The sequence below is a fragment of the Malus domestica genome, chromosome 02 (assembly GCF_042453785.1).
Source record: "Malus domestica chromosome 02, GDT2T_hap1".
In the NCBI taxonomy this organism is placed as follows: Eukaryota; Viridiplantae; Streptophyta; class Magnoliopsida; order Rosales; family Rosaceae; genus Malus; species Malus domestica.
The window spans coordinates 2,994,866-3,138,335 of record NC_091662.1 but is presented as its reverse complement, the minus strand read 5'-3'; the positions used below and the strand labels follow the sequence as shown (position 1 = coordinate 3,138,335).

The 143,470-nt window shown below is 39.0% G+C and overlaps 4 protein-coding genes, 4 long non-coding RNA genes and 2 pseudogenes across 29 annotated transcripts; 5 read left to right on the top strand and 5 right to left on the bottom strand.

Moving 5' to 3' along the window:
* Positions 1-24,009: 24,009 nt before the first annotated feature.
* LOC114823743 (uncharacterized) lies at positions 24,010-25,316 on the top strand. The gene is made up of 2 exons (XR_003771698.2): positions 24,010-24,327; positions 24,979-25,316. It is a non-coding gene; the product is annotated as an uncharacterized lncRNA (long non-coding RNA).
* Positions 25,317-30,993: 5,677 nt separating this feature from the next.
* Positions 30,994-43,416, top strand: LOC139188409 (uncharacterized). Of its 3 annotated transcripts, none has more exons than XR_011571819.1 (4): positions 30,994-31,352; positions 32,641-32,753; positions 41,420-43,092; positions 43,201-43,416. It is a non-coding gene; the product is annotated as an uncharacterized lncRNA (long non-coding RNA). The 3 variants fall into 3 exon arrangements; XR_011571816.1 differs by having other exon boundaries at positions 32,578-32,753; XR_011571817.1 differs by lacking the exon at positions 32,641-32,753.
* Positions 43,417-43,684: 268 nt separating this feature from the next.
* On the bottom strand, positions 43,685-54,840 carry LOC103406736 (disease resistance protein RPV1-like). Of its 6 annotated transcripts, XM_070805691.1 has the most exons (7): positions 54,097-54,828; positions 53,917-54,009; positions 53,342-53,390; positions 50,370-51,020; positions 46,032-47,124; positions 45,519-45,800; positions 43,685-45,397 (listed from the first exon to the last, which is right to left on the bottom strand). In XM_070805691.1, exons 4-7 carry the CDS (start codon positions 50,894-50,896, stop codon positions 44,723-44,725), a joined length of 2,577 nt encoding a protein of 858 aa, XP_070661792.1. In that variant the 5' UTR covers positions 50,897-51,020; positions 53,342-53,390; positions 53,917-54,009; positions 54,097-54,828; the 3' UTR covers positions 43,685-44,722. The 6 variants fall into 6 exon arrangements, 5 of the variants coding, with proteins under 5 accessions (XP_070661792.1, XP_070661793.1, XP_070661795.1 ...); XM_070805692.1 differs by lacking the exon at positions 53,342-53,390; XM_070805694.1 differs by lacking the exon at positions 53,917-54,009.
* Positions 54,841-59,317: 4,477 nt separating this feature from the next.
* LOC139188404 (uncharacterized) lies at positions 59,318-61,544 on the top strand. The gene is made up of 3 exons (XM_070805723.1): positions 59,318-59,465; positions 60,518-61,078; positions 61,189-61,544. Exons 1-2 carry the CDS (start codon positions 59,340-59,342, stop codon positions 60,785-60,787), a joined length of 396 nt encoding a protein of 131 aa, XP_070661824.1. The 5' UTR covers positions 59,318-59,339; the 3' UTR covers positions 60,788-61,078; positions 61,189-61,544.
* LOC103406891 (disease resistance protein RPV1-like) lies at positions 61,435-85,246 on the bottom strand (annotated as a pseudogene).
* Positions 85,247-87,370: 2,124 nt separating this feature from the next.
* Positions 87,371-92,308, bottom strand: LOC139187641 (disease resistance protein RPV1-like; annotated as a pseudogene).
* LOC103426612 (disease resistance protein RPV1-like) lies at positions 92,300-101,380 on the bottom strand. Of its 10 annotated transcripts, none has more exons than XM_070805649.1 (14): positions 100,986-101,380; positions 100,653-100,777; positions 99,806-99,921; positions 99,498-99,605; positions 98,549-98,609; positions 98,413-98,437; positions 98,259-98,330; positions 97,973-98,053; positions 97,520-97,585; positions 97,165-97,275; positions 95,567-96,459; positions 94,054-95,143; positions 93,494-93,805; positions 92,300-93,394 (listed from the first exon to the last, which is right to left on the bottom strand). In XM_070805649.1, exons 11-14 carry the CDS (start codon positions 96,109-96,111, stop codon positions 92,702-92,704), a joined length of 2,640 nt encoding a protein of 879 aa, XP_070661750.1. In that variant the 5' UTR covers positions 96,112-96,459; positions 97,165-97,275; positions 97,520-97,585; positions 97,973-98,053; positions 98,259-98,330; positions 98,413-98,437; positions 98,549-98,609; positions 99,498-99,605; positions 99,806-99,921; positions 100,653-100,777; positions 100,986-101,380; the 3' UTR covers positions 92,300-92,701. The 10 variants fall into 10 exon arrangements, with proteins under 10 accessions (XP_070661750.1, XP_070661748.1, XP_070661763.1 ...); XM_070805647.1 differs by lacking the exon at positions 100,653-100,777 and adding an exon at positions 100,114-100,151; XM_070805662.1 differs by lacking the exon at positions 100,653-100,777 and adding an exon at positions 98,694-98,799.
* A 3,272-nt stretch (positions 101,381-104,652) lies between these two features.
* On the top strand, positions 104,653-105,424 carry LOC139188377 (uncharacterized). The gene is made up of 2 exons (XR_011571776.1): positions 104,653-104,857; positions 105,049-105,424. It is a non-coding gene; the product is annotated as an uncharacterized lncRNA (long non-coding RNA).
* Positions 105,425-116,562: 11,138 nt separating this feature from the next.
* Positions 116,563-132,746, top strand: LOC103448639 (uncharacterized). Of its 5 annotated transcripts, none has more exons than XR_011571770.1 (5): positions 116,563-116,809; positions 117,031-117,398; positions 130,571-131,116; positions 131,792-132,057; positions 132,617-132,746. It is a non-coding gene; the product is annotated as an uncharacterized lncRNA (long non-coding RNA). The 5 variants fall into 5 exon arrangements; XR_011571768.1 differs by having other exon boundaries at positions 116,563-117,398; positions 130,571-130,832; positions 130,919-131,116; XR_011571769.1 differs by having other exon boundaries at positions 116,563-117,398; positions 130,571-130,840; positions 130,919-131,116.
* On the bottom strand, positions 132,307-137,228 carry LOC103418005 (disease resistance protein RUN1-like). Of its 2 annotated transcripts, XM_070805629.1 has the most exons (6): positions 136,143-137,228; positions 134,521-135,616; positions 134,039-134,317; positions 133,531-133,918; positions 133,094-133,407; positions 132,307-132,992 (listed from the first exon to the last, which is right to left on the bottom strand). In XM_070805629.1, the coding sequence occupies exons 1-6, from the start codon at positions 136,808-136,810 to the stop codon at positions 132,519-132,521; spliced, it is 3,219 nt and encodes a 1,072-aa protein (XP_070661730.1). In that variant the 5' UTR covers positions 136,811-137,228; the 3' UTR covers positions 132,307-132,518. The 2 variants fall into 2 exon arrangements, with proteins under 2 accessions (XP_070661730.1, XP_070661729.1); XM_070805628.1 differs by having other exon boundaries at positions 133,094-133,918; positions 136,143-137,210.
* Between the last annotated feature and the right edge of the window lie 6,242 nt (positions 137,229-143,470).

Genomic DNA, 143,470 nt, shown 5'->3' with positions numbered 1-143,470 from the left:
TTTTTTCGTTTTCAAATAGTTGGTGATCAACATAAAAGCTCCATGTAATTTTTTCAATTTTTTTGAGAACTTATATATATTTTTTTTGCTATTTTTTTAAGTATAGTTGTTGACAAATTATTATTAGGTACAATACATTACGTATATATTATATGCGGGTACGTTTGAATTTACAAAAATCATTAATTGGTACATTTATTTAGAATTTTAGTACGTTTGATTTGATACATATAGTCAATATTGGTACATTATTTTTATTTTGTACACATTGTGTATTGGTACGTTTATATTATTCTCAATCCTATTTTCTCTTAACGTACTAAAAAAAAACTTATTTCGGTATGTTTAATTTTGGAGGATTTAAAAATATTTTAAACTATTTTGGAAAGAAAATATCTTAAATTGTAGATAATTATTGCTAAATAGTAGCATTATTGTGAAAATAAATTGAATCTAACCAATTTTTTTTTTTTTACAATTATCTCTAACGGAGGAGAATGTAATCAAAATGCTAGATTATAGGAAATTTGTTACAATATAATGCGCATATAGCACCAAAATTATGACAAAATAAAAGTTTAATCAAATCACTAATTAAAAGGCATGGATGTTTGATTTATAAAATTCAAAACTGAGACACTTATATCAAAAGATTCTTTATTTAAATAATGGTTTTTAATTATCCTTTATCCTTTCACATTTTAGTCTTTTTTTTTTCTAATTACTTTTGTTTATGACTAATTGACATGCCCTGACCAAAATCAAGGCGTGCTGGCCGTCACGTGAGAATGACGTAACCATGTGCACAATGCGGAAGAATAAAAATATAAAGAAATACGAATAATAATAAAAAAAACCAAACTAACTAGTTTACACTTAGGAGATGAAAGTGCAAGTAAGATGTTAAGGTGTTGCTACACTAAATCAGAGCATAAGTAGCCTAAGTGCAGTCCAGTAGGATAAATACTAATTATACAGCACCAAAGATGGTCCTACATTAGTGATAATCTGTCAGAACAGCCGTAGGTTCCTCGCAAGCCACTAACTGGAAATCCTACCTAGAACCTGGAGGGGCACAAAACATAAAGTGTGAGTGGGCAAAAACAAAGCTTTTCAAAACCATTTCAATTCTCAAAAGTTGTAACCCCTCGCCGTAAAACCTGTATAATTTCCCAGAAAATAGAATATATACATATCTCAAAACCATACTCAAAATGGTAAATCCACAAGTATGCCATGTCAATATCTCAGCCATAAAATATGTAAGTCATGTGAAATAAATCAATAAGAATAATATGCCAGCCGGAGTCACCTACCGTGACCTGTACGACTGAGCCTATAGTTTATCTACCAATTCAAATCGAATCCTGCACACTAGTCGGAACCACCAATGTGGTTTGTACGACAGACTAGGTGTAAATAAATACGCTCAAGTGCTACGATCACGTGAAGGCTGTGCGGAGTATCGCAAGTCACCTATGAGTCCGAACCACCTAATGTGGTGTGGGAGGTGAACGATCACGTGAAGGCTAGGCCCTAATCTCTGGCGGAGCACTAACACCGGGGTGCAGGATAATGAGCTATAAATACATTTCAACACTATCATACTCATTACCATCAATATACTCACCTGAAACTTACCTGAGCGTCCGCAACGTCAAACGACAATATATATATATATATATATATATATATAATCATACTAATGCATAACCAACCATAGAGATCATTTGACATGGCATTTCAACATATAAAACCATCTAAACAACTTTCTGGGAAAAATACCAAGTATATACAAATATACTGAAAACAAAAGCCCACTCACTGATATGTGGAAGGGTCGTAACCCCCGAGCCTCGCTTGACTGCGCTCGTCCTCAGGAAATGTCTCACCTATATGCGAAACAACTATTTAAACATTATTTTAGAGCACATAACCAAAACTAGGTAATGACTTCTCATATATTGCTCAATTGGGGTATTTGAATATACCAACGTGATCTACTCAACCCCACGAACATCCTCATATTTTTAGAAAAAAATTTCGACTACCCACGCGCCCTCACACGCAGGCCAAGGCACGGCCACATGCGCGGCCACGCGCATGCACGTACCTAGCACATTGGACAGAATTCCTAACTGCGTTAGGGAATATTCCGTCAAAAATATAGAATATGTCGTTAGTTTTACCTAACGCCGTTAACTGCCGTCAGTATATTCCGTCAACTTTGACGGAATATTCTCCTCCTTCTTCCTTGGTTCACCAAAGTCCGGCGCCGACCACCGCTGCTATCGCCGAATTATGGGAAAATTTCAAACCTTAATAACTCACTCATTTTTCAACCAAATCCCATGAAATTTGTACCAAAATGAAGCTTAGGATGAGAAGAACACATTCTTACCACTTTTAGGCCCTAACACCAACGGAATCTTGCCGGAAAATTCACTATAATCTGGCCACCTCTGCAACTCGACAAACCCGAGCTTCCTAGCGTCTAAAACCTTCCAAAATTCTTCCCTAAGCATCGTGAAGAAGTTCTAAGGCTCTCTAACACCTCCAAACTCGACAAAACCTCCTCGATCATGATGGATGAAAAATGCACCTCATCGGGGTTTTCCGGTTCTCGAGTAATCGAAGCATTCACGTCGAACTAACTATATGGATGAGCTCCTGGGCTCACAAGGAACACAAAAACAACCTCCTCGACGTCGATCCGCACATGCAAGGGTTAGTTTGGGAGTCGTCCGTATAATTGTACGGACAATGGATGAAATCCGAGAGGGAGGAGAGAGAGATTCAACGGGTTGGTTTAGGTGTGTGTGTGTGTGTGGTCCTAGTTTGGTCACCAAACAAAAACTAAAAAAAACTAAGTTCTAATTCCTAATTGCTTCCAAAACTTAAGGAAAAACATGGATAGGTTCAAAACCTAAGTACATGCCACACACAACACACCTCAACGTCCAAGGGCAAATTAGTCATTTCACGCCAACGAAAATATATTTCGGGACGGGCTGTCACACTAATGCTAAAGAGACTAAATTTGTAAGCAAAAATTTATAAACTAAATGACATGAAAGTTAATGATTAGATTATTTATTTTTTATTGGTGACACATTATTTAGTTTGCAAATATAATTTACAAATTTAATCTACTTAACATCACTCTTTATTTATTACATGTGGTTGTTGCCATACTACGTCTCCAAAGCTTCCAAATTTCAACATAAAATAATACATTATTGATTAGTTGAATAGTTGTAATTACCGAGAAGAAGTTATTGTTATAATTTATTGGATGTCTTTTTCCTTTGGTCATGGAGCAATGCCAAAGTCAAATATACAGACAAGAACGCCAATATTCTACCATCCTTTTGCTTTCTCCTTTCTTTTGGGGTCTAATTCTTCCGGAATAACTTATTAATTAGTGCCTTATAATACCCTTAATGTGCCCACTCCCATGACCACTAGTTTGTCTTGAAGGACCCTTTATTTGCCTCTCCATATGAATTAAGGGGTTATCCACACATATTTTTTTTACTTATCACACACCCCTTGTTAGAAGGGTGTATGAGAAGTAAAACAAAGTATGTGGATATCACATCCCTATATTAATATCACCAGAGACCACAACCGATTGACTTAAACTAAAGGTACATCTTAATTAGTTCGACCCTTAACAAAAAATTTCGAAGGGATCGAGCAATCCTTCCTACCAACACTTCATAATTCCTCAATGAGAAATGTTAATGAGACTCTCACAAAAGCAAGACTTTCTATGAATTCTCTGTCTCCTCATTTTTTTGGCGTAATATTTTATAATGTTGACATAAAAATTAAAATTAAATTGTGAGATGACAAAGAGTTCATGAAAGTCTCACTTTAAAGACTCCTCTTAACATTTACCTTCCTCAATTCATCAAAGCTAGTTAGCCTGCACCAAAGCATCGTCTTTACCATATCTTCATGCTTCCTTGCGCCACGAGGCAATGCTAATATTTGAAACGAGACACATTTCTGTTTTTCTGTTAAAAAAAAGTGAAAAAGAGAGTTAAGACTGTTGGATAAATATCAACAATTAATGATAAATTTATATACGCTAATAAATAATAAATGCAGATAAATAATTTAACAGAGTATGAATGAAACGAAATAATACTAAACAGACAAATTGAGGATCGAGGCTTGTGTACCTTAATGTCATTGAAATAGAATTCCATCCCTACTCTGTGCTTATAGTTCTACAGACGTCTGCTTCACCAAGATTCAACGATCTAAGTCGAGATTTCAACATCGGAAAACTAGACTTCTGACGAATTTCTTTGTGCTTCTCTTAGTAAGAAGGTTTTGGGATTGTAGAAGAAGAGTTTGATTTTTTTTTTTTAAATGCCATGCAGATGGATGTATATATAATATATTTATGCATGTTCGCAACAGGTATGAGTTTGGGATGCGTCTGTTAGGAGACATCTTCTCAGAGGGGTGCTTTGCTCTTTGGCGTTCTTTCATCGCTTCAGACTTTATCTGAGAAGATGAGTCTGTTGATATAAAAATTAATTAATTAATTAAATCTAAAATTAGTTAAAAAAATAATTCATTAAAGAATTTAATTATTAGAGCCTGAACCCAAACTCACGGCCCATCTTTTGATAATTTATTATACATTAAGTATATATTAATTATCAGTTAATTAACACACCCCAAAGTTCAAACCCATGACTCTAACTTTCTAAAAGGGATAAAGCCTTATAAAATGAGAGAACATTTTGATGGTGATCAATATGAGACAATGAAATATCTACTTAAAATTTCCAACAAAGACCGAGTCCAAATGGTGGCTAAAACGCAAGCAGATGTCGAATCAAGAGGATCAAATCAACTGCTGCGGAACAACATGATGAGAAGCCTCATCAGCCAACAGAGTTTGCTTTTCGTCGTACCCAGTGCACAAGGCTCCCGCTTTACGCAGGGTCTGGAAGAGGTGAATGTCGGCTAGTCAAGGGAAATGTTATTGGCACTCCAAAAATCTCATTCTATACTCCTCACAAGTGTATTTTTCTTTCCAAATATAGAAAGTTTGGAATGAAGAATGAGATTTTTGGAGTGCCAATAACAATTCCCCTAGTCAGTATCACAAATTAATTGTTTGTAAAATGAGGACCAAATCATCTGATGCTACTGGACACTTTGAAGGATGCATGCAAAGGGAAAATTCAAATAGTCGAGCAGGGAAGATGAGAAAGAGGTTGATGACGACGCTGAGGGTGGTCTGGGCGAGAGTGCAATGCTTTGTCTTCAAAGTAGTTTTTGCCTTTTCCATTGCGGTTCATCTGTAGTAATACTCATTTGTGTGCTGGGTATGGTGAGAAGCGTCATGGCTTGCATGGTCATAAAGAAAATTAAGGTTCTATATATTATCCTTTAGAAGTTTGTCCCATGCTAGATTAACTCCCGTTTTCTCCATTCTCACAAAACCATAGTTTCTTGGACATCGGTTTACTAGAATAACGATTTTGTCCCCGCCTACCAAACTGAGTTTATGTTCGATAATTGTGTGCCTCTATTGAGAATGAATCTCACATTGATGGAAATATGGACTTTGCATATGCTTATAGGTAGTTGGGCTATTTTCCATGAAACTAATTGACAATATAGATAGTAGTCCAACTACTTATAAATACGTGCAAAGTTTCTCTTGTCATATATATAGGCCCTTAGCATTTCTCATATTTTATTGCCAAAAAAGAACACCAAATTGCAGGGCAAAAATGATGGGTCTAATCATTGGAAGACAACTCATCAAACACCAATATACAGTAAAAATTGAGAAGCAAAGAGAGATTAAGTGAATCTGGATTCTCGCCGGATTCTCTTTTTGTGGATCTCGAGGATACATGAATCATATCCGTTCATTGTACATCGTGCGGTCAAAAATTATCTTAAATATATTTATTTAAAATTAAGTACAAACAGTACCTGACAAAAATTGACCGCATGTTGTACGATTAACGGACACGTTTCACGAATTTTCAGAATTAGAATCCTCACCAAAAGAATCTTCGGCGACTTGTTTAATTAGCGGTACAACAAAACACAACATTTCCTTGAAGTCCACACATGTACGTAATAATTTCCACTATATTATTATACTTTTAAATAATTGATAAAACAGGATTAACTTTTTTTTTTGGGCAAAGAAACATTCCATTAATTTGAGGGAATATACAATTTGTGAAAGATGGGCCTAAGTCCAAACAAAACACAAAGCCTTACATAAAACAAAATAGGACATAAAAGATAAAACAGACCCAAACCAAGTAGAGCACCAAACCAAAACACAAAGGGAGGCCCATACATCATTAGGCCCGTAGGCAGTAAAAACAGAAAAACAACAAAAACCCTAATCTTTAGCATCCAAAAGACCACCGCAGCCGCCACCGCTGCTTCCACCGCAATAAAATCCGTCGCCCCAAAAGAAAAAGAAAACCCGAACCATAAACTAGATCTGAGAGGATTGTGCAGAATCCGTCCACAAAGAAACAAAGCCTCCACATCCACACCTGCAAGGAAGGTCACAAAACGTAATAGGAGGGGGAGGGCAAAGGGGGTGTGTAAAACATTCTTGTTCCGAAGAGAATTGTTCCACACTTCGTCCAAATTTTCGTTAAGGGTTTGGTCTTGTGTAAAAGTAGAGCCCAAAACTCAAAGATCTAAATCGTGATTAAGGGTTAGAAAGAAAGAGTGGGAGCAAAAGGAAGGACGGAAAAGTGGGTGCAAAGGTGAGGGGAAAAAAGGGTGGCAGAGAGTAGCCTCTGGGTGAGAAGTAGGTAGAGATTTGAGACAAATGCTCAGAGATTTGAGCGGTGATGACCGCCGAAAAGGCATGCCAAGGACCCACAAACCGGCGGAGCTGATTTGGAGCGGTGGGAGCCAAAAGAGGATGGAGAAAAGGAAGAAAAACGAAGAGGAGAACAAGAAAGACAGTTGTGGAAGGTGAAGGAGGGTGGGGAGGAGGCTAGGAGGAGGAGAGGAGAGGGTGCCGCTAGCCCAAGCCGAAGCAAGGGCCAGCGGCGCCATGGACGCTAGGGTTTGGAGCTCTTTCATTCTTTTAAAATCCTCACCCAATTAAAATAATAATTAAATTTAATTAAAGAAAAACAAAATATTTGAAATGCGAAAAATACAAAGGAATGGCAAGCAGAGACAGAGTACCGCGAGATTGTGAGCTTCTCATTCCGGTGGCCGACTCCGGTGACGAAGATGCATCGTCCAAACCCTCCTCATCTTCCTCCTCCTCCCACCACACAGGCCGCTAGGTGAGTTTTGATTTTTGTTTCAAATTTCATTGCTTTGTGTGTTGGTGTTGTGTTTGGTTGCTGAGAAAATGGAGGAAAATTCGAGGGAAAAGCTGAAAGTTTTTGCATAGGTTGCGAATTAAAGTTGTTGGATTTCTGATTATTCTTAAGATTTAGAGCTGAAAGTAGTTGTTAAATTTATTAGGCTGAGCCATGAGGTATGCTGAAAGATGGAATGCTTTAGTAGTGATAGGAACTTAAACTTAGATCGTTGCCATGTATTTATAATCTAGTTTTCTCTCTTTCTGAAAGCAAAGGAATAGTTGGATAAGATAGAGAAATAGCCCCCGCTGGATGAATTCAAAAAATGTACAACTTAGCCTCTTATAGGTTTTAAATTGAGCTCATTTCATGTAATTTTACGCGAATTTGTCAGGTGTGAGTGGATTTTTCTTGATGCATCTGTTTAATGCAGTAGCTAATGAGATCAAGGCTTCCTTCTGTTTCTTCGAGATTGCTTTTTGCTCATATATATCATATTAGCTGCGCACTCTTTGTTCCATTGCAGTGTGTCCTATTTCCAATAGCGATCACTTTCTATATCGCGTGGTGGTTTATTCACTTTGTGGATACCTTCTTCTCTCCAATCCATGCTCAAATTGGAATCAACATTTTTGGTATGAAGTGTTCTGAAATGCATTCCTTAAACCCCATTATTTGATTGGTACATTCTAACTTGCATTAGTTATTGGTCTAGGGGTATGACGTTGCTGAGCTAAGTATCTAGTCCATTTTCTCTCTTCGTCTAATCCTAGACACAAATTTTGGTGCGATAATCCGAATTCAGTAAAGACAGTTTCAATCCTTAGAGAAAGGAGGTGTTTGGATCAAAACTTGAACTTTGGGCTCAAGAAAGGGGTTGGCCCAAAAGGGGGCCTGAAGCCGAAGCCCAGCCGAAATCCAGAAAAGCAGATAAGGCCTTTCCTGACTTGGTGCAGCTCATGAAGACCACTTGCTCACCTACCCAAAGGCCAAGTGGTATAGACTGACCAGCTACACAGCCCATAAAGTACTTTATGGTGGCAATACATGTAAAAAAGCCAATGAGTCATCACCTTCCAAACCGCATGCGGGCAAAGAAGCTGCTACAGGAAGCCAAACCGAGTTGTCTATATAAGGAGAAGGAAAAACCAGGAATGAGGACACTCAATCAAACAAACAAATACAAGCACAAACTCTGCTCAAAGTCAGATTTGCCTTCAAAACGAAGCTGTAGTCAGCCCAAGCCTTCATCCTTCTCGGGATAAACCTTCTCTTAAACCTCTGTTATAGCTCTGCTACCCTGTTCAACCTTACTGTAGTATCGATTCATTTCTTGTAAAACTCTTTCTCTTTCTCTCTCTAAAGCTTTCAGACCCTTAAACCACAAAGATAGGAACATGCAGGACGAGCAGCCTTACCCGATAAGGTTAAACGTTGCCCGACCTTCTTTGTTTGTTTTGTCTTTTCATTCATTAGCCTAGAAATATGTTGTATACTTCCAGTTATATTCAAGTTATTTCTAGCAAAATGACTATTAATAGGCTTTCTCCGTACTTGGATTCGATTTGAATATATCTTCAGTGTTCAAACCAGATCCAAGTGCTAAGCCATTGGGCATGCAAATCTGATCAGTTAAAAGTCCTTGGCCTCAAGGCATAAAAAAGAACCTTATGTGGACTTAACCCATCCACGACAATCCTTGATAAACGAGAAGTCTGAAGTTACTTGGGGCGCAAGTAATCGACCTAACCTTTAGTTTTGTTTCTATTATATCATGATTATCATAGAACGCTAGAACATGGAATGAATTCTGTTGGGAAGCCTCAAGGCCTACACCTAAGGCCCCACAAAGGCACCCATTTGGATTCATTCCGTTCTGCGATCTAGAGAGTTTGAGTATAAGAACAAATTCTGATGGGAAGCCTCAAGGCCTACACCTAAGGCCCCACAAAGGCACCTATTTGGGTTCGTTCTACCTCTCAGACTCGGGTAATCAGAAATATAGTAGTTATAAAGCTCCTACAATCACGAGAATAAATATGATGTGTGCGAGCACTGGTTTAGTTATTGATGGGAAGCCTCAAGGCCTACACCTAAGGCCCCACAAAGGCACCCTGTTATAACTAACACGGTTTCTTGGATATATACATATATACAACTAAAACTCGACATCCATTTTACATCTGCCATACTGAAGATGGTAGTGGCATGCCTGAGCACCTAAAAGTTAACCTTGATTGTGAGCCTCAAGGCCTACACCTAAGGCCCCACAAAGGCACATCTCAAAGTTAACTATGTCCTTCTCTTTCAGCCTTGCCCGACGAGCCTTGCCTGAAGAGTCTTGCCCGACAAGACTTGCCTGACGAGACTTGCCCGACAAAGCCCGACAGTGAAGCAGAAGCCCGACAGCAGCCCTCAACCGACGCCAAACCTCTCGAGGAGCTGTGTGCTCGTCGGACAGGAAACATCCCCCACGGGAAAATTCCACCACGAACATAGTTTTGGCATGCCCAGTGAGACATCTTTTTTATCAGGAGATATATGACAAAAATGCCAGAAGATTTGCAAACCACATTGTTGCAAATGTTACACAGATAACAGAAAGCCTCCACAGGCTCCAAAGACGAAACAAACTTGGTTCTGCCCGAGGGAAAGAGACTTAAGACTAGCCAGCCAGATGAAGTGGTGGTGGACAAACCAGCATTTCCCTTTTCAGAGGCCCCTATAAATATGATCAATGTGGCATGGGCTGAAAAGGGGAAAGGAAAACTTACAAAGGAAGCAGAGGAGGAAAGATTGGCTAAAAAACCTATAGGAGGGGTGATCACATCGCCCGAATATCCAAAAGCGGCCATAATCAAGGGGATGGTTATGTGTAGCAAGTGCCAATGTGAGTGTGAGCTCGAAATTTCGCCGGCTGGAGTTCTCATTGATCAAGAACTGATCAGGAGGAAGGAAGAAGATGAAAGAAGAAAAACCCACGAAAAGATCAAGCAGGCAACAATAAAAGATACTTCCCGAAGCGTTTTTCAACGATTGGGAGGTGATTCCCAACCCAAAGCTTTGTCAGAAGTATTTCGAAACCATGAAGCTTCTGAAGAAGCAGAAGATATGGAGGCCAAAGTACGGAGGGGTGCATATCATCCTCAGTATGGCCAGATGGGAAGGGAAATCAAGAGGATCGATGGGGTAACAAATCCTGTCAGAAAAGGAAATCTTGCTCAGCTCGGGCGAAAATGGTACGTAGTCGGAAATAACGGACAGCCTACCAAACCAATGGGAGCTTCCATGATCAGGAGAGTTCAAAGGCAGCACAAAGCCTACATGAATTCTCTAAAAACCCCCACAACATCCGAAGCTTCCAAAAATCAAAAGTTGGAGAAAACAGCATCTGAGGGAAGTAGCCAGCTCCGCTGGAGAAGCAAGAAAGAGGTGGAAAGGGCCAACAGTAAAACAGAAGGTGAGGGAAATCATGTGCCGCAGAGCCAACACCCTGGGAAGTATAGAATCTTGAGAAGAGCTCAAGGAGATCTGGTCATAGTGCCAACCCCCGGGTGGAAGCCAGAACCTACTTTCGCTGGAACTGTTTCATCTGAAAGGAAACCACCTTCTCTGCCATTGGTGGATCCTTTTGGTGAAGTTCCAAAGCAAACACTGTATGCGGGCATGAATCAACAGGAGGGGGCACCAGAACCTCTACTTCCAGCCGACGCGATGGCCTAGTTGGACGAATTCATGGATTAGATGGGAAGCAAGAAAGAAGATATGCTCGAGCCTAGTAATTTCCATATTAACATGGCCTATGTATTATCCGCCACGTTTGGCGCCAGACCTGATCAGCCCGCTACTATGGAGGGTGATTACTTGACGACTGAGCCAATGATGGCACATGTCAATGTAGAGATGGCCGAAGAAGGAGAATCGGGCAAAGCTGAATCCTCGGAAGCGCCTAAAGGGGGTCGTCTAAGGATTTATACAGACGAGATGGTGTTTAGCCGCCTGAACATCTCAATGGCCAATCACTTAAAGCCCATATACGTTACATCGCATTTGGAAGATGTGCCCTTCAAAAGAATTCTAATTGATGGGGGAGCAGCTGTTAACGTGTTACCAGCCAAGCAGATGAGGAAAATGGGAAGAGGCACGGAGGATCTTATTCCCACAGATCTCACAGTCTCTAGCTTCTCAGGCGCTATCACCAAGACTCATGGATATTGCCTTTAGAAGTAGACTTGGGATCTAAACAGATAATGTTGGCATTCTTTGTGGTGGACTGCACCTCCACTTATGGGGCCTTACTCGGAAGAGATTGGATCCATCAGAGTCTAGCCATACCCTCTACTCTTCATCAACAAGTGGCTATTTATCATGAAGCGGGCACAGAAGGACCAGGCTTTTGGGAGATGGTAGAGGCCGAGTCACGGCCATTTTTCCCCACAGCTAATGTTGCAGAAGCAAGTTTCTACAACCCCAATGTAGGAATCTTAAAGTGTTCAGGAGCTGATCAGAACGACCGCCTTACCAAAGTGACGGCCCAAAAGCTTTTGGAACAAGGAATGCTCCTTACTCAAGAAGAGTGGGATAGACCTTGTATCTTCCCAAATTCCCTACACCATCAATGATTGAACAAAAGAAGAAAGATCAGGTATTGGCAGTCAGATCCCTGATTAAAAGACTGTTGGTGTATGGGAAGGGAAGAAGGCAAGAGAATGAGCTCTTAGATAAGGAACAGCAAGAATGGCAGGAGGAAGCTTCAACCAGCCATCATGAAAACAAGGAATGATCTTGCGGAGAAGAACTGGATAGGGCTATTCAAATGGCCGAGTGCATATATGACCTAGATGGGCCAGACGACTTGCCCGAAAGCCCGGAACTGGTCAAATTTTTGTGTACAGAACCGGATAAGCCACCACCAGAAGTCCAGGATCATCTGGAAGTTATTGATCTAGGAACAGAGGAAGATCCGAGACCAATACAAATCAGTGGGTTATTGGAAGATGAAGATCGGACAATGATTGTCTCCCTTTTGCAAGAATTCAAAGATTGTTTTGCTTGGCATTATACTGAAATGCCAGGATTAGATTCAACCTTGGTGGAACACAGAATGCCCATCAAGGAGGGATATAAACCTGTCAATCAAGCACCACGAAGGATGTCAAAGGAGATAGAAGAAAAGGTCAAAGAAGAGATTGAAAGGCTAGTGAAAGCTGGCTTTATTAGACCAGCCAAATATGTGGAGTGGCTAGCCAACATTGTACCCGTTTTAAAAGCTGTAACAAAAGCAGTACGATGTTGTGTTGATTACAGAAATATTAATAGTGCCACACCAAAAAATGAGTATCCCATGCCCATGGCCGATTTATCCATAGATGCAGTGGCAAGTCATAAAGTCTTATCTTTTATGGATGGAAATGCCGGATATAATCAGATAAAAATGGCTCTAGAAGATATACATAAAACAGCTTTTCGTTGTTCCGGTCATGTGGGGGCATATGAATATTTGGTCATGCCATTCGGACTCAAGAATGCTGGTGCAACCTACCAAAGGGCAATGAATGCCATCTTTCACGATCTGATTGGCCAGAGCATGGAAGTATATATTGATGACATCGTGGTAAAATCTAAGACAGAAGAGTAGCATCTGGTAGACCTCAAGCAAGCATTGACAAGAATGAGGATCCACAAATTAAAGATGAATCCGAAGAAGTGCGCATTTGGAGTGAGAGCGGGTAACTTCTTGGGATTTCTGACGCATCAGAGAGGTGTAGAAGTGGACAAGAACAAATCTCGGGCAATAATGGAGTCACCTTCACCCACCAATAAGGTGCAACTCCAGAGGCTACTAGCCAAAATTAACTTCCTGAGGAGATTCATTGCCAATTTAGCGGGCAAGATCCAGCCGCTAACTCCTCTACTAAGGTTGAAAGATAAAGAAAACTTCGAGTGGGGACCACCACACCAACAGGCATTTGACAGTATCAAAGCCTATTTAACTTCTCCACCGGTGTTGGTGCCACCTCAAAGGGGAAAGCCCTTGAAGCTGTATATCTCTGCTTCAGAAAAATCAATCGGGAGTTTGCTAGCCCAGAATAATGAAGGTGGGAAGGAGCAGGCCGTACACTACCTCAGTAGAATTCTGACCGAGGTAAAGACAAGATATTCTCCAGTAGAGAGATTATGCTTGGCTTTATATTTTACTGCTAGCAAGCTAAGGCATTACATGTTACCCTGTCACATACACATTATTGCCAAAACCGATGTGATCAAATACATGTTGTCAAAACCAATGCTAATAGGAAGGATTGGGAAGTGGATCCTAGCATTGTCAGAGTTCAGTTTCCAGTATGTACCCCAAAGGGCAGTCAAAGGCCAAGCAATTGCTGACTTCCTGACCGAGCATCAAGAATCTCAAAGTGAGGTGATCAATATCCCGGGAAGCCTGGAGGTTACTAGCATTTGGATCCCGCCAAGAAAAGATATTTCGGGCAGAGAAGATTGGGTCCAGCAATAGATAAGAAGAGTAGCTGGTCTTTGGATCACTCCTTGGAAATTGTATTTCGATGGATCTCATACTCAGAAGGCTTCAGGAGCTGGGATAGTGATTGTAAACCCTCATGGGGTTTATCATTATTACTCATTTCTCCTAGACTACCACGAGAATACTAACAATCGGGCAGAGTATGAGGCCCTAATAATTGGTCTGGAAATCCTGATGGATTTGGGGGCAGCAGAGGTAGAGGTCTTTGGTGATTCAGAATTAGTAATAAACCAGCTAAATGGTGAATTCAAGTGCAGACATATCACTATGGCAGGATATTACTTGGCAGCTGCACAGTTGTTGAGTTTCTGAGATTCTGAGATATCAGTCAATCATGTTCCCAGAGGATCCAACTTAGCAGCCAACGAGATGGCCCAACTAGCCGCAGGAGTGCCAATACAGGAGAGGAAATATGGGGTAGATGTCGGGATCCAAAGAAGAAACCTTCCTTCTATCTTAAAAAGGGGATTCAGTCTGGATATAATGGTTCTAGAGACAACCGAGATAAAAGATTGGAGATCGCCCATCATTCATCATTTGAAGGATCCCTCTTTGCCTACAAGCAAGAAGAATAGACAGCAAGCAATCAAGTATGTCTGTGGGCAAAGAACCTGCTAAGGAAAACTCCAGATGGGTTATTATTAAAATGCTTAGGCCAAGAAGAATCCATGAGAGTAATGGCCGAAGTACATGAAGGTATATGTGGAGCACATCAGGCTGGGACAAGGATGAGATGGTTGCTTAGAAGGTACGGTTATTTCTGGCCCGATATGGAGAAAGACTGCAAGTCTTATGCCCGAGGTTGTGAAGACTGTCAGAGACACGGACCTCTCCAGCATGTGCCCTCGGTGCCTTTAAATCCAGTAGTCAAGCCTTGGCCTTTCAGAGGATGGGCGATGGACTTCATCGGGCAAATCTATCCAGCTTCGAGTAAAGGGCATACTTTTATAATTGTAGCAACGGATTACTTCACCAAGTGGGTGGAAGCATCGGCAGTAAAATCCATAACTTCAGTTGTGGTCAAGAATTTTATCGAGACCAAGATTCTATATAGATATGGGGTGCCCGAGACTATAGTAACGGATCGTGGGCCATATTTTATTTCAAAAGAAGTTGAAGAGTTTGCAAGCAAGTACAAAATAAAGATGATCCAGTCCAGTCCGTACTATCCTCAATCAAATGGCCAGGCAGAGGCCAGCAACAAGATCCTGGTCAACATTATCAAAAGAATGGTGATAGATAGTCCAAAAAAATGGCATGAAAAGCTGGGGAATACTTTGTGGGCATACAGAACTTCCAAGAGGGCAGGAACGGGGACAACTCCTTATGCTTTAACTTTCGGGCAAGATGCAGTACTCCCCATGGAGATCAATGTCAGTTCTGTTAGAATTCAAAACCAATTTGGGTTACATAGTGAAGAATACATCGAAGCCATGTGTCAAGGAATTGAAGACTTGGACGTAGCCCGAATTAAAGCCTTGAACCAGATTCAGGAAGGAAAGAAGGTCGTTGCCCGAGCCTATAACAAAAAGGTGAAGATGAAGTCTTTCAAAGAGGGAGACTTAGTATGGAAGACAGTCCTCCCGCTAGGAGCTCAGCTTCGGGGCTTTGGAAAGTGGAGCCCGACATGGGAATGTCTGTTCATTATTAGTCAGGTATTGGATAAAGGAGGATACTACCTGGCGGACCTCGAAGGAAATGGGCAGAAGCATCGCATTAATGTCAAATTCTTGAAGAAGTACTGTCCTACATTATGGGATGTTAGAGATTGTTACATTGAGGAGGGGGCAAAGTAAAGCAGGCTTCAGGGATCTAATGTGCAGTGTTTATTCATCAACCATTCAAAGAAAACAGAAAGACAAGAGTTGCTAAAATAATATTTCTTTCATTTCGACAAATTGGTGAAATTAACAACAGATTCAATTCCTGTGTATTACATTTGATTCTCTCTGGATATAGTGATACTTTCAGCTAGTTTTTCGATATCTTCAAGAATTGAGTCCAATCAGGTGATCGGGTTGTGCGGCCAACATGTGCCTAGTAGAAGATCCTCCAACAGGACCATCACCATAAGTGATGGTGAAGCCTGACTTATCACCGTAACAAGCAGGAAGACAGGCCATCAAGAAGAAACCCCCTGACCAAGGGTGTTGGAGATAGCGGGATGTTCGACCAAAGGTGTTGGAGATAGCATTCATTTGATGAAAACCCTTTTTCTCACGAAAAGGAAGTTTTAGGAAACCCCACTCAGAGCCTGAGGAATCCATTTCTCAGTTTTTCAAAGAATACAAGAATGCTCGAGGAAGATGGAAGAGAAGGCTGAAAAGGATTTGATGGCTTGACAGAAGAAATTCTAAGCTAGAATTTATAGGGCCCAGAGGACAGTTCAAAGGTCGTGAGAAGAGCAAGGGGCACAGGTTCACCTCCATCTTGTCTAGAAAAACACAAAATTCCACAAGATTGATATACACGCATGCGGATATTCAATCAATGATAGCGCCTGGGATTCCAACCTAAACATTAATTAAAGGGGGCACTGTTTGGATCAAAACTTGAACTTTGGGCTCAAGAAAGGGGTTGGCCCAAAAGGGGGCCTAAAGCCGAAGCCTAGCCGAAATCCAGAAAAGCAGATAAGGCCTTTCCTGACTTGGTGCAGCTCATGAAGACCACTTGCTCACCTACTTAAAGGCCAAGTGGTATAGACTGACCAGCTACATAGCCCATAAAGTACTTTATGGTGGCAATACATGTAAAAAAGATGATGAGTCATCACCTTCCAAACCGTATGCGGGCAAAGAAGCTGCTACGGGAAGCCAAGCCGAGTTGTCTATATAAGGAGAAGGAAAAACCAGGAATGAGGACACTCAATCAAACAAACAAGTACAAGCACAAACTCTGCTCAAAGTCAGATTTGCCTTCAAAACGAAGCTGTAGTCAGCCCAAGCCTTCATCCCTCTCGAGATAAACCTTCTCTTAAACCTCTGTTATATCTCTGCTACCCTGTTCAACCTTGCTGTAGTATCGATTCATTTCTTGTAAAACTCTATCTCTCTCTCTCTAAAGCTTTCAGACCCTTAAACCACAAAGATATGAACCTGCAGAACGAGCAACCTTACCCGATAAGGTTAAACGTTGCCCGACCTTCTTTGTTTGTTTTGTCTTTTCATTCATTAGCCTAGAAATATGTTGTATACTTCCAGTTATATTCAAGTTATTTCTAGCAAAATGACTATTAATAGGCTTTCTCAGTACTTGGATCCGATTTGAATATATCTTCAGTGTTCAAACCAGATCCAAGTGCTAAGCCATCGGGCATGCAAATCTGATCAGTTAAAAGTCCTTGGCCTCAAGGCATAAAAAAGAACCTTATGTGGACTTAACCCATCCACGACAATCCTTGATAAACGAGAAGTCCGAAGTTACTTGGGGCGCAAGTAATCGACCTAACCTTTAGTTTTGTTTCTATTATATCATGATTATCATAGAACGCTAGAACATGGAATGAATTCTGATGGGAAGCCTCAAGGCCTACACCTAAGGCCCCACAAAGGCACCAATTTGGATTCATTCCGTTCTGCGATCTAGAGAGTCTGAGTATAAGAACGGATTCTGATGGGAAGCCTCAAGGCCTACACCTAAGGCCCCACAAAGGCACCTATTTGGGTTCGTTCTACCTCTCAGACTCGGGTAATCAGAAATATAATAGTTATAAAGCTCCTACAATCACGAGAATAAATATGATGTGTGCGAGCACTGGTTTAGTTATTGATGGGAAGCCTCAAGGCCTACACCTAAGGCCCCACAAAGGCACCCTGTTATAACTAACACGGTTTCTTGGATATATACATATATACAACTAAAACTCGACATCCATTTTACATCTGCCATACTGAAGATGGCAGTGGCACGCCTGAGCACCTAAAAGTTAACATTGATTGTGAGCCTCAAGGCCTACACCTAAGGCCCCACAAAGGCACATCTCAAAGTTAACTATGTCCTTCTCTTTCAGCCTTGCCCGACGAGCCTTGCTCGAAGAGTCTTGCCCGACAAGACTTGCCCGACGAGACTTGCCCGACAAAGCCCGACAGTGAAGCAGAAGCCCGACAGCAGCCCTCAAGCGACGCCAAACCTCTCGAGGAGCTGTGTGCTCGTCGGACAGGAAACATCCCCCACGGGAAAATTCCACCACGAACAGGAGGGGTTTGATTTTCTTTAACTTGGATGCTTAATTGTCTTATTCTTAGAAAATGTTTTTGATTGCACTAGTGACCATGTATCTTATCTAGAATGTAACAATAAGAAGAGATGGGAACGAAAGAGAGATCCAGAATCACTCGGCCTTTGGCATCACGCCAAAGGTGCATTGGAATCACCCCAATCATAGTTGCCAGATACGGGTACGATTCGAGTTTGCAGTTCGGTTCAGATACGGGATTCGGTAGTAACATAAAGTATCATTTGCCAGAGAGTAGGCATAGACAGTATGGTTTTCAGTTCGATTTTTTTTAAATTCGTTAAAGAATGTAAATTTGTTTGTATATAAAAATATTGATAATAATATTACTTATTATAAAAATATCCATAATGTTAAGATGAAACAAATTAAAGTGAGTAATTTATCTATTTAATCATCATTTTATTAGATATTCATTGAACAAATAATTAATTTACTACCACACTATTCCTTTCCCTTGTTATTTCTTCACGTGAACATTTCATTGGAAGATGAATAGATAGGAATTAAAATTAAAATGACTTGGATACCAAAGACTTATCATTTTCCTTGGTTATTTCTTCACATAATCATCATTTATCTCTTTAATATTTTTTATTAAATATTCACTAAACAAATAATTAATTTATTTGTAGACGTTTCCTTTCCTTTCCCTTTGTTATTTCTTCTCGATTCTCACTGTCGCATTCCAGTTCTCTATTCCTCCCTCCTCTCTCTCCCCTTTCTTCTCTTTCCCGGACCTCTCCTTTTTCTCTTTCACCGACAAGCACAAGGACGAATAGGAACCTGCCCAGTATGATGCTCTTTTAGAGGGGGTGAGCAAGTCACCTCTGTTCTTCAAAAAGTCTCCCCGACAACTACAAGGACGACATTGGCGAATTTTACGGTGACCCAGGTGTGTTTTTTCAGTTCTTTGTTCAAGTTTTTTCTAATCTGGTTAGAGACACCGAATTCACAACCGAACCGTCAAAGTATCGTTACGGACATACCGATACGGAGTTTGGACACTAAATGGCTGAATCTGGCAACTATGGCCCCAATAGAGCAATTAGATAAATTCTGGCATCACAAAGAAGGTGACTTGGAAATTTGGAATCACTCCAAGTCAACCTGTGCTTCACACATAAGCAGCCACGTGAGGGTGAGGAGTGGCGGCCGCCATTCCCCTCGCCGGAAAACCCACTGGTTCAGTGGTTCAGTTCAGCCCTCCCTGTCTGTCCCGGTGGTGATGGTGATCTGCAGACTGCCTTTTTTTTAAAAACATCCAGACCAAAACGACGTCGTTTTGGTCTTGATAAAAAAATAATAATAAATAAGTGAAACGGCACATTTCGTATGTTCTCACTCAGTGCCGTGTCCCATCCCCTTTTCTTTTTCAATCTTTCTGCCAATCGGAGACAAGAGCAGGGCAAAGCTGCCCCTCAAAACCTAGCAGCAACAGAAGAATTTTTTTTTTAATTCCCATTGGCATTTTTCCTTGCCGCACCACCCATTCTCCACTTCTTCAGCCGCTGAGTCATCGGCTTCCAACCTTCAAAGGTAAAATTTTTAATTCCTAAATTTATAATCCCTAACCTTAATTAATTATTCCACCCCTACATATTAGTATAGTCTACTCTAGGATTAAGAGTTTAAGAATTTTTTTCCTCTCCATTTTACAGTAATGTAATTGAAAGATACTATAAGAAACAATGCTTAAATCCTCCTTCAAACATTTCGGGTCCTCCTCCTCCTTCAAATATTTCAAGTGGTCCTCCTCCTCCTTCAAACATTTCGGGTAGTCCTACTCTAGGATTAAGTGATAGCATGCTTGTTTACATTGAGAGATATGTATTTGCTTTTATTGATAATGAGCTTATTATGCGACGTTTTTATGATATGAAAGCTCGCCGGCAACAATTTTAATTTGTTTTTATTGATAAATTATGAAAGACATTACTATATAAAAGAATGTGGTTGTTGCTATTTTTTTTAACCTTGCAATCTTTTAACTTCGCATCTCCCCCTGTGAATTCCTGACTTCGCCGAAAGATTCACATTAATATACTTGGAATTCTAAAGACTAATTTATGAACACCTAAACATTGATCTTGTAACATAGAGAGACTCAAAGACAATGAACCTGCAGAGTACATGTGTAAACTGCATTTAGTACATCAGACCTCTAGGACTCTAATTTATTTACTTGGCTCCTGCATCGCATATGGTATGGTCAACGTTGGATTTAGACAAGAAATATACCCGTAATGCAGCATATGACACTAATGCTTCTTTCACATGCATTATATAATGCCTGGTTTACAATCAAAACCATAGTTGCCAGATTCGGCCATTTAGTGTCCGAACTCCGTCGGTACGTCCGTAACGATACTTTGATGGTTCGGTTGTGAATTCGGTGTCTCTAACCATATTAGAAAAAACTTGAACAAAGAACTGAAAAAACACACCTGGGTCACCGTAAAATTCGCCGATGTCGTCCTTGTAGTTGTCGGGGAGACTTTCTGAAGAATAGAGGTGACTTGCTCACCCCCCTCTAGAAGAGCATCATACTGGGCAGGTTCTTATTCATCCTTGTGCTTGTCGGTGAAAGAGAAAAAGGAGAGGTCGGGGAAAGAGAAGAAAGGGGAGAGAGATGAGGGAGGGACATAGAACTGGAATGCGACAGTGAGAATCGAGAAGAAATAACAAAGGTAGCGTTTGGTACGCAGACGGGACGGGACGAGACGGGACGGGACGGGACGGGACGAAACAAAGATTCATGTCATGTTTGATACTGGCAAGATGGAACATAACGAAACTGGATTAAATGACTAACTTACCGTTGTTGTCCCTTATCCATTTGAAGTATATCACTGATTTCCATTGCTGCTTCACACCTGCATCTCCCCGCAAAGAAAAACACAATATATTAACCAGAAAAATAAAAAATTAAGCTCCAATTTATTCAAACTACAAATAGGGTTGTGAAATGATCGAACCCTTTTCATCTGGGCTTGTTTCTTTTGGGGATGCGGTGGCAGTTGCCTGTGCGGCTGGGGCTAAAAGGCCTCTGACGAAGAAGAGCGGAGGAAGTGGAAGTCTTTGTCTGCGGCTATGGCGGCAGAGAAAGGTTTGGGAAAACGGAGCGGAAATAAGAAGAAAATGAAGGTGGAGGAATTGGGGCGAGCTTTAGGGTTTGCAAGGTCGTCCCGCCCAAACCCATTGTTTAGCTGCAGAGTGCGAAAACCTGCTTCAATGGGTGACATCGAGGGCGAGGGGACTAAATTTATTCCAATTTATTTTCAAAACCAATTTATCGACTACGTTTCGATCTGTTTTGCCGGTATTTCGGCGGATTCGTCTCCGACTCAGCCCGGAAAGCCTGAAATCGAGCTCGAATTCATCTGGGTTGCTGGGTAACGAAGCTACGTTTGGGTAACGAAGCATTTGGGTTGCCGGGTTTGTGGTGGAGGAGGAGGAGGCTATAGGAGAGAGGGAGGGTAACGAAGCTACGGGAGAGGGACGCTGCAGGAGAGATAGGGAGGGTAGACAGTGGAATTTTTGTGTTCCACATACGTGAAACAACCCGTTCCAGGGGGGGAGGCGGGACGTAAAAACACCCAATTTCTGTCCCGTGGAACAGCGTGTTCCACCCATTTTTGGCGTACCAAACGCGGGACGGAACGCCTCGTCCCGTTCCGTCCCGTCCTGTCCCACGTACCAAACGCACCCAAAGGGAAAGGAAAGGAAACGTCTACAAATAAATTAATTATTTGTTTAGTGAATATTTAATAAAAAATATTAAAGAGATAAATGATGATTACGTGAAGAAATAACCAAGGAAAATGATAAGTCTTTGGTATCCGAGTCATTTTAATTTTAATTCCTATATATTCATCTTCCAATGAAATGTTCACGTGAAGAAATAACAAGGGAAAGGAATGGTGTGGTAGTAAATTAATTATTTGTTCAATGAATATCTAATAAGATGATGATTAAATAGATAAATTACTCACTTTAATTTGTTTCATCTTAACAATATGGATATTTTTATAATAAGTAATATTATTATCAATATTTTTATATACAAACTAATTTACATTCTTTAACGAATTTAAAAAAAATCGAACTGAAAATCGTACTGTCTATGCCTACTTTCTGGCAAATGATACTTTATGTTACTACTGAATCCCGTATCTGAACCGAACTGCGAACTCGAATCGTACCCTTATCTGGCAACTATGGTCAACACATACGTTTTCAATGATTCTGCTTTGTTTTGGTTTTACAATGTATAACTGACCTTTCATCTTCCATATGATGAAATTGGGGTTCCACTGTAAAACCAATTGGCAATATGAGGAGTAGTCCAAGATCATATAAGCACATAGCAAACCTTGTCCCTCACCGATGCAGGACAACTCTCAACACGCCCCCGCACGTGTGGCGGATTTTCAAGCCTACACGTGGACAACAACTGGGTGACGTGGAGCGTGTGTGGCCATTGGGCTTCACATGTGGACAACCTTGCTCTGATACCATGATGAAATTGGGGTTCCACCATAAAACCAATTGGCAATATAAGGAGTAGTCTAAGATCATATAAGCACACAACAAACATTATCCCTCACCGATGCGGGACAACTCTCTGCACCATATACATGCTAGGTCCTGGATTTGTGAACCTGCATTCGGGATCATCACTTCATCCGTTGTCCTTCAGGTATGCTAATAACTTTTTATTGTGAAAAACGAGAACACAACAGATGAAATGATGTTTGTACAGGTTGTGCTTTTAAACGTAATTGGTTTTTCAGACTGTAATGGTGACTTTATTTCTCCTTGTCCCAAAAATTATTTTGAAGAGCTATTCTGGAGATGAAGAGTTGTGTTGTGTTTATGTTCCCACGAACCATCATTACATTGGTGATGTGTTCCTGGTCAACACCAAGGATGTTATCAGACCAAATTTATCCGTACGGGAGGGAATTGGTGAGTAAGCTTAGGGATGAATAGACTTGAGCCCCTAGCTTGAATTTACCTACCATGTCCCAAACCTGAAAATGATAGATTAAACTAGAGATGGAAAAGAGTTGCTTTAATCTCCATGAAGTTGTATTTATCATCTATGCGGTATGTTCTCTGTTTAAGTATGGTTAAAAGTAACTTGATTATGTAATGTCCAATGTTGACTAGTAAGTATGGTTATGCTGATAAAATGAGAACGTGCATTTGACTAGAAAACGTTGGGTGCACTTGGAGGGCAAGTATTTTTGCGAATTCGAGTGGTATTTATCAAGTCATTAGATGCGTGTCTTATATCGGTTTTTGTAATGTTGAAATGTTCCAGGATGCAATATATCTTCAAAATTCAAAACAATTACTTACTGGAAAAATCATAAGAATCTGAAAGAAGTATGAAATATTGAGTTGCTGATGGTGAAGCTGGCAGGGGTATGTAGTCCATGAACTCGGATATGTGATGATGAGGATGAGCTGATGATGACTATGCATCACCGGCTTGATCGTGCCTCACCATAGAATCGATCTGGGTGTGACTTAATATAGACAGAAGATGCTCTCACTTCAACAATTTTGCCGTTTTCCATTTCTATCACCTGTAGTAATTCTCTTTTGATTACTGGGATGATTATCATAGATGCATCATGGCTTGGTCCTGCCTCGTCATAGATCTAAATCATGCATATTTTCCTTCATATGTTTGTCGCACACTAATTAACCCATGTCCTCTTCTCTTCAATGTCGCAGGAAAATCAGGAGAAGGGGATTAATTGATTTGTCTTTCGCTCTCTCCAAATGGTAAAGGCAGGCCCGGCCCAGGCCCAGTGCCAAAGGGGCAACTGTCCAGGACCCAAAACTAAAGGGGGCACCAACAAAAATAACCCAAATAACTAAGTATAGGGGCTAGAGGGCAAGAGCCCAAGATATGTTATAAAAGGACCACTTGGTCCAGGGCATGACAAATAGAAAAAAAAAAGTAATACAAAACAACATCAAAGGACCACTCGGTCCCCACTAACCCTATTCCCATATTCCCACTCCCCCTTTCCTGATATCCCCCTGTTCTCCCCATTTCCCTCCTGCCGTCAGACCCTCTGCTCCCAAGCTGCACAGAACCTGTCCCTCCTCCTCAGTAGCGCCAAGCCCATCACCATTCATTGGTTGCTGCAAGTGCAAGTGCCAAAAGCATTCACTCACCAACAACCATTTTGAGTTTTGAGGTAAACTAATTTTTAAAATTTGAATTATCAATTCATAATTTAATATAAAATTTTGCAAATGACATAGAATTATATGATAATTGATGTACATAATTGTTGTTGTTGATTAATTGAATTATTTTATTTCATTTCAAACCCAATTTTTAGGTTTAATTTTTATAATATGTTAGACTATATGTTCGTATTTTTATAATATATAATATTTGTTGGAATGATAATTTTGATAGGAAATTTTTGTTATATCATGTGTAGGTAATTTTTGCAAACAAATTATCGAATCCATGTCTTTTAGGAAACAACTATCTGGTAATATAAAACGGAAAAAAAAGGCAAAGGATAACGAAATTGCCGAAAGTTTAAGAGGATCTCTTCATAAATTTTTCTCTACAAAAAATGAGTCAGTTGAAAATTTGAGAGAAAATAATGTTGGTGAAGAGTCACAAAATGTTGTTGGGGAGTCTCATGATCATGAAAATAGTAGTGATTTAGAAGAAAATGTTGGTGATGAGTCTCAAGACCATGAAAATGGTGGTGATGTGAATTTAAATGTTGATGGTGATCATATTGGTGTAGAGGAAAATATTGAATCTTCTGCACCTATTTTCCATTTAAACATTTATGATCCAAGAGTTTGGGATGATCTTAATGCAGAAATGAGAGACTTACTTGTAGAAAAGAGACTTACTTGCGGACCACTATGACTCAAGATAGGCTAAATGGATTAGCAATCTTATGCATTGAAAATGATGAGATTGAAAACTTGGACTATGATGATATAATTGATGATTTTGCTTCAAAAAATCCTAGAAGACAATTTCTTAAAGGTTGAAATTTCAAGGAGCTTTCCTAGGAATGGTTGTATATGATTGTATTTTTGATTGTCGGGGTTTAGGTACTATGTCCCCCCCGTTGTATATTTTCTCAAGTAATATAATTTGGGCGTGAGGGCCTAGCCCCCCAGCTTCGACTGGGTTCCAGCCCTCGTTAAATATTTTTTTTAAACATATATTTCAGTATTAAAAAAGGGCACATTTTGAGTTTTCGCACTGTGCATCCAAAAACTCAGGACCGGCCCTGGGTAAAGGCCAACAGAGTCAGGCGTCCGGCTGAATGTGGCCTGAGAAAGTGGATTGATGATCAGGAGACAAAGAAAGACATGGAAAGGATTTGCAAAGGCCCGCAAGAGGATCATCGTCAATTGAGTTGGATATCTGCTCTCCACTGTCACTGACCGCTGGATCCTGTGGCTGCCGCTGGAGAAGTACTGGGAGATGATGAGGACGTGGTCGAGGTTGAGAGTGACGCTGTCGTGAGCGAGGCCGAATATGACGGCCTGCAGGGAGAGTATCAAGAGACAAGGAAAGACGTAAATGCGCTAGGCCCAGAGGATCATGATCATGTACTGTTATTGGGAGTCGTCGTTTCTTCGTGGTCGTAACAATCACTTCACCCATAGAATTCCAAAGTTTTGACTTGGAGGAGGATGAAGAGGAAGCTTCGTGGGCTGTCATGGCGGTATCCACCGTTAAGGCACTGCAGTGGTTCACATTAAGACTGAAAAATATGGCGGTGGTTGTGTTTGTGTTGCCGAACCGATGACGCTTAGATACCTAAACCCAAGTCAAGATCCTTCAATCAACAAAAACAAAAGTTTATAATATAACAATGTTTAGTTAGTGACTTGAGAATCTCCTCCGGGAACTTTAACGAAAAGCATCCGGTACTGTTCACTTTAACGAAAAACCACATTTTTACACTAAAAAGTCAATCTTGGTACTATTCACTTTACCCTTTATTTTGTCCTTATCATTAAAACTCAAAGTTTTCAAGCCATTTTCATTAGTTTTCCTTTTTTTATTCTCTTCCATTCCCTTATCTCACTCTTTATATTGTCTTTCTTTTTTTATAAAAAAATTAATATAAATTTTAACGTAGTTTAACCGTGATTGTTTAAATAAGAGGAAATAAAAGGAGAGAGAAAAAAAAGGGAGAGAAAATCCTTCTGCACCTGAGAAACAACATACTTCTGGGCGGGAAAGGTGCATGAAAAGAGAGAGGAAAAGAGGAAAGTAGAAAGGAGCACGAAAAGACAAAAGATTATCTAAAAGATTCTTGGAAACTTTGAAATATGCTTTATTCACGTTAAGGAAAAGCAAGGAGGGTCCTCTCCGGTTCCTCGAGGATTCTAGGAATTCTCAAATCGTGCTCGTTCATCATATATTGTATGAACAGTTTTTATCAGATATTATTCATATTTAATTTAAAATAATTTCTGACCGTATGAAGTACGATGAACAGACACAATTTAATAATCTTCTGAATCCTTAAAAAGAGGATCCGGAGAGGATACTCATTAAAAAAAAAAAAAGGCTATTTCCTATTACATTAATTCCGAACCAATATTGGGTACATTCTCATTTAAATTTTTTCACTCTATGTTTTTGTTTTGATTTTTATTTTGCAATCTCGTAATTTAAATCTTTTATTTTGGATATTACTCCTTAAAGATCAATTATACTAAAGTTTAACCAAATTTAGTAATCTAACGGTTATATAATGACTTGTCATATTAACACCCCACATATTGTTAAATACATCCCACATACTTACTACACCTCATATTTTCTTTTTCAAGTAAAATTTATCTTAATACACTCCACATACTTCCCCATAATATCCTCACACCTTACACTCTCAACATACACTTAGTATTTTCTACACTCCACATTTCTACATACACTTCACACTCTTCACACGTAAGTGCAAATAAAAGATCATGGAAGTATCCTTCTTGTTTCAAGAACATGGTGTGTGCAGAGAGACATATGGAGAGATCCAGGAGGTATGTCTAGCTCTTGGGTGCCTGGATTGCTTTAATAAACAGCTCACAGGAGACCAACGGAGCAGAACTTATTCGGTATTGTACAAGGTGACTTAGATGTTAACAGTGCTCATTTTGTCACATAATTCAATGGTCCTCCCTGGAAACATTTCAGCTAAACGGAATTCATGTTTGCCTTCTACTCAAGTTGCTGAGAGGTCTTCCTTAAAAGATGAAACTTCAAACAGACAGAGCAATCCAACTGATCAAAGGATATTGAAGGTTCAAATAAAAAAGAACCCTGATAACACAACTCGGAAGAATGTAGCACTAGATAGTGGTCTTGGACTTGGTTCTCCATCTTCATCTTTGGAGAACAACCCTGAGGAAAGTAAGGAGATGATACCTCCATCTCAAGTGATTGTGGATGACTCTCCCACTAACATTTTTCAAGTAAGCTAAGATATTTTAGTGCAGTTTCTATTGCTGCAAATGAACCTAAAATGATCTGTTGCATTGATGGGCGTTGTTTATGTTTTGTAACAAGTTATGACTTCCTTCCATGTTCCTGGAGATGCATTGACATCACCACTTCATGATAGTTTTCTTTGCTTAATAAGAAAGTGAGAGCTTTGTCAACAAAAACTAGTGCCTTCATCTAAGGGTCATCAAGAACATTCATTTTTTTTAGGGTAGAAGAAGATAAATAATCTTGAGATATATAAGTTAAAATGATTTGGGATGTACATAGAATTTTTTTTTTTTTAAGGTTGAAATTATCATTGCGTAGTAGGTTCAATAAGTTATCTAGTATTAAATTTACTGTGGGGTGTATTCAACAATATACGAGATGCTAATAAAAAAACCCTTATATAATAAAGAGAAATGCTAAGAAGACTCTCTCAGTCACTTCATGTTTTTTTACACAATTTTCGTTCCATCATAATAAAATATTGTGCAAAAAACATGAGATGGTGAAAAGTTCATAGAGATTCTCATTTTTAAAAGAGTTTCCTTAGTATTTTCTTATAATAAATAGATAAACTATGTTATTCAAGTAAAATCTGAAATTAATGAATGTTAATCAATTATTAAACTAATTCTTATTTGACGTAAAGCAGGAGCTACTTTTCCACATAATAGGACGGTGAATTTTTCAGGAGCTGCTTTTTGAAAGAAAAAAAAAAACAAAGCAGGAGCTGCTTTTTGAAAAAGAAAAAAAAACAAAGTGAAAAAGAAAAGCAGGAGCCGCTTTAAACATGATTTAAACTTTTTATTTTCGAGGTTACCCTTTAAACATGAACTATATTAAAGTTTAACCAAATCTGAAACCGTGTAGTAATCTGATAGATATGTAATAAATAGACAAATTATGTTATTCAATAAACCTTGAAAATTTTGACAACTTTAATCAGTGGTTAAACTATTACTCATTTGGTTGATTTTTTTGCAGGAGTTGTTCTTAAACGGTGAATTAGAAAAATTGTTCCGAAGATGGTATAGTACTATTTGATTATGTAACATCATTTAGCTCAAGACATACATGTTAGGTATTTGTTATTTAATGTAACATTAGCTCAAGAGGAATCATTTTATTCTTTGTAGCACTGACTTCATGTCATCATATGAAAAACACAATTTCAATTTTCATATGGACTAGTTGCCTACGAATCTACAATATAAGAAACATATAGAATTTTCTACCTAGAAAATACTTCCAAAGAGAAAAAAGAGACCACCGTTTATATACATGTGCGGTCTTTGTCGTATTTTTAGTGTTTAGAGAGACTTCATAGTGAATACTTACAGAAAAAGTTATTGATACTCTAATTATTGTTTGAAAGTACTCTTAAAATAACTACAAACAGTTGATCATATTCAACAGTGAAAGTAGAACTGTAGACCAGATCGATCTTCATTTAGAAATGTTGAAGGTCTGAGTAAGGCTAGAGTGATACAGTTTTGGCACATGACGGGCAGGGCAAGGAAAAAGTGGATGGAGCAATACCAGAGCACTCAGATATATACAAGAACTCCTACGTGTACTCCACACACATCCCGATCCAATATTTCACCTTATGATTTCTCCTTGCCTTTGCTTGTAGTGGCTACTTCGTTTCTTCTTCTTAATTTTCTTATTAATTGGGGTTTAATCATTCCAAAATAACCTATTAATTAGTACAACGTGCTTATAACACTTTTAATGTGCCCATTTCTATGAGAAATTTTTTAATGTGCCAGAAACACAGTTCGATACATCTAGTGTTATAAGACAATTAGTTGAATTTTTTTTATAATTTTTTTAAGCTAATTATATTTTGACACTTGTTGTACCAAGTCGTGTATCTGACAAACTGATAAATCCCTGCACTCCCTTGACCACTAATTAGTCTCTAAGAATTCTATTATCTTCCTCTCCATATATATTGTGGTACTTTTTAGTATGCTAGGAAAGAAACAGTATATCCTAATAATAACAAGTTAACCTTGCACAATTTTGCTCCATTTAACCATATATTAATGTCATCAGAGACAACAACTGATTGGCTTAAACTGACCGCAATTCGTATATAGTTTAGACTCTTAACAAAAAAATTTGAAGGGATCGAGCAATCTTACCAGCACGTTATAATTCCTCAATTCATTAAAGCTAGTTAGCCTGCATGAAAACATGAAAAATAAACTACTAATTTCTTATGCAGCAGGTGCATAATCATAACCACCATCATTGTTGTCGCCATCATTACCTTTCATAGATGCTGCTGGAGCACAATCATAATATGAATCATCGTCGTCATTGCCATCACCTTTTATGCATGCTGCAAGGGCATAATCGTATCCGTCATCACCATCGTCGTCACCATACCCATGCTTCTTGCACCATGAGGCACTTATCATCAATTTTGAAAGGGAAATCAAATTGCCAAAAAAGACCTCTCTTATTTCAGTATTTCTTTGTTAAGGGTTTGAGAGCACTTCTCTATATTTCATTATTATTAAGAAGAAATAGATATAAAACTAGACGATATTGGGTTGTTTGAGAGCGCTTCTCTATAAATACTTTTGTTAGTAGCACGTTTACGAAGAAGTAGTTTGTTATTTAGCAAACAATCCAATATGTGCTTTTATATCATAAATAAGTGACTTTTACAGCGTAAAGGACATGTTTGATATTGAGTAAAGTGTTTGGTGCGAGTATTTCTTAATCTATAATGCCTGATTTATGTTATACGATATTCAAAGTTCAACACACAAACTTTAAAACATACTTTTCAACTTCTTTAGGCTTCCTCAAACTTCAACTTTCAAAAAAGTCTAAAGTCCCAAGCTTATGTCTTTCCTTTCCCTTAACAAAAACCAACTTAAAATGCTTTTTTTTTCCTTCCCCTTGTTCATCTACAAATGCTATCTCCAATAAGATGAGATCTTTTAATTTGTAAGAGTTATTTATGTATCTACATTGCTCCACTTTAAATTTAAGGGAGTTTTAACGAAACACTCCCGTTACTGTTCACTTTTAACGAAAAACCACATTTTTACCTTTCTCTGGTACTATTCACAACAACTTTATTTGTCCTCTTTCATTAAAAATACAATTTTTTTTTTTTACTTTTCGTTAGTTTTCTTTAAATTTAATGGTAGAAATAAGTGGGTATGGTGTTTAAAAAAGAGAGAATACAAAAATAATGTCAAAATTGGCAACATTGATTGAAGCTGCTATTTCATGTGACTAAAACATTTCAGTTAAAGCCAAACTCAATTGTGTTTTCTAATAGTTAATGATGTCATTATAAATTTAACATCTCATTTAAAACGCTCTTATTATTTTTCAGTTTAAACTCGGTTCTATTGATTCCAATTTGCTCTTAGGAATACAAAACTGAGGTTGAATAATTTAAAAGACCATCCAAGTTACGTTCCTGATTATATAAATATTCAACAACTCTCTTATCTAAAGATTTCATTGCCAAAAAATTGAGAAACAATGAGAGATTAAGCAGTAATTAATCCGCCCCCTGTTTAATTAGCGGTACAACAAAACACAACATTTCCTTCAAGTCCTTATATGCACGTAATAATCCGGCTAGCAGAGACAGAGAAGCGCGATCGTGAACTTCTCATTCCGGTGGCAGACTACGGCGACGAAGATGCATCGTCCAAACCTTCCTTGTCTTGCTCCTCCTCCTACCGCACCGGCCTCGAGGTGAGTTTCGATTGCTGTTTGTTTTCATTGCTTTGCGTGTTGTATTGTGTTTGGTTGCTGAGAAAATGGAGGAAAATTCGAGGGAAAAGCTGAAAGTTTTTGCATTGGTTGCGAATTGAAGTTAGTATGTGTGTGTTAATTGTGATTTATGGGTTGATTTTGGCGATTGAATTTCTAATTTTGTGTTTGACATTGTCTGATTTAGTGTTTCCCGAGGCTAATGGAGGAGCAAACTCAGATTTTGGTCTTGTTTTGTTTGTCAATTTTGCATCAGTTTGGACTTGTAATGTGCTATTGGATTTTCGGTATTACTTTCCGCTCATTTGTGTGAAATTTGGGTGAGTAGAGCTCTGTTTCTCTGCTCGAGCTTCCATGTAATGTGATAAGAAGATCAAACAATTGATTCGGGTATATCTAAGCATTTCTACAAGAAATTTAGTGACATCGTTGCGTTTTACTTTTAGTCAGTTTAAAAGTGTTCCTGCTGCATTATACCACTGGTATGCACGTGAAAATTTGTCTCATAAGTCAGCAGTAATTTATCAAGAACCGGTTAGAGTGTGTCAAAGTTGGCTGCTTTTGGTGGCCTAAGTTGCTGCCGCATAAGTTTTCTCATACTTTTTGAGTGTTTGTGCTCCTTTTTCTTAATCTTCATACCAATCATTCTTATCTCTTTTATCTCTGCACAGAAATTTTCCAAAGTTGTTAGATGTTGGTCATCAAAAAAGTTCATGATAGGATGATGGCCGTTTCTTTCTTCTGGCTCCTATTTTGTTCAAATCATGTTCGTATGCAATACTATATGGATACTGTATGCGTCAACCATCAATCCTATGCTGTGGGGCGGGTCAAATATCTTTAAAGTTGTTGGATATCTGATTATTCTTAAGATATAGAGCTGAGAGTAGTTGTTAAATTTATTAGCTTGAGCCATGAGGTATGCTGAATGATGGAATGCTATAGTAGTGATAGGAACTTAAACTTAGATTGTTGGCATGCATTTATAACCTATTTTTCTCTATTCCTCTCTCATTTGTTTGAACTCTAGGAGTTTTGTTACAAAACTGAGGTTGAATAATTTAAAAGACCATCCAAATTACGTTCCTGATTAAGAAGCGTGTATGTATAAATATTCAACTACTCTCTTATCTAAAGATTTCATTGCCAAAAAATTGAGAAACAAAGAGAGATTAAGCAGTAATTAATCCGCACCCTGTTTAATTAGCGGTACAACAAAACACAACATTTCCTTCAAGTCCTCACATGCACGTAATAATCCGGCTAGCAGAGACAGAGAAGCGCGATTGTGAGCTTCTCGTTCCGGCGGCAGACTACGGCGATGAAGATGCATCGTCCAAACCCTCCTCGTCTTCCTCCTCCTCCTACCGCACCGGCCGCGAGGTGAGTTTCGATTGCTGTTTGTTTTCATTGCTTTGCGTGTTGTATTGTGTTTGGTTGCTGAGATAAGTAAGTCAGCAGTAATTTATAAGTAACTCCGCCGTGTAAGTTTATCTTACATTGCCGGTCCCAAGCCCGGATAAAGGAAGAGGGGGAGGGCGTCAGGTAGTCGACAGCCGGCACTCCATGATTACGTCGAATCCTTATGAAAATGAATCCAGAACGAAATCGCGCTAAAGCTAGGGCGTCACCCGTAAGTGGCGCGCTGTGTGGCCCGAGCACAGTGATAAGTGAGCAAGGGTCGCTGTATCTCCATCGGCACCCGGATGCAGTGTTAAATGAGCAAGGGGGCTATAGAAACTTCTTTTCGAACGACTCCACTCAAAGTTGTTTGGGAGCATATGCTCCTATCAACTTTACACGGGACACACAAAAGAAGTACTTTGATCCTATTAGACGGGGAAGGGTGAAGAAGTTAGGACAGAAGGGTAGAGTTCAAGAGAGCAAAATACGTTTAGGAACGTGGAATATAGGAACCTTGACGGGAAAATCTATGGAAGTAGTAGAAGTTATGGTGAGGAGAAGGATAAATATTATGTGCCTACAAGAAACTAAGTGGGTTAGGCGTAAGGCAAAGGATCTAGAAAACTCAGGGTTTAAACTATGGTATTCGGGCACAAATAGAACGAGAAACGGTGTTGGCATCATCGTGGACAAGACCTTGACACAAGATGTTGTAGATGTCAAGAGGGTAGGAGATCGAATCATGGCAATCAAGATTGTAATAGGACAAGAACTTATCAATGTGATTAGTGCGTACGCACCTCAAGTAGGGTTGGATACGAGTTCGAAGGAGAAATTTTGGGAAGACCTTGGAGACTTGGTGCAAGGAATTGCTCAGACGGAGAAGTTATTTATAGGAGGAGATTTAAATGGACACGTGGGCAGGGAGACATGCAACTATGGAGGTTTTCATGGTGGCCATGGTTTTGGGGAGAGAAACGAGGATGGGGAAGCTATCTTGGATTTTGCAATGGCATATGATCTCTTCTTAGCCAATACCTTCTTTAAGAAGAGAGAAAAACATGTGATCACCTACAAGAGTGGGTCGTCAAAAACACAAATAGATTTTCTTCTAATGAGGAAAGGGGATCGTATAACTTGTAAGGATTGCAAAGTTATACCAGGAGAGAGCGTGGCTAATCAACATCGCTTGTTGGTGATGGATGTACATATCAAAAGAGTGAGAAAAAAGAACAAGACTTGGAAGTGCCCAAGGACTAGATGGTGGAATCTAAAAGAAGAAAAACAAGCCATTTTCAAAGAGAAAATAATCACCCAGTGTGTGTGGGATAGAGAGGGGGAAGCTAACCAAATGTGGGATTCCATGACTAGTTGTATCCGAAAAGTAGCAAAAGAGGTATTAGGAGAGTCCAAGGGCTTTGCCCCACACCAAAAGGAATCTTGGTGGTGGAATGAGGAGGTACAAACAAAGGTGAAGGCTAAGAAGGAATGTTGTAAAGCCTTATACAAGGATAGGACCGATGAAAATGGTGAAAGGTATAGAAAAGCGAAGCAAGAGGCGAAGAAAGCTGTGAGAGAAGCTAAGTTAGCAGCTTATGACGATATGTATAAGCGACTGGATACCAAAGAAGGAGAGTTGGATATCTATAAACTAGCTAGAGCAAGGGAAAAGAAGACAAGGGACCTAAACCAAGTGAGGTGCATCAAGGATGAGGATGGAAAGGTTCTTGCTACAGAGAACGCGGTTAAAGACAGATGGAAAGGTTATTTTCATAATCTTTTCAATGAAAGACATGAAATGAGTGCTTCTTTAGGGGAGTTGAGTAACTCAGAAGAGTGTAGAAACTACTCTTTTTATCGTAGAATCCGGAAGGAATAAGTGGTTGTAGCTTTGAAGAAGATGAAGCATAGAAAAGCAGTAGGCCCAGACGATATACCAATCGAAGTGTGGAAAGTTTTGGGAGAGACAGGTATAACATGGCTCACTGATCTTTTCAATAGGATTTTGAAAACGAAGAAGATGCCAAATGAGTGGCGAACGAGCACTTTGGTGCCTATCTACAAGAATAAGGGCGATGTACAAAATTGCATGAACTATAGGGGATTATGCTAATGAGTCATACAATGAAGCTCTGGGAGAGAGTCATTGAGCATAGATTGAGGCAAGAGACACGGGTTTCGGACAACCAATTCGGGTTCATGCCAGGGCGCTCAACCATGGAGGCAATCTATCTCTTACGAAGATTGATGGAAAGATATAGAGATGAGAAAAAGGATTTACACATGGTCTTTATAGATTTGGAAAAAGCGTATGATAGGGTCCCAGGAGACATTCTTTGGAGGATTTTAGAGAAGAAAGGAGTACGAGTAGCATATATCCAAGCTATACAGGACATGTATGAAGGAGCAAAGACTGCCGTAAGAACTCATGAAGAACAAACCGAAAGCTTTCCCATAACTGTAGGATTACATCAAGGCTCATCCTTAAGTCCTTACCTTTTTGCGTTGGTAATGGATGAGTTAACAGGACATATTCAAGATGATATTCCTTGGTGTATGCTTTTCGTAGACGATATAGTGTTGATAGATGAAACTCAGGAAGGGGTAAATGCAAAGCTTAACCTTTGGAGAGAAGTGTTGGAATCTAAAGGTCTTCGCCTAAGCCGATCAAAGACAGAATATATGGAGTGCAAGTTCAGTGCAAATGGAGGCCAAAACGAGTTAGGGGTGAGGATCGGAGATCAAGAAATACCAAAGAGCGACCGTTTTCGTTACCTAGGATCTATCTTGCAAAAGAACGGAGAATTAGATGGAGATCTCAACCATATAATACAAGCTGGATGGATGAAGTGGAAGAGTGCATCCGGCGTGTTGTGTGACCGCCGTATGCCACTGAAGCTCAAGGGAAAATTTTATAGGACGGCAATAAGGCCGGCGATGCTGTATGGCACAGAATGTTGGGCGGTGAAGCATCAACACGTACACAAAATGGGTGTAGCGGAGATGAGGATGCTTCGTTGGATGTGTGGGCACACGAGAAATGATAAGATTAGGAATGAGGATATCCGGGGTAAAGTAGGAGTAGCCGAAATTGAAGGAAAGATGAGAGAAAATCGGTTACGATGGTTTGGACATGTGCAAAGAAGGCCTACTGACGCTCCGATTAGAAGATGCGACTATGGGACAGAGGTTCAGGGCCGAAGGGGTAGAGGAAGACCTAGGAAAACTTTGAGAGAGACCCTAAGAAAAGACTTAGAGTACTTGGATCTAACGGAGGACATGACACAGGACAGAACACAATGGCGTTCTAAGATTCATATAGCCGATCCCACTCAGTGACTTGGATTTTCCAAGTCTCCAACCGAGAAGTTGTCCTCGCTCGGGAAATTAAGGGAACACTACCTCAACCTACATGCTCCACTCACAAAGCTTCAACATACAAGCTTCAACAAAAGAAAATTCAAAGAACTTAGCGAAGAAGGCTTTGGTGATTTAACACAATAAGTTGAAATGAAGGAAAGCTTATTTATTGATATCCCCGATAAGTTACAAATATGTACATATACTTGAGTCAAAATAAACAAACAAGAGGGAGCTTTCACAAAGGTTGCTTAGGAGAAGTCTCAGCAGTCGGTAGAGCCCCAGAAAGAGAAGGCACCGGAGGGGGATCATTCGGAGCCTCAGTACTGGACAGAACCCTAGAAGGAGGAGGCATCAGAGGTTGATCATTTGGAGCTTCATTACGCGGTACAGCCCCAGAAGACGAAGGCAATAAATGCCTTTGGAACAAACCCACAAATCTCTGATGATCAAGTAAAACCTGACCATCAGATTCCTTCATCTGGTCAAGCTTCATCTTCATGTTTGTAGCATAGTCATGTGCGAGCCGGTGCAACTGTTTATTCTCATGCTTGAGCCCTCTAATCTCCTGTTTTAGACTCATCACTTCAGCCGCCAATGATTCAACTTGGCGGGTTCGAGCAAATAGGCGTTGGGCCATATTAGACACAGAACCTGCACACTGAACACTAAGAGCCAGAGAATCCTTAACAGCCAACTCATCAGACCGTTTGGAAAGTAGTCTGTTATCTTTGGGAGTGAGAAGGTTCCTGGCCACTACCGCAGCGGTCATATCATTCTTCATCACGGAATCCCCAACGGTAAGAGGACCAGTAGGGGAGACGAATGATGGGCGCCATATGTTGTCTGGAGAAGACGGGGCTGCCTCTTCAACAAGGTTCAAGTCAAAACGACGGTCGGAGGGGCCAGACATTTTCAAAGGTGTTAAAGAGAGAAGAGGTCAGACAAATCAAGATCTTAGAAGTGCAAGAATGGAGCTTCTACTGGTGGATATTCAAGTGTGCTTTGGAACTTAATGTCAGCCCCTATAAAAATCTGCACTCGACGAAGCTTCAGAAATCGAAGAGGCGCCTGCTCAGAAATCGAAGAGGCGTTTGCTTTCTCAAAAGCTGGACTGCTTAGAGACCACGAGGGTCGATCTCAGAAATCGAAGAGGCGTTTGCTTTCTCAAAAGTTGGGCTGCTCAAAGACCACGAAGGTCGATCTCAGAAATCGAAGAGGTTTGCTTTCTCAAAAGCTGGGCTGCTCAGAGACCACGAGGGCCGATCTCAGAAATCAAAGAGGCACCTACTTTTCCAGCCTTGTCAGCACCTGTCACACGCACACTCAGCTTTGCGGAAATTATGGGCATTCTGTCGAAGATTTCTGGCGAAGTAGAAAGCACATGAATCGTACTGTTCAATCACCCACTTCCCACACGCAACAGTAGCTCATGGGTACCACATATAACTTTGCCAAAGTTCTCTGACAAAGTTGAGACTACTTTTCCAGCCTTGTCAGCACCTGTCACACGCACACTCAGCTTTGCGGAAATTATGGGCATTCTGTCGAAGATTTCTGGCGAAGTAGAAAGCACATGAATCGTACTGTTCAATCACCCACTTCCCACACGCAACAGTAGCTCATGGGTACCACATATAACTTTGCCAAAGTTTTCTGACAAAGTTGAGACACGTGAAGCTTGTAGCTCTCACTACATCGCTCTGACCAAGAAGGGTAAAAGAATAGCAAAGAAACAACACTAACAAAGTTTAGACACATAAATTTTGAAGGCCTAGCTACCATATTATTACCCACAAGGGTAAAGGAACAGTACCACTGCTGGATAATTGGAAAGTCCCGGGTGTCAACCTCTGTGCTTCGTGGCAAGGTAGACTAGCAAACATGCCCAACCTTTACTCACATTCGAGAAAACACTCCCAACAAGATTGCTTGCACCAAAATCGAAGAGGCATCGCCCTCCGAATCTCGAGAGCCAAACTCCCAACATGATTACTTTCTCAAAAATCGAAGAGAGAGTAAAGGAACAGTACCACTGCTGGATAATTGGAAAGTCCCTGTGTGTCAACCTCTGTGCTTCGTGGCAAGGTAGACTAGCAAACATGCCCAACCTTTACTCACATTCGAGAAAACACCCCCAACAAGATTGCTTGCACCAAAATCGAAGAGGCACCGCCCTCCGAATCTCGAGAGCCAGACTCCTAACATGATTACTTTCTCAAAAATCGAAGAGAGGGTAAAGGAACAGTACCACTGCTGGATAATTGGAAAGTCCCTGTGTGTCAACCTCTGTGCTTCGTGGCAAGGTAGACTAGCAAACATGCCCAGCCTTTACTCACATTCGAGAAAACACTCCCAACAAGATTGCTTGCTCCAAAATCGAAGAGGCACCGCCTTCCGAATCTCGAGAGCCAGACTCCCAACATGATTACTTTCTTAAAAATCGAAGACACCGCTCTCCGAATCTCAAGAGCCAGACCCCCAGCAGGATTGCTTTCTCAAAAATCGAAGAGGCATCGTTCTCCGAATCTCGAGAGCCAGATCCCCGACAGGATTGCTTGTTCGAAAACCGAAGAGGCACCACTTTCCCAACTTCAAGAGCCGGATCTCCTTGGATAAAGCTTGTCTGTAATCTTCACACGCATTCAAAGTGCTCTGACAGAGTTAAAACTTGTGAAGCTGGCAGCTCCCACTACCGTGCTATGACCAAGTAGGGTAAAGGAATAGCATTATTACTTGATGTTAGGGAGACTCCTATATATGTCGACCTCCATCCCCAACGGACAGGCAGACCTGCAAAAATGCTCAACCCTTCCTCTTATCTGAGAGGGCACTCCCAACGAAGCCTTTCGAAATATTCAGCTTTCTTTCCCCCCGATAATACCTCTGTAAACAAGCTATACTAGAGCAAGAATATCTCATATCATCAGGGTTAAAAGCAAGAGTATCCCATATCATGTTTTTTCCCTGTCTTTTCCTTTGGCCTTGTTCTTACCTGCAAGACAAGGAGAAAGAGAGCAATCAGTCAGCACTTGGAATCAAGCTTCTAGCTAGGAACTGACTGCCTGGAACCCCTTACCTGATTACTTACCTGGCATTGCTCTCGAGTACTCATCTTCAACATCTTATGCTTCCAGGGAAGATACCGCATCTGCCTGAGGAACAGATAGGGCAAGTGAGAAGGATACAAGGAAGCATGTGGAGACAAGCGTAACAGCACACGTGCCGATACATCCACTACTCTGTCAAAAGCAAAAGTATCCCATATCAGCAGGGTCGAACGTACTCTAGATTTGATGGACTTGTTTTGACCCTCAAATTCTTCAGTCGGCCTTATACTCTGGAGGAAACCAGAAAACCCTCCAGCCCAGTTCAAGAATAAGCCTGTGGAAAGTTACTTCTTCAAAAGCAAAAGTATCCCATATCATCTATTCTCATTTTTCTTCTCTTTATCCTTCATGCTGCCTGCAAGATAGGGAGAATGTGAACAATCAGTCGGAGCTCTGATTGCTTACCTTGTCTGTTACCTCTTTCAGCAGATCCCCTAGCTCGGCGACTTGGGGGACTCCTACTACATGGTTTGTATCGCGCTTGACCAAGCCTGAAACTACAAGTAAGCTTCAAGTGACATTGATACATTACCTTGTGCATCTCCACCAGTTACATATACCACCCCTGGATGGAGGAAGAGTACTTCCAGAGAAGATGCCACATCTACCTATGAGACAGATAAGGAAAGTCAAGACGATACCACACTCCGGTACTTAGAAGTTTCGTGGTTACGAGATCACTCTCCCATAATATTTCCTAATGTCATTTGTACTAAATCATTCACTTGTACCCCTAAAGGAGAGCTTGAACCTATGTACTTGTGTAAACCCTTCACAATTAATGAGAACTCCTCTATTCCGTGGACGTAGCCAATCTGGGTGAACCACGTACATCTTGTGTTTGCTTTCCTATCTCTATCCATTTATATACTTATCCACACTAATGACCGGAGCAATCTAGCGAAGATCACAAAAAGTGACCGTTTTCGCTACCTAGGATCTATCTTGCAAGAGAACGGAGAATTAGATGGAGATCTCAACCATAGAAGGCTGGATGGATGAAGTGTAAGAGTGTATCCGGCATGTTGGGTGACCGTCGTAGGCCACTGAAGCTCAAGGGAAATTTTATAGGACGGCAATAAGGCCAGCGATGTTGTATGGCACAGAATGTTGGGCAGTGAAGCATCAACATGTACACAAAATGGGTGTAGCGGAGATGATGATGCTTCGTGGGATGTATGGGCACACGAGAAAAGATAAGATTGGGAATGAGGATATCCGAGGTAAAGGAGGAGTAGCCAAAATTGAAGGAAATATGAGAGAAAATCGGTTCCGGTGGTTTGGACATGTGCAAAGAAGGCCTACTGACGCTCCGGTTCGAAAATGTGACTACGGGACAGAGGTTCAGGGCCGAAGGGGTAGAGGAAGACCTAGGAAAACTTTGGAAGAGACCCTAAGAAAAGACTTCAGTACTTGGATCTAACGGAGGACATGACACAAAACCGAGCGCAATGGCGTTCTAGGATTCATATAGCCGACCCCACTTAGTGGGAAAAGGCTTTGTTGTTGTTGTTGTTGTTGGTTAGAGTGTGTCAAGTTTGGTTACTTTTGGTGGCCTAAGTTGCTGCCGCATAAGTTTTCTCATACTTTTTGAGTGTTTGTGCGCTTAATCTTCATAACAATCATTCTTATCTCTTTTATCTCTGTGCAGAAGTTTTCCAAAGTTGTTATATGTTGGTCATCAAAAAAGTTCATGATAGGATGATGGCCATTTCTTTCTTCTGGCTCCTATTTTGTTCAAATCATGTTCGTATGCAATACTATATAGAGCTGAGAGTAGTAGTTAAATTTATTAGCTTGAGCCATGAGTTATGCTGAAAGATGGAATGCTTTAGTAGTGATAGGAACTTAAACTTAGATTGTTCGCATGCATTTATAATCTATTTTTCTCTATTCTTCTCTCATTTGTTTGAACTCTAGGAGTTTTGTTACAGGCAAAGGAATAGTTGGATAAGATAGAGAAATAGCTCTCGCCAGATGAATTCAAGAAATGCTCAACTTAGCCTCTTATAAGTTTTAGACCGAGCCCATTTCATGTCATTTTACACTAATCATGTCGTGTGCATGGGTTTTTTTTTGACGCATCTGTTTATTCTAGTAGCCACTGAGATGAAAGCTTCGTTCTCTTTCTTCGAGATTGCTTTTTGATCATATTCACTCTTTGTTCTTTTGCAGTGTGATCCTATTTCCAGTAGCGACTTTCTATATCACGTCGTGGTTAAAGCTTTTTGGATAGCTTCTTCTCTCCAATATATGCTCAACTTGGAATCAACATTTTTGTTACGTCGTATTCTGAAATGCATTCCTTAAACCCCATTATTGGATTGGTATATTCTAACTTGCATTAGTCATTGGTCTTGGGGTTTGACGTTGCTAAGCTAAGTATGTAGTCCATTTTCTCTCTTCATCTCACCCTAGCTAGAGATAAATTTTGGTGCGATAATCCAACTTCAGTAAAGACAGCTTCTATCCGACTTCAGTGAAGCTAGGGTTTGATTTTCTTCAACTTGAATGCTTAATTGTCTTATTCTTACAAAAAGGTTTTTGATTGCACGAGTGACCATATATCTTATCTAGAGTATGTAACAATAAGAAGAGGTGGGAACAAAAGAGAGATCTGGAATCACTCTGGCTTTTGGCATCACACCAAAGGTGCATTGGAAATCACCCCAATAGAACGTACCCAGTGCACACATAACACATAAGCAGGAAATCCAAAAGCTTACAAAGTAGCTCCTTTTTCATTTATGGAATCGGAGGAGCCTCGTGCACCATTGGTTCGAGGAGAGGAAGCTTTCTACACCAAAAAGATGCCAAAAAGTTTGGGAGCAAAAGAAGGAGCTTTGAAGTCTGAAAAAATGCACCGAAAAATGGAAGCAGAAGAGATTCCAAGCAAAAGGTTTGACAAGGAAGAAAAAGCTAAAAAGTGGAAAGTGACAGCAGAGAAACCTGAAGAAAGAGAGGCCAAGACAAAAGAAAAGGCTTCGAGAAAGTTGAAAGCTTCTCATTCTGCAGATCTCAAACCACATAGAAAGGAGGCAATTGACAAGAAGGTTGATAAGATCCAAAAGGTGACTTCGGTTATTAGGAACTCACCAGAGAAAGATATAGCGAAATCTAAAAATGTGTCAAAGTGTCCAGAGGATCTCAGAAGCTAAACCGCACAATTGATTCCTGGTCGAAAGAGATGAGGTTCGAAGGGCAGCAGTCGAAGGACATTGCGAAAAACTACTTGGAAGGAGCTCTTGATCGGGAGGATTCTCTTGTCATTCTTAGCAAGTTGCACAGGAAGCTTCAGAGTACGGCTCATTTGAACAAAAAAACACAATTCTGTGACGGAATTTGAAAAACCGAGGCATTCTGCAGATGGTTTTCGAGGAATGGAAATCAAGAACTTAAGGAGGTGATCAGAGACAGCCTTGTGAGGCAGAAACCGGTGGAAAATACAGAATCTGTCGAAAGGGGTAAACTATTTTCGACATATGGATTCGTGCTTGGATACTCCCTCCACCAGCTCAACCCAGAGTCCCATGTTTCATACCACCAGTGACTCCACCATTGCAGCAACAACAGCTACTTCACAAAAGGCGGGGAAAGGGCCGAGTCTGGTTGCCAAACTCATGGGAATCAAAGAGTACCCCTCGAGACCTTTGCAGGCGTCTCTGAAGAAACAGTTTGAGGAACGTGAGAAGACTGCTTCAAGTCAATATCTTGGCAACCAATTACTGCGACAATCAAAATCTTGAAACGCTCATCTCAGAAATGTAACGTGTAACTCAACTGAGCGGAAAAGAAATCACTTAAAGAAGGAAAATCCAGCCAAAGATCCTAAAGTAACTAGATCAGTTGTAAGTCTTCCTTGTCTCAAAATCGTTTTACAAAATTTCTGCTTTTTTTTTTTTTCATCTTGCAAATATAACTTTAGGAAGCTAAACGTAGTAATGTTCTTTATGCAGACCAAAAATGTTATGAGTGAAGAAAGTGAGAAGAGAATTATTACGGACTATAAAAGTGACGCTTCCCCAATCAAAGCTGGTCTTGCAGACGAAAACCCTAAGGAAGAACAAACAGATGCCTTTGTATCTCAGAGTGAGTGGAGGTATGGCCTTCTTGAATTACAATAACTTGATTATGTAACGTCCAGTGTTGAATATAAAGTCCAGTGTTGAACATTTGACAAGAAAACGTTGGTGCATTTAGGGGTGGGTTCGGTACGGTTACCGTACCAAAACCCTCGTACCAATTACCGTACCAAACTTTCGGTTTGGTAAAATCTATTACCAATACCATACCAAACTTTCGGTATTGCCAAATGTTCGGTTGACATGGTATGGCAATGGTAATTGCCACTTTGTTTTGGGACAAAATTTGTTTTGGCTTTTTTAACCCAATTCAAGTGCAAAACTTTTTTATTGTACCTTTATCTAATACTTTGTAGCCTAAATTCATCGATTATTCATCATTCACAATTCACACACATAATAATTCAAATGATGCATCAAGATTCATGATGAAAATTAAGTTTACAATCCAAATAGAAGCTACGAACCAAAACAAATAGAAGTTGCCCCCATGCTAAAGATCATCTCTATCCTCCATTGGTTCAAACACACTTCTAGAACTTTCCCAATGTCTTCTCCCTTATGACCTGTGATCTTTATGAAGTTTATAATCCGTTTGTGCAACTTTCATTCCCTATCCATGAAGTGAGCGGTAACTACCATGTAGTTAATGTTTTGTACCGATGTCCAAGTATCGGTTGTGATACTTACCCTTTGATTATGCATTGCTTCAAATAACTTAGACTTCTCCAACACATATAAATCACACACACTAGCCGCAATCTTCTTCCTATTTGGAATCTTGAACCGAGGTTGAGCCTCTTTCATCATATCAAATTATTAGAATATTATAAATATGTGTTATATAATTATATATTATATAATTTATAAATTATATATTATATTATATGTTCGGCACGGTAAGGTAATACCGTGGTAATGATATCCATTACCAATACCATACCATGAAATTTCGGTACGGTACAATACCGTACCATTACCGATTGGCACAAAAAATTTGGCACAAAATCGGTATGGTACGGTTGGTAATTCGGTTGACACGGCAATTTGGCAAAAAAATCCACCCCTAGGTGCATTTGTATTTCTGCGAATTCGAGTGCTATTTCTTGAATCATTGGATGCATCTTATATCGGTTCTTGTAACATTGAAATGTTTCTGAATGCAATTTATCTTCAAAATTCAAAACAACAATGTTTTGGAAAAGCCATAGGAATCTGCATGCGTACAATAGGAAGGCAATTAGAACTTAGGGGAGAGAGAGGGAGGAGGGAGGGAGATACCTGTATGATGTTCTTGCCAAAATCAGCTGTGAGATTGGTAAACCTTTTCATATCAGTCCATGTCATGGGGTTTAATAACTTATCCAAGCGTGGAGCCTCAGTGAGTTTGGGCGAATCACTTGCTTGCAATTCTCTCATGCTTAACTTTCACATTTGGTGGTATATCAGGGATTGCAAGAAGGTCAAAGCAACAATCTAAGCTCAATGTTTCAAGCTTTGAAAGACCACTAAAGCTGGGTAGGATATGAAAATCATTCCATGCAAGATCCAAAACTCTTAGAGAAATTAGACTCCCAAGATCGTTAGGGATTGCATCATCAGCTAATTTGCACGACGAGAGATTTAATTCCCTTAAAGAGTTTAATCCCAGTAACGAATTGGGCAGAATAACACTCATAGTACCCTCCAGAGATAAACGAGTGAGATTCTTCAATCTTGCTATGGAAGGTGGTAGTTCTCTTATGTCTGTTTGTTCTGCTTCAAGTGTTCTCAGTGATATCATCTTCCCTATATCCTCATGCACTTCTCTGAATTTCGAACACCTATTAAGAAGAAGAGTCTCAACAGATTTCGACTTGTAGAAATCCCTTGGAAGAGAACAAAGATTGGAACAGCTTTTAAGGTTCACCAAAGAAAGTCTTTTAAGATGACCAATGGAAGGGTGAATCTCGGACAAACTAATACACTCTTCCAATATCAACTCTTCAAGAGTTGGGACTTGTGAAAAGTCCGGTGATTTCTGTAAGGAATTGGACTTGCTGAGATCAAGGATTTTCAAGTTATGTAGCGACTGTTGCAGAAAATCAAAAGAAAATTGAAATTAATATCCGAAATGAAAATGTTATAAAAAACAGAGAAGAAATCCAGAAAACAAATAGATACAGAACATCATCAGGTGTAATTCATTGTACCTTGGAACCCTCCCAAGCTTGTACCAGTTCGCTATCCTGCATGTGTAAAACAACTAGTCTTGGTTGATTAAAAAAGTCATCTGGTATGGACTTTAAACGGCATCCATACCAACACAACCATATTAATTCTTTGGGAAGATGTTTGTATTCTCCATTAAGCCCTACGTTGTATAGCCGGAGCAATCTCAGTTTTTTCATATTGCTAAATGCTTCTGTACTGAAACTAGAATTGAAATAACCATAAGGAAAATGTAGAGCAAGTCCTTCAACTTCTTCAGTTCCCTGTTAACAAAAGGTTATATTGCGTAAAAAAGGGATTGCATATGTTTACATGTATTATTATTTATTAGGCAAAATCACGTACGGTGAATATATGCAAGTACTGTTGTTGGCTAATTGAGTTTTCCTTGCGCAACCGCATATATTTACACATGAATGTTGTTTAGAGTATAATAGACATATGCTTTTCTTGTACAATGCAATAATCCAAAATTTTATTGGGAATGTACTTACAAATTTATTTGTTAATACATCGATGACATCTTCATGATTCCATAACATGCTCCATTTTCCTGGGTGATCAGGAGATTTCTCAGAAATGATTATTCTAGCCATTTCTTGAAGCAAATCATGCATACTCAAATTCTCGCCTTCAACAGTTACAAGACATCGTTCACGGAGGATACTAATTCCTATTGTTGCAAAAAATCCACATACATCTAATAATTTTGCTACAATGTATTTGTCCTCTCCAATAAAGAAACAAGCTATGTTAAGGAATGTAGCCTTCTCCGTATCATCTAGCCCGTCAAAGCTCATTCTTAGTGGTTTTATTATTTTTCCATCAGGAATTCTTTCCAATTTCTTCAATTGACATTCCCACCATGCTATGGTTCTTTTAAACAAAGAAGAACCTAAAACTTCAAGGGCTAGTGGCAAACCACCACAGTAAGAAACAACTTTTTCTGAGAGTTGAAGATATCCTTCATTAGGCCAACTATTTCCAAATGCATGCCAACTAAAGAGCTCAAGAGCTTCTCCTTCATTTAATTTCTGAGCCGGATATACTTTGTCCACATTTATTAGTAGACGTTTATTTCGTGTCGTTATGATAATTCTACTTCCTGTGCCAAAACAATCATGATTTCCAACTATTGCATCAAGTTGTTCCTCTTTATCTATGTTGTCCATGATGACAAGTACCTTTCTACGTGAAAATTTCTCTTTTATCAGACATATACCTTTATCAACAGTGCTTATTTTAAACTCTTGATCCAAGATGTCCGAAATAAGTTGTTTTTGCAAATGAACCAGGCCATATTTACTTGTAGTGTCGCTAACGTCGGCAAGGAAACTCTTGGATTCAAACTTAGGATGAATTTGGTTATAAATGGCTTTGGCAGCTGTTGTTTTACCTAATCCACCCATCCCCCAAATTCCAACCATGATAACATCTTTCGATTCACCACGTGAGAGATAAGTGATAATATCTTCAACACGAGAATTGATTCCAATTGGGTGCTTGGCCACACGTAATTTGTTTGTGCTGGGGAGCCATTTCCAAATATTCTCATAAATAATTTTCTGAATAAGCTTTGCTTCATGCCTGAAAACACAATTTGTAAGAAAATACAAATGGCGGTGTAGACTTGCAATGACTTACTATTTGCAAGAATTAACTAATCAGAAGAAATATATATTGTTGATATAAAAGCAAAATGTAGATGAAACGCGTTTTCTAGTGGAGCTGGTTTTCTCTGTGGACAAATAAGTGACATATTATTAAGTAAGTTGTCATGTCGACAAATAAGTAACCTATTATTACAAATTATTTACGACTTATACCAGTAACACATATTATCAAATGTGTTCTTACGCCATTAGATAACCTACACAATCTAGACAATAACAGCTAATTATTTTCTTTGCGTGTTTTTAAATATTGTATTGTGTGTTTAGTAATTATATCTGCAAGACCATGTACATTAACCTATGCATTTTGAGCTTCTCGTAATTTACCTAGATTTATACTGATTTACTCATTTATATTCACTAATTTAATCTGCAAGACTATGTATATTGTATATATATTTACTAATTTATTTGGAAACTATTATTAGTACCTCAAAAATCTCATTCTACACTTCGCATAAGTGTATTTTTCTTTCTAATTATAGAAATTTTAGAGTACCAAATGAGACTTTTGAGCGTTAATAACAATTCTCGTTTATTTAGACTGCATATTCACTAATTTACCTTTCTTAATTTGTGGCATCGTGGGCTTATTGTAATTGTGCATTTTGTTTATTGAGTAATTTACCTATATATTGCATATTCACCTAGATAGTATAGGCAAGTTATTTACCTATAGGGCACGTTTGGTGGAGTGGTTAGGCTAGGATTGGATGGGATGGGTTTGGCTATTCATCTACTATTTGGTGTAGATGATCTCAACCAGATTAGGATTGGATTGAAAAGCAGAAGTGCAAAGAAAACACAGAAAGGTCGATCCCACGTACTAAACCCAACATTCCAGAAACGGAAACAAAGCAATTGAGATAAAAGAAAATGCAAAAAGGATAGCAGAAAATTACTGGTGGGAGGAGGCGAAGGAGAAGACAATCGAAGAAGCAGAAGGAGATCAATCAAGGTGGCGATCGCAGTAATTGTCATCGTAATCGACGGTGGTAGAAGAGTCATAAGAGAAAGGTCGTTTCTGGAATGTTGGGTTTGTGCTTACATGACCCCACGCCGCTGCTCCCGATGATTCCACGGCTCTGCTCGCGAAGATCCCAAAGCGCCGCTCGCGACGACCAACCCCACCTTGTACGACCAGATCTGTGGAGGGAGAGAGAGAGTGAGAGAGAGCTCTAACGATGATGATAACGACGATGGAAAAAAATAATATGCTGATGTCGACGGAGAGAAGAGAGGAAGATGATGTTGGACTCACACCCATTCTGGACTTGAAAACAAAATTGGAATCCCATCCCTGATGCTCGTTATTCGCACCAAATAGCGGCAATGGACTTTAGTCTATTTTACATTTTAATGGTTGATAGCCTATCCCATAGAGCCTACAAAACGGGCCTATAGCGTGCACTGCGCTGTCTCGGACTGGATTAACTTTAGGGACTAAACTGGACCGACTTAGACTAGACTAAGCTAAATTAGCTTAATGAAGCGTTTGATGCAGTATCGGACTAAGAAGGATAAAAATTAATTTTCCTTCTTTTTTTTTTTTTCCAAAAACAGAGAACTCTATCTGTCTCTCCCTTTTCTTTGGTCAAACTATCTCTCCTCCTTTTTCTCTATCACTTCCATTTTCCTTTCCTGTCCAACTCCTTTTTCCTTTTCTTCTCGATCACAAATATACACAGTTCACATGCAAACCAATTTTCCATCAAACCAAACAAAACCCATCACCTGCCTCATCAATCCAACAAAATTCCCAAACTTTCCCACCCTAAAATTTGACAATTCCATTCAAATTAAACAAAAATTAGAGCTGAAAAACTGAGGAAAGAAAGAGAGAGAGAGAGAGAGAGAGAGAGAGAGTAAACGGACCACCAATAGTAGGAGGTGGCGACGCCGTATGGCTTGAGGATGAGTAGCAGCAGAACTACAGTACTAGCAGGATGGAGCAACTGTTGTCGTCACGGCCGAGTTCGAGCCGAGCTCAGATATCGGCGGAGCAGAAAGAGAAGAAAGCGAGGAGAAAGGAGGAGGGGAAGGGGGAATTGGCGAGGGGAATGATGGTGGCTCTCGGCGCTTGTGAAAACATAGGAGCAGAGGAAGACGCGAGGGAGTTAGTCCCCGCTAATCCCATGGTTCTCGACGGGTCTGCTAGCGAGGGAGTTAGTCCTCGTGAGTCCCTTCTAATCTCATTAAATTTAGTCTCGGATTGTTAACAAACACGGGACTAGACTACTACATAGTCCAGTCCAATCTAGTGTAGGCTAGTGATGCCAAACAAACACCCCAGAGTATTATCATGTACAATAATTTACCTAACACCAATAGGTACATTAGCAATAGGTACATTAGTATCATACAATTTTGAAAATTTTGCCCGCCAATACCCATGCACGTTAAATTAACTTGAAACTTTAATTCATATGGAATTTAAAACAATCATTAATTAGCCAAATTTACAAACATAACCAAATGTATCATCACATAATAAGGGGCATTTTAGGACTATAAAATTATGTAATCTGAGTCATAAAGCAAATTTAATGAATTTTTCTAATTAAAGCCCAGTCAACGACCAAGAGTTTGTTGTCCGCAATTGCATGTCTCTTTACTATTTATTTTTACACGTGTCATTTCACTTAACTTTAAATTTAACATTGTGGAAAGGTGTTAAGCTCTTGCATGATGGCGTGAGTTCAAACTCAATCAGTGGTTGATTTAATATCTAATCTAACAAAATTTATCGATTGACAAAAAAAATAGTCATGCCCACACGTTATACGTATGTAATTGAATTTGTCTATTAATTGTTATAATATATTTATGTCACCTTTTTTAAGAAAAAAAACTTTGTAATTAAATTCGTCTATTACTTTTTATAAAAATATTTATGTCACTTTTTTTTAAGACAAAATAAAACCCTTTAAGGAAATAAAATTGGGCATGGAACTTGGAAGAAGGGGAAGGGGCTGATTTTAGAGTTAAGTGGAGGGGAAGAGACACAAAGAAGACATGCAATTTGGGACAACAAACCATTGGCCGGGTCTAAATCTGAAAAAATATATGATGGGATAAAGGCAAAGAATAAGGAGTTTTAAGGGGGGAAACTTATTTTTTTCAGTTAAATAATTAAAGTGAATAATAGAAATGGTTTACCCGTCCTCAGTGTTTTTAAGATCATGACCAGACAAGTTTGCAGCTTTAGCAAGAGCCTCTCTCCATTGCTTTACCCTTTTTCTCTTAGCTTCCCCATTTTTGTCATCTTCTTTACGGATGTCCTCTTCGTGCTTCTGAAACATTGGGGCTAAGCTACCTTCCTGCTTCCTAATGTCTGAAGTTTCAACATGATAGAATATTGGCAAAACATGTTGCCCCAGTTTGGATCTGCACTCCATGATCTTCACTAGCTCGTCGAGGCACCAACTCGAATCTGCGTACCTCTTTGAGAAGACAATGATAGAGATCCTTGACTCTTCGATGGCTCGCAACAGTTCGGGCTTTATTTCTTCCCCTCTTTTTAGATCGTCCTCATCAATAAAGGTCTTGTAGCCCTTTCCTTCCAATGCTTGATGGAGATGGCCCGTGAAGCCCTTACGTGTGTCTTCGCCTCTAAAGCTCAAGAACACGTCATACTTCCAGAGTTTTGAGGAGCATGATGAAGAGGAGACTTCGTGGGCTGCCATGGCTACATCCACTGTATAACACTGCAGTGGTTCAGATTACGACTGAAAAATATGGCAGTGGTTGTGTTTGTTTTGCCAAACCGATGATACTGAAACACCTAAACCCAAGTCAAGATCCTTCAATCTACAATAACAGAAGCTTATAATTTAATAATGTTTCGGTAGACTTGAGAAACAACATACAGCTGGGCGAGAAGGTGCAGGGAAAAATAGAGGAAAAGAGGAAAGAAAGGAACACAAAAGGACAAAGACTATCCTAAAGATTCTTAGAAACTCTGAAAATGCTTTATTCACAGAGAAGGCTCATGTTTGCTTTTCAAGAATATGAGGGTAGAAACAACTAAGATCTACCTTATTATATTTCCTCTTACACTACTTCCCAACCAATGTTAGTCACATTCTCATTTAAATTTTTTCTCTCTATGTTTTATTTTGCTTTTTATTTTGTAATGTCGTAATTTAAATCTTTTATTTTCGTTATTACTCTTTAAATATCAATTATTTTAAAGTTCAAACAAATTCAATAATCTAAATATTATATAATGAAGAGAAATGCTAAGAAGACTTTTCAAAGTGAGACTTTCTAGGAATTATCCGCCACCTCAAGTTTTTGGCAAAAGTCAACATTATCAAAATATTGTGCCAAAAACATGAAGCGGTGGAAAGTCTATCTCATTTTTTAGCCAGTCTCCTTAGCATTTCCTTATAATAAATAGACAAACCATATTATTCGAGTAAAATTTGAAATTAATAAACGTTAATCAATGATTAAACTAATGGCTCGTTTACTAATCCGTAATCAAAACGGGTGGCATTGAACTGAGGAGGAATTGAACTAAAGAGGAATTGGATTGATGAGGAATCAAAAACAGATTCCTATGAAAGGTGTTTACTAAACTGTCGGGAAACGGAGTAGGAATGATGTCAATTCCATATAAATTGTTTACCAATTCACTTCTGAATCGGAATCGAAACCATTTGATTACTAAACTACCCTTGGTCTAAATGAGTGATTTTATGTGATAATTAATAAAATATAATTTTCATAACAACATTAACCCATAAATAATTGAATTTTCTCTCTGATCTTTATAAACTAAATTGTTAACCCTTTTTAAACCTAATTTTTATACCCACCCCCCATAACTTCCCAAGCAGCCCAATTTTTCTACCTTTTCAAACCTTCACGTCTTTTACTCTTCTCCCAGGATCATTCGTCAGTCCTCCCCAGCCGGCACCGCCATCGCCACCACCCTCTCCCTCCATCCCTTACATTTTATTTTCTGTGCATCCTTCATTATCATTTCCTGCGGCTCCGTCTGTCTGCCGCTCCTCCATCCCCACACGACTACGACGTCACAACTATAGAAGAACCAGCTTTACGATATCTGAAGACGGTTCGGATTGGTTGATTGGGGTGTAAATGTAGAGGGAGGTGAAAGGGAGGCAGGCGGAGAGGTCTGGGCTTGTTGGTTTCACTGGAAGATTAGAGTTTTAGGAATTAGTTGGGGTTATAATAGGTAGAAAAGTTGTATTCCGGATTCCGTTTGTCTCCCGGAATTCAAATGACACCTCCCACCTCCGGAATACAATTCTTCCAAAAACAGGAATCCAATTCCATTTTTCGTGTGGGCCCCACTCATTTTGATTCCTCCAAATTTTAGTAAACATAAGAATAACCCGTAATCGGAATCACACTCCGACTTTTGATTCCGATTACAGAGTAAACATGCCATAATTCTTATTCAAAGTAAAGCACCTTCAGCCCAGGCCCTAGGGAGACAAAAGTGTACGAACACATAATAGGACAGTGGGATAAGGAGGAGGATTGTCTGCCCTCCAAGTTTCGGTGCCCTTCCATGCCCTCCTGTTTTGTGTGGTCACGGTTAAGTCACGTTAATATTTTATATTATTTTTTTATAAAGATAATAAAACAAAAATTAATAATAATATAAAATATTAACGTGGTTTAACCGTGACCACACAATCAGGAGGGCATGGGAGGGCACGGGAACTTGGAGGGCAGACAATCCTCCTCCAAAAAAATAAAGTGGAAAAGTAGAGCTGCTTTTTGAAGTAAAAAACAAAGTGGAAAAGTAGGAGCTGCTTGTTGAAAAAAAATTAAGGGAAGGACGTTTCCAGTGACACCACGACGCCACAATCTGATCACTGGACGTCTAAGATTGAAAGTAGAACAGTAGAAATCTAACACTTGATGCTTACACGAAGTTATTGAATAGTTTGTAACAAACAGTTTCTTGACATGTTCATGCTTCGTAAATAATATTCATCAGCATATGTACAAACCAAACTAAATTTATTAATTTAAAAAATTATTTGCTTCCTCTGCCCAACCCAAAATTAATTCAGACAAAATTTGCACAACACAAATTAAGACATCAAACCAAATCTACACAATCCAAATAAGAGTCAAACCAAGCTGACCTCTGTAAATCAGGTTGGCCTTAATTGATCGGACTTGCTTTCTGAAATTCTGAAATATTTATCAAAATGAAATCACACAAAATCAAATTTGAAAAACAAACATACAAACCCTACTAATTCAAATAAGAAATACACACATTTCCCAAATAAAGAGCATGGTTCAAATTGGTGATTTGATTTAGCCACAGAATGCAATAGCAACCTATCGATTTATATAAATTAAAAATATTTAAATATATACATCAATAATGTTTATAGTTATTCTCTACTGTAAGCAATTATTTTTGTTTAACAGAGTTCATTATTTTGTAAGCAATTATTTGTTTACAAATTCGAAAACGATTTATTCACTTAAGTTCCTAATCAGAATAACATAAACATTCACATTAATAAAGAACTTGGAAAATGGTATGGACCTCCCACTGTTTACATCTTCCCATCTTGTCTAAAAATAAACACCACATATGGGTTCTTCAACTGTATGATATCCATTTTTAGACCTACCACTTCACCCAACAGATGCGTTCCTCCGCTAACAGTATTAAAAAAAATAAATAAATTACAATTAAACTTACTATTTTGTATCTTCCTCTCCCACTTCGTGTTCTCTCTTTCTCGTACAAACCAAAAGCACAAACTTCCTAAAATTGGAGTCATTGCACTCCTCTCTTTTCAAAAATTACAAACACGTTTTAATCCAACAACTACAAATACTTATTCAAATTGGGAAAAAAATGGAAGGACATATAACATACCCATAAAATAACAGTTGTGTTCCGATTGCTGCCAAATCTGAGATTTATGAACTCAGGTAGCAAAATGCAAAATGCCCCTTTAAGCACGAAAGCCTTGACAAAGCACTGCAGCTCACCACAATGATCTGAAGACAGTCTCTCCCAAACCGTGCTACATATTCACCATAAATCCAGCGACAACTCCGGAATCCCAAACGGCAAAGAAACAAATACTATGAAGTTTTGGCCCGCCAATTGCAACTTTAAGAACCCTAGAAACGAATTTTATGACTTTCCACAAAACTCCCAGAACCCTAGTTCTACAGCTAGCTTTACAGAGGAACACAACTTCCCTCAAAACGGAGAGCGCAAACAAAATCCCCTAAAAAACGAAAATCAGGATTTGTTTGGTGAATATTTTGTGAAATAAGGAACGAAAAATTCGAGAGCAACGAAGGATTCAAGAAAAACAGAGGGCGAAAGGAAGACATGAAAAGCACAAATGAAGAAAAAGGTAAAGCGAACAAGAAGGCACGGTTGAAGTAGAGATTAACAATGAAAAACGCAAGGCCAACATATGGGCAAAAACGACTTTCCACTAATTGATGAGATAGGGACCCTTCAACTACTTCATTACCATATATGCGAAATCTCCTCCCCCTCTCTCTCTCTCTCTCTCTCTCTCTCTCTCTCTCTCTCTCTCTCTCTCTCAAGAAGAGGCAGCCTTGAAGAAAAGGAAATTAATGGTCTCCAGGGAAAATATATGAAAGTCCCAGGTGAATGAGGAAAGAAATAACTGAAAGTCCCAGGTGAATGAGGAAAGAAATAACTGAAGTTAGAGCCCGCCAAACATTGCCATCCACTTCCATTCATCTTGTCAAACTCCTGAAAAAAAAAATCAAACGCAAGCACTCATTATTTAAATAAGGGACATTTATTGAAAAATTTCTAATACTATTTATTTTAACGAAAAATTATGTTTTTACACTAAAAGGTTAATCCTAGTGTTATTCATTTTATCTTTTATTTTGTCATAATTGTTGATTAACGTACTTATTTTTTATTTATGACATATTATTTAGTTTGCAAATGTAATATATAAATTTAATCTACCTAACATCACTCTTTATTTATTATATGTGATTGTTGTCATAATACATCTCAAACGCTTCCAAATTTCAATATAAAATAATACATTATTGATTAGTTGAATAGTTAAAATTACCGACGGAGAACTTATTGTTATAATTTATTGGATGTCTTTTTCCTTTCGTCATGTAGCAATGCCAAAGTCAAATATACAGACAAGAACGCCAATATTCCACCATTCTTTTGCTTTCTCCTTTGTTTTTGGGGTCTAATTCTTCCGGAATAACTTATTAATTAGTGACTTACCGGGATGACAATTCTAACCGTTAAACCCGATAACCATGCATAACTGTCCGAATGGATTGGATTTGAGTATGAAAATTCGGGTATATTTTGGGTATGGAAAAAAACCTTGAATATTATTTGGTTATGGTTTTGGATATGGTTATAAGGGTCCCCAATCCGTATCCGTACCCAAATCCGAACCGAATAATATATAATAGTAAAGTATTATAATATATATATATATATATATTCATTATTCACCGAATCCATTACCTTGAGAATACAAAAATTGCGTTGTGTGAGTTGCATTTTGTGTGCAAAAGTTCAAAAGTTTTGGTAAGAATCAAAATCTATGAAATTCGATGGTGCTTATGGGAGATATCAAAGATCAGCCAACATTATCAATGTTTAGCTTTAATTTTATGCTCCACAAGATCCATTTATTAAATCATTTTATACATCTAATATTTAATGACGAAAATAATATTTACTAAATTATCATGTGTCAATTGGGCAAATATATTTTTTCGTATTGCCGAAGATGGATATAACCGTTAACTGACACACCCCGATCCTAGAATTAAGGCGTGCTGGCCGCCACGAGAGCGTGACGTAACCAAAAGTGCAGTGCGGAAGCAAAAGATACAAAAATTATGAAGGAATAAAAAACAACTACTAGCAATAATATCCAACTAGCATGCTAGAGTAAGTTTAAGTGTGAAACACACAAATTCAGAGCATAAGTACTAGGTGCAGTCAAGTAGAACTATAACTAAATTACAACACCCGCAGGTGAGTCCTACATTCAAGGAGTCTGTCAGAATGTCGTAGAAGTCCTCGTCAACCACCAACTGCTAACTAGAACCTGAAGGGGCGCAAAATAAGATTGAGTGGGTCAGTAAAACAAAGATTTTCGAAAACATTTCATTTAAATCATTTCTAACCCTTGGCTGTAAAACCTGTAAAACATATATATCATATTAGCCGCTCACTCTTTCTCCCATCTTTCCTCTGCAACCCGCACCACCCTCCCTTCCATCTCTCATTTGCAACCCACACCCACCTTCCCTTCTTTATTCTACAACCTGCACCTACCATCCTTTATCTCATGCACAATCGCACCCATCTTTCTCACACACCCAACCCAACAACATGCCGAGGAGAAAGAAGAACCAAAGCATCGAAGCAAGGGAGCCACCAGGTGCCAGTGGCCGTCCTTCTCTATCTTTCCATGCAATTCAAGTCACAAGACATAGAACCTTCCGTTCACGGCCATCGAATACACTTACTTAACGAGGGGCGGCTTGGATAAGCCTTTGAAGTCTAGTTTGAAGATACGTGGTAAATGGATTCATTTGGAGTATGAGAGCCTACCCCAAGTTTGTTTTCGTAGTGGGATAATCGGTCATGATCAAATTCAATGTGTGGTTGGTCTGGGTTTGGTTGTTTTTAAGGTTGTGGAAGAAGGCAATGGTAACGTGAGAGTTAATTGCATGACAATGGGTTTTGCTACCACTGAATGAGGTTTAGGGGTTAGGGGAGGTGGTGGCGAGGGCCAGGAATACTCAAGAATCGGTTAGGAATTGCGAATTTATCCAAATTAGGGATTTAGGTCAAGTGGGGTTTTGATATATTTCATAAATTGGAATGGTTTCTTGGTAGATTTGAATTCTTTTGGGTGGGATTTTGTTAGGTTGGGTGTGCGGGGAGGGTGGGTGCTGGTTGTAGAGGAGAGAAGGGAGGTGTTGCGGGTTGCAGAGACGAGAATGAATGGTCATGAGAGTTGCAGAGGAGAGATGGGAGGGAAGGGGTGGAGAGTGAAGTAAGAGACGGGTGGGTAAAAAAAAGGATTTTTTTCTTCAAATTTTTAATTTTTTTAAAATTTTTATGTAGGCCCATATTGACACGTGACATCCAGTCACTGTTCACGTGGGTGCCACGTCATCAGTTAACGGAGTTTCTAACGGAAAACTTAACGGATGTATGAAATTGCCCCAAAATTATGACTTTAGGTACCAAACTGAGACAAAAAAAACTTTATGTACCAAATATTGAAAACCAAGAAACTTCAGGCCCTGTTTGGCAAATCGGATAGAGGATCGGATAGGACTAGTTATACGGACGCGGGTGTTTGGCTCTCAATCATACTAAATAAGCGCCAGATTAATTTAACCGGTCTGCTTATCTAAAAGGGTATATGCCGGATTAATAAACCCAACCAAAAGGCTCGGATTATTAGTCGGTCCTCTCGCGAACTCGGCCCTCTCTCTCTCGCCTTTTCTCGACGTCGTCGTCGTCTTCCCCGTCGCCTTCCTTGTCGCATTCCTTGTTGCCTTCATCGTCGTCCTCTCCTTGTGGCCTTCCTCGTCACCTTCCCTGTCGCCTTCCTCGTCGCCTTCCCCGCCGCCTTCCTCGTCGTCTTCCTCATCGTCGTTCTCTCGGCGTCGTCGTCTTCCTCTCGCCTTCCCCGTCGCCTCCCTCGTTGTCGTTCTCTCGGCGTCGTCGTCCTCTCGGCATCGTCATCGTCCTCTCATCCACTCGCCGTCCTCCCCTGCAACTGGGTCTTACAAAGAAACATGGTGCGGCGGAGAGATGATTTCAATTTGGGATTCTTCTGCAGTCGGGGAAGAATAAGGGAGAGAAATGAAGGGAATTTGGGGTGTTCGGTGGAGAGATCTGGGAAAAAAGTGATGGTTTCAATTCTTTTTTTTATTTATTTTAAGTTTTGATTATGCAGTCAGGAAAAAAGGTCAACTTTTTTGTGACATTCTAAAGCATTACTCACAAAGAGGGCGATATCTGCTCACAGAGACCGGAAAAATTATTTGGGATTATGCAGTCGGGGAAGAAGAAGAAGGGAGAGAGAGGGAGGGAGTTTGGGGGTGCGGAGACATCTGGGAACAAAAAGCTGATTTCAGCTTTTTTTTTTTTTTAATTTTATTTTATTTTTTTAAGTTTCATTCCTCCTATTCGGTATAACCAAACACAGTATAAATAATACGGTCATTAGTCTGATACTGCACCAAACGCCCGACTAATTTAGTCAGTATTATCCGGTGGCTATTTATCCTATCCTATAGAAATAGTCAATACAGTCCGAGCTGCCAAACGAGGCCTCAAAGTAGTAAACTGAAATTAACCCTTGATAGAAATATGAACTTTACATATGCTTATAAATAGTTGTGCTATTTCTCATGAAACTAATTGATAATATAGATAGTAGTCCAACTACTTATAAATACGTGCAAAGTTTCTCTTGTCATATATATAGGCCCTTATCATTTCTCATATTTTATTTCCAAAAAAGAAACCTTAGCATTTCTCATATTTTATTGCAAAAAAGAACACCAAATTGCAGGGCAAAAATGTTGGCATCCAATCATTGGAAGACAGCTCATCAAACATCAATATACAGTAAAAATTGAGAAACAAAGAGAGATTAATCCTCGCCAGATTCTCTTTTTGAGAATCTCATGAATTCGTGAATTATGTCCGTTTATCGTACATTTTGCAGTAAAAAATTATTTTAAATATTTTTATTTAAAATTAAACACAAACAGTACCAGACAAAAACTGATCGCACGATATACGATAAACAGATACGATTCGCGAATCATCAGGATCCTCACCAAAAGAATCCGAAAAGAATCCTATTGGAGATTAAGAGTTAATTAATCGGTGCCTTATTTAATTAGATGCACAACAAAACTCAACATTTCCTTGAAGTCCACACATGCACGTAATAATCGCCACTATATTATTATATTTTTAAATAATTGAAAAAACAGGATTAACTATTTTCATTCTTTAATAATCCTCACCCAATTAAAATAGTAATTAAATTTAATTAAATAAAAGCAAAATATTTGAAATGCCAAAAATACAAGGGAATGGCGAACAGAGACAGAGTACCGCGAGATTGTGAGCTTCTCATTCCGGTGGCCGACTCCGGCGACGAAGACGCATCGTCCAAACCCTCCTCATCTTCCTCCTCCTCCCACCACACAGGCTGTGAGGTGAGTTTCGATTTCTGTTTCAAATGTTATTGCTTGGTGTGTTAGCGTTGTGTTTGGTTGCTGAGAAAATGGAGGAAAATTCGAGGAAAACCTGAAAGTTTTTGCATAGGTTGCGAATTAAAGTTGTTGGATTTCTGATTATTCTTAAGATATAGAGCTTAGAGTAGTTGTTAAATTTATTAGGTTGAGCCATGGGGTATGCTGAAAGATAGAATGCTTGATAGGGACTTAAACTAGATCGTTGCCATGTATTTGTAATCTATTTCTCTCCTGAAAGCAGAAGTATATAATTTGTTTGAACTCTAGGATTTATCTTACAACACAAAGGAATAGTTGGATAAGATAGAGAAATAGCCATCGCTAGATGAATTCAAAAAATGTACAACTTAGCCTCTTATAAGTTTTAGACTGAGCCTATTTCATGTAATCTTAAGCTAATTTATTAGGGGTGTGTGGAGTTTTCTTGATGCATCTGTTTAATGCAGTAGCTAATGAGATCAAGGCTTCCTTCTGTTTCTTCGAGATTGCTTTTTGCTCATATATATCATATTAGCCGCTCACTCTTTCTTCCATTGCAGTGTGTGTCCTATTCTTATAAAAAAGGTTTTTGATTGCATCACGCCAAAGGTGCATTGGAATCACCCCAATAAAGTAATTAGATAAATTCTGGCATCACAAAGAAGGTGACTTGGAAATTTGGAACTCCAAGTCAACCTGTGCTTCACACAGGAAATCCAAATGCTTACAAAGTAGCTCCTTTTATAAGTTCCTGTTTTTGAAATCTCCAAGAACAGAATCTTCTATGTATTTGTGTTCATCTTTCTTGATTGTTTATGTTGGAAGCACCAAATTGTTTATTTGGCCTGTCTCTCTGGTCTCTCCCCAAAACAGAACCAACCAAGTGTAATTCATGTCCGGTACCGGCGACTTTCGGAACAATTGACTAGAACATCCAGGACCATGCATGTTACATGCTCACTTAATTGGATTTTAGAGATTTTCGTAGCATCTGACATGTTCCGACTTCTAGTGACTGTAATTTTGTGTCACAGAATATGCTTCAAGACAATCTGAGATCAGCTGTGTACGGATCATTTGTTACATGTGATGATCCAAAAGGAATTGTTGGTTGTGGGATGACTAGAAAATCGAAGTGGTTCCCTGAAAACAGAGCAGAAGATGGAAAGTCGAAGAACTCGAGAACCAAGTTTGGATCACAAGGCGGAGAAGGATGTTGTGATCACAGGGGAGTATCAGATCCCTTCATCTTTTCAGCTCATGGAAGTGTCCAGAGGGGCTCAGAAGCTGAACCGCACGATTGATTCCTAGTCGAATGGGATGAGGTTCGAATGGCTGCAGCCGAAAGACATTGCCAAAGACTTGTTCAAAGGAGCTCTTGATCTGCATGCTCTCGTCATGCTTGGCAAGTTGCAGGAAGCTTCACAGTACGATTCACTTGAACAAAAAACACATTTCTGTGACGGAATTTGAAAAACTGAGGCGTTTTGCTGATGAGTTTTTGAAGAGTGGAAATGAAGAGCTTAAGAAGGTGACCAGAGACAGCCATGTGAGGCAGAACCTGGTGGAAAATACAGAATCTTTCGAAATCAGTTGTAAGTCTTATTTGTCCCAAATTTTTTTTTGAAAATTTGTGCTCTTTTTTTTTTCCTGCCATACAAATGTAACTTTAAGAAGCTAATGTAGTAATGTTCTTTTTATGCAGACCAAAAATGTTGTGGGTGAAGAGAGTGAGAAAAGAATTATTATGGACGATAAGAGTGACGCTTCCCCATTCAAAGCTGGTCTTGCAGACGAAAACCCTAAGGAAGAAGAAACAGATGCCTATGTATCTCACAGTGGAGGTATGGCCTTCTTGAATTGCAAGTATCTTAGTTTAAGTAATGTCCAGTGTTGACTATTAAGTACGGTTACGCTAGTAAAATGAGAACATGCATTTGTAGGGCAAGTATTTCTGTGAATTCGAGTGGTATTTCTCGAATCATTGGATGCTTGACTTGTATGGGTTTTTGTAATGCTGAAATGTTTCTGAATGCAATATATCTTCAAAATTCAAAACAATTACTTACTGGAAAAATCACAAGAATCTGAAAGAAATATGAAATGTTGACTTGCTGATGACGAAGCTAGCTGTGATCTGTAGACCAAGAACTCAGATATGTGATGATGAGGATGAGCTTGATGATGACGATGCATCACCGCCTTGATAGTGCCTCACCCTAGAACCAATCTGATGAGACTTAACCTAGACAGGTGATGCTTTCACTTCACAATTTTTGCCCTTTTCCATTCTGTCATCTGTAGTAATTCCCATTTGATTACTGGGATGATTATTATCAGATGCGTCATGGCTTGGTCCTGCCTCACCATAGAACCGAGGTGGATATGGGTCAAAAACATAACCAGCACCATGCAAATCATGCATGTTTTACTTTACAGGTTTGTCCCATACTAGATTAACTCCTGTTCTCTCCATTCTATCAGGATAATCAGTCTCCAAAAATTACATCAACTTTATCCCCGCTTTGCAAATTGAGCTTATCGTTCGATATATGTCCCTGCCAAAGATAATCGCGCACATGTAATCTGATTGTGATGGTCTCCCGCAACTTAGTATGCTTGGTATTATTTATAATAGTAATGGCAAGAGTGGAAGAAAATTGGGAAATGCAGAGCAGAGTCAGTCCTTCAAAATTATGATCATCACTAGGGGGAATATCAAAACTGACTTTATTGCCATCATTGACAAACTCAAACCAATCAGGAACATAACTCCAACAACAACAACAACAACAAAGCATTTTCCCACTAAGTGGGGTCGGCTATATGAATCCTAGAACGCCATTGCGCTCGGTTTTGTGTCATGTCCTCCGTTAGATCCAAGTACTCTAAGTCTTTTCTTAGAGTCTTCCAAACTTTTCCTAGGTCTTCCTCTACCCCTTCGGCCCTGAACCTCTGTCCCGTAGTCACATCTTCGAACCGGAGCGTCAGTCGGCCTTCTTTGCACATGTCCAAATCACCAGAGCCGATTTTCTCTCATCTTTCCTACAATTTCGGCTACTCCTACTTTACCTCGGATATCCTCATTCCCAATCTTATCCTTTCTCGTGTGCCCACACATCCCACGAAGCATCCTCATCTCCGCTACACCCATTTTGTGTACGTGTTGATGCTTCACCGCCCAACATTCTGTGCCATACAACATCGCTGGCCTTATTGCCGTCCTATAAAATTTTCCCTTGAGCTTCAGTGGCCTACGACAGTCACACAACACGCCGGATGCACTCTTACACTTCATCCATCCAGCTCGTATTCTATGGTTGAGATCTCCATCTAATTCTCCGTTCTCTTGCAAGATAGATCCTAGGTAGCGAAAACGATCGCTTTTTGTGATCTTCGCTAGATTGCTCCGGTCATTAGTGTGGATAAGTATATAAATGGATAGAGATAGGAAAGCAAACACAAGATGTACGTGGTTCACCCAGATTGGCTACGTCCACGGAATAGAAGAGTTCTCATTAATTGTGAAGGGTTTACACAAGTACATAGGTTCAAGCTCTCCTTTAGTGAGTACAAGTGAATGATTTAGTACAAATGACATTAGGAAATATTGTGGGAGAATGATCTCGTAATCACGAAACTTCTAAGTATCGGAGTGTGGTGTCGTCTTGACTTGCCTTATCTATCTCATAGGTAGATGTGGCATCTTCTCTGGAAGTACTCTTCCTCCATCCAGGGGTGGTATCTTTAACTGGTGGAGATGCACAAGGTAATGTATCAATTTCACTTGAAGCTTACTTGTAGTTTCAGGCTTGGTCAAGCGCGATACAAACCATGTAGTAGGAGTCCCCCAAGTCGCCGAGCTAGGGGGTCTGCTGAAAGAGGTGACAGACAAAGTAAGCAATCAGAGCTCCGACTGATTGTTCACCTTCTCCCCATCTTGCAGCAGCATGAAGGATAAAGAGAAGAAAAATGAGAAGAGATGATATGAGATACTTTTGCTTTTGAAGAAGTAACTTTCCACAGGCTTATTCTTGAACTGAGCTGGAGGGTTTTCTGGTTTCCTCCAGAGTATAAGGCCGACTGAAGAATTTGAGGGTCAAAACAAGTCCATCAAATCTAGAGTACGTTCCACCCTGCTGATATGGGATACTTTTGCTTTTGACAGAGTAATAGATGTATCGGCACGTGTGCTGTTACGCTTGTCTCCACATGCTTCCTTGTATCCTTCGCACTTGCCCTATCTGTTCCTCAAGCAGATGCGGAATCTTCCCTGGAAACATAAGATGTTGAAGATGAGTACTCGAGAGCAATGCCAGGTAAGTAATCAGGTAAGGGGTTCCAGGCAGTCAGTTCCTGGCTGGAAGCTTGATTCCAAGTGCTGACTGATTGCTCTCTTTCTCCTTGTCTTGCAGGTAAAAACAAGGCCAAAGGAAAAGACAGGGAAAAAACATGATATGGGATACTCTTGCTTTTAACCCTGATGATATGAGATATTCTTGCTCTAGTATAGCTTGTTTGCAGAGGTATTATCGGGGGGAAAGAAAGCTGAATATTTCGAAAGGCTTCGTTGGGAGTGCCCTCTCAGATATGATGAAGGGTTGAGCATTTTTGCAGGTCTGCCTGTCCGTTGGGGATGGAGGTCGACATATATAGGAGTCTTCCTAACAACAAGTAGTAATGCTATTCCTTTACCCTGCTTGGTCATAGCACGGTAGTGGGAGCTGCCAGTTTCACATGTTTTAACTCTGTCAGAGCACTTTGAAAAAGTGGTCTGTGGTATCTGGCTCTCGAGATTCGGAGAACGATGCCTCTTCGATTTTTGAGAAAGCAATCATGCTGGGGGTCTGGCTCTCGAGATTCGGAGAGCAGTGTCTCTTTGATTTTTGAGGAAGTAATCATGTTGGGAGTCTGGCTCTCGAGATTCGGAGGGCGGTGCCTCTTCGATTTTGGAGCAAGCAATCCTGTTGGGAGTGTTGTCTCGAATGTGAGTAAAGGTTGGGCATGTTTGCTAGTCTACCTTGCCACGAAGCACAAAGGTTGACACACAGGGACTTTCCAATTATCCAGCAATGGTACTGTTCATTTACCCTCTCTTCGCTTTTGAGAAAGTAGTCATGTTGGGAGTCTGGCTCTCGAGATTCGGAGGATGGTGCCTCTTCGATTTTGGAGCAAGCAATCTTGTTGGGAGTGTTTTCTCGAATGTGAGTAAAGGTTGGGCATGTTTGCTAGTCTACCTTGCCACGAAGCACAGAGGTTGACACACAGGGACTTTCCAATTATCCAGCAGTGGTACTGTTCCTTTACCCTTGTGGGTAATAATATGGTAGCTAGACCTTCAAAATTTATGTGTCTAAACTTTGTTAGTGCTGTTTCTTTGTTATTCTTTTACCTTTCTTGGTCAGAGCGATGCAGTGGGAGCTGCAAGCTTCACGTGCTCAACTTTGGCAGAGAACTTTGGCAAAGTTATCTGTGGTACCCATGAGCTATTGTTGCGTGTGGGAAGTGGGTGATTGGACAGTAGGATTCATATGCTTTCTACTTCACCAGAAGTCTTCGACAGAATGCCCATAATTTCTGCAAAGCTGAGTGTGCGTGTGACAGGTGCTGACAAGGCTAGAAAAGTAGGTGCCTCTTCGATTTCTGAGATCGGCCCTCGTGGTCTCTGAGCAGCCCAGCTTTTGAGAAAGCGAGCGCCTCTTCGATTGATTCGGAGAACGATGCCTCATCGATTTTTGAGAAAGCAATCATGCTGGGGGTCTGGCTCTCGAAGATTCGGGGAGCAATGTCTCTTCGATTTTTGAGAAAGTAATCATGTTGGGAGTCTGGCTCTCGAGATTCGGAGGGCGGTGCCTCTTCGATTTTGGAGCAAGCAATCTTGTTGGGAGTGTTTTCTCGAATGTGAGTAAAGGTTGGGCATGTTTGCTAGTCTACCTTGCCACGAAGCACAGAGGTTGACACACAGGGACTTTCCAATTATCCAGCAATGGTACTGTTCCTTTACCCTCTCTTCGATTTTTAAGAAAGTAGTCATGTTGGGAGTCAGGCTCTCGAGATTCGGAGGACGGTGCCTCTTCGATTTTGGAGCAAGCAATCTTGTTGGGATTGTTTTCTCGAATGTGAGTAAAGGTTGGGCATGTTTGCTAGTCTACCTTGCCACGAAGCACAGAGGTTGACACACAGGGACTTTCCAATTATCCAGCAGTGGCACTGTTCCTTTACCCTTGTGGGTAATAATATGGTAGCTAGACCTTCAAAATTTATGGGTCTAAACTTTGTTAGTGCTGTTTCTTTGCTATTCTTTTACCCTTCTTGGTCAGAGCGATGTAGTGGGAGCTGCAAGCTTCACGTGCTCAACTTTGGCAGAGAACGTTGGCAAAGTTATCTGTGGTACCCATGAGCTATTGTTGCGTGTGGGAAGTGGGTGATTGAACAGTAAGATTCATGTGTTTTCTACTTCCCCAGAAGTCTTCGACAGAATGCCCATAATTTCCGCAAAGCTGAGTGTGCGTGTGACAGGTGCTGACAAGGCTGGAAAAGTAGGTGCTTCTTCGATTTCTGAGATCTGCCCTCGTGGTCTCTGGGGAGCCCAGCTTTTGAGAAAGCGAGCGCCTCTTCGATTTCTGAGATCGGCCTTCGTGGTCTTTGAGCAGCCCAACTTTTGAGAAAGCAAACGCCTCTTCGATTTCTGAGATCAACCCTCGTGATCTCTAAGCAGCCCAGCTTTTGAGAAAGCAAACGCCTCTTCGATTTCTGAAGCTCCTTCGAGTGCAGATTTTTATAGGGGCTGACATTAAGTTCCAAAGCACACTTGAATCTCCACCAGTAGAAGCTTCATTCTTGCACTTCTAAGATCTTGATTTGTCCGACCTCTTCTCTCTTCAACACCTTTGAAAATGTCTGGCCCCTCCGACCGTCGTTTTGACTTGAACCTTGTTGAAGAGGCAGCCCCGCCTTCTCCAGACAACATATGGCGCCCATCCTTCGTCTCCCCTACTGGTCCTCTTACCGTTGGGGATTCCGTGATGAAGAATGATATGACCGCTGCGGTGGTGGCCAGGAACCTTCTCTCCCAAAGATAACAGACTACTTTCCAAACGGTCTGATGAGTTAGCTGTTAAGGATTCGCTGGCTCTCAGTGTTCAGTGTGCAGGTTCTGTGTCTAATATGGCCCGACGCCTATTTGCTCGAACCCGCCAAGTTGAATCATTGGCGGCTGAAGTGATGAATCTCAAACAGAAGATTAGAGGGCTCAAGCATGAGAATAAACAGTTGCACCGGCTCGCACATGACTATGCTACAAACATGAAGAGGAAGCTTGACCAGATGAAGGAAACTGATGGTCAGGTTTTACTTGATCATCAGAGATTTGTGGGTTTGTTCCAAAGGCATTTATTGCCTTCGTCTTCTGGGGCTGTACCGCGTAATGAAGCTCCGAATGATCAACCTCTGATGCCTCCTCCTTCTAGGGTTCTGTCCAGTACTAAGGCTCCAAATGATCCTCCTCCGGTGCCTTCTCTTTCTGGGGCTCTACCGACTGCTGAGACTTCTCCTAAGCAACCTTTGTGAAGGCTCCCTCTTGTGTGTTTATTTTGACTCATGTATATGTACATATTTGTAGCTTATCGGGGATAAATAAGCTTTCCTTCATTTCAGCGTATTGTGTTAAATACACCAAAGCCTTCTTCGCTAAGTTCTTTGAATTTTCTTTTGTTGAAGCTTGTATGTTGAAGCTTTCTGAGTGGAGCATGTAGGTTGGGGTAGTGTTCCCTTAATTTCCCGAGTGAGGAAAACTTCTCGGTTGGAGACTTGGAAAATCCAAGTCACTGAGTGGGATCGGCTATATGAATCTTAGAACGCCATTGTGCTCGATCCTGTGTCATGTCCTTCGTTAGATCCAAGTACTCTAAGTCTTTTCTTAGAGTCTCTTCCAAAGTTTTCCTAGGTCTTCCTCTACCCCTTCGGCCCTGAACCTCTGTCCCATAGTCGCATCTTTTAATCAGAACGTCAGTAGGCCTTCTTTGCACATGTCCAAACCACCGTAACCGATTTTCTCTCATCTTTCCTTCAATTTCGGCTACTCCTACTTTACCCCGGATATCCTCATTCCTAATCTTATCATTTCTCGTGTGCCCACACATCCAACGAAGCATCCTCATCAGGAACATAACTCCAATGGAGGAAAATTCCACCGAGTCCGCAGGAAGTCCATCCCTACATATACAATAACAAGTGTCATATATATACATGCACATATGCGTTTGTGTGTGCATGCGCTCGATAGGAAGGCAATTAACTTAGGGGAGAGGGAGAGAGGGGAACCTGTAGGATGTTCTTCTTAAAATCAGCTGTGAGATTGGTGCAGTTACTCATATGAATCAATGTCATGGAGTTTAATGACTTATCCAGGCCTGGAACCTCAGTGAGTTTGCATGAATCACTTACATGCAGTTCTCTCATATTTTTCATTTCTGAAAAATTAGGCATTGTTTCCAATGCAGGGCAACCATTGGCATCCAGAAATTTCAAATTTGTTGGTAAGTCGGGGATTGTATGAAGAAACTTGCATTTACTTAACCGTAGAGTTTCAAGCTTTGAAAGACCACTGAAGCTTGGTAGGGTATGAAAGTCATTCCCTCCAAGATCCAAATATTGTAAAGAAATTAGACTCCCAATATCCTTGGGGACTCCATCATCATTTAATGCGCCCATTGTGTGACGAATGATATGAATGTTGGTGATTTGATCACCACTGAAGCTTGGCAGACCGTAAGCATATGAACGCTCACCACAAGGCGCTGCCATTAAAGATAAATGAGTGAGTTTCTTCAATCTTACTGTGGTATGTGGTAGTTGACTTATGGATGTCTTATCTGCTTTAAGTACTCTCAATGATTCCATCTCCCCTAAATCCTCATGCAGTTCTCTGAATCTGAATTGATAACAACCATTAAGAAGAACAGTCTCCACAGATTTCAACCTATAGAAATCCCTTGGAAGAGAAACAAGCTTGTGACATCCTTCAAGGTTCACCAAAGAGAGTCTTGTAAGATTACCAATGGAGGGGTGAATCTCTAACAAACTTATACAGCTATCCAATATCAACTCTTCAAGATTTGGGACTTGTGAAAAGTCCGGTGATGTAATTAGGAAACTGGAACCGCTGAGATTAATGATTTTCAAGTTCTGAAGCGACTGTTGCAGAAAAGCAAAGAAAAATTAAAATTAATATCCAAAAGAAAGATGACATGAAAAAGAGAAGGAAATCCAAAAACAAAATAGAAACACAACATCATTTTGTGTAATTGATTGTACCTTGGAACCCTCCCAAACATTTACCAGACTGCTGCCGATCATCTCTAAAAACACTAGTTTATCTTGATTAAAAAAGTCATCCGGTATGGACTGCAAATGGCATCTATGCCAGCGCAACCATATTAACTCTTTGGGAAGATGTTCGTATTCTCCATTGAGCTCTACGTTCTCGAGGTCAAGCAGTCTCAGTTTATTCATATGGGCAAATGCTTCTGTACTGAAACAACTAGACTTGTTAGGGAAATGTAGAGCAAGTCCTTCAACTTCTTCAGTTCCCTGTTAACAGAAAAAGGTTATAGTGGTAAGAAACGGATTATTTGCATACGTTTACCTGTATTACTATTCATTACGCAAACTCACATACGATGAATATATGAAAGTACTATTGTTGGCTAGTTTAACATTCTTTGTGCAACCGCACATATTTACACATGAATGTTATTTAATGTATAATAGACATATGCATGGTTACATATATGCTTTTCTTGTACAATGCATTATGTCAAAATTAAATTGGGAATGTACTTACAGATTTCTTTGTTAATACATTGGTGACATCTTGAGGATTCCACAACCTACTCCATTTTTCAGGCTGACGAGGAGATTTTTCAGAAATGATTACTCTGGCCATTTCTTGAAGCAAATCATGCATATTCAACTTGTTGCGTTCAACAGTTACATGGCATCGTTCACAGAGGACACTGATTCCTATTGTTGCAAAAAATTCACATTCATCTAATACTTTTGTGACATAGTCCCTGTCCTCTCCAATAAAGAAACAACATATGTCAAGGAATATAGCCTTCTGTGTCTCATCTAGCCCTTCAAAGCTTATTCTTAGTGGTTTTATTATTTTTCCTTCAGGAGTTGTTTTCAATTTCTTCAATTCACATTCCCACTCTGCAATGGGTCTTTTAACCAAAAAAGAACCTAAAACTTCGAGGGCTAGTGGCAAACCATCACAGTAAGAAACAAACTTTTCTAAGAGTTCAAGAAATCCTTCGTTAGGCCGTCAATTTCCAAAGGCATGCCAACTCAAGAGCTTTAGAGCTTCTTCTTTATTCAATTCCTGGGCCGGATATGTCTTGTTCACTTTCCCTTGCTTTAGTAAATGTTCATCTCGTGTCGTTATGATAATTCTACTTCCAGGACCAAACCATTTGTGATTTCCAGCTATTGCATTTAGTTGTTCCACTTCATCTATGTTGTCTATGATGACAAGTACCTTTCTATGTGAAAATTGATCTTCTATCAGACTGATACCTTTATCAACACTGCTTATTTCAGACTTCTCTTTCAAGACGTCAAAAATAAGTTTTTCTTGCAAGTAAGCCAGACCATGTTTACTTGTATTGTCGCGAACGTCGGCAAGGAAACATTTGAACTTGAACTTATGATGAATTTTGTTAAAAATGGCTTTCGCAGCTGTTGTTTTACCTAATCCACCCATCCCCCAAATTCCAACCATGAGAACATCATCTGATCCATCACTTGAAAGATAAGTGATAATCTCTTTAATCCGAGAATCGATTCCAACTTGGTGCTTGGCCACTGGTAATATGTTTATGGTCGAAAGCCAGTTTGTAATAACCTTGTCAATAATTTCTCTTATAACCGTTGCTTCGTGCCTGAAAATTGAATTCGTATTCATTAGTGGGACTCAATGAAGGCAAAGCAGGAGTTATCAGTACATAAACAAATTTCTTTCCTACACACACACACGCACACACTACCTGGCTGCTACTAGCATGTGATTTTGTGACCTAACTGAATAAAAGAAACAGTCATTCATTGATTTATAAAAGTTAGTTGTATTAATTAAGGGAACTGTTATTAACACTCTAAAAATCTTATTCTACACTTCTCACAAACATTTTTTTTTTCTAATTATAGAAAGTTGGGAGTGTAAAATGAGAGGTTAAGGTGTATTAATTAAGCACACTAATAAATGTTTGGCTTATGTAAAATATTAATTAAGCATGTTAATTATAGGGGCATTTAGACTTAAGGACCTAAATAAGATTATTTTTTCATTATAACTAGGATACATTTATAAATCTAACTTTAGTCCCTGATTCTAAAACTCATTATCACGTCACATTAAATACCCCTGCACACTTTTATAAAGTTACCAAAATCAGTATATTTAATCTTACACTCAACTTTAACGAAAAATAGATCTTATTTAGGGCTTATAATCTAATTTTCTATTAATTATATTTTAATTAATTAATTTTAGAATGTCAGAAGATTACTTTAGTATCTCAAGAGTTCATAAAAAATATTTGGATGTAAAAGCCCCTAAAACAAAAACAATTCAAATCTGACTGAACCAAATTCGCAGGCGTAATTTTGTAAAATAAATAAATATAAAAAACAAAGATTAATAAAATATTAGAAAAGAAATCGGATAATTTTTGTTCTATTTGAATAAAAGGACGAAAAATTGTCCCTACTCAGCAGTACATAAACAATTTTCTTTCCTTCTTTCCTTCATATATATATATATATATATACACCCTTTAACAAGAAGATCCTCATTTTTTTTTAAACAGAGACACTCTCTTGACCATTGGATTAACCTTAATGAAATTGGATGGTTGAGATTAAATCACAGGCTACACAATCTCTACCGCACAATTTCATTAAAGTCAAATCTAATGATCAAAAGGGAGTCCTCTTTTTTTAGAAAAAATGAGGATCCCTCTTATTGTTAAAGGATTCCTCTATATATATATGTGTGTGTGTGATTAATTAAAAGAACGAAAGTCATTATTAATTAAACTCCATTTACGGTTTGGTTTTATATGAGAGATTAAGGTGTATTAATTAAGCATGATCAATTATATGAGAGATTAAGTCATTTACTATAAACTTTCAGAGAATCACTTAAAATTCTAATTGAATACACCTTGGATTGCAAAGAATCACTTAAAATCCTGATTGAATACCCCTAAATTCATTAAAAGAATTAAAATCCCTCAAAATTCCAATTGAATACATCCCTTAAGTCATTCACTATAATGTTTGAAAAGCAGGTGAATGATTACCTATTGTCAGTGATTTTAAGATGGCAGCCAGACAAATTTGCAGCTTCTGTAAGAGCCCATCTCCACTGCTTTACCTTTTCACGTGTCTTGCCATCTTTTTCTTCATGGATGTCCTTTTCGTGCTTCTGAAATGCTTCGGCAAAATCTCCATTTTGCTTCCTGACATGTGAAGGATCAACATGATAGAATATTGGAAAAACATCTCGCCCCAGTTTGTCTCTGCACTCCATGATCTTAACCAGCTCGTCAAGACACCAACTCGAATCTGCATACATCTTTGAGAAGACAATGATAGAGATCCTCGACTCTTCAATTCCCTGGTACAGTTCCTCTTTTATTTTTTTTGTTCTTTTTAGATCGTCCTCATCGATATAAGCCTGGTATCCCCGGTCTTTGAATTGCGCGTGGAGGTGGCCGGTGAAGCCATTGCGCGTTTCACCGCTGAAGCTCAAAAACAGTGTAATTCCAGAGTTTTGACTTGGAGGAGGATGAAGAGGAGACTTCGTGGGCTGTCATGGCGGAATCCACCGTTATGGCACTGCAGTTGTTCATATCACGAGTGAAAAAAAAAAAATTATGAGGTAGGGACTCTTCAACTACTTCACTACCATTTATGCGAAATCTCCTCCCTCTCTCTCTCTCAAGAAGAGGCAGCCTTGAAGAAAAGGAAATTGTTGGTCTGAAGAGAAAATATATGAAAGTCCCACGTGAATGAGGGAAGAAACAACCGAACTTAGAGCCCACCAAACATTGCCACCCACTCCCATTCATCTTGTCAAACTCCAGAAAAAATCACACTCAAGCACCCATTATTTACATAATGGTTTTTAATTATCCTTTATGGAAAATCATTGAAAGGTAAACCCCACAAAACCCAAGCCTCTGGAACCCTAAACCATGATTGCGGAAATCATTGAGCAAAAAATCCTACAATTTGAGATTTCAAAGACAACTCACAAATCCAAGCCTCCCATCCCAAACCAAACGCTACCCAATTTACAGAGTACCATTAAAACATCTGAAACTTTAGAGGTACCTGGCGGGTCTGTTGAGCAAAATACGAGACTGATCGGAGGAAGACAGAGCGACGGCAAGACCTTCAGTCCCACGGTGAGGGCCGAAGGAAGCTGAAGCGGAGCCCAATTTTGGGGGGTCTTTTGAGATTTTCCCAATCAACTTCTGCAAACCCTCCATAATTCGAATGCTTCGAGAGAAAACGCAGAGAACCCAACCCAGAACGCTTTATCCTGTTCACAATTCAGAAACCCAATTAGCAATTCCAATCTTAAGGAGGAGGAGGTGGAAGATTGCTCGAGGTAGCCCTGAGGGAAGTAGTAAACGGTTGCGGGTGGGCTCGGGTGGGGAGAAGGGGTGTGTCTGATTTGGGTTGGGGTCTACTCGGGTGGGAACGAGAAGATGCAGGGAAAGAACGAGGAAAAGATGAAAGAACCTAGAAAGGAACATGAAAGGACAAAGACTATCCAAAAGATTCTTGAAAACTAAAGATGTTTTATTCACGTTTGCGGGTAGAAACAATTAAGATCTACCTTATTATACTTCCTCCTACATTAATCCCGAATCAATGATAGTAAGATTCTCATTTAAATTTTTTCGCTTTATGTTTTTATTCCGCAATGTTGCAATTTAAATTTTTATTTTCGATATTACTCTTTAAAGATCAATTATACTAAAGTTCGACCAAATTCAATAATCTAATGATTATATAATAAAGAGAAGTAATAAGAAGATTCTATCAAAGTATGATTCTTCATGGACTCTCCGTCACCTCATGTTTTTAGCATAATTCTCATTCCAACATTATAAAATATTGTCCAGAATATGACGTGGCAGAGACTTCATAAAGAGTCTTATTTTTTAAAGAATCTCCTTAACATTTTTTTATAATAAATAAACAAATCATGTTATTCGAGTAAAATCTGAAATTAATAAACATTAATTAATAATTAAACTAATTATTATTCAAAATAAAGCACCTTCAGTCCAGGCCCTAGGATGCGAAAGTGTTCATGTAACTCTACCGACACATAATGAGGCGGTGGAAAAACATGAGCTGCCTTTTGGAAGAAAAAAAAAAATAATAATAAAAGTGGAAAAGCATGAGTTGCTTTTTGAAGTAAAAAAACAAAGTGAAAAAGCAAAATAGGACCTGCTTTCCGGAAGAAAAAAAAAATGAAAAAGTAAAGCAAGAGCTGCTTTTTGAAAAAAAATAAAAATAAAAAAGCAAAGTGGAAAACCAAAGCAAGAGCTGCTTTTTGAAAAAAAAAAAAAAAAAAAAAAAAAAAAAGAAGTGGAAATGAAAAGCAGCTTTATGAAAGGGAATTGGAACCTCTCCTGAGCACAATAAGCGGATTCTCCTGATCAACACATGTAAATCATTGAATTTTTATCTAACGACTACAAACATAAAGGTCTATTTAAAGTTATAATAATTATAATTGTTAGATGAAAATCCAATGACCTATGTGTGTTGATAAAAAAGATCTGCTCCTTGTGCCCAGGAGAAAATCCAATTCCTTATGAAAAAAACCCAAAGGAAGGATGTTCAGTGAAACACCACGACACCACAATCTAATCACTGGACGATTAAGATTGAAAATAAATAATTAGAATTCTCTCCCTTTCTATTTTCATCCTCTTATTTTTTCTCTTACATTCTCTATTTTGCCTTTTTATTTATATATAAAATTAATATAAAATATTAACGTGACTTAATCATGATCATTCAAATAAGAGGGGAAGGAAGTGAAGAAAAAAAAAGAGAGGAAAGAATCCTACTCCGAAAGTAAAACGGTAAAAATTTAACCGTTGATACTTACGATAAGTTATTGATATTTTTAGGATTGTCTGAAAGTGTTCTTAAAATAACTATAAGCGGTTAATCATAGTCAACACTGAAAGTTGAATGACAGGACCAGATCAATCTTCATGTAGAAATATTGAAGGTAGAGAAAGTAGGGTTAGACTGATAAGTTTTGGCACATGACTGGCAGGGCAAGGAAAAGATGGATGGAGCAATGCCAAAGCACTCAAGATACACGAGAAATTTTTTAGAGTGACGGGAACACACAACTCAGTATCTAGATATAAACAATGACACCTACGTGTCCTCCACTCGCATCCCAATCCAATATCCCACCTTTTTGCTTTCTCCTTGCCTTTTGCTAGCAAGTGGCTACTTTCTTTCTTCTGAATTTTCTTATTAATTGGGGTTTAAACCCTCCAGAATAACTTATTAATTAGCACCACTTGCTTACTCTTAAAGTGCCCATTTTTATGAGAAATTTTTCAATGTGCCAAAAACACAATCTGATACACTAAGTATTAACATAAGTGGTTGAAATTGTTTTTTCAAGTGTCAAACTAATTGTATTATGATACTTATATAATAACATATGACGTTTCATGCCGTGCTTCGAACACGTTGAAAACTCTCCATTATTGGTTCATATACAGTTGCAAAAAGAAAATAAAAATGTTAGAGAGACTATCTTTTTAGACTACTAGTAAAAAGACCTACGCGATGCTGCGGGTTTTAAAACTGTTAGACATAACAAAAACAACAACAACAACAACAACAACAAAGCCTTTTCCCACTAAGTGGGGTCGGCTATATGAATCCTAGAACGCCATTGCGCTCGGTTTTGTGTCATGTCCTCCGTTAGATCCAAGTACTCTAAGTCTTTTCTTATAGTCTCTTCCAAAGTTTTCCTAGGTCTTCCTCTACCCCTTCGGCCCTGAACCTCTGTCCCGTAGTCACATCTTCGAACCGGAGCGTCATTCGGCCTTCTTTGCACATGTCCAAATCACCGGAGCCGATTTTCTCTCATCTTTCCTACAATTTCGGCTACTCCTACTTTACCTCGGATATCCTCATTCCCAATCTTATCCTTTCTCGTGTGCCCACACATCCCACGAAGCATCCTCATCTCCGCTACACCCATTTTGTGTACGTGTTGATGCTTCACCGCCCAACATTCTGTGTCATACAACATCGCTGGCCTTATTGCCGTCCTATAAAATTTTCCCTTGAGCTTCAGTGGCCTACGACGGTCACACAACATGCCGGATGCATTCTTACACTTCATCCATCCAGCTCGTATTCTATGGTTGAGATCTCCATCTAATTCTCCGTTCTCTTGCAAGATAGATCCTAGGTAGCGAAAACGGTCGCTTTTTGTGATCTTCGCTAGATTGCTCCGGTCATTAGTGTGGATAAGTATATAAATGGATAGAGATAGGAAAGCAAACACAAGATGTACGTGGTTCACCCAGATTGGCTACGTCCACGGAATAGAAGAGTTCTCATTAATTGTGAAGGGTTTACACAAGTACATAGGTTCAAGCTCTCCTTTAGTGAGTACAAGTGAATGATTTAGTACAAATGACATTAGGAAATATTGTGGGAGAATGATCTCGTAATCACGAAACTTCTAAGTATCGGAGTGTGGTGTCGTCTTAACTTGCCTTATCTGTTTCATAGGTAGATGTGGCATCTTCTCTGGAAGTACTCTTCCTCCATCCAGGGGTGGTATCTTTAACTGGTGGAGATGCACAAGGTAATGTATCAATTTCACTTGAAGCTTACTTGTAGTTTCAGGCTTGGTCAAGCGCGATACAAACCATGTAGTAAGAGTCCCCCAAGTTGCCGAGCTAGGGGGTCTGCTGAAAGAGGTGACAGACAAGGTAAGCAATCAGAGCTCCGACTGATTGTTCACCTTCTCCCCATCTTGCAGCAGCATGAAGGATAAAGAGAAGAAAAATGAGAAGAGATGATATGAGATACTTTTGCTTTTGAAGAAGTAACTTTCCAAAGGCTTATTCTTGAACTGAGCTGGAGGGTTTTCTGGTTTCCTCCAGAGTATAAGGCCGACTGAAGAATTTGAGGGTCAAAACAAGTCCATCAAATCTAGAGTACGTTCCACCCTGCTGATATGGGATACTTTTGCTTTTGACAGAGTAATGGATGTATCGGCACGTGTGCTGTTACGCTTGTCTCCACATGCTTCCTTGTATCTTTCGCACTTGCCCTATCTGTTCCTCAAGCAGATGCGGAATCTTCCCTGGAAACATAAGATGTTGAAGATGAGTACTCGAGAGCAATGCCAGGTAAGTAATCAGGTAAGGGGTTCCAGGCAGTCAGTTCCTGGCTGGAAGCTTGATTCCAAGTGCTGACTGATTGCTCTTTCTCCTTGTCTTGCAGGTAAAAACAAGGCCAAAGGAAAAGACAGGGAAAAAGCATGATATGGGATACTCTTGCTTTTAACCCTGATGATATGAGATATTCTTGCTCTAGTATAGCTTGTTTGCAGAGGTATTATCGGGGGAAAAGAAAGCTGAATATTTCGAAAGGCTTCGTTGGGAGTGCCCTCTCAGATATGATGAAAGGTTGAGCATTTTTGCAGGTCTACCTGTCTGTTGGGGATGGAGGTCGACATATATAGGAGTCTCCCTAACAAGTAGTAATGCTATTCCTTTACCCTGCTTGGTCATAGCACGGTAGTGGGAGCTGCCAGTTTCACATGTTTTAACTCTGTCAGAGCACTTTGAAAAAGTGGTCTGTGGTATCTGGCTCTCGAGATTCGGAGAACGATGCCTCTTCGATTTTTGAGAAAGCAATCATGCTGGGGGTCTGGCTCTCGAGATTCGGAGAGCAGTGTCTCTTCGATTTTTGAGAAAGTAATCATGTTGGGAGTCTGGCTCTCGAGATTCGGAGGGCGGTGCCTCTTCGATTTTGGAGCAAGCAATCTTGTTGGGAGTGTTGTCTCGAATGTGAGTAAAGGTTGGGCATGTTTGTTAGTCTACCTTGCCACGAAGCACAAAGGTTGACACACAGGGACTTTCCAATTATCCAGCAATGGTACTGTTCCTTTACCCTCTCTTCGATTTTGAGAAAGTAGTCATGTTGGGAGTCTGGCTCTCGAGGTTCGGAGGACGGTGTCTCTTCGATTTTGGAGCAAGCAATCTTGTTGGGAGTGTTTTCTCGAATGTGAGTAAAGGTTGGGCATGTTTGCTAGTCTACCTTGCCACGAAGCACAGAGGTTGACAAACAGGGACTTTCCAATTATCCAGCAGTGGTATTGTTCCTTTACCCTTGTGGGTAATAATATGGTAGCTAGAACTTCAAAATTTATGTGTATAAACTTTGTTAGTGCTGTTTCTTTGCTATTCTTTTACCTTTCTTGGTCAGAGCGATGTAGTGGGAGCTGCAAGCTTCACGTGCTCAACTTTGGCAGAGAACTTTGGCAAAGTTATCTGTGGTACCCATGAGCTATTGTTGCGTGTGGGAAGTGGGTGATTGAACAGTAAGATTCATGTGCTTTCTACTTCACCAGAAGTCTTCGACAGAATGCCCATAATTTCTGCAAAGCTGAGTGTGCGTGTGACAGGTGCTGACAAGGCTAGAAAAGTAGGTGCCTCTTCGATTTCTGAGATCGGCCCTCGTGGTCTCTGAGCAGCCCAGCTTTTGAGAAAGCGAGCGCCTCTTCGATTGATTCGGAGAACGATGCCTCATCGATTTTTGAGAAAGCAATCATGCTGGGGGTCTGGCTCTCGAAGATTCGGGGAGCAGTGTCTCTTCGAGTTTTGAGAAAGTAATCATGTTGGGAGTCTGGCTCTCGAGATTCGGAGGGCGGTGCCTCTTCGATTTTGGAGCAAGCAATCTTGTTGGGAGTGTTTTCTCGAATGTGAGTAAAGGTTGGGCATGTTTGCTAGTCTACCTTGCCATGAAGCACAGAGGTTGACACACAGGGACTTTCCAATTATCCAGCAATGGTACTGTTCCTTTACCCTCTCTTCGATTTTTAAGAAAGTAGTCATGTTGAGAGTCTGGCTCTCGAGATTCGGAGGACGGTGCCTCTTCGATTTTGGAGCAAGCAATCTTATTGGGAGTGTTTTCTCGAATGTGAGTAAAGGTTGGGCATGTTTGCTAGTCTACCTTGCCACGAAGCACAGAGGTTGACACACAAGGACTTTCCAATTATCCAGCAGTGGTACTGTTCCTTTACCCTTGTGGGTAATAATATGGTAGCTAGACCTTCAAAATTTATGGGTCTAAACTTTGTTAGTGCTGTTTTTTTGCTATTCTTTTACCCTTCTTGGTCAGAGCGATGTAGTAGGAGCTGCAAGCTTCACGTGCTCAACTTTGGCAAAGTTATCTGTGGTACCCATGAGCTATTGTTGCGTGTGGGAAGTGGGTGATTGAACAGTAAGATTCATGTGTTTTCTACTTCCCCAGAAGTCTTCGACAGAATGCCCATAATTTTCGCAAAGCTGAGTGTGCGTGTGACAGGTGCTGACAAGGCTGGAAAAGTAGGTGCCTCTTCGATTTCTGAGATCGGCCCTCGTGGTCTCTGGGGAGCCCAGCTTTTGAGAAAGCGAGCGCCTCTTCGATTTCTGAGATCAGCCTTCGAGGTCTTTGAGCAGCCCAACTTTTGAGAAAGCAAACGCCTCTTCGATTTCTGAGATCAACCCTCGTGATCTCTAAGCAGCCCAGCTTTTGAGAAAGCAAACGCCTCTTCGATTTCTGAGCAGGCGCCTCTTCGATTTCTGAAGCTCCGTCGAGTGCAGATTTTTATAGGGGCTGTCATTAAGTTCCAAAGCACACTTGAATCTCCACCAGTAGAAGCTTCATTCTTGCACTTCTAAGATCTTGATTTGTCCGACCTCTTCTCTCTTCAACACCTTTGAAAATGTCTGGCCCCTCCGACCGTCGTTTTGACTTGAACCTTGTTGAAGAGGCAGCCCCGCCTTCTCCAGACAACATATGGCGCTCATCCTTCGTCTCCCCTACTGGTCCTCTTACCGTTGGGGATTCCGTGATGAAGAATGATATGACCGCTGCGGTGGTGGCCAGGAACCTTCTCACTCCCAAAGATAACAGACTACTTTCCAAACGGTCTGATGAGTTAGCTGTTAAGGATTCGCTGGCTCTCAATGTTCAGTGTGCAGGTTCTGTGTCTAATATGGCCCAACGCCTATTTGCTCGAACCCGCCAAGTTGAATCATTGGCGGCTGAAGTGATGAGTCTCAAACAGGAGATTAGAGGGCTCAAGCATGAGAATAAACAGTTGCACCGGCTCGCACATGACAATGCTACAAACATGAAGAGGAAGCTTGACCAGATGAAGGAAACTGATGGTCAGGTTTTACTTGATCATCAGAGATTTGTGGTTTTGTTCCAAAGGCATTTATTGCCTTCGTCTTCTGGGGCTGTACCGCGTAATGAAGCTCCAAATGATCAACCTCTGATGCCTCCTCTTTCTAGGGTTCTGTCCAGTACTGAGGCTCCAAATGATCCCCCTCCGGTGCCTTCTCTTTCTGGGGCTCTACCGACTGCTGAGACTTCTCCTAAGCAACCTTTGTGAAGGCTCCCTCTTGTGTGTTTATTTTGACTCATGTATATGTACATATTTGTAGCTTATCGGGGATATCAATAAATAAGCTTTCCTTCATTTCAACGTATTGTGTTAGATACACCAAAGCCTTCTTTGCTAAGTTCTTTGAATTTTCTTTTGTTGAAGCTTGTATGTTGAAGCTTTCTGAGTGGAGCATGTAGGTTGGGGTAGTGTTCCCTTAATTTTCCGAGTGAGGAAAACTTCTCGGTTGGAGACTTGGAAAATCCAAGTCACTGAGTGGGATCGGCTATATGAATCTTAGAACGCCATTGTGCTCGATCATGTGTCATGTCCTTCGTTAGATCCAAGTACTCTAAGTCTTTTCTTAGAGTCTCTTCCAAAGTTTTCCTAGGTCTTCTTCTACCCCTTCGGCCCTGAACCTCTGTCCCATAGTCGCATCTTCTAATCGAAGCGTCAGTAGGCCTTCTTTGCACATGTCCAAACCATCGTAACCGATTTTCTCTCATCTTTCCTTCAATTTCGGCTACTCCTACTTTACCCCGGATATCCTCATTCCTAATCTTATCCTTTCTCGTGTGCCCACACATCCAACGAAGCATCCTCATCTCCGCTACACCCATTTTGTGTACGTGTTGATGTTTCACCGCCCAACATTCTGTGCCATACAGCATCGCCGGCCTTATTGCCGTCCTATAAATTTTCCCTTGAGCTTCAGTGGCATACGGCGGTCACATAACACGCCGGATGCACTCTTCCACTTCATCCATCCAGCTTGTATTCTATGGTTGAGATCTCCATCTAATTCTCCGTTCTTTTGCAAGATAGATCCTAGGTAACGAAAACGGTCGCTCTTTGGTATTTCTTGATCTCCGATCCTCACCCCTAACTCGTTTTGGCCTCCATTTGCACTGAACTTGCACTCCATATATTCTGTCTTTGATCGGCTTAGGCGAAGACCTTTAGATTCCAACACTTCTCTCCAAAGGTTAAGCTTTGCATTTACCCCTTCCTGAGTTTCATCTATCAATACTATATCGTCTGCGAAAAGCATACACCAAGGAATATCATCTTGAATATGTCCTGTTAACTCATCCATTACCAACGCAAAAAGGTAAGGACTTAAGGATGAGCCTTGATGTAATCCTACAGTTATGGGAAAGCTTTCGGTTTGTCCTTCATGAATTCTTACGGCAGTCTTTGCTCCTTCATACATATCCTTTATAGCTTGGATATATGCTACTCGTACTCCTTTCTTCTCTAAAATCCTCCAAAGAATGTCTCTTGGGACCCTATCATACGCTTTTTCCAAATCTATAAAGACCATGTGTAAATCCTTTTTCCCATCTCTATATCTTTCCATCAATCTTCGTAAGAGATAGATTGCCAACATGGTTGAGCGCCCTGGCATGAACCCGAATTGGTTGTCCGAAACCCGTGTCTCTTGCCTCAATCTATGCTCAATGACTCTCTCCCAGAGCTTCATTGTATGACTCATTAGCTTAATACCCCTATAGTTCATGCAATTTTGTACGTCGCCCTTATTCTTGTAGATAGGCATCAAAGTGCTCGTTCGCCACTCATTTGGCATCTTCTTCGTTTTCAAAATCCTATTGAAAAGGTCAGTGAGCCATGTTATACCTGTCTCTCCCAAAAGTTTCCACACTTCGATTGGTATATCGTCTGGGCCTATTGCTTTTTTATGCTTCATCTTCTTCAAAGCTACAACCACTTCTTCCTTCCGGATTCGACGATAAAAAGAGTAGTTTCTACACTCTTCTGAGTTACTCAACTCCCCTAAAGAAGCACTCATTTCATGTCCTTCATTGAAGAGATTATGAAAATAACCTCTCCATCTGTCTTTAACCGCGTTCTCTGTAGCAAGAACCTTTCCATCATCATCCTTGATGCACCTCACTTGGTTTAGGTCCCTTGTCTTCTTTTCCCTTGCTCTAGATAGTTTATAGATATCCAACTCTCCTTCTTTGGTATCTAGTCGTTTATACATATCGTCGTAAGCCGCTAACTTAGCTTCTCTGACAGCTTTCTTCGCCTCTTGCTTCGCTTTTCTATACCTTTCACCATTTTCATCGGTCCTCTCCTTGTATAAGGCTTTACAACATTCCTTCTTAGCCTTCACCTTTGTTTGTACCTCCTCATTCCACCACCAAGATTCCTTTTGGTGTGGGGCAAAGCCCTTGGACTCTCCTAATACCTCTTTTGCTACTTTTCGGATACAACTAGCCATGGAATCCCACATTTGGCGAGCTTCCCCCTCTCTATCCCACACACATTGGGTGATTACCTTCTCTTTGAAAATGACTTGTTTTTCTTCTTTTAGATTCCACCATCTAGTCCTTGGGCACTTCCAAGTCTTGTTCTTTTGTCTTACTCTTTTGATATGTACATCCATCACCAACAAGCGATGTTGATTAGCCACGCTCTCTCCTGGTATAACTTTGCAATCCTTACAAGTTATACGATCCCCTTTCCTCATTAGAAGAAAATCTATTTGTGTTTTTGACGACCCACTCTTGTAGGTGATCACATGTTCTTCTCTCTTCTTAAAGAAGGTGTTGGCTAAGAAGAGATCATATGCCATTGCAAAATCCAAGATAGCTTCCCCATCCTCGTTTCTCTCCCCAAAACCATGGCCACCATGAAAACCTCCATAGTTGCCTGTCTCCCTGCCCACGTGTCCATTTAAATCTCCTCCTATAAATAACTTCTCCGTCTGAGCAATTCCTTGCACCAAGTCTCCAAGATCTTCCCAAAATTTCTCCTTCGAAATCATATCCAACCCTACTTGAGGTGCGTACGCACTAATCACATTGATAAGTTCTTGTCCTATTACAATCTTGATTGCCATGATTCTATCTCCTACCCTCTTGACATCTACAACATCTTGTACCAAGGTCTTATCCACGATGATGCCAACACCGTTTCTCGTTCTATTTGTGCCCGAATACCAAAGTTTAAACCCTGAGTTTTCTAGATCCTTTGCCTTACTACCAACCCACTTAGTTTCTTGTAGGCACATAATATTTATCATTCTCCTCACCATAACTTCCACTACTTCCATAGATTTTCCCGTTAAGGTTCCTATATTCCACGTTCCTAAACGCATTTTGCTCTCTTGAACTCTACCCTTCTGTCCTAGCTTCTTCACCCTCCCCCGTCTAATAGGATCAAAGTACTTCTTTTGTGTGTCCCGGGTAAAGTTGATAGGAGCATATGCTCCCAAACAGCTTTGAGTGGAGTCGTTCGAAAAGAAGTTTCTATGACCCCCTTGCTCATTTAACACTGCATCCGGGTGCCGATGGAGATACAGCGACCCTTGCTCACTTATCACTGTGCTCGGGCCACACAGCGCGCCACTTACGGGTGACGCCCTAGCTTTAGCGCGATTTTGTTCTGGATTCATTTTCATAAGGATTCGACGTGATCATGGAGTGCCGGCTGTCGACTACCTGACGCCCTCCCCCTCCTCCTTTATCCGGGCTTGGGACCGGCCATGTAAGACATAGGCGGAGTTAGACATAACAAAAACAGTTGATGCAAAATTGTAACGAATAATTTGTAACAAACAGTTTCTTGACATGATCATGCCTCGTAAATAATATTCAACAGCATACGTACAACTCAAACTAAATTTATTAATTTAAAAAATTATTTGCTCCCTCTGCCCAACAAAAATTAATTCAAACAAAATTTGCACAACACAAATTAAGAGATCAAACCAAATATACACAATCCAAATAAGAGATCAAACCAAGCTACACTTTTCCTTTTGGAAAAAGCAGCAGACTCTTGGTAGAAAGGTGAGGTGATTTGTTGTGTACCTGTAATCGGACCTCTATCAATCAGGTTGGCCTTAATTAATCAAACCGCAACTGCTTTCTGAAATTCTGAATATCTATTAAAATGAAATCACACAAAATCAAATTTTAAAAACAAACATACAAACCCTACTAATTCAAATAAGAAAAACGCACAGTTCCCAAATAAAGAGCATGGTTCAAGTTAGTGATTTGATTTAGGCACAGAATACAATTGTAACCTATCGATTTATATAAATTAAAAATATTTAAATATACACTTTACAATAATATTTATAGTTATTCTCTACTGTAAGCAATTATTTTTGTTTAATAGAGTTCATTATTTTGAAAGCAATTATTTGTTTACAAATCGAATCCGAATAACATAAACATTCACATTAATAAAGAACTTGGAAAATGGTATGGACCTCCAACTGTTTACATCTTCCCATCTTATCTAAAAATAAACACCACGTATGGGTTCTTCCACTGGATGATATCCATTTTTAGACCTACCACTTCACCCAACAGAAGGGTTCCTACACTAACGGTATAAAATTAAAAAATGGAAGGACATATAACATACCCAAAAAATAACAGTAGTGTTCCAATTGCTGCCAAATCTGAGATTTATGAACTGGGGTAGCAAAACACAAAATGCCCTTTTAAACACGAAAGCCTTGACAAAGCACTGCAACTCACCACAAATCCAAAATAAAAACTTAAATACAGCTATTATAAAATGTACCTGAATTCAATAAAATTTGCTTCACAATGATCTGAAGACAGCCCGCTCCCAAACCGCGCTACAGATTCGCCAGAAATCCAGCGACAACTCCGGAATCCCAAACGGCAAAAGAAACAAATACTATGAAGTTTTGACCCGCCAATTGCAAGTTTAAGAACCCTAGAAACGAATTTTATGACTTTCCACAAAACTCCCAGAACCCTTGTTCTACAGCTAGCTTTACAGAGAAACACAACTTCCCTCAAAACGGAGAGCGCAACAAAATCCCTTAAAAAACGAAAATCAGGATCTGTTTGGTGAATATTTTGTGAAATAAGGAACGAAAGATTCGAGAGCAATAGAGGATTCAAGAAAAACAGAGGGCGAAAGGAAGACATGAAAAGCACAAATGAAGCAAAAGGTAAAGCGAACAAGAAGGCACGGTCGAAGTACAGAGATGAATAATGAAAAACGCGAGGCCAACATGGGCAGAAATGACTTTACACTGTAGAGAAACTGAAACATGAGGTCAACAGAGAAGAAACCAAGGGCAGTTTTTTCCTTTCACTGTTAATAAACTGTGGTGAGAAAACTGAGTTTTAGTTTATATAATTTAATAAAGGGTAAACTGTCGGTTTACCTCCTGAACTTTCACCTCACTTTCGATTTTCCCCCTGAACTTTTCTGTTGGAAAATTAAGGACTCAAACTAATTTTTTTAGCCAATTTGCCCCCTACCGTTAGTTTTTCATATATTCCATCCATATTTCCGTTAAGTGAGACCATGTGCATAACATGTAAGGATAGTTAAGTCATTTCAATTTAAAAATGATTAAAAACTAAAAATAAATAATAATAATAATTTTCCCTCTATTTTTTTTCGCTAATTCCTATTCTCAATTTTAATTTTCCCTCTCATTCCTATGCATGAGAAATAACATATGGTGTTATTGTCTTCATAAGTAGCTAAGTTAATCTTTTTTTTGAAGCATGTACTACCATTTTTATTTTCTCTAACAAATTAATAATTTGACAAATGCTCATGGTGTTATTGTCTCAAAAGCAGTGCATTAATATAAGAAACATGTCTATAAAAAAGACTAGGGTTTCTTATATTAATGCACTGCTTTGGAGACAATAGCACCATTAGCATTTGTCAAATTATTAATTTGTTAGAGAAAATAAAAATGGTAGACAATAACACCATATGTCATTTCTCATGCATAGGAATGAGAGGGAAAAATAAAATCGAGGATAGGAATTAGCGGGAAAAAATAGAGGGAAAGTTTTGCTTTTTTTATTATTTTCAGTTTTTTAATCATTTTTAAGAGTAAAATAACTTAACTACCCTCACATGTTGTGCACATGGTCTCACTTAACGGAAATATGGATGTAATATATGAAAAACTAACGGTAGGGGGCAAATTGGCTAAAAAAATTAGTTTGAGTCCTTAATTTTCCAATGGAAAAGTTCAGGGGGGAAATCGAAAGTGAGGTGAAAGTTCAGGGGGTAAACCGACAGTTTACTATTTAATAAATCAAATAAGATAATCGTTGATGGTTGAATTTTATTTTTAATAATTTAATAAAAATCTAATTCTCCACATTTCTCTTAATCTTAACGGACAATATTGCATGAAGGAATTACTTCTCTTCGTATACTGGTGAGTGAAGAGTAGTTCACATTAGGAAGCGATTATTAACAACATACTGCTGGGTGGGAGGGAAGATGCAGGGAAGAATTAGCACCACTTGTTTATAATACTTCCAGAATAAATATTAATTGGGGTTTAATCCTTCCAGAATAAATATTAATTAGCACCACTTGTTTATAATACTCATAATGTACCCACTTTTATGAGAAGTTTTTTAGTATGCCAAAAGTACGGTTTGATATACTAAGTATCAAATAATTGGATGAAATTGTTTTTTTTAAGTGTCAAACCAATTGTATTATGATACTTGTATGATAACATATGACGTTTCATGATGTGCTTCGAACACGTTGAAAAACTCTCCCGTGCTGGTTCATATACAATTGCAAAAAGAAAATCAAAATGTTAAAAGAGACCATCTTTTTAAATTACTAGCAAAAGGACCCGCACGATACTGTGGGTTTTAAAACTATTAGACATAACAAAAACAGTTGGTGTTTACAGAAGGGCACAACATGGGCTGGGGTTTGATCTTAACATGAACAGCTCTATGATGTTACAAACAACTTTCGTCTGCAGTTTTGGAGAATCAACAGGACTATTTTTTGATTGTGCAAACGAGTTCATCGACTCCAAAGGTAGTAGAAAGGTAATAGATCTTCTACTAAAATGTAGAGTCAATTTTCTGCTAACATGTCAGGGCAAGTCAAGATTAATGAAAACGTAGTAGAAACTACATATTGACTGGCATCTTGAGGCTGTCATTGATTTCCTGGAATATGTGGTGGAAGCAGGGCAAGTATTTGTACGAATTCAAGTAGTATTTGTCAAATATTTGGATGAATGTCTTATATTGATTGTTGTATTGTTGAAATGTTTTTTAGATGCAATATTTCTTCAAAATTCAAAACAACTACTTATTGAAAAAATCATACGAATCTAAAGAAGTATGAAATAAGGACTTGTCTTCATTATCGAACCAGTACAGGAAAAAATGAAAGAGACGTTTGATGAATTGGTTATGACCTGACTCAGATATGTGATGATGACGATGCATCACCACCTTGATCGTGCTTTACCATAGAACCGATCTGGGTGTGACTTAATCAAGACAGATGATGCTTCACTTCCTGCATTTTCCCATTTCAGTCATCTATAGTAAATCTCATTTGCTTCCTGGGATGATTATTATCAGGTGCATCATGGCTTGGTCCTCCCTCATCATAAAACCGAGTTGGATGTGTGTCAAAAACAAAACCAGCTTTGTCCAAATCATGCATATTTTCCTTTATAGGTTTGTCCCATACTAGATTAACCCCTATTCTCTTTATTGGTAAGAGGTTTTTAAAAAGTATATCGACTTTATCCCCACCTTGCCAACTTGAGCTTATTGTTCCAGAGTTGTCCCTGCAAAAGATAATCATCTACATTTGAGAGGTCAGGAGACGCTCTGCCTATGTAAGCTCGCAACTTAGTACGTTGGGTATTATTTATAACAATAATGACAAGATAACTGCTTCTGTATGAGCGGTACCAGCAAAACAGAGTTAACCTTTCAAAATTACGACCATCACTTGGGGGAATATCAAAAGTGACTTTAGCGCCCTCGTTGACAAACTCAAATCAATCAGGAACATAGTTTCCATGAAGGAAAATTCCACCAAATCTGCAAGATGTCCATCCCTACATATACAATACAAGTGTCATAAATATACACGTATACGCACAATAGGAAGGCAATGAGAGGGAGAGGGAGAGATACCTGTAGGATGTTCTTTCTTAAATGAGCTGAGAGAGTGGTGCACATTTTCATATTAATCCATGTCATTGAGTTTAATGATTTATCCAAGCCTGGAACCTCAATGACTTTGGGTGAATCACTTACATTCAATTCTCTCATATTTGACATTTCTGAAAAATTGGGCATTGTTTCAAATGCAGGGCATCTATGCGCCAACAAAAATTTCAAATTTGTTGGTAAATCTGGGATTGTATGAAGGTTAAAGCATTCGTCTAACCGCAGAGTTTCAAGCTTTGAAAGACCACTGAGACTGTGTAGGGTATGAAAATCATTCCTTGAAAGATTCAAATCTTATAAAGAAATTAGACTCCCAAGATCCTTAGGGATTGCATCGTCAGCTAAATAGCACCGTGAGAGATTTAATTCCCTTAAAGAGTTTAAGCCATGTAACGAATAGGGCAAATGACTACTTTTCACACTGGTTAGGGATAAACGAGTGAGATTCTTCAATCCTACCGTGGAAGATGGTACTTCTCTTATGCCTGTATACTCTGCTTCAAGTGTTCTCAGTGATATCATCTCCCCTATATCCTCATGCATTTGTCTGAATTTTGAACAGTAACCAAGACAAAGAGTCTCAACAGATTTCAATTTGTAGAAATCCCTTGAAAGAGAAATAAGCTTATGACATCCTGTAAGGTACACCAAAGAAAGTCTTTTAAGATGACCAATGGAGGGGTGAATCTCGGACAGACTAGTACAAACTTTCAATATCAACTCTTCAAGATTTGGGACTTGTGAAAAGTCCGGTGATTTCTGTAAGTAATAGGAAAAGTTGAGATCAACGGTTTTCAAGTTATGTAGCAACTGTTACAGAAAATCAAAAGAAAATTGAAATTAATATCCGAAATGAACATGTTATAAAAAAGAGAGAAGAAATCCAAAAAACAAATAGAAACAGAACATCATCAGCTGTAATTCATTGTACCTTGGAACCCTCCCAAACTTGTACCAATTTGCTCCAATGCATCTGTAAAACAACTAGTCTTGGTTGATCAAAAAAGTCATCTGGTATGGACTTTAAAGGGCATCCGTACCAGGACAACCATATTAACTCTTTGGGAAGATGTTTGTATTCTCCATTGAGCTCTACGAAGTTGAGCTGAAGCAATCTCAGTTTCTTCATTTTGGCAAATGCTTTTTTACTTAAACTAGCAATCTTAGTTTCTTCATTTTGGCAAGTGCTTGATAACGAAGGATGAGGGAACTGTAGAGCAAGTCCTTCAATTTTTCCAGTTCCCTATTAACCAAAAATAAAATAAAATTATAGTGGTAAGAAACGGTATATTTGCATATGTTTACATGTATTATTATGCATTACGCAAAATCACCCATGGTGAATCGTTTTACACATGAATGTTGTTTAATGCATAATTGACATGCGAGGGTTACATATATGCTTTTCTTGTACGATGCATTAATCCAAAATTGAATTGGGAATTTACTTATTGATTTATTTGTCAATACATTGGTGACATCTTGAGGATTCCACAACCTACTCCATTTTTAGGGTGACAAGGAGATTTTGCAGAAATAATTACTTTAGCCATTTCTCGAAGCAAATCATGCATATTCAATTGTTCCTTTTTATCTATGTTGTCCATAACGACAAGTACCTTTCTATGTGAAAATTTATCTTTTATCCGACCGATGCCTTCAACATCACTGCTTATTTCAGACTTTGGATTCAAAATGTCCGAAATAAGTTTTTTTTTTGTAGATAAACCAGACCATGTCTACCTGAAGTGTCGCTAACGTCATCAAAGAAACTCTTGAATTCAAAGTTAATTTCAGACTTTGGATTCAAAATGTCCGGAATAAGTTTTTTTTGTAGATAAACCAGACCATGTCTACTTGAAGTGTCGCTAACGTCATCAAAGAAACTCTTGAATTCAAAGTTAGGATGAATTTGGTTATAAATGGCTTTGACAGCTGTTGTTTTACCCAGTCCTCCCATCCCCCAAATTCCAACCATGACAACGTCATCTGATCCACCACTTGAAAGATAAGTGATAATATCTTGAACACGAGAATTGATTCAAATTGGATTCTTGGCTATAGGTAATTTTTTTGTGCTAGGGAGCCATTTCCAAAGATTCTCATAAATAATTTTCTTAATAAGTTTTGCTCCATGCCGAAAGCACAATTTGTAAGAAAATACAAATGGCGCTGCAGATTTGCAGTGACTTACTATTTGCAGGAATTAACTAATTAGAAGAAATATATATTGTTAATATAAAAACAAAATGTAGATGAAATGCATTTTCTAGTGGAACTGATTTTTTTTTGTGGACAAATAAGTGATTTTTTTTTTAAAAAGCAGCAGACTCTCGGTAGAAAAGTGAGGTAATTTGTAGTGTACCTGTAATTAGACCTCTGTAATTCAGGTTGGCTTTAATTGATCAAACCACACCTGCTTTCTGAAATCCTGAAATATCTATCAAAATGAAATCACACAAACTCAAATTTGAAAAACAAAAATACAAACCCTACTAATTCAAATAAGAAAAACGCACAGTACCCAAATAAAGGGCATGGTTCAAGTTAGTGATTTGATATAGGCACCAAATGCAATGGAAAATGATCCTCGCCGGATCTTTTTTCAGGGGATTCTGAGATCCCGTGATTGTGGCCGTTCATCGTATATCGTGTGGTCAGTTTTCGTGAAGTATTATTTATATTTAATATTAAATTTTAAATTTCAAATAATTTCTGACCACACGATGTACGATGAACGACCACGATCACGAAATCTCCAGGATCTCCAAGAAAAGGATCCTCGTCGGATCCATTTTCGAATGCAATAGCAACCTATCGATTTATATAAATTAAAATATTTAAATTTTCACTTTACAATAATATTTATAGTTATTCTCCACCGTAAGCAATTATTTTTGTTTAACAGTATTCATTATTTTGTAAGCAATTATTTGTTTACAAATTCGAAAACGATTTATTCACTTAAGTTCCTAATCAGAATAACATAAACATTCACATTAATAAAGAACTTGGAGAATGGTATGGACCTACCATTTCACCCAACTATTTTCGATATATGGATTCGTGCTTGGATACTCCCTCCACCTGCTCAACCCAAAGTTCTATGTTTCATACCACCAGTGACTCCACCATTGCAGCAACAACAGCTGCTTCGCAAAAGGCAGGGAAAGGGCCGAGTCTGATTGCCAATCTCATGGGAATCGAGGAGTACCCCTCGAGACCTTTGCAGGCCGCTCTGAAGAAACAGTTTGAGGAAGGTGAGAAGACTGTTTCAAGTCAATACCTCGGCAACCAACTACTGCGACAGTCAATCTCGAAACGCTCATATCAGAAATTTAGCATGTAACTCAGCACTTAAAGAAGGAAAATCCAGCCAAAAATCTTAAAGTAACTAAATCAGTTGTAAGTCTTCCTTGTCTCAAAATCGTTTTAGAAAATTTCTGCTTTTTTTTTTTCACCTTACAAATATAACTTTACGAAGCTAAACGTAGTAATGTTCTTTATGCAGACCAAAAATGTTGAGTGAAGAAAGTGAGAAGAGAATTATTACGGACTATAAAAATGACGCTTCCCCAATCAAAGCTAGTCTTGCCGATGAAAACCCTAAGGAAGAAGAAACAGATGCCTTTGTATCTCAGAGTGAGTGGAGGTATGGCCTTCTTGAATTACTAGAACTTGATTATGTAATATCCAGTGTTGAATATTAAGTATGGTTGCACTCGTAAAGTGAAAATGTTGGTGCATTTGCATTTCTGCGAATTCGAATTCTATTTCTCGAATCATTGGATGCATCTTATATCGGTTCTTGTAATATTGAAATGTTTCTGAATGCAATATATCTTCAAAATTCAAAACAACTACGTTCTGGAAAAATCATAGGAATCTGCATGCGTACAATAGGAAGGCAATTATAACTTAGGGGAGAGACAGGGAGGGGGGAGAGAGATACCTGTATAATGTTATTGCCAAAATCAGCTGTGACATTGGTAAACCTTGTCATATCAATCCATGTCATGGGGTTTAATAACCTATCCAAGCGTGGAGCCTCAATGACTTTGGGCGAATCACTTGCATCCAGTTCTCTCATATTTGACATTTCTGAAAAATTGGGCATTGTTTCCAATGCAGGGCAATCAAGGGCATACAGAAATTTCAAACTTGTTGGTAAATCATGGATTGTATGAAGATATATGCATCCATTTAACCTCAATGTTTCAAGCTTTGAAAGGCCACTGAGGCTGGGTAAGGTATGAACATCATTCCCTCCAAGATCCTTAGGGATTGCATCATCAGGTAATTAGGGCAAATGAATAGGCACAGTACTCAGAGATAAAAGTGATATTCTTCAATCCTACTATGGAAGGTGGTACTTGTCTTATGGCTGTTGAATCTGCTTCAAGAGCCCCAAAGAACCTCAAACTCCAAAGTAAAAGCTTGAAAAGAGTCTTCATATATTAGCTCCTCCCAATCTTCTCTGCCTACATAACATTGCACAAATTGATCCCAGGATACAACTCATGCTGAACTTTCACATTTGGTGGTACATCAGGGACTGGATGAAGATTTCTACATCCACCTAACAACAACATTTCAAGGTTTGAAAGACCACGGAGGCTGGGTAGGGTATGAAAATTATTCTCTTCAAGATTCAAATATTGTAAGGAAATTAGACTCCCAAGATCCTTAGGGATTTCATCATCAGCTAATCCGCAACATGAGAGATCTAATTCCCTTAAAGAGTTTAAGCCGTGTAACGAATGTGGTAAATGAATACTTTCCACACCTGATAGGGATAAACGAGTGAGATTCTTCAATCTTACTATGGAAGGTGGTACTTCTCTTATGTCTGTATCATCTGCTTCAAGTGTTCTCAGCGATATCATCTCCCCTATATCCTCATGCAGTTCAATGAATTCTGAACAGTCATTAAGAAGAAGAGTCTCAACAGATTTTGACTTATAGAAATCCCTTGGAAGAGAACGAAGATTGGAACAACTTTTAAGGTTCACCAAAGAAAGTCTTTTCAGATGACCAATGGAGGGGTGAATCTCGGGCAATCTTTTACACCCTTCCAATATCAACTCTTCAAGATTTGGGACTTGTGAAAAGTCTGGTGATTTTTCTAAGGAATCGGCCCAAGTGAGATCAACGATTTTCAACTTCTGAAGTGACTGTTGCACAAAACCAAGGAAAATGGAAATTAATATCCAAAAGAAAATATTCATTAAAACAAATAGAAACAGAACATCATCACGTGTAATTGATTATACCTTGGAACCCTCCCAAACTTGTACCAGTTCGCTAAACTTCATGTCTAAAACAACTAGTTTTTCTTCATTTAATAAGTCATCTGGTATGGAATTTAAAGGGAATCCATGCCAGAACAACCATATTAACTCTTTGGGAAGATGTTTGTATTCTCCACTGAGCTTCGCGTTTTCGATGTAAAGCAATCTCAGTTTCTTCATATTGGCAAATGCCTCTGTACTGAAACTAGCATTTTTAGAGCTTGATAACCAATAAGAGATTGAAAACCAAGGAGGAAGGAAATCAAGAGCAAGTCCTTCAACTTCTTCAGTTCCCTGTTAACAACAAAAGGTTATAGTGAGGAAATGGATTATTTGCATATGTTAACATGTATTATTATTCATTACGAAAAATCACGTACGTTAAATATATGCAAGTACTATTGTTGGCTAATTGAGTTTTCCTTGTGCAACCGCATATATTTACGCATGAATGTTGTGTAATGTATAATAGACATATCTGGTTTGTATATGCTTTTTTTGTATGATTGATTAATCCAAAATTTTATTGGGAATGGACTTACAGATTTATTTGTCAATACATCAATAACTTCTCGAGGATTCCACAACCTACTCCATTTTCCAGGGTGACCAGGAGATTTTTCAGTGATGATTACTCTGGCCATTTCTCGAAACAAATCATGCATATTCAACTTGTTGTCTTCAACAGTTACAAGGCATCGTTCACAGAGGACGCTGATCCCTATTGTTGCAAAAAATTCACATCCATCTAATACTTTTGTTACATAGTCCTTCTCCCATCCAATAAAGAAACAAGATATGTCAAGAAATATAGCCTTCTGTGTATCATCTAGCCCTTCAAAGCTTATTCTTAGGGGTTTTATTATTTTTCCATCAGGAGTTTTTTTCAATTTCTCCAATTGACTTTTCCACTCTGCTATGGATCTTTTAAACAAAAAAGAACCTAAAACTTCAAGGGCTAGTGGCAAACCTCCACAGTAAGAAACAACTTTTTCTGAGAGTTCAAGATATTCTTCATTAGGCCAATTATTTCCAAAGGCATACCAACTAAAGAGCTCCAAAGCTTCTCGTTCATTCAATTTCTGAGCGGGATACGTCTTATCCACTTGCTTTAATAAATGTTCATCTCTTGTTGTTATGATAATTCTACTTCCTGGACCAAACCAATCATGATTTCCAACTAATGCATCCAATTGGGCCACTTCATCTATGTTGTCCATGATGACAAGTACCCTTCTATGTCGAAATTGATCTTCTATCATACCGATACCTTCATCAACACTGCTTATTTCAGACTTCGTTTTTAAGATGTCAGAAATAAATTTTTCTTGCAAATAAACTAGACCACGTTTACTCGCAGTGTTGCTAACGTCGGGCAGGAAACTTTTGAATTGGAACTTATGATGAATTTGATTATAAATGGCTTTGGCAGCTGTTGTTTTACCCAATCCACCCATCCCCCAAATTCCAACCATGACAACATTTGATCCGCCACTTGAAAGATGACTGATAATATCTTGAATACGAGAATTGATACCAACCGGGTGCTTGGCCACTCTTAGTTTGTTTGCGCTCATAAGCCATTTCGTAATAATATTGTCAACAATTTTTCTAATAAGATTTGCTTCGCGCCTGAAAATTGAATTCGTAAACATTATTGGGAATCAATGAAGCCTCAGTAGTACATAAACAATTTTCTTTTCTTCTTTCCTTCACACACCCACACACACACTAGCTAGCTACTAGCTAGTATGTGATTTGTGACCAACTTGAATAAAAGAACGAAAGCATTCATTAATTAAAAGGAAAACTCTGGTTTTTCGTTAAAAATGTGATTTTTTTTTAAGTAAACAGTACCATAAGCTTTTCGTTAAAATTCTATTAATTAAATTCCAATTACGGTTTGGTTTTGTATGAGAAATTAAGGTGTATTAATTAAGTATGTTAATTAATGTTTAGCTCATGTGAAATGTTAATTAAGCATGTTAATTATATGAGAGATTTAAGTCATTTCACTAAAATGTTTCAAATCTTGAAAAGCAGCTGAATGATTACCCATTATCAGTGATATGAAGATGGTGGCCAGACAAATTTGCAGCTTCTGTAAGAGCCTTTCTCCATTGCTTTACCCTTTCTTGTTTAGCTTCACGTTTCTTGCCATCTGTTTCTTCACCGATGCCCTCTTCGTGCTTCAGAAATGCTTCGGCTAAATCTCTGTCCTGCTTCCTGACATGTGAAGGATCAACATGATAGAATATTGGCAAAACATGTCGCCCCAGTTTGGATCTGCACTCCATGATCTTCACCAGCTCGTCAAGACACCAACTTGAATCCGCATACCTCTTTGAGAAGACAATGATGGAGATCCTCGACCCTTCGATTTCCCGGAACAGTTCCTCTTTTATTTCTTCCCCTCTTTTTAGATCGTCCTCATCCATATAAGCCTGGTATCCCCTGTCTTTTAATGCCGCGTGGAGATGGCCTGTGAAGCCCTTGCGCGTGTCTTCGCCTCGAAAGCTCAAGAACACATCGTAATTCCAAAGTTTTGATTTGGAGGAGGATGAAGAGGAGGCTTCGTGGGCTGTCATGGCGGTATCCATTGTTATGGCACTGCAGTGGTTCAGATCATGACTGAAAAATGGAGTGGTTGTGTTTGTGCTGCCGAACCGATGATACTGAAATACCTAAACTCAAGTCAGGCTCCTTCATTCAACAAAAGCTAAAGTCATCCGCGTCCATTAAAATGAGATGAAATGGACCAAACTGCTATCTGGATCCCTCTGTGGTGACTTGACCTGTGATTCAATTATTGACTTGAAATTGTTTTGATGAGTGTAATACTCCTTAAGTCTCATCTGAAAGCAAAGCAGCTTCAGTCCAGGCCCCAGGGAGACAAAAATGGTCATGTAACCCTACCGACATGTAATAGGACGGTGGAAAAGTAGGAGCTGCTTTTTGAAAGAAAAAAAAACCAAGGTAAGGACGTTTCCAGTGGAAAATCACGATGCCACTATCTGATCAACGGCTAGATTCAAGTTTTGCAAAAGATCCACATTAAAGAAAAAGCTATATTTGCTTTTCAATATATGGTAGAAACAATTAATTGTCAGCTTTCCTCTTAGGAACACATGCTAGCAACTTTCACATTTAAATTTTCTCCCTCTTTTTTATTTTGTTTCTCATTCCGCATGTTGTAACCATGATTTAAACTTTTTATTTTTAAGATCACTCTTTAAATATGAAGTAAACTAAAATTCAACCAAATCCGAAATGTGTGGTAATAGACAAACCATGTTATTTGAAAAACACTGAAATTTGGTCAATTTCAATAAGTGGTTAAACTATTACTCGTGTAATCATACGATAAACATCATTTCAATTTTCATATACACTAGTCGCCTACGGATCTCTAATATAAGAAACACATAGAATTTTCTACCTAGAAAATACTTCCAAAGAGAAAAGGAGAGACCCCGGTTTAATAGTTAATACTTAATATAAGGTCTTAAAGTAACTACAAGCAGTTGATCATATTCAATTTAAACATGATTAAAGCTAAAAGGAATACCCAAGTTTATTCAAACTTAAAAAACAGAACGAAAACAGATAATTAAAATTTGATGTTAACAATTACCAAATTTTAGATCACTCACCTTTAGTGTAGAAATCCTTGAAACATAAACGGAAAGACGCCGAGACGTGAAAGCACAGTATTTCGAAGCCCTTTTTTTTCACAACTTGCAGAGTTGAAATTTTTCAAATACCTGCATTTGTCAAAGGAACTGATCACATTATATCGATTGAAAAAATTGTTTTTTCACATCTCTGAAGTAAATTAGTCACACACAAACGATAAATAAATTAGGCCAACACTATTAGTAACCCAAAAAAATTGCAGAAAAATCCACATCGCGTTTTTTCCAAATCAAGTTCTATTTTTTTTTTTTTTTTTGGCTTAAAACGTGAGAAATTCATGGGATCATCGCACTTTCAGATTGTAGTATTTACCTGGGTTTCTATGTTGTTAAGCAAGTCCCCTTGTGCATCAATCAGCACCGCCACATCCAGAAATATCTGTGCATAAGAGAGAGTGTTTAACACATATCATATACCCATGGCGAAACACAAACAGAAAGTTTTCCTTTTAGTTTGCAGCTATTCTCCTGGTTGGCCTCAATGAATTGTGGCATTAAAAGTGGACCATAACTTGGTTTTCTTATGAGCTACATGACGGACACAGACTAACACATCATGACACAACTTAATGATCTAACCGATCCTTCACTTTCTTGTAGAATGTCAGGCAGCAAGATTCAATAGATTAATGTTATTATATTCAATATGGCAATGCGAAATTGTAAAGTGAACTCTAAAAAGTAAGGCCTATGCTAGACATCTATATTATATAGCAACTTCATTTCCATCAGAGAGTACACATCATTGAACAAACTAAGAAGATACCTGTTGTAAATCGAGAAGCTTTCTCTCAAGATCTCTAACAGCATCATGTCGCTCTTGAATTTCGGCTAGAGTGTCTATTATCTACATTTTGATACACAATTTTGGAAATGATCAATCTTAATCAGAAAATTCAATGTTTCAACAACCCAAAGTAGAAGAGTTAGGAGCTTAAAATTAATTGTTTCAAGATGTCAAATAATGTGTCAAGTTTGTGAGAGAATGCACAATTTTGATAGTAAAAAGTGCTTATTTTGGGGCAGAGAATAAAAAAGGAAATTTGACAAACCTGGCCTCGCCCTTGTTCTTGGATTGCCTTCTGGAATTCACTGTCTCCTGTCTCGATTAATCTTTCAATTGTCTGTACAATGTTAAATAATTAGAAAATGAGCTTTCACAGTGGTATAGATATACCGTAATTTCAACAGTGCAATAAGTTTTACCTCTTCGTCAGCTCTTGCGCCATCACTGACATTGACAAAATGCAAGAGAAATCAACTATAAAATCAGATCATGGAAATTCAAGTAGAAGCTCCAGAAATAGCAACCACTGATGCACTGCAAGTAAGGGGTTCAAACCTGTAAAAACTCGCCTCTCAACAACATCACGATACTCTTGATGGATGGTGTCCCTTAGAGTCTGCATGTTTTAAGTTCAAAATTTAGCGATGAAAGAAACAAAGATTATGAGATTAAAACAAAACTCACCAAAAAGGATACAGACCCGGCAACTTAAAAATTGATTCTAATAAAATCGAAAACCCAGTAATTCTGGCAGTCACCGTGCCACTGAGAAAACATCAAAAAATAAACACCAAAGAAGTCGATCACTGAGAAAACATCAAAAACCAAAATCAGACGCCAAAAATCCATAAAATTAAAATATTAGTTTTATTAAACGGGTAGTGACTAGTGAATCACTAAAACACCACGAATGCTGTTGAGAACTAAATCAAACAACAGTAAAAATTAAACACTACTTTATTTTTATTTGTTTTTTAATTCGAAAAAAAGAAAGAGGGTAATGGTTTTTAGGTACACATAAAAGTAAAAGGAACAGGGCAAACATTAGTTGAGGAGAAGCTAACGTCACCTTCAATTGACTACAAATTCCCATACTACTAAAAAACACAAATAATTCTATCATCATCATTGTTACAAACCAAATAATATGTGCAACTTTATGCTACAATGGTAGAATAAGATGGTTGTATGAATGCATCTTTGTTCTTTCCCTTTCAATATGCTTGGAACAGCTTTTCATTCCGAATAGCCATTTTTATAGGCTCTCCTAATTTTGCTGAAAAGCAAAGATTTTTGCTGGGTTGAGTGCTTATCAATCACTCATACCACTAATTAATTCTTCAAAGCATGAATATCCCAATATGAATCTGAATTAACAGACGGTTGACAAAATTTAGTACCCATAACACTTGTGAGTCCCCAACATTATAAAATGCATATATTCCAGGCAAACGCAAAATTTGATACTAAATTGGTAGCAAAAAAATTTAAAAACAAATCATACTTGATAATATCAACCCAAATCAGCAAAGAAGAGCAAAGCTTCAGTCTTTCACCATATGTCTGTGGAGTCCTGGATATCCAAATATGTACTTTCCAGTGGGAGCCTCGTCTGTTCAAAATCCACAAACCTAATAGTTAAATTCTACCATTTTTTTCACTGAGGGAGAGCTTAATCCCATAAAAAAAAATTAACAAATAAATACAATTGAATTCTTTTATATACTTCCTAAGTTTCTAATACTGCTTAAAAAAGTGCAGTTAAAAACATGTAAAAGCATTATTACAAAAAAGATGTGTTTAGTCAAACACCTGGTCTCCCTCTAGTAGATAAGTTCGGCCAAAAATTGAAAACGTCCAATTTTCTTTTATCTTATCCCCATTGTTGGAAACACCAGGTGCCAAAACGCCCAAATATTACCTCCCACCTACCATGCAATGCATAATATAATCAGTATCCTATAAATACCAAAAAAATGTCTACGAATAACCATATTGGCATTCAAATTCCAGCAAGAAACACAATCGAAAAACAGAAAATTTCCAGAGACCAAGTCTCCCACCTAAGACGCAAATTACAAAGAAAGAAATTTGATTTCAGAAAAAGCGAAAAGGCTTACACAAATAGAAAAACGTATTTGAGAGGCGGTCGTGGCGCCTGCGTTCAGCCAAAAGACAGTACAAACATGAATTAAACAGCCAAGTTATGGGTATATTCAAGACTGCTTAAAATACTTCAAATATTTTCAAGATAACTCTAAATTTAACTTGTGCCAATTTTAAAAGATAGATAGTCATTGGCACAATATCTTGCCAATATGGCAAAATATATCATGCAGCAATTGGTATGCAATTAAAAGCCTGGAGGTGCATCCAAGTCTTATCTTGTTCTTCTTTGCCGGCACCAACCCAAACCAAAACCAATTTAAAAAACTAATTCAACTTGTGTACTAATTAAACAAAAGATTTGTATATTAAAATATTATTTTAATTCCGGAATAAATAATTAATAAAACTCTAATTTTTAAGGCAATAAAAACAGAGCATCAAAATGCAATTCTCCTCCTCTCACAAACAAAAACAAAACAAAAAATAGAGTTAGAGTGATCGAAAATCTTCAGAAATAGTGCAGAAGGCAGTGCTGATAGGATGCAACTACCAAGGAACGAAGGCAGAGCTCAAAGGCTGCATAAACGACGTCAGGTGAATGCACAGATGCCTCGTCGACCGTTACGGCTTCTCCGAGGACGACATCCAAGTTCTGATGGACAAATTTTCTAATCCCTAAATAAATAAAAAACCACAAATCCAGAAAAAAAAATTTAAAAAAAATTCTAATCTTCCCCCCCAACCCACGAATCCAGAAAATTAGTGAAATTTTTTCTAACCGTTAAATTGGATTCCTCAAAATTATCAAGCTTTTTCTAAACTCCAATTATATCAAATCACAAATTTGAAGCAGATTTTGACACGTAATAGGTGTAGAAGGTACCTGTGGTGATGAGGAATAAATGATGATGATCCGGGCCTTTTCAATTGGAAAATTCTGGAGCAAAGTTGCTGGTGAAATTTGGGGAAGAGAGCTGCAGAAGGTATTCAATTCGAATAGAAGTCGACCAGAAAAAAAAGAAATCACGGAGGAAGCAGAGATGGAAGAGATCACGAAGCAAAGATTGAAGAGAGCGAGGCAGAGATCGAAGAGAGCAGAGATAGAAGAGAGATGGCGAAGCTGAGTGCTTAAATTTCTGGGGTTCACACTGATCAGCGCGAGTACGGATATGAGATGAGAAAGAGAGAAAAATTAGGATTTGAGAGATAAAGAAACCTAATCCGAAAGTAGGACAAGAAGGTATGAATGAAACTGGGTCGAGAGGTGTGGAAGACTGTAGAACACGCAGAGCATTATTAAAGTATAAAATAAATTTACAAAATTACCCTTGGATTATTTTATGCATTCATTTTTCCTGCTTTTGATTTTTTTGGCTGAGGACAGTTCTGTTCAATTATTTTTGTCCAAGCCGGTGACACCAAATTGAGCCTGATTTGAGAGGATTCTGAAAAAAGTTGGTACAAAAAAAAGCTGAGAGCTTTTTTTGTTTGATAAATATTTAGTTTTAGCTTTTTTTTCTTCACAGTTTTGGATGAAAAAAAAGCCAAAAACAAGAGGTTGCAAAACCCAGCTTTGAAAAACTGGATTTTTTTCACATCTGTTTTACATAAAAGTTTACCAAACACTATAACACTATTTTTTTTTTCAAAATCATTTTTACAAAAAAAGTTTACCAAACACTCTGCTGCTTTACTTCACAGTTGCTTATTCTCACAGCACAGCAGAAATAGTTTTTTTTTTTTCAAAGTACAGCAATACCAAATCAGCCCTAAGCCTCCGGCTTTATATATAAAAGATTAGTACCACGTGCTTATGTACTCTTAAGGTGCCCTTTTTCATGAGAAATTTTTTATTGTGCCGGTAAATCAAATGTCCTAATATAAGTGGTTTAAATTTGTTTTTTTTTCAAGTTTCAAACCAATTGTATTATAATACTTGATGTAACATGCTGTGTTTTAGATAAACAGACAAATCTGCACTCCCGTGACCACTAATTAGTCTCTAAATTCCATTATCTGCCTCTCCATATATATTATGATACTTCTTAGTATGCTAGGAAAGAAACAGTCTATCCTAATAATGACTAGTTAACCATGCAGAATTTTACTTGTCCATCCTAATAATAACTAGTTAACCATGCATAATTTTACTTGTTAATTCAAATATACGCATCCTCCATTTAACCATATATTAATGTCATAAGAGACAACAACTGATTTGCTTAAATTAAAGGTACATCGTAAATAATTCGACCCTTGACAAAAAATCTCGAAGGGATAGAGTAATCCTACTAGTACATTATAATTCCTCAATTCATCAAAAAGCTAATTAGCCAGCATAAAAACATGAAGAAGAAAACTAGTACTGATTATTTCTTATGCAGCAGGTGCATAATCATAGCTACCGTCGTCATCGTCGTCGTCGTCATCACCTTCTATGGATTCTGCTGGAGCGTAGCCATAATCCAAATCATCGTCATTGTCAACACCTTCCATACATGTTGTGGGGGCATAATTGTATCTGTCATCACCAACATCGTCATCATCTCCATGCTTCTTACACCACGAGGCACTTATCATCAATTTTGAAAGGGGAAGCATATCTTCTTCTTTTTTACCCTAGTTTGGACTGTAATTGAAATCAAAGAAAGAACAAGAGCACATTTGGAGTTTGGTTTTGAAGTTTGGATTCGATATGAATAAGTGAGCTTTGTATGTCGCCAGTTATATAGAGTGAAGAAGTTCGCTGGCCTCGTTTCTCCACAATCCGTCTTGTGGTGAGAGTGTGGAGTTGTGCTTCAAAGGTGTGTTTTTCCACTGCCTGCATGTGAAATATGCCCACTATACATACCATCAACGTGGTCCAGCTTAACCTAGGATAAATTTTGTACGCATGCACTAATGCCACATATGCTACATCTAGAATAACAGTATGACCGTATTTCAAAGCATGCCACATATGCTACATCTATAATAACACCATGATTGTATTTCAAACCATATACCATTGTTATATGTTTTAACTTTTAGTTATGGAGTTGTTCATATATAGATCAAAGGATGTCTTTGAATAAAGTTGATGTTCTACCATAAAATCAAAGGAAAACTAATGAAAAGGGCTTGAAAACTTTGAGTTTTAACGATAAGGACAAAATAAAGGGTAAAGTTAATAGTACCAGGATTGACTTTTTAGTATAAAAATATGGTTTTTCATTAAAGTGAACAGTACCGTTGGTTTTTCGTTAAAACTCCCTAAAATCAATTGACAACGTGGGGAATGGCCCAACTTACTTATAAGTTCAAGGTCCTTCTTCCTACCAATGTGGGATTCATTCTCAACACATCCCCTTACATATAATAAATTTTCAAGTTTAATACGTGAACAACACAAACGAGGTGTGTGGAGCGTGTGTGAACTTGAGCTTCACACGTGAGACAATCTAACTTTGATACCATGAAAAAAGTCTAGGTTTCACCTTAAAACCAATTGGTAATATGAGAAATAATAGACTAACTTTCTTATAAGTTTATGCAAATCTCTCTTCCCCTCAATGTAAAATTCATTCTCAATAGCCTTGACCCTCCCTCTTTTGCTCAAATGCTTCGGAATATTTAAAGTATAGCCATAGCTTATGAGCAAAATCTTGTACTTCTGTGGCAACCCCGGCATACAACTTACCTATGCTGCTATTAATTTTTTCACATAACAGTACATAAAGGCATTGGAGGCCATTCATTTTAGATGGGTCCTACAACTATCAGACGGCCAACTCATCGATCTCAGGTTCTGAATGGTATGTGGACTTCTGGGATTCTATAAAGAAGAATGACTACTTTTCTTCAGAAGGTTTGTTGGATGTATTTAAGCAGGTACTGCAGTCTCAGTATTCACTTGCAAAAACCTTAACCCTTGAACATTTGTACAGATTCTTACCCTTTTTGTATGTAAAACCTCTGCAGCTGAGGATTTACAAAACTCCAGACTTGGAAACACCCAAATATGATATTCTAAAAAGAATTGCAAACTACGAGGTGTGTTTGCTTTTCCTCGAACATGTCTTGCTGTATTCATAAAAACTTAAAGCCACATTTGGTGCCTAGGATTGAATTACCATGCATGCCTTGATTCCACAGGTAAGAAAGTATGCACCTTATGTAGTGGTGGAATGATCAGTAGACAAACTGTCCGGGTCAGCTGGTTTTGGTGATGTTACTGGGTGAGTGTTATCCCTAGCCAATCATGTTTTTCTTTTCTTGTGCTTTCACTTAGAAGGATTTGGATGATGGAATCTGTTTAGGTATATCTTCAGAAAGAACTCAAAAATGGAGAAGATACCGATGACTACTCCAGTCTTCACTGAGGCATCTGATGCCGAACTTCCAAGGTATCCATCAAAATATGTCTTCCACTGGACAAGGACATAAGCAGGTGAATTCATTTCCAGTTTTTTTCATTCTAAAATCGCTTTACATTCATACGCGTTGAAGTTGTACTTTCATTCCATATGAGCAGCTAATAACAAGAAAACCTCTCTGCACAGCAAACCAGATCCCAATCAAGAAACAATTACTTTGAAAAAGGTGGAAGAAAGCATTGCTGCTGTTGTGAAGTTCAGTGGGAAGCCTACCGAAGATATTGTTCGTGAGAAGGAGAAAGCACTGCGCTCTAGTCTGATCAGAGATGGTCTCAAACCAAAGGAGGGTTGTTCGCTTGCTCGTTACAACGATCCAGCCCTGACTTGGAGCTTTATATTGGTATGTTGCAGTAACCTCAAAGCTCACTAGTTTTTAGAAATCACTAGTTATCTTCTTACTCTTTGCTCCATTTGGTTATAAATTAAGGCTGTTCTTATACTTTTGAAAATTGATTGTTCTTATGCTTTTATTTTGCATTTTGAACTGACTTTCGACCTTCGAATTTGTATTGGGGTTGATCTGCATCGAAGAGGAATGAAGTGCTGATAGGGCTGAAAGAGTTCACATTGGACTAGCATATTGAACGCGTTCTTCGACAAACTCTCCCCCGTCGATCATTTTTCCCGACACGCACAGTAAGAGTTTATTTTCGGCTAACAAGGTACTAAAAAGTTTGATTTATAGAACTATGATATGATACCATGTAAAATTATGAGATTCTATTCATATCTTAATGTACATATTTACACAAGTCAGTGACTTGAGATACAAGTAAGTTACTTGATTTATAAGAATACAAATGACTTGAGATACAAGTAATCATATCCTAAGCATAGAATCCTTAGCGAATTCTCCCTCTGTAACATCTTCCCATCGATGGCTTGTATCGAATGAATATATTCACATAGTCCAAACTTTTCCTTTGAAGTGTGAATTATTATGTGTGCAATTTACATCTTCAACTTTCAAATCTCAAAATGATTTGTGATGCCCGAACCATAAGAAAAGGACTTTCACGCAATAAAGATGTCATATTATCAAGTCAATCATACATTGTCACATGAAAAAGTTAAAACACATATGACACACCCCGATCATAGAATCAAGGCGTGCTGGTAGTCACGTGAGTGTGACGTAACCAAAAGTGCGACGCGAAAGCAACAAGTAAGAGAATTATGAAGAAATAAAAACCAAATACTAGCAGTAATATCCAACTAGCATGCTAAAGTGAATGTAAGTGTGAAACACATATATTCAGAGTGTAAGTACTAGATGCAGTCAAGTAGGACCATAACTAAATTACAACACCCGAAAGTGGGTCCTACATTTATGTAGTCTGTCCGTACGCCGTGGAAATCCTCGTAGGCCACCAACGCTGCTAACTAGAACCTGGAAGGGCGCAAAACAAAGTTGAGTGGGTCAGTAAAACAAAGCTTTTTGAAAACATTTCAATTAATAACATTTCTAACCTCTCACTGTAAAACCTGTATACTTTCCCAGAAAATAACATAATATACATATAAATCTTTATATATATCTCAAATCACCAATCTATATCAAAAACCAGAAAGTATGTCATGCTAAACGTCAATAACAGAATAAGGATGCATCAATATAACAGGTGAAGTAATGAATCAACTGGAGACCCTGCAGTTGGTCCTGTACGGTTAATTCTAAAGCTCAGTATCCAATCTAACCGGAGTCACCGCAGTGACCTGTACGGCGCTACTCTGCACATAAATCGGAACTACCTGAAGTAGTCTGTACGATAAGAAAGGTGTAAGAATACGCTTTAGTGCTTCTCTCATCAACAACTGTATAATAATCTAAAATCACCTACAGTCGGAACCACTATATGGTCTGTACGACATGTCGAAACCCTCTCATGGTCTGTACGACATGCACCTACTTGGATCCAAGGTGAGCATGTGGTGCGGGGTGAATAATATAAGCATTAACACCAAGGGTGCAGGTTATGAGCTCTCAACACATTTCACATCATTAAAAGTTCACATGAATAACATAAACTCACATGTGCGTCCACAGCACCATTTCACATATATATGCATCAATTACTAATTCATATAATTCATAATATGCATGCATGGCATTTTAAAAACATACTTTCATTTAAATTCAATTTCTGGGAAATTCAGTAGTATATAGGTAATAATAGAAAATAACTGTCTACTCATTGATAAGTCGAAGGGTCATAACCCCCGTGGCATCCTTGAATGCGCTCGTCCTCGGGATAGGTATCACCTATATGCGAAACAACTATAAAAATGTTAATTAAAGCACATAACCGACAATTCGAAATAACTTCTCATACGATGTTCAATTTGGGTATATGAATATACCACAATGACCTACCTCGACGTCACACCCCGTCCCGAATGAGGGCATGCTGGCCGTCACGTGATAGTGACATAACCATTTGCACAGTCCGGAAGCTTTAAAGATACAATTACTAAGATGTAACACCCGATGGTGAGTTCTACTTTTGTGAATTCTGTCAGAACACCATGGGAATCCTCGTGAGCCACCAACACTGCTAACTAGAACCTGGAGGGGCGCAAAACAAGATTGAGTGGGTTAGTAAAACAAAGCTTTTCGAAAATATTTCAGTTAATAACATTTCTAACCCCTCGCTGTAAAACCTGTATATTTTCCCAGAAAAATAGTATATAATATGCATATAAATCTTCAAATATCTCAATTCACAAATCTTTATCAAAACCAGAAAGTATGACATGCTATAAGCATCAATAACAGAATAAAGATGCATCAATATAACAAGTGAAGTAATGAATCAACCGGAGACCCTGCAGTTGGTCCTGTACGGTTAATTATAAAGCTCAGTATCAAATCCAACCAGAGTCACCGCAGTGACCTGTACAACGCTACTCTGCACATAAATCTGAACTACCTGAAGTAGTCTGTACGATAAGAAAGGTGTAAGAATACGCTCTAGTGCTTCTCTCATCAACAGCTGTATAATAATCTAAAATCACCTACAGTCGGAACCACTCTCATGGTCTGTACGACATGTCGGAACCCTCTAATGGTCTGTACGACATGCACCTACTTGGATCCAAGGTGAGCGTTTGGTACGGGGTGAATAATATAAGCACTAACACTAAGGTGCAGGTTATGAGCTCTCAACACAATTCACATCATCAATGATTCACAGGAATAACATAAAACTCACCTGATACTCACATGTGCGTCCATGATAGCGATTTTACCACTTGTAAAACAAAGGGTTAAACCATAGAAAATTCTTGCAAGAGAACAAGTGTTTGTAGTATAGAATGGCTCAAGCAAGGTCGATCTCCTCAGGGACTGATATAAACAATTTACGAGTTTTTGTGTATTTAACTTATTTAACTCTAAGAATTACACTAATTTGACGAAACTAAATATTACTGGATGTGACTTAAATAAATATCTAAAATGGGAATTGATTTATAGGAATAGTGATTCAACTTAAACAAAACAAGTAAATGCGGAAATTTAAGATAAAATAATTGATTGAAGAAAAATAGATTGACAATATGCTAGAGTTCAACCTTTACCAACAACACTCCTACGTAGCTATTCCAATTGCTTAAATAATTGAAAACACACATGCTTTGAAGGTTGGATTTTCCTTGTGTATGTTTTACTTGTGACATTCAAGTTAAAACGCATACCACTACATGCAACTTATCCATGACATTTGGATTAAATATAAACAAGAGTGATTCATTAATCTTGGTGAAAATCCTTTTGTTAAACCATATAATCCCTAAGAGCATGATATTTACCTTAGGAGAGTACAATTCTCAATCACAAGAAGCACAATCAATTTTAACGTGACATTCGTTCAAAATTGCATCCGATAACTTTTCTAAGCATCCTAATGGTGATCAATCATCAAGACACATAGATAGTTTAATTTAGATATTGAAAATATCAAAGCAAGCATGTAACAACACTTAAGCAATTGAAAAATAAAACTACGTATTTATGTTGCAGCTCATGGCCTCACTCTAGCATAATAAATTAGTTACACATAATTATGTTCATACATAAGAAATTATCCATAAAAAAAATAACAAGAAAGAAAACACCCATTTTTGGTTCCTATGCTTGCTGCGCAGTCTCCTCTGTACGTTTATTTTCTGTTTTCTGCTCCTGACTTCTTCTTTGCAATCTGTCAGTCCCGCTGTGCTCTTCCTCCTCTTCTCTGCGCCTCCTGCCGCGTCCGTCCCCTCTCACCTCCGCCCTGTTTCTTTAATTTCTGTTTTTTTTTATATCTTCTGCTCTCTGCCCTCTCTCTCTACGCCAGTCCGCTTTGCTGTGCTCTCCCTTCTGTTTTATTCTTCTTGCTGCTGTCCGTGTCAGTCTCCCTTGCTGCTCCCCTTTATTTCTTTTTTTTATTCTTTTCTTTTCTTTATTTTCTCCACCAGTTGGTGTCCTCCACTTTCTTTTTTTTTATTTCTCTTCTTTCCTTTTTCTTCCTGCCAGTGCTGCACCCCCCTTTTATTTTATTTCTTTTGTTTTCTTTTTTTATTTCTTTGATCCTAAAATAAAATTAACTGCACATTGACACAAGGTAAGGTAAAATGCCACAATTTTAACACAAAACCATCACACAGACTTTAGAAATGGATGATATAAATGCATGAAATATATGAGTGATCAGTCCACGGCACCAATTCACATATATATATGCATCAATTACTAATTCATATAATTCACAATATGCATGCATGGCATTTTAAAAACATACTTTTATTTAAATTCAATTTCTGGGAAAAATCAATAGTATATAGGTAAATACATAAAATATTGCCCACTCACCTCGAGTTCGCCCTACAACTCCCTAGCACAACACATCAAGGCGTACGACAAGCTCTACCTTGCCTCAAATGGTGACATACCAATGTTCGAATGAAAACTATTATTGTAGGCAATTTCCATCAAGTCTAGGCGATCATGCCAAGAATCACCAAACTGTAACACTGAAAATCTCAGCATATCCTCTAACGTCTAAATAGTCATCTCTGATTGTTCATCTGTTTGAGGATGATAAGCAGTGCTGTAAAGCAGTTTCGTACCAAGAGCTTCCTGAAAAGCTACCCAAAACTTAGAAGTAAATCTTGGATCTCGATCAGAAATAATATTCACTGGAACTCTATAGTACTTTACAACCTTCGATAAAAACAATTATAGTTAAGCAGTTTAAATAATACTTTTCCCTCAATGAAATAAAGTGTGCTGACTTGGTAAGCCGATCTACAAACACCCAAACACCATCAAATCCATTATGTGTACGTGGAAGCTTATACACGAAATCCATAGTTATATTTTCCCATTTCCACTGAGGAACGGGAAGTGACTCGTGAGTTCCCAAAAACAAAACCGTGAGGGAATGGTAAGCCCAAAGCAGGCAATATCGTGCTACGGTGGTGGAGCGGGCCCTGAAAGTGGTCCATCCCGGGTCAGGATGTGACACATAACAATGCATGATTGATTTGAGATACCTGTAATCAAACCTCTCTAATTCAGGTTGATTTTAATTGATCGAACCACACTTGCTTTCTGAAATTCTAAAATATCTATCAAAATGAAATCACACAAAATCAAATTTGAAAAACAAAAATACAAACCCTACTAATTCAAATAAGAAAAACGCACGGTTCCCAAATAAAGAGCATGGTTCAAGTTAGTGATTTGATTTAGGCATGGAATGCAATGGAAAATGATCATCACCGGATTCTTTTTCTGGGGATTCCGGGATTATGTGATCGTGACCGTTCATCGTATATCGTACGGTCAGTTTTCGTTAAGTACTATTTATATTTAATTTTAAATTTTAAATTTCAAATAATTTTTTACCACACGATGTACGATGAACGGTCACGATCACGGAATCTTCGGAATCTCCAAAAAAAGGATCCTCGCCGGATCCTTTTCCGAATGCAATAACAACCTATCAATTTATATAAATTAAAAATGTTTAAATATACACTTTACAATAATATTTATAGTTATTCTCTACTGTAAGCAATTATTTTTGTTTAATAGAGTTCATTATTTTGTAAGCAATTATTTGTTTCAAAAATAATTTATTCACTTAAGTTCCTAATCAGAATAACATAAACATTCACATAAATAAAGAACTTGGAAAATGGTATGGACCTCCAATCGTTTGCATCTTCCATCTTGTCTAAAAATAAACACCACATATGGGTTCTTCCACTGGATGATATCCATTTTTAGACCTACCACTTCACCCAACGGATGGGTTCCTCCACTAACAGTATAAAAAAAAAAAATTTAAATTACAATTAAACTTACTATTTTGTATCTTCCTCCCCCACTTCGTGTTCTCTTCTCATACAAACCAAAATCACAAAACTTCCTAAAGTTGGAGTCACTTCACTCCTCTCTTTTCAAAAATTACAAACACGTTTTAATCCAACAACTACAAATACATATTCAAATTGGTTTTTGTTTTAGCATTATCTCAATACGTCAAACCGAAACAAACCAAACCAAACTAATAATAATTTGATTTACTTCAATCTAAGATTGCACCTTTTCATTATAACAGACAAACTAAACTACTTTAATTGATTTTTATACAACGATACATATACACTAAAGGTGGGGTTATAAATTTGTATTGAACATGCCATTTATCAGATTCAAACTTAAAACCTCTTTTTTTTTCTTTTTTTTTTGTTAACAATCGATATTATCTACAATAAGGGAAGAGGGTGCGGTGGGCTTAGCCTCACAATGAACTAACAATAATGTGATTCAAATTCGTTTTTGGCAAAAATCGAACCTAACACCTTTCGCTTATCGGTGGAAGCCGAGCTCACCAACATGAACCTTAAATCCATCTCCGCCATGTCCATGCCCGACTCGCATACGCTCCTTAGGTCCTCTCACCTCTTCGGCCCCAAAGTTCTCCAGGTGAATCACTCCTTTCTGTATTTGTCGTTATTTTTTCTTGTCCTCTGTTTGGTTGCTGAGAAAATAGATAAAGAGAAAGAAAAATGTGGTCTTTCCTTTGTGTTTTGTTATCAAATGGCTTGGGTAAGGGACGTTGCCAAAAGCAGAATGGAGGATTTTTCGAGGAATTTGAGTCGTCGGCGGCTTTTGATGCCTTACGATCCCTGACGACGGCCACAGCTGTGGAGTACTCTCATACCCCGGCAATCTCTGACGACGTCGTTCCTGAAACTAAGGTACTTTCTGCTTCTTGATGCCTGCTCAATGCTCAGCTTGTGTTTTATATTTAATTGTTTGATTGTTCACTTTTTGGATTTTGTATATGTTCAGTTTAGTATTCAAACTGGTACGAAATTAAGCTAGATTATGGAAAACTACGAAAACTCATACTTTCGTAAAACATAGTGATGAACACTGTGTGCTCCGTCTTCGTGTATGCAATCATGAAGTGAATCCACATCCAGTAGGAAAATTAATAATTTTGTTTATTTTTTATCCCATATGTGACATTAGCTCAACACTGCACTGGAAGACCCTGACAAATTTTTTAATTTTGACAATTATCATGTGGAACACCATTATGCACCAGATATAAGTACTTTTTTTCATGAAACTCAATGAATTTCAGAAGAAGTTTTATGGGTCTCTCTAGTCCCACTTTCTTAAGTGATTCAGGGAAAACAGGTGCATAGATAAAGGTCGCATTTTGAGTTAACTGAACATCTTTTGTTTGTCCTACTTTTTGATCGGCAGGTCTGTTTGGAAGGTAAAGTTACTGTACGTAACGGAATAGTATGTTTGAGTCCTAAAGTTGTGACTCTGTTGGGAGGTGTTGTTCAATCACTTTACGAAGAATGGCAGATGAATACAAAATATTCCGAGTTTTCACGTTCAACCTTTAAGGATTTCACAGGAAAGTGATGGTAACAGCCCCCCTCCATATGAGAAGTTGCAAGTTGGGGCAGCTAAAAGTCGGTTTCCTGACCAGGACAAGTTTTCCTGAGCTATGGATTTCATAATATTAGTTTATGTATTTTAACATAATGTTAAACCACTCAAAATTGCTATTGCATGCATATCTCATGAAGATGCAACATTGGCAGATTACTCTGATGTCAGCTCCAAGAGTAGCGAGCCTATTGCCAGAATTACTGAGGTTAGACCAGTTGGAAGACAGTGGAACCTTCAATTGAAAGCAAATGACGAGGATAAATCTTATAAAAAAACAAGTGAGACACATAACACTCGTAAGCCAAATTCCCTTGATGAAAGAACTCAATACCAAAGAAGGTGGATTTTCATTCGTGTCCAAATGGTAGCTTGTTATTAAATTTTACTAATATCCTATGTTGCATCTGGATTTTGTGTAGTATTAAGCTTAATTTTAAAAAAAGTGAGACAAATAACACTCGTAAGGCAGATTCCTTTCATGAAAAAACAGTTGAATATCAGAGTGCGCAACGAACAAGACTAACAAGAATAATAAGAATATTATTAAACAAACGAGAATGCCGAAATGGTTACAAAACCCTAAGAGACTACATTGTGACTAACTTATTTCCCAAACTAAATTACAAGCTCTATTTATAAAGAACCAAACTTAAGAAACCCTAACTCGGATGGGCTAGGCCCAAATCCTAAACTAACAAGTAAAACCCAAATACTAAAATAAACCTAAATACTAATATTTCCAACAAAAACTCAAGACAAAAGAAGGTGGATTTCATTTGTGTCCAACTTGTAGCTTGTTATTAAATTTTACTATTATCCTATGCAGCATTCGAGTTTTGTGTATTAAGCTTAATTTGATGTCATCTACTTGTGGGGAAGGGGTCGATAAGGCTATTTCCAACCGAATGATCCAAAGGGCCAGAGGACTCGTGGTCCCTCGGGACAAAAAAGGGCCAAAGGGCCAACCGGCTGGCCCAATCCAACCAGTCCCGGGCCGGGCTGGATTTTTCATTATTAATACTTTTTTTGTCGGATATATCCGACGGTATTGTCCTTTTTGTTTTTGGGCCAAATTTTTTTTTTTTTTTAAATTCCCTTTTTTCCCTATAAATACCTAAGTCATTCCTACACCATTTCTCATTTCTTTTATTCTCATCACGCTTTACTCGGTTAAGTAATTTTTGTTCTTGAGATGAGTATGGTGGTGGTGAAACCGTAGCTTCCAATCTTTGAATTTTGATGGTTTAGCTATATTTGCAATGATTTGCTGAACAAGAGTTTTTTCTCGTTATGTTGTAATTATATATTTTCTCTTTGTAAGTCAAATAGAGTTGGTTACCCCAATAAAGACCTCTCTCTTTTTTTTCTTTTTTTCTTATTTTTTTTCAATCGAAATCCAACAAAGATATCAAAGCTATATTTGATGATTTCATTCTACTTTTTTTTTTTTTTTTTTTTTTTTTTTTTAACTTTGTGACATCTTAATTTGATGGTGTTAACAGAAGGGCACAACATGGGCTGGGGTTTGATCTTAACAGGAACACTCTACGATGTTACAAACAACTTCCGTCTGCAGTTTTGGAGAATCCAACCGAACTATTTTTTGCTTGTGCAAACGAGTTCATCGACTTCAAAGGTAGTAGAAGGGTAATAGATCTTCTACTAAAAATGTAGAGTCATTTTTCTGCTAATATGTCAAGGCAAGTCAAAATTAATGAAAACGTAGTAGAAACTATATATTGACTGGCATCTTGAGGCTATCATTGATTTCCTGGAATATGTGGTGGAAGCAGGGCAAGTATTTGTGCGAATTCAAGTAGTATTTGTCAAATATTTGGATGAATGTCTTATATTGATTGTTGTATTGTTGAAATGTTTTTTAGATGTAATATTTCTTCAAAATTCAAAACAACTACTTATTGAGAAAATCATAGGAATCTAAAGAAGTATGAAATAAGGACTTGTCTTCATTATCGAACCAGTAAATCGAAAAATGAAAGAGCCATTTGATGAACTGGTTATGACCTGACTCGTATATGTGATGATGATGATGCATCACCACCTCGATCGTGCTTCACCATAGAACCGATCTAGGTGCGACTTAATCAAGACAGATGATGCTTCACTTCTTCCTACCTTTTCCCATTTCAGTCATCTATAGTAATTCTCATTTGATTCATGGGATGATTATTATCAGATGCATCATGGCTTGGTCCAAATTTTGTAAAGAAATTAGACTCACAAGATCATTAGGGATTTGATTATTAGCTAATATGCACTCAGAGAGATTTAATTCTCTTAAAGAGTTTAAGCCGTGTAGCGAATGAGGCAAATGAATGCATCTCACATCACTTAGGGATAAACGAGTAAGATTCTTCAATCCTACTTTGGAAGGTGGTACTTCTCTTATGGCTGTTTCCTCTGCTTCAAATGTTCTCAGTGATATCATCTCCCCTATATCTTCATGCACTTCTATGAATTTTGAACATCTCGATATCATCTTCCCTATATCCTCATGCAGTTCTATTAATTTGAACATCTCTTAAGAAGAAGAGTCTCAACAGATTTCAATTTATAGAAATCCCTTGGAAGAGAAATAAGCTATCACATTGTTTAAGGTTCACCAAAGAAAGTCTTTTAAGATGATCAATGGAGGAGTGAATCTCGGACAAATCGAAACAGAATGCCAATATCAACTCTTCAAGATTTGGGACTTGTGAAAAGTCCGGTGATTTAATTAGCAAATGGCAACCAGTGAGGTTAATGGTTTTCAACTTCTGAAACGACTGTTGCAGAAAACCAAAGAAAAATGATTAATATCCAAAAGGAAGATGTCATAAAAAATAAAATGGAAATCCAGAAAAAAATAGAAACAGAACATCATCACGTGTAATTAATTGTACCTTGGAACCCTCCCAAACATGTTCCAAGTGGCTACCCTGCATGTCTAGAAAAACTAGTTTCTCTTGATTAAAAAAGTCAACTGGTAAGGACTGCTAAGGGCATCCACGGCAACATAATCGTATTAACTTTTTGGGAAGATGTTTGTATTCTCCATCTACTATGTCGAGCTGAAGCAATCTCAGTTTTTTCATATTGGCAAATGCTTCTGTACTGAAACTAGCTTGCCATAACCATAAAGCAAATGTAGAGCAAGTCCTTCAACTTCTTCAGTTCCCTGTTAACAAAAGGTTATACTGGTAAGAAACGGATTAGTTGCACCAAGGACTTGCCTCTCTCGTTGTGTACTGGTTGGTGGAGGGTAGTTCACATTGGTGAATGCTGAGCGACTATTAACAAATATTCACGATCAACCATAAGAATTAGAAAACCATGTACAAGGACGTGTGTGTATATATAAAAGGCCTTTAAGTGAAGGGATCCTCATTTTAAAAAAAAAAAAATAGAGATTAGTTGTGAGGCCCACACCACATCGAACTTCAACGATCCGAACCATCTATTTTTCAAGTTGTAACTTATCATCATTTCAAAAAATAGCCAAATCAGAAATACTTAAGGTATCTAAATGGGTTCAAAGAAATTAACGAACACTTTATTGTATAAGAAACAATAAAATTTCATCGTGATAATTAAATAAATAAATGGTTTTAAATTGAATTAAATTTTTGCAATAATGATCTATGAAGACTTACAAAATAAATTGTTTGGATCGTTGAAATTCGATTGGAATAGGTTGCATATAGTGCCTTCTTTTTGTCATGGTTAAAATGTGAGTTATCAATAATTTAGCTATGGCCAACAAATGTCGAACATTATATACAGTTTATAGGTTGAAACGGAATTTTATGACGCGGTTGTATACAAAGACGGAGTAATTAATCCACATGAGCTTTTTAAGTTTGTTATATTCTTTTATATTAAAAAAAATAAAGGAGAACTAGCAGAAATAAACAATATGAGGAGTGTGAAAATCCATAGCCATTGGGCCGTAATGGGCTTGCCCTTGTCGGTTGTCGATTACATTTTAGCCTTTAATTTTGGGCCAGTGGCCCTCAATTTCTCGCAAAAGACGAACCAATACCCCTGACTACGCCGTTCCATTAACTATATGGGAAATTTCAGATAAAATTTTCAGATAGCCCCCAAAATAAAACCCCGCGGCAAGCAGGAGCTAACAAATAAAGGGAGTGGCGGCGCCGTTTCCGACGCCGCAATCGAAACCTAGAGCCAGAGGATGGTTCTTCGCGACCACGAACAAGTGGAGGCGATTATCCTGATCCACTCCGCCTTGTCCGACGAGAAGCATACGGTGGTGAATCCAGTAGAAGCCGAGCTCACCAACATGGACCTCAATTCCATCTCCGCCAGGTTCTTGCCCAATGCTGAGCTTGTGTTATACGTGTAAATAAGTTAGAGATTTCTTTGATTGATCACTTTTTGGATTTGAATATGTTCAGTTTAGTATTCAAGCTAGTATGAAATTGAGCTAGATTATGCAAAACAACGGCAAATGGGATAATATCATATTAAGAAAGCTAGTATAAAAAATATTCCAGGTTTTGTTACGTTTATCTTTAAGGCTTTCGCAGGAAAGTGATGGTAACGCCTCCCTCCATTCGAGAAGTTGCAAGTTGGGGCAGCTAAAAGTCGGTTTCCTCAACAGGACAAGTTGCTATTGCTATAATATTCAACCACGCAACGTTGCTATTGCATGCATAACTCGTGGGCATGATGCAATCATAGGCAGATTACACTGATGTTAGCCCCAAGAGTAGTGGGCTATTGCCAGAAATACTGAGGTTAGATCAGTTGGAAGGCAGCAGAACCTTCAATTGAAAGCCAGATGATAAAAATTATGAAAAAATTGAGACAGATAACACTCATAAGGCAGATTCCCTTGATGAAAGAACTCAAGACAAACATGGTAGCTCTGCAACGACTACGAGGCCAAAACAAGGTGGATCTTCATTCATGTCCAGCTTGCAGCTTGTTATTAAATTTAACTATTATTCTATGCTGCATCCGGGTTGTGTAGTATTAAGTTTAATTTTACGTCACTTAGTTGAGGGGAAGGAGTCTGAGAGGAGACGGTGTTTTTACACTTGGATTTGTTCACTAATTATTTCTAGGTGAATATATAGTTGTGGATGGGGCAGGTGTAAGGTGGCAGAAAGTGTCAGGTTTTGTGACCTTCGCTTGGTTGCTTCGGTCACCAGTGAGGATAAGTACGTAAATGAATAGAGACAGAGAAGCAAACACAGGATGTACGTGGTTCACCCAGATTGGCTACGTCCACGGAGTAGAGGAGTTCTCATTAATTGTGAAGGGTTTACACAAATACATAGATTCAAGCTCTGGTTTAGTGAGTTCTAGTGAATAGTTTAGTACAAAATGACATTAGAGATTATTGTGGGAGAATGATCCCTATTTATAGAAGAGAGTTTCTAGTTTTGTTCTAATATTGACACATGTCGTGTTGTGATTGGCTTCTGATGTTGACACGTGTCGTGCTGTGATTAGCTTCTGATGTCGACACGTGTCGCATTGTGATTGGCCTTCTGGTTGAAGGGAAACTCTTCTGGGTCCTTGACGGTATAACGTTGACCGGTGTTCAGTAGTTTCGGGATTAGTCAAGTATGGTACAAACAGTGCTCCCCTAAGTTCCCGAGTGAGGGAAGCTCCTCGGTTGGGGACTTGCAAGATCCAAGCCGCTGAGTAATTACGAAACTTCTAAGTACCGAGGTGTGGTATCGTCTTCACTTGCCTTATCTTTCTCATAGGTAGATGTGGCATCTTCTCTGGAAGTACGCTTCCTCCATCCAGGGGTGGTATCTTTAACCGATGAAGATGCACAAGGTAATGTATCAATTTCACTTGAAGCTTACTTGTAGTTTCGGGCTTGGTCAAGTGCGATACAAACCCTATAGTAGGAGTCCCCCAAGTCGCCGAGCTAGGAGATCTGCCGAAAGAGGTGACAGACAAGGTAAGCAGTCAAACTTCCAAGTAAGCAACCCAGGATCAGAGGTTTGACTTCGGCTTCCGGTTGATTGTTCTCCTTCTCCTTGTCTCTCATTCAACTGCCAGGATAAGGAGAAGCAAATGGATAAGAGATGATATGAGATACTTTTGCTTTTGAAGAAGTAACTTTCCACAGGCTTATTCTTGAACTGTGCTGGAGGGTTTTCTGGTTCCCTTCAGAATATAAGGCCGACTCAAGAATTTGAGGGTCAAAACAAGTCCATCAAATCTAGAGTACGTTCGACCTTGATGATATGGGATACTTTTGCTGTTGACGGAATAATGAATGTGGTATGGAAATGTGTCGTGCTGTAGTGATCTGTTTCAGCTCACCGTTGAACCTTCTGCTTCAATCTTTTGCATGGCAGAAGTGGTGTGCAACCTTTGCATTTAAATGGTCCTTCAGAACATTCCTTCATAGTGACTCATCCACGCTTGGCAGCTTCAGTGTAAAGAGCCAATATCTGATCAACTGTCATGAGGTATTTGCCGGTGGAATTCGTGACCTTGACAGCAATTGAGGATGAGTACTCGAGAGCAATGCTAAGTAAGCAACCAGGCAAAGGCTCCAGGCAGTCAGTTCCAAATTGGAGGTTTGATTTCAGGTTCCGACTGACTGCTCTCTTTCTCATTGTCCTGCAGGTGTGGACAAGGACAAAGACAAAGACAGGGAGAAAGCATGATATGGGATACTCTTGCTTTCGACCCTGATGATATGAGATACTCTTGTTCTTGGTGTGGCTTATTTGCTGAGGTATTATCGGGGGGAAATAAAGCTGAGTATTTCGAGAGGTTATGTTGAGGGTGCCTTCTCGAATGCGAGAAAGGGTTGAGCATTTTTGCAGGTTTGCCTGTCTGTTGAGGAGGGAGGTCGATGTATATAGGGATTTCCCAATAACAAGTAGTAATGCTATTCCTTTACCTTTCTTGGTCACAGCAATGTAGTGGGAGCTGCCAGCTTCACGTGTTTTAATTTTGTCAGAGCACTTTGAAAAAGTGGTATGTGGTATCTGGAAAGCTGATGTTACGTGTGAAGATTACAGACAAGCTTTATCTAAGGAAATCTGGCTCTCGAAGTTTTGAGAGTTGTGCCTCTTCGGTTTTCGAACAAGCAATCCCGTCGAGGATCTGACTCTCGAGATTCGGAAAATGGTGCTACTCCGGTTTTTGAGAAAGTAATTATGTTGGGAGTCTTTTCTCGAATGTGAGTAAAGGTTGGACGTTCTTGCCAACCTGTCTTGCCGCAAAACACGGAGGTCGACACACATAGGGACTTTCCAGTTGTCAAGCAGTGGTGCTGTTCCTTTACCCTTGTGGGTAATAGTAGGGTAGCTGGAACTTCGAAATTCTCGTGCCTAAACTTTGTCAGAGATCTTTGACAAAGTTATATGTGGTACCCGAGGAGTTGATGGTGCATATAGAGAGCGGTGATTGAACAGTAAGATTCACGTGCTTTCTACTTCACCAGAAATCTTCGACAGATTGCCCGTAATTTCCGCAAAGCTGAGTGTGCATGTGACAGGTGCTGACGAGGCTGAAAAAGAAGGTGCTTCTTCGATTTCTGAGATCGGCCCTCGTGGTCTCTGAGCAGCCCAGCTTTTGAGAAAGCAAACGCCTCTTCGATTTCTGAAGCTCCGTCGAGTGCAGATTTTTATAGAGGCTGGCATTAAGTTCCACAGCACACTTGAATCTCTACCAGTAGAAGCTCCTTTCTTGCACTTCTAAGATCTTGATTTGTCTGACCTCTTCCCTCTTCAACACATTTGAAAATGTCTGGACCCTCCGACCGTCGTTTTGACTTGAACCTTGGAGAAGAGACAGCCACGCCTTCTCCAGACAACATATGGCGCCCATCCTTCATATCCCCTACTGGTCCTCTTACCGTTGGGGATTCTGTGATGAAGAATGATATGACCACTGCAGTGGTGGCCAGGAACCTTCTCACTCCCAAAGATAACAGACTACTTTCCAAACGGTCTGATGAGTTGGCTGTTAAGGACTCTCTGGCTCTTAGTGTTCAGTGTGCAGGTTCTGTGTCTAATATGGCCCAACGCCTATTTGCTAGAACCCGCCAAGTTGAATCATTGGCTGCTGAAGTGATGAGTCTCAAACAGGAGATTAGAGGGCTCAAGCATGAGAATAAACAGTTGCACCGGCTCGCCCATGACTATGCTACAAACATGAAGAGGAAGCTTGACCAGATGAAGGAATCTGATGGTAAGGTTTTACTTGATCATCAGCGGTTTGTGGGTTTGTTCCAAAGGCATTTATTGTCTTCGTCCTCTGGGGCTGTACCTGGTAATGAAGCTTCAAATGATGAACCTCCAATGCCTCCTCCTTCTGGGGTTTTGTCAAGTACTGAGGCTCCGGATAACCACCCTCCCGTGCTTTCTCTTTCTGGGGCTCTACCGACTGCTGAGACTTCCCCTAAGCAACCTTTGTGAAGGCTCCCTTTTGTTTGTTTATTTTGACTCATGTATATGTACATATTTGTGGCTTATCGAAAATATTAATAAATAAGCTTTGCTTCATTTCAACATATTGTGTTAAATACACCAAAGCCTTCTTCATAAAGTTCTTTGAATTTTTTCTTTTGTTGAAACCTGTATTGTTGAAGCTTTGTGAGTGAAGCGTGTAGTTTGAGGTAGTGTTCCCTTAATTTCCCGAGTGAGGAAAACTTCTCGGTTGGAGACTTGAAAAATCCAAGTCACTGAGTGGTTGTGAGACTACCGAGTATCAAGGTGCAGTAGCATATGGTGGGAGTCCCCCAAGTCTTCAGGCGAAGAGAGTTGCCGAATGAGGTGTCTCGCTTGTTACTAATTTGTCAAAGTAACGAATCCTTGTTTCGATGTCACACATTCGTATATGCTTTATCTAAAAATATTTCCAACTTTTGTGTGTTTGATGCTGCATGCTATTGACTAGACAAGATCAAGTGCAATTAGTAGCTTTTCTCTCTTTTTCATCTTTTCTTTGGTGGAATTGCTTTTCGTTTCCACTAATCAGCCTGAGTGGATGCAAGATAACACCATTCTCTATAGCTCAGATTGCAAAGTCGTCTTCATGAAAGTTGTTCCTTATCTTGTGAACTACAACATATCTAAATTTGAGATCCATCGGAGTAGTACAACTTCAGAAATTCAAGTATGATGAGTAACTGTTCATCAATTTTCTGTTAACCCGTTAGACTTGTTGTGAGCTTCGAAACTCCATTTTCTCTTGTTCAGATCAACATACTTTCTTCATGGAAGTTGTTCCTCATCATCTCTTCCATAACATATCAAAAATTCAGAACAAACTAACGGTTGAATATTTCCAGATCTTCGAAACACCGCAGCAGCTTTGAAGCTTGCAGAAATCTGACCGTCATGTTTGGAGCTTCAACACTCTAACTTCCGTCGCTCAAATAGAAAAATTTCCTTCGTGAAAGTTGTTCATCTGCTCAAGAACTATAAGATGTCCAAAATTCAGCTCCACTGGAATTAGCTTCGCACTATCTTGATGAAGAGTGTGTGAAGCTTTTATGTGTTTTGGTGTTGAAATTTGGTATTGTAGGTGAAGCTTTGGGGTTGAAGCTTGATAGGTGAAGCTTTATAGGTGAAGCTTTGGTGTTAAAGCTTTATAGGTGAAGCTTTGTGTTTGAAGCTTTATAGGTGAAGCTTTGGGGTTGAAGCTTTATAGGTGAAGCTTTTGTTGGCACCATAAATTGATTGTGCTTCGCACTATCTTGATGAACATAGTGCGAAGCTTGGGAGATTGATACTTGTCCTCCATTGATGAAGCTTTTGTTGGCACCATAAATTGATTGTGCTTCGCACTTCGCACTATCTTGATGAACATAGTGCGAAGCTTTGGAGATTGATACTTGTCCTCCATTGATGAAGCTTTTGTTGGCACCATAAATTGATTGTGTTTCGCACTATCTTGATGAACATAGTACGAAGCTTTGGGATTGATATTTGTCCTCCATTGATGAAGTTTTTGTTGAATTTCCCAATTTCCAATTTCCTCTTTTTTTTTTTTTTTTTTGGGAAAACTAGAAATTTGAAAATGTGGGAGAGACAACGTATACAAATTTTGCTTCCATACTGTTAAGCGAGAGATTGTGATGCAAGCCACATCTTGTAGTAGTCGAAGGTTTGGATGAACCATATAAATTGAATTTGCTTCGAACAGTCTTGATCAAAAGCGTTTGAAGCGTTCTATGAGTTGTAGTGTTTGCATTGTTACAGAGGAGAAATGTCTGAAGCAGATGCAAGAGGGCTGAAGAGCTTGATCTTCGTATACCATGCATTGAAGCCATTGTTGGCTTGCAATAAGACTCTGTTGGTGACTATAGCTCTTGTTAGGCATAAGTGCTCCCCTAGTTGAGTTGTAAATCTTGATGGTTTTTTATTATTTGTGAATGCTAGGAGTTCACATGTACAAGTTGTACCACTCGTCTTCTGGTTAATGGAATGAATGGTAGGTTGTTTTCATCATGTGGTTGGTGGTACGAATGTGAATTCCTTAATCACCTTTCATCACATTTCATCACCTGGTTGGTGACATGAAGGAGAGTACGCGTTGTACATTTCATCACCTGGTTGGTGGCATGAAGGAAAGTACGCGTTGTACATTTCATCACCTGGTTGGTGGCATGAAGATGAGTTCCTTCTTCACCTGATTGGTGATAAGGGTGGCAAGTTTCCAAATAATATTAGAGTACGGGTTGTACATTTCATCACCTAGTTGGTGGTACGAAGGTGAGTTCCTTCATCACCTAGTTGGTGAGAATAAGGGCAAGGTGTCGAGGCACATTGTGGCAAATGTCGAATGACACAAAGTGTGTTGAACCCTTTCGAAGCACAGTTGGCTTATGTATGGATGTGTTGGAATGTATGATGTTTATGCATAAATGTGTTGGAATGTATGATGTTTATGTATGAATGTATTGGAATGTATGATGTTTATGTATGAATGTGTTGGAATGTATGATGTTTATGTATGAATGTGTTGGAATATATGATGTTTATGTATGAATGTGTTGGAATGTATGATGTTTATGTATGAATGTGTTGGAATATATGATGTTTATGTATGAATGTGTTGGAATGTATGATGTAGATCCTTTGTATAGTCTTGTTGACACATACTTAGATTTTGTTTTGTATTGGAAACATTTGCGTTGAAGCTTCAACACTTGAGTGTTTCATTGCTCAGAATGGAAAAGAGTTTATGGCCGAGTTGGCTAAATCACCTCTTTATTGAATTCATACCAAATGGTCTTTGTTACATAGGATGCCGAACGGCTGTAGCTTAACACTTGTACAATGTGAGTCTTATTTGTAATAGTACTTCAAGTGGTCAGCATTCCATGGATGGCCAAGGGTCTTGCCGTCAGAGTTTCTGAGCTTGTAGGAGCCAGGGCGACTGATGCCGACGACCTCGAACGGTCCGTCCCAGTTAGGACTGAGTGTTCCTTCACTCGGGACTGTATCACAGAGTAATCTTTTCTTCAGTACCCAGTCTCCCACTTTGAAAGAGCGAGGTTTGACCCTTGAGTCGTAGTAGTTGGAGATGCGCTGCTTGTAGGCGACATTCCTTAGGTGAGCCTGATTTCTGTGTTCCTCGACTAGATCCAGGTTGAGGGTGAGTTGCTTGTCGTTCTCACTCTGTATGTAGTTCTGGATTCGGTATGTTGCTTGCTCAAGCTCAACTGGGACAACTGCTTCTGTACCAAAAGCAAGTGAGAATGGAGTTTCTCCTGTGGAAGTCCGATATGAAGTGCGGTATGACCAAAGGACTTGGGGTACGAATTCTGGCCAACAACCTTTAGCTTTGTCCAAGCTAGTTTTCAGAGTGCGCTTGATTATTTTGTTAACGGCCTCGACTTGTCCGTTAGACTGGGGATGGGCTGGAGAGGCAAAACATAAGTTGATGTTGAACTTAGAGCAGAACATCTTGAACTTCTTGTTGTCGAACTGCCGCCCATTATCCGTGACTATCGCATTGGGAATGCCGAATCTGCAGAGGATGTTCTTCCATACGAAGTCTTCTATTTTTCCCTCAATAATGGTTGCCAAGGGTTCTACTTCAGCCCACTTTGTGAAGTAATCAACTGCAACGATTGCATAGCGGACCTTGCCTTTCCCTGCAGGCATTGGGCCGATCAAATCAAGTCCCCATTGGGCGAAGGGCCAAGGGCTGATCATAGGAGTGAGCGGCTCGGGAGGGGAGTGAGGGATAGTTGCGTAGCGTTGACACTTATCACATGAGCGAGATATTCTGATGGCATCTTGGTGGAGTGTTGGCCAATAGTATCCTTGGCGAAAAGTCTTGTGAGCTAGGGATCGAGACCCAGCATGATCTCCGCAGACTCCTTCATGTATTTCCCGAAGGACAATTTTCGCCTCCGCAGGTGTAAGGCATCTTAGGTATGGCAGGGTGAAACCGCGCTTGTAGAGTTGGTCATTAATGATCAGGTAGCGGGCAGACTTGTATCGAATCTGCTTAGCTTGGACTTTGTCAATTGAGAGGGTGCCATGAGCAAGGAATTTATAAATTGGGGTGATCCAACTATCTTCTTGTTGTAAATTGTACACCTTCGCGACCATGGTGCTTGGTTCTGCCAACAATTCGACATGAATTTTTCTCCCAATCTTGTCTTCCACTGCCGAGGCGAGGCGAGCCAAAGCGTCTGCATGACTGTTTGCCGCTCGAGGAACTTGGGTGATCTGGTAGTGGAAGTGCTTGAGCAAAAGTCGCGTTTGCGCAAGATATGCTGCCATGGAGCTATCCTTAGCATCAAAGTTGTTTGTGACTTGGTTGACCACTAATTGGGAGGCACTGAAGATATCAATTCGTTTAACCCCAAGGTGTTTGGCCAAACGCAAGCCTGCTAGAAGGGCTTCGTATTCGGCCTCGTTGTTCGATGCCTTGAATTTGAAACGAAGAGCGTATTCCATCGCCACTTTGTCGGGGGTAGTGAGGACTAATCCTGCTCCGCAGCCCTGTTGGTTGGATGAGCCATCAACATACAGACTCCATGCTGGGGTCGTTGATTCTACTTTCTGAGCTTCCGATGGTAATGAAGCTACTGCTTCAGGTGTAGAAGCAATGTCAACAGGATATGTGAAGTCGGCGATGAAATCTGCTACTGCTTGACCTTTTTCGGCTGGTTTTGGTTGGTAGGAGATGTCAAACTCACCCAATGCTATCGCCCATTTGATCATTCGTCCAGACGTGTCAGGACTCTGGAGTATCTGTCGAAGAGGGTGATTGGTAAGCACGATGATGGCGTGTGCTTGGAAATAAAGGCGAAGTTTCCGAGCAGACATGACCAATGCTGAAGCTAATTTCTCAATGTTAGAGTATCGTGTCTCCGCATCTTGTAGGGCCTTGCTAGCGTAGTAGACGGGCCGTTCGACACCACTGTCCATTCGAATAAGAACAGAACTGACTGCTGAAGCCGAAACCGATAGATAGATGATGAGAGTGTCACCAACTTCTGGTTTGGAGAGCAGAGGGGCTTTACTCATGTACTCTTTGAGGTTCCTGAATGCCTTGGCACATTCCTCCGTCCATGTAATGTACTTCTTATTTCCCTTGAGTGCTTTGAAGAAAGTAGCACATCTGTCTGTGGCCTTAGAGATGAATCTGGTTAAGGCTGCCACCTTGCCAGTAAGGCTTTGGATGTCTTTTGAAGTTATTGGCTCTTTCATGTCGAGGATTGCTTTGATCTTTTCAGGGTTAGCTTCAATGCCTCGTTGGCTAATCATGAAGCCTAAGAATTTGCCAGAGCCCACGCCGAAGGCACATTTGTTGGGGTTCAACCTCATTCGATACCTTTTTAGAATGGTGAAAGTTTCAGATAGGTTGGTGATGTGTTGGTCAGCATGTTTGCTTTTGACTAGCATATCATCAACGTAAACTTCCATGCTCTTCCCAATTTGTTCGGTTAACATTGAATTGACCAGTCTCTGATAAGTTGCTCCTGCATTCTTTAGGCCGAAAGGCATGACTTTATAGCAATATAGTCCCCTGTCAGTAGTGAAGGCCGTGTGTTCTTGGTCTGAGGGGTTCATAAGGATTTGGTTGTATCCTGAATAAGCGTCCATGAAGCTCAAGAGCTCACACCCTGCCGTAGAGTCTATAAGTCTATCAATGAGAGGAAGGGGGAAACTATCCTTCGGGCATCCTTTGTTTAGGTCGGTGTAGTTGACACACATTCTCCACAAGACCTTTTGAAGCAAGAGACTTTCCTTGGTCGGATTTTTCTTAACAAGGACAACATTTGCTACCCATGTTGGGTAATTGACTTCACGGACGAAGCTTATGTCCTTGAGTTTTTCAACTTCTGCTTTCATCGCCTCGTATCGTTCAACATCATAAGATCTTCGCTTCTGTTTTACTGGTTTGGTCTTGGGATCAATACTCAAGTGGTGACAGATGATATCGGGAGAGATGCCCGGCATATCTTTATATGACCAAGCGAAGACCTCGGCGTTCTCTTGCAAAAAGGAGATCAGCGACAACCGAATGAGTGGTGACAAAGTGGTGCCAATATTCACCATGCGGTCTGGATGGTCTTTGGAGATAGAGATCTTCTCTAACTCTTCAGCGGGTTGTGCTTGCTGGGTGAATGAGTCATCTCGAGGGTCGTCGGGTTGACTGTTGCCATCCTGAAGACCCGAGTTGGATTCATCTGGACTGGTCTTTACGACTTGGTTATGTATAAAGAGAGTCTCCTTGGGGACAGGCAGGTGTTGTTGTTTGACTGAAGTGTTGTAACATGATCGAGCACTAAGTTGATCTCCCCTGATGTACCCATTGCCGAAAGGGGTTGGAAACTTCATCAACAACATATGTGTGGATACCATGGCCTTGAGATCATTGATGCCTGTGCGCCCAAAGATGACATTGTATGCCGTCGGGCAGTTGACCATTAGGAAGTTAGTGGTAATAGTAGCTGTGTAGGGGCCTGTACCAATGGTGAAGGGTAAGTGTATACTCCCTAAAGGTTGCACGATATCGCCAGAGAAGCTTATCAGAGGAGAAATCGAGCGATCGAGCAAGTGTTCAGCTACATTAAGTGCCTTGAAAGCTTCAGCAAACATGATATTGACTGAAGCACCTGTGTCTATCAGGATTCGTTTCACATCAAAATTTGCTATGTGAGCTTCCACGATCAGCGGGTCATTGTGAGGGTAGATGATACCTCTTTCTTCCTCAGGGTAGAAACATATTGGATCCCAGTTAGGCTTTTGATACTTGCCTCCTCTGATGTCTTCCACGTGAAACACTTGATGGCCAGGTCTCAAAGTTCGTTCACTGCTTTTCATGGCCCTATTGGAAGATTCAGACATGGGTGTGCCGCCGCTTATGGAATATATCACATTCACCTGGCGTTGGTTACAGTTATCCCTTGGAGGGTGAAGGAGGAACTGATCAATTTTTCCTTCACGTGCCAAAGCTTCAATATGGTCACGGAGGATAATGCACTTCTTACTATCATGGCCATTATACTCGTGGTAGCAGCAAAACATGTCCGTGTTCTTCGTGGACTTGTAATCTGGCTGTCTTGGCTTTGGCTTTGGTATCAGGTGAGCTATACTGGGGTAGATGGCAGCACATGTAGCATTCAAAGAGGTGTATGTCTCATACCTCAGGGTAGGGCCTGTCTTGACACGTGATTGGCCCACTGCGTTGACTGCCTGGGGGCGGGCATTATTGTGACGATATCCTGAGTTATCGCGATAGTGCCCCTTATTCTTTTTATTAAAATGAGATTGGTGAGGATGGAAGTCCTTCATTTTGCCCTGAGATTGATATGTCTGCTGACTTGGCGAAGCATTAAATGAGGTAGGGGGTGTGCTGCTACCATTTGGAAGGTTGAGGTCTTTTCATTCGGTTGGATCTGGCCTCCATTCCCTACTTGCTGATAAGGGGTGACTGTAGGGGGTTTCCCTTGATATGTCCTTGCCTCGGCGGAGGCATGGTTGTAAGCTTGTGTCATCACCTCAGAGTAAGTCTTCCAAGTGTTGGCATTGATCATGTACTTGAAGAAACAGTCACGTAAGCTTGCAGTGAAAGCCTTGAGGGCGGTCTTGTCATCTGCCTCAGCGCAGCGAGAATACTCATGGCTGAAGCGGCCAGCGTACTTTCGTAATGACTCGTCCGGCTTCTGGTGAATAGTGTACAAGTCATCTGCGGAATGCAAGCGATCGGTCTGGAAGATGTGTTGAGAGACAAACAGCTTTCTCAACTCTTCAAATGAGTCTACTGTCTCAGGTGGAAGACGGCAATACCAGTTTAAAGCTCCGCCAGAGAGGGTGGAGGGGAAGAGAAGGCACCGTTCTTCGTCAGTGTGTCCCCGGTATACCATGGTAGACTCAAAGAGGTTAAGGTGTTCAATCGGGTCTTCCCTTCCAGTATAGAGCTGTAAGTCAAGCTTCTGCTTTGTCTTCGCTTGGAGGGGAGTGTTGAGGATCCTTCTTGTGAGAGGGCCAGGCCTAGGTTGGTTCCAGTCAGGTATCTCGGCTTGACGTTCAGCCTTCAGCTTGTTTACTTCCTCAAGGAGCTGCAGGACAAGGGGGTCCTGAGCGGAGTCGTGCACCACTGAAGTTTTCTTCTTTAAGTCCCCATCGCCTCTTGGAAGTAGGAAAGTTTGATCAAGATAACGTGATCTTTCTCTGGACTCGCCACACTGACTTCTAGAGTGAGTATGTCGGAATGTTTCCGAGTCCCCAGTACCTTCATATTCTTCTGGGACTTGTTGCCCCTTCTCTAGATTGGCGGCTGGCCTGGGTCGTGGAAGAGGACCGAGTCTTTCAGAAACCCTTGGGTCATTGATCTTCGAGCTTATGTGGATGGGATTCTCTCGACGTTGCTTTAGGAAGTCTCGACAATCGCGATAGACAGCTTTTGATCCTTCCACACCCTCTGTGAGGAGGTGTTTTCCTCTACTTCTCCTGCTTCGGGTTGAAGCAGCTGGGTTGAGAGAAGTCTCATGTTGATTATCACATTGATGTGTAGCTCGATCCCTATCAGGGATGTCCGTGTCGGATATCGGCGACCCTCCGTGTTGGGGGGCATTCAGTTGATTGTTGACCTCGACAGGGGCGACAAGCTTGTGTGTTTGAGCCTGCCTAGCCTCGTGAAGCATCTCGAAAAGTTTTTCATATTGTTCCTGGAGGACTTCATTCTTCATCGCTATCTTGTTGTTCTGAACCTCTAGCTCATCGACTTTAGCTTGAAGAGTAACTCTATTTCCTTCCTGCTTTCGTTGCTTCATACTAGGTCCAGCAGGGGTGTCATTCTGTGTGCTGTGGCTTCTTTCGCTCCCCATATCGGAGAGAGATGCTTGGCCAAAAGAGAGTGTACGAGCGGTGGAAACCAGCTTGACAAAGCTGAAGAGAGTGGGAATAAGTGTCGTTTCCCACAGACGGCGCCAAATGTTGATGCACAAAATCAGCGAAGACTTTGGTACAACAGAAAGTGTCAGGTTTTGTGACCTTCGCTTGGTTGCTTCGGTCACCAGTGAGGATAAGTACGTAAATGAATAGAGACAGAGAAGCAAACACAGGATGTACGTGGTTCACCCAGATTGGCTACGTCCACGGAGTAGAGGAGTTCTCATTAATTGTGAAGGGTTTACACAAATACATAGGTTCAAGCTCTGGTTTAGTGAGTTCTAGTGAATAGTTTAGTACAAAATGACATTAGAGATTATTGTGGGAGAATGATCCCTATTTATAGAAGAGAGTTTCTAGTTTTGTTCTAATATTGACACATGTCGTGTTGTGATTGGCTTCTGATGTTGACACGTGTCGTGCTGTGATTAGCTTCTGATGTCGACACGTGTCGCATTGTGATTGGCCTTCTGGTTGAAGGGAAACTCTTCTGGGTCCTTGACGGTATAACGTTGACCGGTGCTCAGTAGTTTCGGGATTAGTCAAGTATGGTACAAACAGAGGGAAAACCACATTTCTGCTAAGTTTTGTCTGTAATGGACTTATACTTGAATCACACAAGAAACACATTTAGTTAAACTTATTTATTTATTTATTATAAATGTTCTACATTTTTTCACTTTGTAATTTCATATTGATATATTCATGGCTTCCACAGCAATCCCTGTTCAAAACCAGGCAGCCGCACAAAAGCTTCCTCAAAAAATGAGTCATCGAAACCGGGATGACAAGCATTCAAGAGGCAGACAGTTTGGGGGGAACGGGAGGCAAGAGGAAGAGCCCGTGGTGTTCACTTTGCATGTATGAGAAAAGAAAAAAGCCAGGCAAAGCCTTCAATTGGAGGTGCCTGTACAAGTAGTTGTCGTGAGGAGGAACTTGCACGGCAGCTCCAAAATCAATTTGATTTGGATGATTATCATGTCAGCGTGTCAGCATCTTCTGATCATTAAAATTGGTATTATTGTTGTATTGCAAGATTTCTGACGTTATTGTGCTGCAACTTCAGGTACAAAAGGGTTCTCATGATGTGGTGGATGCAGAGAATATTAAAATGAGCATGTTTAGCTACCAAAAAGAAGATGACAGAGATTATGAAGGGAGAGGAAGAGGAGGAAGGGGACAGCAGAGTAGTAGAGGGAGGGGAAGAGGAGGGTCTTGTTGACTTTGTCATTCCTTTTATTCTCATCACACTTTACTCTGTCAGGTAATTTTTGTTCTTGATATGTATATTGGTCAAGGTGAAACCGTAGCTTTCAATATTAGAATTTTGGTGGTTTAGCTACATTTGCACTGATTTGCTGAACAAGAGTTTTTTCTCGTTGTGTCGTAATAGATACTCTTTTTGTAAGTCCGATAGAGTTTGTTACCCCAACAAAAAGTTCTCTTTTTTTTTTTTTTTTAAATTGAAGTCCACAAACATATGTAAGCTATATTTATTGTGTTCATTTATTTTTTTTACTGTGTCTGTGTGACATCTTAACTTGATGGCGTTTACAGAAGGACACAACATTTAGATGTAGCAAATGTGTTTTGTAAGGGCCAAAGAAACTGATAATGGCCTGGTGTTTGCAATTGGTTTTCAGGTAAGGGATGTAATTAGCACTCATAAAGTAGGGAACAGTCGAAGTTGACCGTGTTTAGAACAAGTAGCAGTAGTAGAACTGAGAAATGAAATTGCAAAGCGCATGTATATTTATCCTTCTGAATTGTAGTTTTTGGATTGAACACAATTTCATGTACAATTCATATTTTTGCTTTTCATTTTTTCAGTTTGTTCTGTCAATGGTTAAGAAGACATGAATCACATGTATGGAAATATTGCATATCGTATATATACTTAGAACTTTTGACATGTTTTATATGGTTTTAAAACCTGCAGCATCACTAGTAGAAACTAAAATCAGAGACTGAAGCTTATGAACTCATCAGTCAGAGACTCAGAGTGGAAGGGAAGTGGAGAAAATTTCCGAGATATTCTATTGAGCAATCCATCATTTCTGAGTCTTGCAAATGAGATTTTTTATCTTAACGGGAACAGCTCTACAATCTTACAAACAACTTCCTTCTAAAGTTTTGGAGAATCCAACAGAACACTGTTTTTTTAATGCGCAAACGAGTTCATCGACTGCAAAGGTATTAGAAAAGGTAATAAATCTTTTAGTAAATGTAGAGTCAATCTTCTGCTAACATGTCAGGGCAAGTCAAGATTAATGAAAAGGTCGTAGAAACCATTGATTGGCATCTTGAGGATATCATTGATTTTCTTTCTAACCTTAAAAGTGAATTCCTTGAATATGTGGCGGAACAAGGGCAAGTATTTGGGCAAATTCGAGTAGTATTTATCAAATATTTGGGTGAAAGTCTTATATTGATTGTTGTAATGTGAAATGTTACTTGATGCAATAAATTCAAAATTCAAAAAAGCTAACTGAAAAAATCATAGGAATCTGAAAAAAAAACATGAAATATGGACTAGCCTCCGTTATCAAACTAGGAAAGCGAAAAATGGTGAGGTGTTTGACGAATTGACTGTGATGCTTTCACCTTCATTCTGCACAAACGAGTTTATCAGATGCGTCATGGCTTGGTCCTCCCTCATCTGGATCTCAGTCAAAAAGATATTTAGTGTCCCTAAAATCATGCATATTTTCCTTCATAAGTTTGTCCCATACTAGATTAACCCCTGTTCTCATTATTTTAACAGAATAATCCCCATTCGCCCATGGATCTTCAAAAACTATATCAACTTTATCCCCGCCTTGCAAATTGAGCTCATTGTTCGAGAGTTGTCCTTGCCAAAGATAATCATCTTCATAATTCTCAGCCCCAGCACCTCCTTTGGATCTGTAGGCCTGCAACTTAGTAAGTTTGGTATTACTTATAACAGTAATGTCAAGATGAGGTAAATGTTTCCATTTGTATACGCGGAACAAGCAGAACAGAGTTAGCCCTTCAAAATTACGATCATCGGTCGGGGGAATATGAAAACTGACTTTAGTACCCTTGTTGACAAACTCAAACCAATCAGGAACATAATTCCCATGGAGAACAATGCCTCCAAATCCGCAAGAAGTCCATCCCTATATATACAATACAAGTGTCATATATATATGTATATATATGTATATGTATACATGTATGCGCATGATAGGAAGGCAATGAGATGGAGAGAGAGAGATACCTGTAGAATGTTCTTCCTAAAATCAACTGTGAGTTTAGTGCACCTTTTCATGTCAATCCACGCCATGGAGTTTAATGACTTATCCAAGCCTGGAACCTCAGTGAGTTTGGGTGAATCACTTACACTCAGTGCTCTCATATTTGACATTTCTGAAAAGTCTGGCATTGTTTCCAATGCAGGGCAAGCATCGGCAAATAGAACTTTCAAATTTGTTGGTAAATCAGGGATTGTACGAAGATATTTGCTTCCATTTAACCACAATGTTTCGAGCTTTGAAAGACCACTGAGGTTTGGTAAGCTATGAAACTTATTACCTTGAAGATGCAAATGTTGTAAATAAATTAGACAGTCAAGATCCTTAGGGACTGCATCATCATAGCGTGATAAGAGATTGAATTCTCTTAACGAATGGGGCAATTGAATACCCCTCACAGTACCCTCCAGAGATAAACGAGTGAGATTCTTCAATCCTACTATGGAAGGTGGTACTTCTCTTATGGCTGTATGCTCTGCTTCAAGTGTTCTCAGTGATACCATCTCCCCTATATCCTCATGCACTTCTCTGAAATTCAAACACATAGTAAGACGAAGAGTCTCAACAGATTTCAATTTATAGAAATCCCTTGGAAGAGAAATAAGCTTAAAACATCCCATAAGGTTCACCAAAGAAAGTCTTTTAAGATGACCAATGGAGGGGTGAATCTCGGACAAACTATTACACCATACCAATATCAACTCTTCAAGATTTGGGACCTGTGAAAAGTCCGGTGATTTCTCTAAGAAATCGGAACCGTGGAGATCAAGGGTTTTCAAGTTATGTAGCGACTGTTGCAAAAAATCACAAGAAAATTGAAATTAATATCTGAAATGAAGATGTTATAAAAAAAGAGAAGAAATCCAAAAAACAAATCGAAATAGAACATCATCAGGTATAATTCATTGTACCTTGGAACCCTCCCAAACTTGTACCAGTTTGCTCCACCGCATCTCTAAAACAACTAGTTTATCTTGATTAAAAAAGTCATCTGGTATGGACTTTAAACGGCATCGTTCCCAGCTCAGCCATATTAACTCTTTGGGAAGATGTTTGTATTCTCCATTGAGCTCTACGCTGCTGAGGTCAAGCAGTCTAAGTTTCTTCATTTTAGCAAATGCTTTTGTACTGAAACTAGCCTCATCATAGCTTTGCAAATGTAGAGCGAGTCCTTCAACATTTCGAGTTCCCTGTTAGTTAAAAAAGGTTAAATGAGTAAGAAAAAGGATAATTTGCATATATATATTTACGTGATTTTGCCTAATTGAGCTTCTTAAAGCAATTGCATATTTACACATGAATGTTGTTTACTTTATCATACACATACGTAGGTTACATATAAGCTTTTCTAGTACGATGCACTAATTCAAAATTTTATTAGGAATGTACTTACAGATTTATTTGTCAATACATCGATGACATCTCGATCATCCCACAACCTACACCATTTTTCAGGGTGACCAGGGAATTTTTCAGAAATTACTACTCTGGCCATTTCCCGAAGCAAATCATGCATATTCAACTTGTTGTCTTCAACAATTACAAGGCATCGTTCACGGAGGACACTGATTCCTATTGTTGCAAAAAATTCACATCCATCTAGTACTTTTGCGACGTAGTCCTTGTCCTTTCCAATAAAGAAACAAGATATATCAAGGAATATAGCCTTTTGTGTGTCATCTAGCCCTTCAAAGCTTATTCTGAGTGGTTTTATTATTTTTCCTTCAGGTTTTCTTTTCAATTTCTTCAATTGACTTTTCCATTCTGCTTTGGTTCTTTCAACCAAAAAAGAACCTAAAACTTCAAGGGCTAGTGGCAAACCTCCACAGTAAGAAAAAACATTTTCTGAGAGTTCAATATATCCTTCGTTAGGCCAACTATTCCCAAAGGCATGCCAACTAAAGAGCTCTAGAGCTTCTCCTTTATTCATTTCCGGAAGCTGATATGTCTTGTTCACTTTCCCTTGCTTTAGTACATGTTCATCTCGTGTAGTTATGATAATTCTACTTCCCAGACCAAACCAATTGTGATTTCCAGCTATTGCATTCAGTTGCTCCCCTTCATCTATGTTGTCCATGATGACAAGTACCCTTCTATGTGAAAATTGATCTTTTATCAGATAGATGCCTTCATCAACACTTCTTATTTTAGACTCCTCTTTCAAGATGTCAGAAATAAGTTTTTCTTGCAAATAAACTAGACCATGTTTACTTGCAGTGTTGCTAATGTCGGGCAGGAAACTTTTGAATTGGAAGTTATGATGAATTTGATTATAAATGGCTTTGGCAGCTGTTGTTTTACCCAATCCACCCATCCCCCAAATTCCAACCATGACAACATTTGATCCACCACTTGAAAGATGACTGATAATATCTTGTGTACGAGAACTGATACCAACTGGGTGCTTGGCCACTCTTAGTTTGTTTGTGTTCATAAGCCATTTCGTAATAATATTGTCAACAATTTCTCTAATAAGATTTGCTTCACGCCTGAAAATTGAATTCGTAAACATTATTGGGAATCAATGAAGGCTCAGTAGTACATAAACAATTTTCTTTCCTTCTCTCCTTGTTTCCTCCATACACACACACACACTAACTAGCTAGCTACTAGCTAGTATGTGATTTTGTGACCAACTTGAATAAAAGAACGAAAGCATTCACTAATTAAATTCCAATTACGGTTTGGTTTTGTATGAGAAATTAAGATGTATTAATTAAGCATGCTAATTAATGTTGAGTTCATGTGAAATGTTAATTAATGAGAGATTTTTCAGTGTGACCAGCATACATACGAGGTGTCACACCATGTATCATTATACAAATAGTGAGATATATGTGTTAAAAAGTTAAAAAAATAAAATCTCACAATTTATATAAAAAAACGTAATGTATCACCAGTGTTTCAGTCACAATAAAATTTTTCTCAATAAGTTAATTAAGCATGTTAGTTATACGAGAGATGTAAGTCATTCACTAAAACGTTTCAAATCTTGAAAAGCAGCTGAATGATTACCCATTATCAGTGACATGGTGGCCAGACAAGTTTGCAGCTTCTGTAAGAGCCTTTCTCCACTGCTTTACCCTTTCTTGTTTAGCTTCACGTTTCTTGCCATCTTTTTCTTCACCGATGCCCTCTTCGTGCTTCAGAAATGCTTCGGCTAAATCTCCGTCTTGCTTCCTAACATGTGAAGGATCAACATGATAGAATATTGGCAAAACATGTCGCCCCAGTTTGGATCTGCACTCCATGATCTTCACCAGCTCATCAAGACACCAACTTGAATCCGCATACCTGTTTGAGAAGACAATGATGGAGATCCTCGACCCTTCGATTGCCCGGAACATTTCCTCTTTTATTTCTTCCCCTCTTTTTAGATCGTCCTCATCCATATAAGCCTGGTATCCCCTGTCTTTTAATGCCGCGTGGAGGTGGCCTGTGAAGCCCTTGCGCGTGTCTTCACCTCTGAAGCTCAAGAACAAGTCGTAATTCCCAAGTTTTGACTTGGAGGAGGATGAAGAGGAGGCTTCGTGGGCTGTCATGGCGGTATCCATTGTTATGGCACTGTAGTGGTTCGGATCACGACTGAAAAAATGGCAGCGGTTGTGTTTGTGTTGCCGAACCGATGATACTGAAATACCTAAACCCAAGTCAAGCTCCTTCAAACAACAAAAGCCAGTCATCCGCGTCCATTAAAATGAGATGAAATGGACCAAAATGCTATCTGTATCCCTCTATGGGGACCTGACTGGTGATTAATTTGTTGACTTAGAACTTATTTTCATTGGTGAAATACTCTTTTAAGTCTCATCTGAAAGCAAATCACATACGGTCAAGGCCCCAGGGAGACAAAAGTGGTCATGTAACCCTACCGACACGTAATAGGACGGTGAAAAAGCAGGAGCTGCATTTTGAAGAAAACCAAGGACGTTTCCAGTGGAAAACCACGATGCCACTATCCGATCACTGGACGGCTAGATTGAAGTTTCGCAAAAGATTCATATATGAATACGATCGAGATAATTGGCAATGTGTGTTGTGGTGGGAATAATATTGGAAACTCTGAAAGTGATAGATGATGCTTTATTCACATTAAAGAAAAAGCTATATTTGCTTTTCAATATTATGGTAGAAACGTCTAATAGTTAGCTTTCCTCTTACGAACTCATGCTAGCAACTTTCACATTTAAATTTTCTCGCTCTATCTTTTTTATTTTGTTTCTCATTCCGCAACTTTGTAAATTAGCATGATTTAATTAAACTTTTTTATTTTTAAGGTCACTCTTTAAACATAGGGGTGTGATATTTACACTCATTTTTACTTCTTCCACATATTTTTAGTTTTCAGTCATCGGATCGAATGAATTGAATAACATCAATGAACATAAATTAACAAAGGGTGTGTAAGAAGTAAAAATTGGTGTGTGGATAGCATACCCTTAAACATAAAGTATTAGACAAATCCGAAACCGTGTAGTAATAAACAAATCATGTTATTCGATAGACATTGAAATTTTGTCCAACTTTAATTAGTAGTTAAATTATTACTCATGTCATCATATGATAAATATCAGTTAAAATTTTCATATACACTATTTGTCTCATGATCTATAATATAAGAAACATATAGAATTTTCTACCTAGAAAATACTTAGAAGCGGCCCCTGTTTATATATACGTGTGTGGCCTTTGTCGAATTTTCATCGTCTAGAGAGATTTAACAAACGCAAACTTATGACACACTTTTTGAAATTCACATAACGTCGCTTTAATGAAACTAGCGTCGATTAAAACCAACGCCAACTTCTGACATACTTTTTGAAATTCACATAGCGTTGCTTTAATGAAACTCGCGTCGCTTTAATGAAACTAGCGTCGGTTAAAATCGATGCCAACTTCTGACATACTTTTTGAAATTCACATAGCATCACTTTAATGAAAAATCACGATTTAACGACTATTTTAATTCCGATTTTGATGAATTTTTACAGTTACACTCCTTGATCCTATATGAATACAATGAACTAATTTGATCGTCAATTTAAAATATTTACAGAAGTGGATACTACAAAATCTTATGTTATAGTTAATGAAAGTGTAAATAAACTTTAAGTGTTAGTGAATCTATCATTTTGATGAGATACATATCCTTCGAGATCGCATATTCCAAAAATCGCAAAAAATAAACATTCAGAGATCAAGTAACGGGATAAAACTTTTCGACATTTATCAACGAAAAATCACGATTGAACGGTGATTTTAACTTCGATTTTGATGATTTTTTACAGCTACACTCCTTGATCCTATATGAATACAATGAATGAATTCGATCTTTAATTTAAAATATTTACACTAGTGGATACCACAAAATCTTATATTATATTTAATGAAGTATAAATAAATTATAAGTGTTAGTGAATCTATCGTTTTGATGGGATATGCATTATACGAAACTAATTTCAACGATCTAACCATCAAACTTGTTTATATATGCTTCCAGATCTCATACGCCAAAAATGGAAAAAAACAAACATTTAGAGATTAAGTAACGGGACAAAACTTTTCGACGGTTATAAACGAAAAATCACGATTTAACGGTTATTTTAACTCTGATTTAGATGAGTTTTTACAGCTACACTCCTTGACCCTATATGAATACAATGAATGAATCCGATCTTCAATTTAAAATATTTACACTAGTAGATACCACAAAATCTTATGTTATATTTAATGAAAGTATAAATAAATTCTAAGTGTTAGTGAATCTATCATTTTGACATAGATATTTAAAAAAAACTAAAATCTATGTCGCTCAGAACCGACGCAGGCTATAAAATATTTAAGCACAATACTTTATGTCGCTTAAAAGCGACACTGTTTTGTTTAAAGCGATGCCAGTATTTAAAAAATATTAAAATATATGTCGGTTATAAGCGACATTAAATGTTTACGTCGGTTTAAAAGCGACGTAGACATTTTATGACGCTTATAAGCGACAGTAAATCCAACGTGATGTTCAGTTAGTGTCATAACTGTCTTGTCTGCCACTGTATTATATTAAATCGACACCATCTATGAACACTGTAAGGCCTTTTTGTAGTAGTGAGAGCAAGGAAAAAGTGGATGGAGCAATGCCAAAGCACCAGATATATACAACAACGCCTACGTGTACTCCACTCACATCCCAATCCAATATTCCACCTTTTGCTTTCTCCTTGCCTTTGCTAGTGAGTGGCTACTTTTCTTCTTCTTAATTTTCTTCTTAATTGGGGTTTAATCCTTCCAGATAACTTATTAATTAGTACCGTGTGCTTATAATGCTCTTAATATTTTCATTTCTATGTAAAAAAAAATTCAATGTATTAGAAATATAATCTAAAACAACAAGTGTTATATTATATTGAAAACCGATTGTTGTATAGACCACTTGTTAAGTCATAGGGTTGTAATCATCACTCTAGCTTGTAAGCATCACTCTAGCTAATAGGTTGCAATCATCACACTAGCTAATAGGTTGTAATCATCACCACTTTACTTTCCTTGTTTTTCTCTTCCGTGTTTTCCTATTCTTTGTTTCCACATGTAATCATCATTTTGGTTTGTCCACTTGTCAGGATAGTTTCGGCTCTCCCTAAGGCAATTTTCAACCCATTGGTCAGAGAGTCGAAAATAATTCAAAATGACACGAAAATCATCTTTAATCAAAGGCCAAGTTAAAGAGCTAGTAGGCTCCATTGGGCAAAAAAAGAGAAAATGGCCAACAGGCTGGCCCAACCCAGCCAGCCGGCCCAGGTTGGGCAAAATTTTCAATCCAATGGTAGTTGACGTCAGTTACCATTGGTTTTGAATTTTTTTTTTAAATCCCTTTTTTTTCCTATAAATACATAAATCATTCTTACACAATTTCTTACATAATTTTTACTATTCCATACTATCTCACTTCATTCTATTTCAATTCTTCACATTTTATTTTCTTACCTCTTTCAATAATCTTTCCTTCAAATTTTTCAATAATTTTCAAATGACCACATCTGCAATGAAAGGTAAGGATTGGACCCGAAAAGAAGATGAAGCTCTTTGAAGGGCTTATAGATGGGTCTCGGAAGATAGTGTGGGGGGAGTTTTCAAACAAGTGAAGGTATTTGCACTCGTGTGTTCAAAAAATACTATGAGTTATACGAAGGCACCACTCCACCAATACCCGAAACCACGAGAGTTGTTCTTCAAGATGGAAGAAACATCTTCGTCCAAGTTTGAATAAACGACATCAAGCACTGTTAACAATCGCAAGTAGACATGAAAGCGGCGCTAATTACTACGACAAAGTAAATGTTTCACAATTTATTTAAAATATTTAATTATATTACATTTAATTTCATAAATTAATTTCCTTTAATTTTTGTAATTATATTTTCTAGGTACATCAAGCGGAGGAATTGTATATGGAGAGCAGCTCGAAACCCTTTCAACATAATGGTAGTTGGGAAATTTGTAAATGGTAGGTGTTATTTGAAGATCCACAATAACATAGAGTAGGTCATACGCTGATGTTTGGAACTGCATCCTCAGTTGTAGATAGGGATGAAGATGGATCTCCTGCCATTCAAGAAACAAGGGTAGGAAATCCGTCTTCGGGTGAAGGTTCCATACCTAGGGGCCAGGGCTATGGGACAAAATAAGGCTTGAAAATTGAAGGAAAATGGCAAGGCAAATGATGATATCACCTTTCAATAAGAAATGACGGCCTCTTTGCGATTAATGGCGAAGCAAAATGTCATTGCCGTGGAAAAAAATGAACCATAGGCATGAAGAACGGGCCAAACAAATACAAGAAGAGATGAACGATAAGAATATGCAAATGAACACTTTGAATTACACTCCAATAAGTAAGGCCTATTCCGCTAGGAAAAAGAAAGAAATTATGGCCCGATAGCAATTGTTTACCTCCGACTATACTACTCCTACAATGGCGGATGATGATTATAAACTTTAAATTTAAGTTGTTGTAGTTTTTAAATTTAAAAAATAAATTATGTTTGACCTTTTTGCCCCCTCGGTTGGAGATGATCTTTTGTCACAGGGCTATGTTTGGCCTATGGCCATCTGGCCCCTCAGTTGGAGATGGTAAGAAATATGGCTCTGCACTGTTCATTAAAATATTAATTTGTTGAAGGACTATAGGGCTAAAACGATCCATCTGGCCCTCCTTTGGTTGGAGATGGCCTAAGAGGCCTTCTCTCTTGTAAACAAGTATGAAATATATATCAAAACTTTTGAAGTCAAAAGTTAACATAATACAAATGCCCACTTCTATGAGAAATTTTTTAGTATGTCAAAAATACAGTCGGATACATTAAGTGTTATAATACAATTTGTTGAATTTCTTTGACAAACTGACAATCTTTGCACTCCCATGACCAATAATTAGCATCTAATTAGCCTGCATTAAAACATGAAAAAGAAAACTAGTACTAATTATTTCTTATGCAGCAAGTGCATAATCATAACCACCACCATCATCGTTGTCATTGTCACCTTCAATGGATGCTGCTGTAGCATAGCCATAATCCAAATCATTGTCATTGCGGACACCTTCCATGCATGCTGCCAGGGCAATATCATATCCGTCATCACTATCGTCGTCGTCATCTCCATGCTTCTTGCACCATTAGGCACTTATCATCAATTTTGAAAGGGAAACATATCTTTTTTTGCTCTAGTTTGGACTGTATTTGAAATCAAAGAAAGAACAAGAGCAAATTTGGAGTTTGGTTTATGAAGTTTGGATTCGATATGAATAAGTGAGCTTTGTATGTCGCCATATATATAGAGTGAAGAAGTTTGTTGGGCTTGTTTCTCCACAATTCGTCGCGTGGTGGGAGTGTGGAGTTGTGCTTCAAAGGTGTGTTTTTCCACTGCATGCATGTGAAATATGCCCACTATATATCATTAACGTGGTCCAGCTTAATCTGGGATAAATTCTGTCTGCATGCACTAATACCAGATATGCAGGTGCAGCATCTAGAATAACACTCTAACTATATTTCAAATCATACATGCACTGTGATGTATTTTAACATTTAGTGATGGAGCTGGTCATAGATTAAAGGATGCCTTTGAAGAAAGTTGAGGTTCTATCATAACCAATCGACAATATGGAAAGAGGGGGAGTAAGGCAACTTATAAGTTCATGCAATGTCCCTCTTTTCATTAATGTGGAATTCATTCTCAACGCGCCCCCTCATGTATGAGGAATTTTTAAGCCTAACATGTGAACAACACAAACAGGGTGACGTGGAGCCAGTGCAGGGGTTAAGCTTCAAACCTGTGACAACCTAGCACTGGTACCATGACTAAAGTTGAGGTTCTACCATAAAAATTGATAATATGAGGAGTATCCCTATTTACTTATAAGTTCATGCAAAATCTCTTCTTCTATCAATGTGGGATTCTTCTCAACAACCTTGACCCTCCCTCTTTTGCTTAAATGCTTTGGAATATAGAGTATAGCCATAGATTATGAGCAAAACGTTGTACCTTTGTGGACATACAACTTATCTATGCTGTTATTAATTTTTGACATAACAGTACATGATTGACTTAGTATATTACTACCATACAACGTCATCTCTAAGCAAGGAAACCCCATTAACATTGTTTATACACTAATGGAATTCTAATGTCCATCTGTTGCCACATAAAGGCATTGGAGACCATTCATTTTAGATGGGTCCTCGTTTGGATGTGCTACTCTAGAAAACGCTTTTACTCATTAGCACTTTTTGTTTATAGCACTTTTGCCTAATGCTTTTATGATGAAGCAGTTTGTTGTTTGGTATGCAACCACTAAGTGTTTTTTGTATTGTATAGAAGCGTTTTATATATTAAATAGAGTGTTTGGTTATCAAATAAAAAAGCGGTTTTCCTTAATAATTCTCAATAATGTTTTCATAAGTATTTTTTGTATATAATTAGCATACAACTTGATAAAGTGTTGATGAAAATTCAATTAAAGAAATAATGATCATTAACAAAATGATACATACTTATTGAGAATATATGTTTGTTTCTTAAAAAAAAACACACATTATAATTGCATGACAATTAAATGTGAAATAAGTGTTAACTAGATATAAGAAGATTAGCAATTTTTTCTCGTTCAACATCTAACTCTCGCCTATGAGTAAAATTTTCATCAACAATCTCTTCATCTCTATGATCTTCCTCATGTCCAGGTGGAAGTAGCTCATCATCACCATCATAAGGTTGGAACTCTTGATCTGTATTTTAAAGATCCATATAATGCTACAGATAATAATAAGAGAGGGCTTTCTTTTCTCTTA

Excerpts from the sequence above, each read along its gene's own strand:
- LOC103406736 (XM_070805687.1), bottom strand. The coding sequence starts at position 50,896 with ATGGCAGCCCACGAAGTCTCCTCTTCATCATGCTCCTCAAAACTCTGG. Across the intron at positions 45,801-46,031 it reads ATGTATTAACAAATAAATTT|GGAACTGAAGAAGTTGAAGG; the intron begins GTAAGTACATTC and ends TTTTGTTAACAG. Across the intron at positions 45,398-45,518 it reads AAGCTTGGGAGGGTTCCAAG|TCGCTACATAACTTGAAAAT; the intron begins GTACAATGAATT and ends TTTCTGCAACAG.
- LOC139188404 (XM_070805723.1), top strand. The coding sequence starts at position 59,340 with ATGGCGAACAGAGACAGAGTACCGCGAGATTGTGAGCTTCTCATTCCG. Across the intron at positions 59,466-60,517 it reads CCCACCACACAGGCTGTGAG|AATATGCTTCAAGACAATCT; the intron begins GTGAGTTTCGAT and ends TTTGTGTCACAG.
- LOC103426612 (XM_070805649.1), bottom strand. The coding sequence starts at position 96,111 with ATGGATACCGCCATGACAGCCCACGAAGCCTCCTCTTCATCCTCCTCC. Across the intron at positions 95,144-95,566 it reads CTTCATATCACTGATAATGG|GCGCGAAGCAAATCTTATTA; the intron begins GTAATCATTCAG and ends TTCAATTTTCAG. Across the intron at positions 93,806-94,053 it reads ATGTATTGACAAATAAATCT|GGAACTGAAGAAGTTGAAGG; the intron begins GTAAGTCCATTC and ends TGTTGTTAACAG.
- LOC103418005 (XM_070805628.1), bottom strand. The coding sequence starts at position 136,810 with ATGACTGGCTTTTGTTGTTTGAAGGAGCTTGACTTGGGTTTAGGTATT. Across the intron at positions 133,919-134,038 it reads AAGTTTGGGAGGGTTCCAAG|TCGCTACATAACTTGAAAAC; the intron begins GTACAATGAATT and ends TTTTTGCAACAG. Across the intron at positions 132,993-133,093 it reads TTAGGAAGAACATTCTACAG|GGATGGACTTCTTGCGGATT; the intron begins GTATCTCTCTCT and ends TTGTATATATAG.